At 46.6% G+C, this 126,010-nt stretch overlaps 3 protein-coding genes across 3 annotated transcripts in view; all 3 read right to left on the bottom strand.

The window, feature by feature from the left end:
* Positions 1-4,549: 4,549 nt before the first annotated feature.
* On the bottom strand, positions 4,550-16,148 carry LOC144479234 (CMRF35-like molecule 5). The gene is made up of 4 exons (XM_078197902.1): positions 16,033-16,148; positions 12,105-12,434; positions 8,852-8,987; positions 4,550-4,823 (listed from the first exon to the last, which is right to left on the bottom strand). The coding sequence occupies exons 1-4, from the start codon at positions 16,070-16,072 to the stop codon at positions 4,625-4,627; spliced, it is 705 nt and encodes a 234-aa protein (XP_078054028.1). The 5' UTR covers positions 16,073-16,148; the 3' UTR covers positions 4,550-4,624.
* Positions 16,149-42,451: 26,303 nt separating this feature from the next.
* Positions 42,452-109,601, bottom strand: LOC144511711 (polymeric immunoglobulin receptor-like). The gene is made up of 13 exons (XM_078241937.1): positions 109,547-109,601; positions 101,613-101,948; positions 101,124-101,160; positions 95,983-96,083; positions 88,787-88,842; positions 86,694-86,881; positions 67,785-67,795; positions 64,380-64,700; positions 62,455-62,778; positions 57,090-57,150; positions 53,358-53,467; positions 50,513-50,568; positions 42,452-43,020 (listed from the first exon to the last, which is right to left on the bottom strand). The coding sequence occupies exons 1-13, from the start codon at positions 109,584-109,586 to the stop codon at positions 42,928-42,930; spliced, it is 1,734 nt and encodes a 577-aa protein (XP_078098063.1). The 5' UTR covers positions 109,587-109,601; the 3' UTR covers positions 42,452-42,927.
* An 8,190-nt stretch (positions 109,602-117,791) lies between these two features.
* Positions 117,792-126,010, bottom strand: part of LOC144511798 (CMRF35-like molecule 2) — a 21,073-nt gene continuing 12,854 nt past the window's right edge. Inside the window, exons 3-5 of the mRNA XM_078242133.1 lie at positions 125,864-125,912; positions 121,490-121,594; positions 117,792-118,133 (exon numbers count right to left, since the gene is read on the bottom strand). Coding sequence (XP_078098259.1) covers positions 121,495-121,594; positions 125,864-125,912 — 149 coding nt within the window. The 3' untranslated portion in view covers positions 117,792-118,133; positions 121,490-121,494. The remainder of the gene's footprint in view (positions 118,134-121,489; positions 121,595-125,863; positions 125,913-126,010) is intronic.

Here is a 126,010-nt window from a genome sequence, read left to right as displayed (position 1 = left end):
ATGGGGAGGTGGAGAGGAACAGATGTGAAGGTTATGCAATGCTGCTTGCTCCTAGCACATCCACAATCACACCCCCCATCCCCCAATTCCCCCAGCCACACGCTCCCCACTATCACAGCCCCCCGAATTCCCCCAGCTGCACGCTCCCCACAATCACAGCCCCCCAAAATCCCCCAGCCACATGCTCCCCACAATCATAGCCCCCCCAATTACCCCAGCCACACACTCCCCACAATCATAGCCCCCCCAATTACCCCAGCCACACACTCCCCACAATCACAGCCCCCCAATTACCCCAGCCACACGCTCCCCACAATCACAGCCCCCCCAATTACCCCAGCCACACGCTCCCCACAATCACAGCCCCCCAATTCCCCCAGCCACACGCTCCCCACAATCACAGCCCCCCAATTCCCCCAGCCACACGCTCCCCACAATCACAGCTCCCCCAATTCCCCCAGCCACACGCTCCCCACAATCACAGCCCCCCCAATTCCCCTAGCCACACGCTCCCCACAATCACAGCCCTCCGAATTCCCCCAGCCACACGCTCCCCACAATCACAGCCCTCCGAATTCCCCCTAGCCACACGCTCCCCACAATCACAGCTCCTGATAAAGTTGAGAGGCTGCAGCAGTGCAATTTGCAAGGGCTCTGTGTACATCCTTCAGCTGGCAATGAGCTGAGTGCACTAGGACCCAGCAGCACCGCAAGACCCACGGTCAGTGCTGAGACCTGGGTCCCTGCTGCAAGAGAAACATCGGAGACCCTGCAGAGAAACAACCCCCCACCCTCCCACACATTCATAGAGCCGCCACCGACATAAGACAGAAAATGGCCACAACAACAGGACACCCATGAGCAACAGAGAGTCTCGGATGCCATGCACTTACCTCCTCGCCAAGCCTCACTGATGAAGTGCCCGAATCGGACTTATATTGAGCATGTCTGTTTCACGCCGATTTGGGATTGGCCAACGCGGTGGTAAAGGGGGGAAGTGCTGGTAACGTTGGGCGGGCAGCTCATTAATTCAATTTAAATGCATGCAAATACATTTAAATCGCTGTTGCGCCCGTTTCAGGTGCGATGCCGATCGCGGCCATTTTCGGGCCTTGGTAAAGGGGGAATCGGCGCGGATGCAGGTGGGAATCACATTATTCGCCTCACGCCCAACTTTACCAAGCTTTTGCACCCAAAAACGGGTGCAACGCAATGGTAAAATCGGACCCAAAATGTGCTTTTGACAGGTGTCAGGAGGAAAATACAGCTGGGAACCAAGAAGAATACAGGAATAACTATCTAGACCATTGGGTGGATGGCAGGGCCTTCATCCGGTGGAAAACAACGTGTGGGCCATCAAGTAGGCGGCAACTCCAAGGAACCTCATGAAACTGACACCCTTCCTGGGGTTAGTGAATTATTATGGACATCAGAATCAAGAGAACAATTAACTCCATTGTACTGAGTGTTTCTGGTGGGTGAATTCTCTCTGTGCAGGTATTGCACGTTAGCCGCGCTATCTTTGCATTGCTGCCTCACTGCGCCAGTGAAACGCGTTCAATTCCCGGCTTGGGTCACTGTCTGTGTGGAGTCTGCACATTTTCCCCGTGTCTGCGTGGGTTTCCTCCGGGTGCTCTGGTTTCCTCCCACAGTCCGAAATCATCAATAGATCTCCTCGTGACCTCGTTGAGTATGAGATCCTCGATTACATGAGTAGAGGCTCGCCCAAGAGGGAAGGAGCAGCGGGGTGTATAAAACCAACTGGATCCACTCTGATTGTCAGTCAATAGACTCGGGACCGATCTGCACTCTGCAGCCATTGAACGGCACTCAATTACCACTGTAAACACAGGGAGATGGAAAACTGGCCTCGCTCAGATTATTTAAATGACAAAACACTGGGACCGAGTGCGATACATCCAAGGATATTGAGGGAAGTGAGGATGGAAATTGCAGGGACGCTGATCATAATCTTCCAGGCTCCTCTAGACTGAGGGGAGGTGCCAGAGGACTGGACAATTACAAATGTCGCTTGCTTCTTCGAAAAGGATTGTAAGGATAAGCCCCAGCAATTACAAACCAATCAGTCTAACATCAGTATTGGGCAGGCTTCCAGGAACAATTATTCGGTGGATAGAACTAGGCGTCACATGGAATAATGGAGAATACTGGGCCAGCGTGGATATCTAAAGGGGAAACCATGTTTAACTAACTTGCTGGAGTTTTTTGAGGAGGTAACAGAAAGGGTTGTGATGCTGTTGATGTGGTGTATATGGGCTTTCAGAAGGCATTCGATACAGTGCCGCACAATAGACTTGTCATAAACAATATCTCATGGAATAAAAGGGACAGTAGCAATGTGGATACAAAATTGGCTGAACTATAGGAAGCAGAGAGTTAGGGTCAATGGATATGTTTTGGTTTGGAGGATGGTTTTACCGAGGGGACCTTGCTTTTCCTGAGAGATGTTAATGATCCAGATCTGGGTGCGCAGGGAACTGTTTCAAAATTTGAGAATGACACAAAAGTTGAAAATATTGCAATCTGTGAAGAGGACGGTGTTGAACTCCAAATGGACATAGACAAGTTGGTGGAGTGGGCAGATAGGTGGCAGATGAAGTTCAATGCAGAGATGTGTGAGGTGATGTATTTTGGTAGGAAGGACTTGCAGAGAGAATTCTAAAATAAGGAGTAAAATTCTTAAGTGGTTGCAGGAGCAGAGGGATCTTGGTATATCTGTGCAAAGATCATTGAAGGTGGCTGGAGAGGTGGCAAGAACAATTAAAGATGCATATAGTATTCTGGGCTTTATTAATAGGGGCACAGAGTACAAGAGCAAGAAAGTTACACTGAATTTACACAAGACACGAGGTAGACTTCATCTAGAATATTGTGCACAGTTCCGGGCACGACGCTATAGGAAGGATGTGAATGCATTGGAGTTCAGAAGAGTTAATAATAGTTCCAGGGATGAGAAACTTCAGTTCTGAGGATAGATTGGAGAGGTTGGGACTGTTTTCCTTGGAGAGAAGAAGGTTAAGTGATTTGTTAGAGATGTTCAAAATCATGAGGGGGCTGGGCAGAGTAGACAGGGAGAAACTCGTAAAAGAATCAAGAACGCGAGGGCACAGATTCAAAAGAAGCAGACGTGATGTGGGAAAAGTCTTTTTCACACAACTAGTGGTTCGGATCTGGGAAGCACTGCCTGGAAGTGTGGTGGAGGCAGGTTCAATTGAGGTGTTCAGGGAAGCATTAGATGGTTATTTGAACAGAAACAATCTGCAGGGATACAGTGAAATGGAAGGGGAATGGGACAAAGTCATGATGCTCGTCTGGAGAGCCAGTGCAGACATGATGGGCCAAATGGCCTCCTTCTGCACCCTAACAATTCTGTGATTCTGTGATTTTCCCTGTGTTGGCCAGGATTGAGCCAATGAAAGAGGTGAATCATTTGAGTTGGTTTCCACTACATCATTTCGATAGCTGCAATAACGTTTCATGCCTGTTATATTGGAGGCCGAACATTTGAGGAACACAATCCAGGCTGATGTCTGAATGCATGTCTTAAAACAGCAGAAATCTCTCTGCACGCTCTCGAGCTGGGAAGAATGTTCCAGCTCCACCCGCCCTCCACCAGCAACTTGAGAGCTTTGCCCGTCACTGGCACACAGCCGCCTCGCCCAGTGTGCAGAAGGTCATGTTCTGCCAAGCTGCAGATGTCAGCAGCAACCTGAAATGCCCTGAGACGCTGCTGCTGGTGTGTGTGGAGAAAGCGTGTGCCTGTGGACCCTGTGTTGGTCTCTCACCTCCTTGGAGCTGGATATCTGTGTCCGTCTCCTCTGCACAGGGGCAGCACGGTGGCATGGCGATTAGCACTGCTGCCTCACAGCGCCAGGGACCCGTGTTCGACTCCTGGCTTGGGCCACTGTCTGTGTGGAGTTTGCACGTTCTCCCCATGTCTGCGTGGGTTTCCTCCGGGTGCTCCTGTTTCCTCCCACATTCTAAAAGACGTGCTGGTTGGGTGCATTGACCTGGAGTGTGGCAACCAGGGGACTTTCACAGTAACTTCATTGCAGTGTTAATGTAAGCCGACTTGTGACTAATAGATAAACTTTTAACTTTAACTTGTCCAAACATTTCCCCAAGTAATTTGTTATATTTCAAAATCCCAACATGACATCTTTTTACCTATTTGTTCGAATCATATTCAGCCCATCAAGTCTGCACTGACTCTTACCTGGGCTTACCCCACACATTTATTGTGCAAATTCCGCTCATCTTGGGACACTAACAGGCGATTTAGCATGGTTCATGCACCTAATCCGCACATCTCTGGACTGTGGGAGGAAACCAGAGCACCCGGAGGAAACCCATGCAGACACGGGGAGAATGTGCAAACTCCACACAGTCAGTGACCCGAGGCCAGCAAGTGAACCCGGGTCCCTGGCACTGTGAGGCAGCAGTGCTAACCACTGTGCCAATCTGTCGCCATGTTGCTACTTCATGCAAGCTATGAGTTGCTTATTTTGGTGAATCATTTGCGACAATTACAGAAACAAACTACTCTTTAATATAAACAACATTAACAAAGCTTATCATCTTCTTTAATAAGAAATGAAGTATTTCACACAATCTCTGGGAATTTTATAAAGTATTTCAAAGTATAAAATTCCATAATATTGAAAAGTAACTTCTCAAAGCAAATATTCTGGACATTCAGCTCAAGTTTAACAAATCCTCTGACCAGTCTTTGAATGAAGCTCGGATCCATTTGTACTGTGGTTGCTGTTTCGACAGAACCCATCACTTGTTGGCCTGGAGAACTGAATAAGGAGTGAATTTTAGCAACTGATCTGTAGCAAATGAATGATTTGACATTTCAATCGTGTTTCACTGGCTAACAATGCGCAGGTGAGATGGTGAGTGGGGATATTCTAGTCCGAGTGGTGGGATTTGTCTCTCATAACCTCTAACTCTGATAGTGTTCAACTCTCCTGGGGTCACTGGAGCTTTCTATTCATCATGAAGCGCCAATGGCACTGGGGCACATCTTGAGTGCCAGCCTGTAGAACGCAACCATGTCTGATCCAGGAGTGGTGTTGGAGCTCCCTCTTATCCCCCATTTCAGGTCTGTATTTGAATGCAGGCATTAATTTTAGATTGTGGTTTACTGTTGGAGCAGTTCCCTCTTTGGTGCTTTTGAACTTCCTGTTCATTGCTATGTCCCTGGTGTGATTGGCAGACATTCTGTCTCTTGCAGGAAACCACAGAAGTTAACGGATGACAAAGCCTGAGATTGTTGCACAAAGTTTCACCGTATCGGCACTTGAAACGCTATATCGGAAATGTTCCTTGCTCTTCCCATTGATGAAGTATAATGTCACGTTCCGGTATGTGATGAACTTTCAGGGAGGGGTTTAGTGCTGTTGGAATGGACAGGAGGGCTGTATCGGTACCTCCAGCCAGGGATCAGGGGAGGGTGCAGGCTGTCCCAAACACTGGGGCCCAGAGGCTTTAGAGAGGGGGTGGTGGGATAGGGCGGGGGGAGGGGGGGGGGGGGAGGGCCCAGGCCCAGTGTTTGAAACAAAGTCATGTTGAGGGGTGGAGCCTAAACAAGCCGGCAAAATTGGCTAATCGGCTGCACTGAGATTGGGGTGCCCTTTCAAAAAATAATCTCCACCCTCTCCCCACCACTCCGGGGCCCCCCCACCACCAAACAGACATCAGCGGCATCCCCCTCAGTCATTGGCAGCATCTCACTTTTCCCCCGACCTTCACGGCACCCCCACCATTCCCACATTTGCTCCACCCCCACCACTATACGTGGTGCTCCCCATAGGTCCTGCCCCTGGCACTACCCCCTGGCCCATTATGAGCGTGAGACTGATTACGTCACCAGTGAAAATCAGAAATTTTGATTCTGTCGGCGTTTCAGAGAGCGTGGGCTCAAAACCCCCTCCCAGATTGCCTGGATCTATTCCAATTCACCTATCGTCACAACAGGTCCACAGCAGATGCCCCCTTCCTGGCCCCACACTGAACCCTGGAACACCTGGATAACAACGACACCTTTGTTAAACTCCTATTTGTTGACTACAGGGTGGAAGACCATGTTTCTAGCTTGGGAATCTAACTTGGTCCGGTACTGTCTTTTGCCATCTTTGAACGATCTCCGTCGGTCAAATCTGGATTTCTTGTAGCTACAGGCCTGTTACAAAAGAAACGGAGAAAATTATGAGCTCCAACAGCTGCCCATGAATCTGTTCATCATGTACGTGGCTGGCAACACCACCTCCATCCTCCCTATCACGATGGTGTGCATGATGGCCTGGAGACCCATACAAGCTTTGATGTCCATGTCAGCAAGGAGTTAGTTTGCCTAGGGTGAGCATGATATGTTTCACTCCAGGTTTGATTCAACAGACCCACTCGGGAGCTTTTATCAAACAAAGTTAAGATACAGCAATAACGTTTACCAATTACAAAGAAGAAAAGAAAAGCAACCATGATATTGTATAAACCTTAACAACCAAACGATCTTGCCTATAAACATACAGCTGCTACAGGTTTAGCACGGAAAATGCGAATGCTCACTTGATGCTGTACCTTAGTCCTTTGATTGGAGAATGAAACTTTTCCCTTGTAAATTCCAACAGCCCTCGAGATAGAGAGAGTGTCACTGCTGGCTTCTCGCTTTCAGCCAATGAACCGCTACAAGAGACAGAATTCTCACTCCAGGAAGGCAAGGAGACCTGCTTCCAGTTAGCCAGCAGAATTTACAATACCAGGGGAGGGAGAAACATTGCTTTTCAATCTGATGTCCGAACACCTTCTAAACTAAAGCAGCAGCCGGCAGCCATTTCTTAAAGGCACACTCACGTCACAATGTATAGCACTTGTCGACAATGTATACTGATCATAGGGAGCAACTGGAAATCACTAATTCAGCCCATAATTTAATGATGTCATTATGTTCTGTAATTCGTCAGTTACAAGTGCAGCGAGTGTTTTGCATCAACTGCCTTCTTTTAGGCAACTTTCAAAATGCTTGAGCTTTTTAACTGAATGAAATAATTTTGAATATTAGAATCGTGAGATTTAAAGGATTATACCTGGGTCATTTGTAAAATGTGTGTAACATGCGACTGACACGGTGCAAACAGGCAGAGCAGCAAAGAGCAGCCAGCGGAATATCGCCCAGAAACCGAGACTCTTCAGCTCATCCTCTCTGATTAAACAAGAAACTATAATTAATCCAGTGGAAAAATGCTTAAACCCCATGTTGAGGATTTAAATCACATTCATGCATGAAACCTTTTAGCCTCCCGAGACATTGTAAGATGTGATACTGAATGCACAGGGAATTGTGCAAGAATCAGGTGACTTTCCAACAAGCCCTCATATCGACGAGGTTTTGAGCTGCCCATAAATACTGGCAAAATCAGACTGGTTTACTGCAAATGGGAGTGAGGAGAGAGTGACTGCCTTTGACATCAAGGCAACATTTGACCGAGTGTGGCATCAAGGAGCCTCAGCAAAACTGGAGGCAATGGGAATCAGGGGGAAATCCCTCTGTTGTTTGGAGTCATACCTGGTTCATAGGTGTTGTGGTTGTTGGAGGTTAATCATCTCAGCTCCAGGACATCTCTGCAGGAGTCCCTCAGGGGAGTGTCCTCGGCCCAACTTTCTTCAGCTGCTTCATCAATGACCTTCCTTCCATCATAAGGTCAGAAGAGGGGATGTTCACTGATGATTGGACAATGTTCAATGAATGATGCCTCAGATACTGAAGCAGTCCATGTCCAAATGCAGCAAGACCTGGACAATATCCAGCTTGGCTGACAAGTGGCAAATAACATTCATGCCACACAAGTGCCAGGCAATCATTCGAACCATATTCGAATGGTTACCATTGATGTGAAACGGAATTGGACAAGCCATATAAATCCTGTGGCTACATGAGCAGGTCAGAGGCTGGCAATCCTGCAGCAAGTAACTCACTTCCTGACTCCTCAAAGCCTGTCCATCATTGACGAGGTGCAAGTGAGGAGTGTGATGGAATCATCTCCACTTGCCTAGATGATTGCAGCTCCAAGAACACTCAAGGAGCTTGACACCATCCAGGACAATTCAGCTTGCATAATTAGCACCCCTTCCAAAAATGTTCCCTCCCTCCACCCCCAACGAGCAGGCAGCAGTGTGTACCATCTACAAGATGCCCAGCAAGTTCTCAACAAAACTCATTAGGCAGCACCTTCCAATCTCATGAATTCCACTGTTTAGAAGGACAAGAGCAGTAGATTCATGGGAATACCCCCACCTGGAGGTTGCCCTCCAAGCTGTTCACCATCCTGACTTGGGAATATATCGCTGTACCTTTAAGGTCATTGGGTCAAAATCCTGGAACTCCCTCCCTCATAGTATTGTGGGTGTATCTGCGCCACATGGACAGCAGTGGTTCAAGAAGGCACGTGCATGTTTGTGGCAAGTTGGCACAGTTGCTTGCACTGCTGCCTCATAGCACCAGGGACAAGGATCAATTCCAGCCCATGGAATTGAACTGTCTGTGTGGAGTTTGCATATTCTCTCTGTGTCTGCGTGGGTTTCCTCTGGGTGCTCTGGGTTCCGCCCACAGTCCAAAGATGTGTGGGTTAGATGGATTGGCCATGATAAGTTGCTCCTTAGTATCAGGGTGATTGTCAGGGTAAATATGTGGGGTTACGGGGACAAGTCCTGGGTGGGAGTTTTGTCAGTGCAGACTCGATGGGCAGAATGGCTTCCTTCTGTACTGTAGGGATTCTATGATTCTAGTATGTACACATATACTGAGTCCATTTTTTTCAGGGTTTACCTGTGAAAGTCATTGATGGGTGAAATGGTGAGAATTGTGGTAACAGAAGCCTTGGTATTTCCTGTTGTGTTGACAGAAGCCTTGGTATTTCCTGCTGCGCTGGTGGTCGGGCCTATTGTTGAACTTTGTGGTTGGCCTAAAAGAGAGGAACTTGTTGAACTTTTTATTATTGAAAGTACTTTGTGTATATGGTGGATTGGGAGGCAGGCAGACTTGGGCAATGGTAGTGGGAGGTGACAGGAGGGTCACCCAATGTATTCCTGATGCCACATGTCATTGGCAATGGCAGCAACCTCAGCAGCACAGCCATCTACCTCCAGTTTAGGGAAGGCGATGGCCTAATGGTATTATCGCTGGACCATTAATCCAGAAACTCAGCCCATATTCTGCGGACCCGGGTCTGAATCCCTGCCCCTCTCCACACTGGGAGCCTGTGCATCAGGAGCATGGGACTGAAGTGCAAACAAAACTGTAACAGAAAAAAATACTCTGGGGACCCGGGTTCGAATCCTGCCACGGCAGGTGGTGGAATTTGAATTCAATAAAAAATATCTGGAATTAAGAATCTACTGATGATCATGAAACCATTATCGCTTGTCGGAAAAACCCACCTGGTTCACTCATGTCTTTTAAGGAAGGAAATCTGCCGTCCTTACCTGGTCTGATGATGTGTGGCTCCAGAGCCACAGCAATGTGGTTGACTCTCAACTACCCTCGGGCAACTGGGGATGGGCAATAAATGCTGGCCAGCCAGTGATGCCCATGTACAATGAATGAATAAAAAAAGGGTGGCAGGTTTTTAGAACGTGGGTGTCAGGGGCAAGGTCAGTTTTCTGTTATCCATTCCTAATTGCCCTTGAACTGAATGGCTTGCTGGGCCATTTCAGAGAGCAGTTAGGAGTAAACCACATTGCTGTGGTTTTGGGGTAATATGTAAGGGTGGCAGTCAACCAGAAGATTCACCAGGATGCTGCCTGGGATGGAACATTTACGTTATGAAGAGAAGTTGGATAGGCTTGGGTTGTTTTCCTTGGAGCAGAGAAGACTGAGGGGTGACCTGATCGAGGTGTACAAGATTATGAGAGGCATGGACAGTGTGGATATGGAGCAGCTGTTCCCCTTTATTGAAGAGTCAGTCATGAGCGGACACAAGTTCAGGGTGAGTGGCTGGAAGTTTGGGGGAATGTGAGGAAAAACTCTTACCCAGAGGGTGGTGATAGTCTGGAATGTGTTGCCTGGGAGGGTGATAGAGGCGGGTTGCCTCACATCCTTCAGAAAGCACCTTGGATGAGCACTTGGCACATCATAGCATTCAGGGCTATGGACCAAGTGCTGGCAGATGGGATGAGGTGGGAAGTCAGATGTTTCTCACGTGTTGATACAGAATCGATGGGCCAAAGGGACCATTTGTTAATTGAATTTAAATTGTATCAGCTGCTGTGGTTTGATTTGAACCCATATCTCCAGGGCAATATTCTGGGCCACTGGATTGCCAGCTCGGTGAGATTCTAACTCTTTTGTATAAAACAATTTAATTGATTTAAATTAACTGATGGACAAAGTAAAAGTGGAAGAACGGATATGCCAGGAGATAATGGAGAGGTGCAGGAAAAATAGGGTTGTTGTAGTGGGAGACTTCAATTTCCCTGGTGTAGACTGGAATTCACGTAGGGCTGGGAGTCTGAATGGGGAGGCATTTGTAAAATGCGTACAGGAAGGTTCTTTGGAACAATATGTAGATAGCCCGACTGGAGAGGGGGCTATACTGGACCTAGTACTGGGGAATGAGCCCGGTCAGGTCTTCAGAGTTTCGGTAGGGGAACATGTGGCAAAGGGGTAATGTAAAGTAAAGTGCTAACCACTGTGTCACCGCAGTGCCTTAAACGAAAACAAAACACAAATGTAACTTAAAACATCAAACTGAAATGTAATTAAAGGGTCAATGAGGCACCCCAGCCCCCACGGTGCCCAATGTGCATGGAAGGCCTTGATGGTGCCCCTGATCACTGCATGCTCACTCTCCAGGGACACCCAGCCGTGAATGTAGCCGCAGTTAATCGGCAGTCAGGTCGGATGACCCCCTTTGTCGCTTGCTGCCTGGACCTGTTGTGGGCAAGTTTGGCCAGGCCGAGGAGCAGGTTCATGAGGAGGTCCTCCTCCTTCCCTGCCCCTCCCCGCACCGGGTGCCTGTCGATCAGGAGCGTGGGGCTGAAGTGCAAACAAAACTGTAACAGAAGATATTTTAAATAACTAAAAAGGAAATGCAGTCTAACGCATCCTTTATATGCATGGTCCTCATGGCAACACAAAGGACAAGCATCTTAGGAATCTATGAACCGATGCAATCTAAGGTTGTGTGGGTCTGCGACATGCGGCACCCTCCACCTCAGGTCTCCAATGATAAGGGAGGACTGCTCCATAGAGAGACCTCCACTGGGAACCTCCAGTGTGATTGCAACTCTTTTGTATAAACCAATGAAACCAAATCAAACGAATTGAGGGAGAAAGTCAAAAGGGCAGCATCTTAGAGGGATAGTGCCTTCAACAAAAACAAAACACAAATTAAACTTAAAACATCAAATTAGAATGTGATTAAAGGGGTCAATCAGGCACCCCAGTCCCTGCGGTGCCCAACCAGCACGGAAGGCCTCGATGTGTCTGTGGACACTGCATGCTCCTGTCCAGGGACAACCAGCCATGAATGTAACCGTAGTAGAGGGGCAGACAGTCAGGTCGGACGACCCCCTTTGTTTGCCTGCTCCAGTGAGATTCCAACTGTGCCACGGCCTCTCTGCAATTAAACCAATTAATTGTCCACTGCTGCAATCAGCAATTTTCTGGCATTGGAAGCAGCTGCTAACACATGTTGAGACTTCTGGATAAACCCTGGCTGCTGTCCCAGTTGTTTCACTGGAAGGGGAGGCCTCCTCTGTGGCTGCACATGGCCCGTGGAGATGCCCACCAATCAGTAATGATCCCCTCCGTGCTAGGGTGTTCCTGATGGAGTGTGCATGCCCCGGGTTACTGAGGCCTGCCCACCAGGCCCCAGCTCGGTTTAAAAATATATATTTTCTTTGATGGGGCCTCAGCGTGGAGTCCCTTCACCTTCCCCCTGTAGCCTCAGCAGTGGCCATGGGAATTGGTGACACTGCCAAAGTTAAGCTGGTCCGCTGATTGGACAGGTGGGATTTCTGATTTCAAAATGTTTAAATTGAGGCAGAATAAATTAAATAGAAATACGTTCGCATCTTACCTTGAGAAACTTTCAAATCAATAGAAATCCAGTGATTATATTTAAATGTTGGTGTTTCTATCACACAGATATATTGTCCTTCATCACTCTTCATTAGGTTATCCATGGTAATTGAAAATATCCCTTGTGTTTTGTTATCAGTCAGTGATATTCTTCCTTCTTCCGGCTTTTCAGTAGAAACCACAACAGAACATTGAAGCACGTAGTAATAATTACCTTTGCACCATTGTTTAACATGGTCCTTGTATTTCAGATCATACTGACAGTTCACAGTGACTGATCCTCCTGATTGTCCATGAACCTCCTTGGGTCCAGTTAATTGACATGAACCTATGGGGATGTTAATGAGGAAAGGTTATTAACAGCTCGATCTGAATCAACTAAATAATAACCGAGTAAACAGTCCCATTTCATTGCTGTAACAATCTCCTTTGCAATGATGGATCAAATTACATTGTTAAGATCAAATTCCTTGTGCTGCTTCATTTCACCAACGAGCCTTCAAAGCACTGCACAGACACAGGCCAGAATTTTATGTTGCTCGTTACGGATACCACTGAGCCTGCGCACGCCAGTGGGAGAGAGACTGCAGCCTGAGTGAGATTTCAGCCAGAGTGAGGGTATCGGGAATTTGGAGCTGAGTGGGAATTCGGCACAGAGGGGAAAGAGGCACTTGTCTTTGGGTGGAGCCAAGATATGGACCTGCGAGGGAGACTCGAGGGCAAGAGAAAGGTAAAAAGAAATCGAACCGTGTCGTCACAGCCGGCAGGTAAGTGGTGGGCCTGACTACAGGAGTGGACAGAGTGGGAGCGAGCCGGAGAATAACCTGAGACGGTAAGGGATTCTGATTCTGAGTGTTTCAACTGGGGGGAACTGAAAAGTGACTTCAGAGTAAGGCTGTGATTTGATTTGTTTGCGTTTAGCAATTAACTAAAAATTATGGTTTAAGTTTAGAGATCAGTTATGTTCCTTCCAGTCTTACAATAGTGAGGCTTAAGGGTGATCTTATAGAGGACTATAAAATAATGAGGGGCATTAATCAGCTAGACAGTCAACATCTTTTCCCAAAGGTACGGGAGTCCAAAACCAGAGGGCATAGGTTTAAGGTGAGAGGGGAGAGATACAAAAGGGTCCAGAGGGGCAAATGTTTCACACAGAGGGTGGTGAATGTCTGGAACTAGCTGCCAGAGGTAGTAGTAGAGGCGGGTCCAATTTTGTCTTTTAAAAAGCATTTAGGCAGTTACATGGGTAAGGTGGGCTAAACATGGGAATTGGGACTAGCTCAGTGGTTTAAAAAATGGGTGGCATGGACAAGTTGGGCCGAAGGGCCTGTTTCCGTGCTGTAAACCTCTATGACTCTATGACAGGGAGAACGTGAATTGGAAGTTTCCTCTTGTCAGAGAATCTAGAAGGAGGGAGTCACTGTTTGAAACTGAGGCGTGACATTTAAGGCAGAGATGAGGAGAAATTATTCGTGGGTCACTGAAAGTTAACATGGCGATGGAGAAAACAATTAAGGAGGCAAATGGTAGTTTGGCTTTGGTGACAAGAGGATTTGAGTTTTGCAGCAATGATGTCTCAATGCGAAGCTAAAATAAAGATGTTGGGGAGTGGGGGGAGGGGTGGGATGGGGGGAATGGATGGGACAGAGGTCAGATTTAGAAAAGGAGAAGCAAAGAGGGAGAAAAGGTAAGGGAAGGGGGACAAAGTAGGGGCAGAGAGAGTGGGGGGTGGAAAGAAAAATGAAGAAAGACAATAAAGAAATAATAGGTAGAGAACAGTAAAAAATTAAATAAAATAGAATGAAAACAGTGGGGTTGAGGTGGAGTAGAACTAATCATCTAAAGTTGTTGAATTTGATGTTGGGGCCATAAGGATGTAAAGTGCCTAGCCGGAAGATGACCCCACCCCCCCCCCCCCCCCCCCCCCACCCCCCACCACACTCCCATCCCCAACATCTTCATTTTAGCTTCTCTGCCGTTTGGCCATTCACACCCTCTATTCTCTCTGTGGACAGCCATCAGCAGCCTTTCCCCTGGTTTCTGTGGCTCTGACTCATCTTTCATTCCCTCCCCCTGCACTATAAATATCTCCCACTTTCTCTGCCTTTTAGCTTTGACAAAGGGTCGTCTGGACTCGAAACGTCAGCTCTTTTCTCTCCTGACAGATGCTGCCAGAACTGCTGAGATTGTTCTGCATTTCCTCTTTTGGTTTCAGATTCCAGCATCCGCAATAATTTGCTTTTATCCAGTATATTGTGCAGTTATAGTCTCCTTACAGAAGAAAAGATATACTTATCATTGAGAAAATGCGACGAAAGTTCATCAAACTAATTTGTGTGATGGAGTGTGGAAAGATTAAATAGACTGAGCTTTTTTTCTGTGGAGTTTAGAAAAATTAGAGGTGATCTCATGTGAACAGAACTTCATACAGGATTTGATAGAGTACATGCAGGAATGATGATTCCTTCAGCTGGGGATCTAGAACCTGGGGACACATTCTCAGAATATTTAACTTAATCAATAACTGAGCTACCAAACCTCCCAAGCCATCCTCCAACAGGGATCGGAAATGGGCAGAGCCAGATTGTGGATGCCCACTTTACAGGAACATCTGAGATAGATTTGACACCCTGTTTTTCTTCTCTTTTCTCGCAAGATAGCAATGATTCTTGCTCTGTGGAGACAGGAGGGTTTAGTCAGATCCTCTGCTCCTCAATTTGTCACAGTAAGGAGTCTAACAACACCAGGTTAAAGTTCAACAGGTTTATTTGGTCGCAAACGCCACTAGCCTTCGGAGCGCTGCTCCTTCGTCAGGTGAGTGGGAGATCTGCTCATAAACAACAAACAGGGCATATAAAGACACAAACTCAATTTACAGACGAATGAATAATGATTGGAATGCGAGTCTTTACAGCTCAATTTATCAACACACAAAGAGCATTGTAACACTTCATGACACAATTGGCTAAGGGCGCGACCTCTGTTATTGGTTCACAACAAGGTAAATGGGAAAAGTTGTCAGAGAGATTGTAGGGTTACATGAACAGCGACAGGAGGAGAATTGTTGGCTTGGAGCTGGTATGATCATAATTATAGAATCCTACAGTGCAGAATGAGGCCTTTGCCCCATTGAGTTTGCACCAACCGCAATCTCACGCAGGCCCTATTCTCATAACCCCATGCATTTACCCGAGGTAGACACGCTGACACTAAGGGGCAATTTATCAGGACAGAGCTGCAACGAGGCAGATAGAGTCAGAATGCAGAGGCAAATCACAGAGAGAAGCAAAGACTGATTGTCATAGAATGTCATAGAATCCCCACAGTGCAGAAGGAGGCCATTCAGCCCATCGAGTCTGCACCGACCATAATCCTACCCAGGACCTATTCCCGTAAACCCACATATTTACCAAGCTAATCCCCCTGATGCTAGTGTCAATTTAGCATGGCCAATAAGCGTAACCCACACATCTCTGGAATGTGGGAGGAAACTGGAGCACCCGGAGGAAACCCATGCAGACATGGGGAGAATGTGCAAACTCCACACGGACATCGACCCGAGGCCGGAAATCAACCTGGGTCCCGGCGCGCTGAGGCAGCAGTGCTAAGCACTGTGCCACCCAATAAATTAACTGAATTTTACATTCCACCAGCCGTGACAGTGGGATTTGAACCCAAGTCCCCAGAGCATTAGCCTGATTACTAGCCCAAAACGTTACCCCTACGCCACCATCTTCTGAAGATACCGGAGCAGCAGACGGCTTTCACAACAACAGCCACAGTCTGCAAAACTGTAAGTGCTTCATCTTTAGCTCACACCAACTGGTGCCTGGGTCAGTCGCTGTTTCTGGTCTTCATCATCTCAGATTGCCAAAAATACTTTCTATGAATATTAAAAATCAATTAAAAAAATTTAATAGACTTACTTGATACAGATATTAGAATCAAGAGAGCAATTAATTCCATTGTTCTGAGTGTTTCTGGCGGGTGAATTCTCTCTGTCCAGATATTGTACTTCAGCCGTGCTATCTTTCAACCGAGTAGTTTCCTCAGTTGTGTATGTCATTTCCTTCTTTATATTTCTGTCACATCGGCCAGTTCCTCTTGAACAATGTAGATGTGGTTAGAGGCCAACTGCAGAATCTGCATCCATGCTCCTCAACTCCACTTGGGTTGTTTTCCAGTCCCGCCGTGCTGGGTCCTGCCCCCGGGGGGATGTGGAGGGCCAGGAGAAAGTCCGTGGACGTTCAGCAGGACTGGGCCATCCCGGTGTTCCCGTGCAATCCAATTTTATTCTCTCCTTACACATTAACACTTCTACAGGCTTACTCACACAATGACCAAAACTTCTATTTTCATCAATCACCATGACAACGGAAACATGGAAACTAAGGAGGTTTTTTTCATTAGCAAGAAAATAACCGTCCAATCAAAATTGTCCCTGAATCACTGTCCATCACCACCTCATCTCCCAGAAGAAACTCCTCGTGATCTGTGAAGATTATTTAGAAGATGAGATCGAAATTTTGGTAATATTGAGATAAGGAAGACAAAGTGTGTCTATGACAGGTGTCAGGTGGAAAATACAGGGGGCGATTCCCCCATCCTGACCCTTAACCTTTCTGGCGGGTCGGGGTGGGAGATACGCGTCGCCGGCCTTGTTCTGGGATTTGCGCATGCGCCGGGAACACATGCACATCTCCCAGAGCCGGAGAAGAGTCGGAGACCAGACCACGCTGGAACCCGACGGGAAGACAAGTAAGTGATTTGAATCTTTTTAAAATGAATTTTAAATGTATTTTATATGTAATTATCGGGAACTTGCCAGTCCCGATTGAATCTCCCACTCCGCCAGGAGTATTTCATTCCGGCAGGGTTTGGAGAAGCTCCCCACATTTGGGGAGACCCTGCCGGGATGAAGGGGGGCAATCGGGAACCCCCAAGGGGTTGGGCAGCGGGGGGGGGGGGGGTGGGTGGTGCCCCTGGGCATGGGCATCCTGGCAGTACCAGCCGGTGCCCCCTGGCACTGCCCAAGGGGCAAAGTGCCCATGCCCACGGGGTGCCTTGGCGCTGCCCACTGGGCATCGGGCAGTGCCAAGGGATGGGGCCTATTGTGGGCATGGCCTAGGGGTGATCGGTGGGGGTGGGGGGTCCCGCTGCCACTCTGCATGGCGATCGGTCTGGGATGGAGGGAGGGCAGTGATTGGGGCAGGCTGGGATGGATGGTCTGCCGGGGCCGGCCTGCCTCCCGGGGGGTGTCGGACCCCCGGGGAGGTCAGCCGGGGAGGGGCCTGCCGGGGTGAGGGGAGGGTTGGGGGATTGCCACTGCTGGCCAGCAAACGGGGAGACTGACAGATCGGGGCCACTGCGCAGCCGCAGAGTTCCAGAACTGTCCAACTCTGGCGTGAATAGGCCCCGCCCCAATGGGATTTTAATGAGAATCGCGATTGGGACCTCTGCAGTGCACAGAGTGGGGAGGTTCGAGTGTGACGTTGAACTGAGAAGACAGTCAGGATCTAGAACAGTTTTCCCGCGAAATCAGCACTTTTGGGAGTATCGCCCCCACAGTTGGGAACCAAGGGGAATACAGGAATAACTATCTGGGCTATTGGGTGGACGGCAGGGGCCTTCATCCGGTGGAAAACAAGGTGAGGGCCATTAAGGAGGCACCAACTCCAAGGAATCCCATGAAACTGAAACCCTTCCTGGGGTTAGTGAATTGTTACGGGAAGTTTATCCCCAATTTCGCTTCTCCGCTGACCTCCTGGATGCCCTACTACGGAAATATCAAAGGTGGCCTTGAGGGGAGGCCACAGCTGGAGCCTTTCAGCAGAGTTAAACAGCAACTTTTGTCCTCTAACTTACTGACGCATTTTGCCCCATAAAGGACCTTGTCTTGACATGTGATGCCTCCCCTTATGGGATTGGGGCAGTGCTGGCTCATCGCTGGAGATTTGAGGCAGAGAAGCTAGTTGCATACGTACCTGGGATTCTCTCGGACGATTAGCGGAGCTATTCACAGATTGAGAAAGAGGGATTGGCAGTGGTCTTCGATGTTAAACACTTTCATCAATACGTCTATGGTAGACATATTTTAATAGGGACTGATCATAAACCAGAACTGGGACTTTTTAAAGAAGGCAAGGCAATACCCCCATTGCCTCCTCCCAGATACAGCTTTGGGCCTTGTTACTGGCAGCTTCTGAACACCTCCTAGAGCACCTTCCCGGGACTCGGGAAGCTAACTCTGATGCACTGAACTCTCTGTCATTGCCCGGATGTCTGGCTTCACCACAGCTGTGGAAGAGATCGTGATGATCCTCAATATTTTGGACATCTTGCCAGTGCCTGCGAAACGCATCAAGGGCTGGACGGAAAAGGCCCCAGTCCTGTCAAAATTAAAAAAACATCACTTTGTGAAGGGGACTCAGAGGACAGGCCTCAGATGATCTGAAACTCTATTGGGTGAAGAAAGATAAGCTCAGTGTTGAGGATGGCATCATCCCGGGGGTTCCTGTGTAGTTGTCCCTCACCCAGGGCGATGTCCGATACTTATGGAATGACACCACAACCACCCTGGGATTCAAAGATGAAAATGCTAGCCAGGAGCTACGTAGGGTGGCCCTGTCTTGATACAGACACTACACAGACACAGTCCAAAGATGTGCGGGTTAGGTTGATTGGCCAGGTTAAAAAAAAATTGCCCCTTAGAGTCCTGGGATGCGTAGGTTAGAGGGATTAGTGGGTAAATATGTGGGGATAGGGCCTGGGTGGGATTGTGGTCGGTGCAGACTCGATGGGCCGAATGGCCTCCTTCTGCACTGTAGGGTTTCTATGATTACCGACTTGGCCAGACCGTGTAGCTCCTCCGGTGATGGAGATATAGACTCCGACATAGAGTTGGAAGGACTGGCACCCCCACTGACACGAGCCCTTAAGAAGAGGCAAAGCAAGTGGCTTTGCAGTGCTTTCTTTCTTCAGCGAAGTTCTCCCATCGGCTACACACGCCCTGATCCAGTCCTGTCTCCAGCTGACCCAAAGCCGATTGGTATGTGGTGGTGAAGACCCCTACCCTCATGGCGTGGGTGTGAGGGGGAGAAACATACTCAATGGGGGAGGGGTGTTGTGATGGGCACAGGGTATCATCAATAGATCTCCCCGTGACCTCGTTGAGTATGAGCTCCCCGATTAGCTGAATAGAGGCTCGCCCAATAGGGAAGGAGCAGCGGGCTGTATAAAACCTAACCCGCCAATCAACCTAACCCGCACATCTTTGGACTGTGGGAGGAAACCGGAGCACCCGGAGGAAACCCACGCAGACACGAGGAGAATGTGCAAACTCCACACAGACAGTGACCCGAGCCGGGAATCGAACCCGGGTCCCTGGAGCTGTGAAGCAGCAGTGCTAACCACTGTGCTACCGCTGTGTGCTTGATTACCTGAGATGCAGAATCTTAAGACGATCGGTTTTGGAGTTAACATGAGTAATTTTTCGAGCTGTTATGAGTCGAATTTTCAAATGTTGATCTTTTCTGAACTGATGGAACCATTATCAGGCTGGGAACTCACTGACAGCGCAGGGAGCTCCTTAACTGAGACACGGCATTAGCAACCCACCTCCTGGTTCCCTGACCAATCAGCAAGACTGTGCGGGATGACCCGTTGAATCTGTCAAAAGAATTTTAATTAAGAGGACTACAACAGCGGTCAGAATAGCTGAACTGAATCGAGGGGCTGCAGCAAACAAAGGACTGGGGAAGAGACCTGGGAAGATATTCCACCAATATCTCCCTCCCCTCTGTTTCCCTCATTGTTGCCTGCCACTGTTGCTGACAGAGTTGAGGGAACTGCAGTAAGGTGAGAACTCACAAGAATGGGAGGAAGAGGACAATCAAATAGGCATTGACAGCAGTAACCAAGGAGGTCAGCCAGAACAGGGTGGTCCTTCCAGCCTCGAGACAGTGCACCAAGATCCAGGTACTCAGGAGGGCTGGAAAGGCGAGTAGCATATCATTTTCAAGTGTCAAGTCCCACATGCTGAGCTTTACAACATTCTCCTGCACAGGCCATTCGGCCCATCCTTAGGGTCACACCCTTTGCAGCCCCAATTATTTGCTCTCTCTCTCTTTCTCCAGGCACCTCACAATCCCATCAGAACAGCCAACAGTTCACACTCACACGCCTATTGACATCTTTCACCCAGGCTTCACTGTCACTCTCTATGAGTTTGTGTCCTTCCCTCCTATTGTACCATTTATAACATTCACAACTCTCTAAGTTCTCTCATTGCAGGGGAAGGAAGCACAGAACCTCTGGGTGGGTGGGCGAGGGTGGGTCTGCCCTTTAATGACAGCCACCTTTATGGTCACTGGAATACAGTCCTCTTGGCCCACTATGAAGAAGGTATTGTTCCAGTCGGCTGCAGATGTGAGCGACAACTTGCCAACAACCACTTGAGACACTGCTGCTCACACTTGTCAGAGAACCAGCCTCTCATCCATTGACTCTGTCTACACTTCCCGCTGCCTTGGCAAAGCAGCCAGCAAAATTAAGGACCCCACGCATCCTAGAATTCCCTCTTCCATCTTCTTCTATCAGGAAAAGAAAAAGTCTGAGGTCACGTACCAACCGACTCAAAAACAGCTTCTTCCCTGCTGCCGTCAGACTTTTGAATGGACCTACCTCGCATTAAGTTGATTTTTCTCTACACCCTAGCTATGACTGTAACACTACATTCTGCACTGTCTTGTTTCCTTCTCCATGAATGGTATGCTTTGCCTGTACAGCGAGCAGTAAACAATACTTTTCATTGTATGTTAATACATGTGACAATAATAAATCAAATCAAATCAAGAAGCTGACTCTCCGCATGTGGATCCTGTGTGGGGCTCTCTACTCCTTGAAGCTGGATCTCTGTGTGCATCTTTCTGCCTTATGCACTGTTGGGTGGTTGAGGAGAAGGCAGCTCATGGCTGGTGTCAGCTTGATGTTGTGGCTTCCCTTGCCCTTCATCGGAGATGGAGGCTGATGACGTCTGGAGGTGAGTGAAGTGCTGGATGGGTGAAATGACTTCGAAGAAGTTGGCAACCATTTGCTAAACGGCAACAGCAGTGCCAGCGAAGACATGTTGTGAACAGCAGCCTCTTACCTTGTCATGGTCAGAGAGCTCCAATTTTACTGTTAAAGGCTTCCCGGTTTGTCAGTTTCAGCAAAGAAGCACTGCGTGCTCACCCTGCTCACACTAGAAGTCTGTGTGAGCTTTGGGAAATAAGCTTGCTGTTTGTTAAACCTGGAATCCTTGATGAAAACAAACAATTAATTTGCCCATTTGAATACTCAACTGACATATCTGACAGCAGCCCGAGGGTTTTCCTGTTCACCATCTAACCTGCACAGGACGTTGGCCAGATGATGGCGGAATGCTGACCTTCCACGACCTTTTAGTGGATTTAACCCCCACCTGTCTGAAAATGGGGGCAGCACGGTGGCACAGTGGTTAGCACTGCTGCCTCACAGCGCCAGGGGCCTGAGTTCAATTCCAGCCTCAGGTGACTGTGTGGAGTTTGCACATTGTCTGCGTGAGTTTCCTCTGGGTGCTCCGGTTTGCTCCCACAGTCCAAAGGTGTGCGGTTTAGGTGGATTGGCCATGCTAAATTGCATCTCAGGGGGACTAGCTAGGGTAAATACATGGGATTACAGGGATGGGGCCTGGGTGGGATTGTGGTCAGTGCAGACTCGATGGGCTGAATGGCCTCCTTCTACACTGTAGGATTCTATGAAAAATTCCTCCGATTACTTTGCTTATATTTCAGTGTCATAATGTGATTTTTTTGAACTAGTTACAACTGGTTCTTGAAAATGAGGAGCTGATTACCTTCATGAGTCCCATCCTTTATGACCATTGCAAAAAAAACTGCTCCTTAATATAAACAACATTAAAGAAATTTATCATCCCATTCTTTTATAAAATATGCAGTTCACACAATTTCTACGAACTTTGCAAAGCATTTCAAATTGTAATAAAGTGAAACGTAGGAAAGTAACTTCTAAAAAGCAAATGGAAATATTCTGAATGTTCATGTAGGGTTTATTCAATCTTCTGACCAATCTTCAAATGTGTTTTTGGCCAATGTTTCCATCTAATCCATCATCTGTTGGCCTGGAAAATGAATAAGAAATTAATTTAAGCAAATGAACTGTTGAATATGAATTGATTGACCTTCTTTCAAAAATGTTTCACTTCAAGAGATATTGGCAGGTTGTGTGGGCATATTCTGGCCTAAATGGTGAAATTCACCCGCCATAACCTCTAACATATCCCATTCTCGTTGCCAGTTATTATATATGTGGTCTACCAATGGGTTAATAAGAGACCATGAGGTAAGTGGGAGTAAACTAACTGGAACTGTTTATCAACATGTTGGTTTCTGGTACAAGACTGGCTTGGCAATGTCCACCCAAGTGCTGGTGTCCTGGGTCACCTGACCCATTCTCTTAAAGGGGCATGCCCCCAACATATACACATCTCTGTAATATTGTTCAACTTTCCTGAAGTAAGGGGAGCTTTCTTTGATTTGATTTATTTATTGTCACATGCATTAGTATACAGTGAAAAGTATTGTTTCTTGCGCACTATACAGACAAAGCATGCCATACATAGAGAAGGAAAGGAGAGAGTGCAGAATGTAGTGTTACAGTCCTAGATAGGGTGTAGAGAAAGATAAACTTAGTGTGAGGTAGGTCCATCCAAACGTCTGATGGCAGCAGGGAAGATGTTCTTGAGTCGGTTGGTACGTGACCTCAGACTTCTGTATCTTTTTCCTGATGGAAGAAGGTGGAAGAGAGAATGTCTGGGGTGCATGGGGTTCTTGATTTTGCTGGCTGTTTTTCCGAGGTAGCGGAAATGCATGTGGTGTCCATGGCACTGGGGCACATCATAGGTACCCGGCTGTACAATGCAGCAACACACCGTGTCTGATCCAGGAACATTGTTTGCGCTCCCTCCCACCCCCAATTTCAGAGTTGGCTTTGAATGTGGACACTCATTTTAGATTTTAAAAATCATTCTAAGCTTGGACCATCACAAGATCACAAGAAATAGAAGCAGCAGGGGCGGCACGGTAGCGCAGTGGTTAGCACTGCTGCTTCACAGCTCCAGGGTCCCGGGTTCGATTCCCGGCTCGGGTCACTGTCTGTGTGGAGTTTGCACATTCTCCTCGTGTCTGCGTGGGTTTCCTCCGGGTGCTCCGGTTTCCTCCCACAGTCCAAAGATGTGCGGGTTAGTTTGATTGGCCAGGTTAAAAATTGCCCCTTAGAATCCTAAGATGCGTAGGTTAGAGAGATTAGCGGGTAAATATGTGGGGGTAGGGTCTGGGTGGGATTGTGGTCGGTGCAGACTCGATGGGCCGAATGGCCTCCTTCTGCACTGTAGGATTTCTATGAGTGGGTGACCAGGCCCTTCAAGCCTGCCCCAACATTCAATATGATCATGGCTGATCTATGCCGGCCTCAACTCCTTCTCTGTGCCGTTTCCCTGTTGCCTTCAATTCCTCAATCTATCAAATATTTATCCACCTCCACTTTAAATACTTCTAATGATCCAGCCTCCACCACCCTTTGGGGCAGAGAATTCCAGAGATCCACCACACTCTGCGAGAAGAAGTTTCTACGCACCTCAGTTTAAAATGACCGGCCCTTTATCAGGATCGTTGATCCTAGTTAGTGGTTTGCCATTAGACCGATTCTCTCTTTGGTGTGCTGGGAGTTCCTACTCATTCCTATGGCCCCTGGTATGATTGGCACAGACTCTGCCACTTGGGAGGCCCCAAGATGAATTAATGGGAACGCTTGAGATGTTTGTGAGCAGTTTGACAATCTCTGCGCTTGAAATGTTACCTGATTCCCGCAGATCAATTATGAATCAGTGACAATGACACCTTGCACCGATATACCCCCTGTAGTGTAGCAACGCAACCCCTGGTGCTTCTCATGTGTGTTAATTGTAACTAAAAGAGAAAATGCTGGAAAATCTCAGCAGGTTTGGCGGCATCTGTAAGGAGAGAAAAGAGCTGACGTTTCGAGTCCAGGCGACCCTTTGTCGAAGCTAAAAGGCGTAGAAAGTGGGAGATATTTATAAATCCTGTCAGAGAGAAGAGCAGTACCTCTTCACGGTAGGCATTCCTGGAAGAGAAGTGTCAGTGAGTTAAACACTGGATAAAAGCAAATTACTGCGGACGCTGGACCTGGGAGAGAAGTGGCAGTGAGTTCCAGCATCCGCAGTAATTAATTGTAAACAAGTCAGACACCGAGCCACATCAACATGTTTGGTCAAACATTCAGGGCCGGATCTTGAGCCACGCCCTCAGAGCACGAGATCGCCGGGGAGGGTTCAAAATCCAACCAATACCGGAAATTGCAAACCTCGCCAGTGAGATCGGGATTCTGATTTTCCACCCCCCCTTCCCCCACCACCGCCCCCACCCCCCCCTCCCCCCCGCCAGTGACGTAATCAGGTTCATGCCCATAATTAGTGAGAACCCGATTTTAATAGATTTTAATCAATTTGAATGGATTTAACCACTCCCCCCTTAACGAATTATCCCCCCCTGCCCCTCACTAAATTGTTATACCTCATCGACGTGATGCATGTCACAGAGGATCTCGTCAAGTTTATCCAAACTCAAATCTGTTGTAGGGGTCCATCCGGGGTGGGGGAGGGGGTGGATGCAAAGATCCGTATAGCCTCTGGGGGATAGGGACATGCCCAGGCACTGCTGCCTGGCACAGTTTGGCACTGCCAGGAACCTGGCAGTGTCAACCTTTGCCGGGGGCAGTGCCAGGGGCGGGCTCTAGGGGGAGCCTCATGAGTGGGTACTCTGCTGTTTATGGTGGGGGGGTGGGGGAAAGGGCACTCAGGATGATGGGGATGATCAGGGATGTTCATGGGAGGTAATGGGAATCATCAGGGATGGGCAAGGGAAACGGTGTTGGCGGGGGGCCGGGGGCGGGGTGGGGGGGAGGTTGGTGATTGTGGGTGAACAGGGGAGCCAGTGGAGAGGGAATGGGGATGATTGGGGATGATTGTGGGGGAGGAAGTGGGAGTAAGCTTTGTGCTCCGATTGGGATGCCCTTTCAATATGACGCCCTGATGTCAGTAGAGTGAGTTCCTGGCTCTCAGAGTCCTCACCTCGCCAGAGCGATGGCGTAAACCCTGCCCACTCTTTCTCTTCAGACTAAGAGGCACAAAATCTGGAGGGAAAACCAGTTTGTAGAGCTGGAGAGCTTCACACTAATTTTACCATTGGAACTGACATGTGGCCAATTTCTGGTAAGATGCCTCCTCCCCACCCTCCACACCCCTCCTCTGCACCACCCCCCCAAGTCCTTAAACAATGTCTTAAAGGAGAAACAAGTGTTAGAAAGGTGAAGAGGTTTAGAGAGATGGAGAAACGAGGGTTAGAGAGGTGAAGAGGTTTAGAGAGAGGGAAAAACGAGGGTTAGAGAGGTGAAGAGGTTTCGAGAGATGGAGAGAGACACTCCCGTGTCTGATTCTGGGTCAGGCACTGACATATGGCAGGATTTTATCAAGAACAGGATGTCCCATCATCGGAAGGAAAAGAGTGTCCCCAGCACGCGAGGATGGAAATTGGGAAGTAATTGAGGCGACAGGAGCTGAATTCCAGTATTCCACTATTCACTGTATAAAACCTCCCTCAATCTCAGCTGCTGTGAGGTTAACTCCATTGAGGTGGCAACTTCCCCTTGTAGGATAAAGTATTCCACTTTTTGACAAAGTGCTGAGGTCAGGGTAAAATGACCTTTCATAGGGCCTCTATCTACATAAATTGGCTGCCTGACTCCTCGATTAGACTGCTCATTTCTGCTCCCACAGCTGGCATAGAGTCCTGATGGTGGGATGGCATTGGGCACTCATCCGACCCCATTACCCAAGACCTGACCTGCCCACAAAAAAAACTCCTACGTCACTACCCCCACAATCCCATTGCCAACACCATCCATTCTTGCCAGCAGGGGTCAGCAAAATTCAGGTCATAACTTCAGGCAGTTAATTTCTGTCAGCAGTCATTAACAGAGAGATAGATGCATGTGAATATTTTGTACCAACTGCCTATTTTGACTTTTCCTCAGTCCGATTTCCCATCCGAAACTGGAAACGTCAGGCCAAACCACATTTTATCTTTCCTCTAAAAAGGTCGGCACGGTGGTGCAGTGGTTAGCGCTGCTACCTCACAGCGCCAGGGACCTGGGTTCGATTCTGGCCTTGGGTGGTTGTGTGGAGTTTGCACATTCTCCTTGTGTCTGCTTGGATTCCTCAGGGTGCTCCGGTTTCCTCCCACACTCCAAAGATATGCAGATTCAGTGGATTGGCCGTGCTAAATTGCTCCTTAGTGTCCCAAGATGCGTAGGTTAGGGGAATTAGTGGGGTAAAAATGTGGAATTATGGGGATAGGGCTCGGGTAAGATGCAGACCCCATAGGCCAAAAAGCCTCCTGGGCTGTCGAGATTCTGTGATACCCAAAAAGCCATTACTGTAACAATGGGATGGTGACATTGCTTCATTCACTAAGAGTAGCAGGTATTTTGTTGTGGATTATTTGCTGCTTTTGGGCAACTTTTAAAGTATTTGAACTGAAGTAATGAGGATAATTCTCCCATCCCGACACACTAATTCTTTAGTGTGTTGGGCCGGGAGAATCGCGTGTGCGCCGATTTGTGGGATTCGCGTACGCGTTCCTGATGCATGCGCATCTCCCAGTGCCGGATATCCGATCGGGACCACGCTGGAAACCGGCGGGACCAGCAGGTAAGTAACATTAATCTTATTTTATGTTACTTGAATGTCATTATCGGGCCCAGGACTGAGATCCCCGGGCCCAATCGCATCTCCCACCCCATAGGCACAATTTCACTCTGGCGGGGTTTCGAGTAGCTCCCCACTTTTGAGAAACGAACGGGACAACCCTACTGAAGTTGAGGGGTGGAGAATTGGGGTCCCCAGGGATCGGTTGTGCGGGAGGGGGGGGTGGTGCCTCCCCTGGGCTTGGGCACTCAAGGGACAAAGTGCCCATGCCCATGGGGCACCTTGGCACTGCCCACCGGGCATTGGGCAGTGCCAAGGGGGTGGGGCCTAGGGGCAGGGCCTAGGGGGGGCGGGGCTTAGGGTGATTGGTGCCACACTGCCATTGGGATCGTTCGAGACTGGAGGGAGGCCAGCGATTGTGGCAGGCTTTGGGGGGGGGGGGGGGGGGGGTCTGCCGGGGTGGTCTGCCTCCCGTGAGGGGGGTGGGAGGGGGGATCGTCATTGCATGATGGGGGGAGATGCTCCGGGATGTGGGGAGGTCAGGGCTGGCCCAGGAATTCTCATGGGGGCCACGATCAGGCCGTGGGGTGGGGGGAGGACTGGAGGGGCAGCTCTGCGAGGGTCCCGGGCTGGCCAGCGATCGAGTTGGACAGCAAACTGCAGGCTGACAGATCGAGGCCACTGCGCACGCGCGGAGTTCCGGAACCGTCAGACTCTGGCGTGAATCGGCCCCGCCCTCCCCGAGCTTTTAATGATATTCAGGATTGTGACCACTGCATTGCACAGAGTGTGGGAGATTCGAGTGTGAACTCCCAGTGAAAACACAATTATGAATTTCATCAGTTTTCCCGCAAATTCAGCACTTGGAACTTTTTTTGGGGGAATCGCCCCCAATATGTCTACAAATATCAGAGAGATCAGATTTAAAATATTATAATAAAAGCAAAATATTGTGGATGCTGGAATCTGAAACAAAAACAGAAAATGCTGGAAAGTCTCAGTGGGTCTGGCAGCATCTGTGGAGAGAGAATAGAGCCAACGTCTCCAGTCTGGATGACCCTTCGTCAAAGCTCTGGACTCTAGACTGGCCCTATTGCAAAATGCACATTACATGTGAGTGAAACAGTGCAAACAGCCAGAGCAGACAACGGAATGACGCCCACAAACTGGAAGCTCTAATCAATTTGATTTGATTTGATTTGATTTATTTATTATCACATGTATTAGTATACAGTGAAAGTATTGTTTCTTGCTGCTATACCGACAAAGCATACCGTACATGGAGAAGGAAACAGAGACAGTGCAGAATTTAGTGTTACAGTCATAGATAGGGTGTAGAGAAAGATCAACTTAATGCAAGGTAGATCCACTCAAAAGTCTGACAGCGGCAGGGAAGAAGCTGTTCTTGAGTCGATTGGTACGTGACCTCAGGCTCTTGTTTCTTTTTCCCAAAGGAAGAAGGTGGAAGAGAGAATGTCTGGGGTGCATGGGGTCCTTAATTATGCTGGCTGCTCTGCCAAGGCAGCGGGAAGTGTAGACAGAGTCAACGGATGGGAGGCTGGTTTGTGTGATGGATTGGGCTACATTCACGATCTTTTGTAGTCCCTTGCGGTCTTGGGCAGAGCAGGAGCCCATACCAAGTCGTGATACAACCAGAAAGAATGCTTTCTATGGTGCATCTGTAAAAGTTGGTGAGGGTCATAGCTGACATGCCAAATTTCCTTCGCCTTCTGAGAAAGTAGAGGCATTGGTGGGGCTTCCTTAACTATAGTGTCGGCATGGGGGGGACCAGGACAGGGTGTTGGTGATTTGGACACCTAAAAACATGAAGCTCTCGACCCTTTCTACTTCTTGCCCGTTGATGTAGACAGGAGCATGTTCTTTTCTTCGCTTCCTGAAGTTGATGACAATCTCCTTCATTTTGTTGACATTGAGGAAGAGATTATTGTCACCGCACCAGTTCACCAGATTCTCTATCTCATTCCTGTACTAAAATAGTTTATACTCCAAGTTGGGAAATTAAATTAAATCAGATTCATACAAGAACTCTTCCAAGGAATCGTGTAATGTAATATTGAATGTACTGAGAGTTGTGTGAGTAACAGATGATTTTCCAACATGTGCTCAGATCTAGAAAGGTTTTGGCTTGTAAAACTGGACTTGTATACTCCAGATACATTTGTGCGCTTTAAGTGAGTGCAAATAGCCAGGAGAAAACCTAGAACTATAATACACAATGTCAATGCAAAACGAAATTGGAAAAGTTAGCCAATGCATTGCCTAACCTATTAAGAAACAATTCTAATAGTCAGGCACGGTGGCACAGTGGTTATCATTGCTGCCTTACAGTGCCAGGGACCTGAGTTTGATTCCAGCCTTGGGTGACTGTACGGACTTTGCACATTCTCTCCGTGTCTGCATGGGTTTCCTCTGGGTGCTCTGGTTTCCTTCCATGCTCCAAAGATGTGTGGGTTAGGAGTTGCACCTTCAGGAGCTGCCGCCAATCAAATAGCTGACAAGTCTCTTGACCGAGCAGTGCTTTCAGACCACTGCTGGCACTGCAGAAGTCCCAGTGAAGAGGTGCCTAGGGAGTCCAGATGAAGGTAAGTCCTGGGGTCTCACCAGAGCTGGGCTGGCTGGCCTCAGTGAGGGGTTTGTGTTTTTTTTCATTCATTCATGGGACATGGGCATCGCTGGTTGGCCAGCATTTAATGTTCATTTCTAGTTGCCCTTGAGAAGGTGGTGGTGAGCTCCCTTCTTGAAACACTGATAAAACTGAGTGGCTTACTCAGCCATTTCAGAGGGGGGAAATTGAGAGTCAACCACATTGCTGTGGCTCTGGAGTCACAGGTAGGCCAGACCAGGTAAGGACAGCAGATTTCCTTTCCTGAAGGACATTAGTGAACCAGCTGGGTTTTTCCGACAATCGACAATGGTTTCATGCTCATCAGTAGATTCTTAGTTTGAGATATTTTTATGGAATTCAAAATTCACCATCTGCTGTGGTGGGATTCGAACCCGGATCCCCAGAACATTAGCTGAGTTTCTGAATTAATCGTCCAGCGATAATACCACTCGGCCATTGCCTCCCCTATGTGCTGGGATTGACAGGGTGAGAGTGAAAGGGTAATGCAGAGGTGGGTATACCTTGGGTGCACCCTCTAATGGGCACAAGCTGCCAAGCAAGGAGGCAACCCGTTGGTCCGATCATGATACTGCCAGGTTTCACCTCTGGCGGGTTGGGCACAGTATTTATCTCCTCTGCCGTACGGAAAATCCTCGTGGTGGTGGGAGGAGACTGTTCAGTGGCCATTTATTGGCTACTTAAGGGGCTTATTTGGCCTATGGGCAAGTAGACCGACCACCATGTGAAAAATATCTGGGTGTAGGCAAGTAATGGGCATGGGAACCAATTTTACACCTCCCCCTACCTGTCATTCCTGTCCCTCGGGGGGCATACAATTCTGGCCGTTCACTCTCTTGTTCTCGCCACGTTTTCTGATTTTGTGTTGTTATTGTTAATGTTAGCTTGTACTTTGGGAATATTTGTTCAGATTTGGACAATATCCAGCCTTGGGGCTGACAAATGGAAAGTAACATTCACCAATAAGAGACACTCCAACCACCGCTCCTTGACATTCAGTGGTGTAACCATCACTCAATCCCCCACTGTCAACATCCATGGAGCTACATTGAACAGAATCTCAACTGGACTCACCACATAAACATAGTGGCTACAAGAGCAGGTCAGAGGCTAGGAATACTGTGGCAAGTAACTCACTTCCTGACTCCCCAAAGCCTGTCCACCATCTGCAAGGCACAAGTCAGGAGTGTGATGGAATACTCCCCACTTGCCTGGATGGCTGCAGCTCCAACAACCCTCAAGAAGCTCAACACCATCCTGGACAAAGCAGCCCACTTGACTGGCACCACATCCACAAACAATCAATCCCCCCACCACCGACACTCAGTAGCAGCAGTGTGTACTATCCACAAGATGCACTGCAGCAATTCACCAAAGATCCTTGGACAGCACCTTCCAAACCCACGACCACTTCCATCTCGAAGGACAAGAGCAGCAGATACATGGGAACACCACCACCTGCAAGTTCCCCTCCAAGCCGCTCACCGTCCTGACTTGGAAATATATCGCCATTCGTCCACAGTCACTGGGCTAAATCCTGGAATTCCCTCCCGAACGGCATTGTGGGTCAACCCACAGAGCATGGACTGCAACAATTCACTCACCACCATCTTCTCAAGGGCAATAAATGCTGGCCAACCAGCGATGTCTATGTCCCACAAATAAATAGAAAAATACTGAGAAACTGGGCTATGCACCAATGAGAATGAACCACCCATTAGTCTTCTGTCATTGCCGTGAGGCCATTTAGAATCGGAAAATTTGTTCTACTGAGCAGCATGACTGGAATCGTCTCAATGAGTCCCATGAGGTTGGCCTCTTGGAGTATGAGATCCCTGATTGAGACAATGACTGCCTGCCCAATCTGGAGCCTCACCTGTATATGTGTTGAGGAGTGTCAGGGTTACTGACACTCTGGATTCTGACGTTGTACGTGAAGTACTCTTAGGAGTGGAATTGAGTTTGCAAATGGGTGTCAGGCCACAGGAAATGTCTCTCTCTTTACACTCCCCTGAGGGTGATATGTTGGTTTCTAACCTTCGCCCTTGAAGGCGGTGTTGTATTTTAAGCAGTTTGCTCTGTCTCAGTGCAAACTGCAACATTTCTAGTCAAGTGAAAGTTGTAAAAACCACAATTCCAAAAATAAAGGGGCACAGTCTGGTAACACTGATAAGAAACCTTGAGGTGTGAAAAGCCACCACAGTAGGTTGGAGGATGATTCAGACTGTAATTAAAATGATCTTAATGCCTGATCTGAAAGATGATTTGTTATTTGTTACAGGGCCACATGGTACTGTGGTTGTCTTTACTTCCTGTTCAAAAGCAAGGCAAATTGCTCTCGGTGTACAGAAGTGAATCGCAGGATTTCATCATTCAGGAAGCCACTGAACCGCTGTAATCACCCACACTCAAAAAATAACCACATCACAGTTACTTGAAAGGGAAATAAAGAATTTCCACTCCCCCGCGATCTGACCTTGTTCCACTTCGAGCTTACCCGAGAAAACCAACTTCCTACTGGCTGACCACAGAAACCATCGCAACTGCTGAGACGTCTCTGCAATTTAACAACCTTCACTTTAGAAATGTAACAATGCGGCTGCAGGATAACAAGCCCTGTATCAAAACAGGGACTGAGATCTATTCCATTTTTGTAAGTATTGTTTTCAACTTCCCCTGTACCTAATTGTGGTGAGAGTGTGTGTGTGTGAGGGAGTGTGTGTGTGTATGAGAGAGAGTGTGTGTGTGTGAGTGAGAGAGAGTGTGTGTGTGCATGAGAGAGAGTGAGTGTGTGTGTGTGTGAGTGAGAGTGTGTGTGTGTGTGTGTGAGTGAGAGAGTGTGTGTGTGTGTGTATGTGCATGAGAGAGAGTGAGTGTGTATGCGTGAGAGTGTGTGTGTGTGCGTGAGAGAGAGTGAATATGTGTGCATGAGAGAGAGTGAGTGCATGTGCGTGAGAGAGAGTGTGTGTGTGCGTGAGAGAGAGTGAGCGTGTGTGCACGAGAGCGTGTGTGTGTGAGAGACAGTGAGTGTATGTGTGAAAGAGAGTGAGTGTGTGTATGTGAGAGAGTGTGTGTGCATGAGAGAGAGTGAGTGCGTGTGCGTGAGAGTGAGTGCGTATGATTAGAGAGAGTGAGTGTGTGTGTCTGTGTGAGTGTGTATGTCTGTGTGAGTGTGTGTGCGTGAGAGAGAGTGTGTGTATCTGTGAGTGTGTGTGAGTGGGAGAGTGAGAGTGATGTATACGGGTCATAACTTCCTCGGAGCGGCAATCAGCGCAGACTGCCACTCTCAATCAATTTACCTGTGCTTAAATTATTCAGCGTCCATCTCGCTGGACCTTTCTGACTCAGGTCAGGTGAGACTCAGGCAGCGAAGCAAGTTCCTGGCATCAGCGACGATGGGCGGACTTTTCCTGCCACACCCACCAACAACTGTCCCACCCAGGCTCCATCCCCGTAACCCCACGTATTTACCCTGATACTCTCCCTCACACTAAGGGAAATTTTACCATGGCCAATTAATCTAACCTGCACATATTTGGAGTGTGGGAGGAAAGCGGAGCACCCGGAGGAAACCCACGCAGGCACGTGGAGAACGTGCAAACTCCACACAGACAGTCACCCAAGGCTGGAATTGAACCCGGGTCCCTGGCGCTGTGAGGCAGCAGTGCTAAGCAGGGTGCCACCGTGCTGTCCTCATTTTCCACCTCGCGATGTTTCACCGTCTGTTTTAAAATTTCTGTTTTTCTGGCATTCAGGCAGGATTCCATCTCTAAGTGCGAAGCTGCACCTTTTAACTCTTCTCGGGACAATGTCCTTAACTTCTTGTTATATTATAGTTAATAATAATATTCATATAGTTACCCCATCTTGTTATTCCCAAATACATCAAATATTATTTTACCTTTTTTAATTGGACTCTAACTATGTGCATGTGTGTGTTTGTCTGTGTGCATGTGTGTGTTTGTCTGTGTGCATGTGTGTGTTTGTCTGTGTGCATGTGTGTGCATCTATGTGTGTGCGTGTGTGCGTGCGTGCATTGGATATATATAGTTATCCCATTCTGTTCAATGAAAGCATGACTTTGAATGCAGATATTTTAGCAGTTCAGAATTACGGAGCCAAGAAAACATTTAGCTGTTTGTAAGTTGCTTTTGAAGGAACATTTAATTTCCACATTCCAATTCTTTTGTCAGTCTGTGATTCCTCCCAGACAAGCTGCCAATTTTATGGCAAATGGATGGTATTTGCCAAATGGATGGTATTTGCCAAATGGATGGTATTTGCTACCAAATAAACCTGTTGGACTTTAACCTGGTGTTGTGAGACTTCTTACCAATTTTATTCTAGCCAGGTGAGATGGGCTGATCTGTCTTCCCTCTGTTCAACCTCCCCAGCTTGTCCCTACAAAGGTTATATTTCTTTTTTATGAGGATGTGCCATTTCCAAATCAGAACGTATTTAATTATTTAAACTGTGAGCAATAAGGAGCTCATAGAACAAAGTTTCCTTGCATCAACAAAAGAGCAAAGATATTAACCACTAAATCTGTGAAAAGTAACAAACACTCAACGTCAAGCATTCGGCTGTTATGCAGTCATAAGGCCACACAAGCACACGCACACACACAAACATACGTGCACATTTACATTCGCACACACACGCACATGCACACATATACACATGCAAGCACACACACACAAACACACGTGCACACATATACAACCACATGCATGCATGTGCACACATACATGCGCACACTCACACAGTTAGTGTCCAATTAAAAAAAGTAAAATAGTATAAATTCAAGTACCTTTCATTGTCCTTGCAGCATAGATTTTGAATATTGTCGTTGATTTGGGTTTGCTGCCTCCTTGGATGCGATGTAAAAGATGCAATTATTATGGGATTTCATTTTGTTGGTCGCATTGTGTAAGAGCTGGCTTCTTAAAACTGAGCTTATTCCAAAAGAGAGAAAGAGGAAGAGAGGGCTCTCAGTTTGTTCCCTCTGCTGAAGCCCACTCTTGACACCGCCTGCGTCACTTGCAATCACTCTTGAGTGGCTGTCAGCCTTGCCTTGAAATATTTCACCCATTGTGCATTTCCAAGAGGTTTCGGGTGGCTCTGTCTGTGGAAGCCACCTCTCAATACTCAGCAATTTGCACTTTTAATGTCTCTCCCTCGGCCAGTTGAGAGTTTCAATGGGTGTCAGGCCACAGGAAATGTCTCTCTCTTCACACTCCCCTGAGGGTGATATGTTGGTTTCTAACCTTCACCCTTGAAGGCGGTGTTGTATTTTAAGCAGTTTGCTCTGGTCTCAGTGCAAACTGCAACATTTCTAGTCAAGTGAAAGTTGTAAAAACCACAATTCCAAAAATAAAGGGGCACAGTCTGGTAACACTGATAAGAAACCTTGAGGTGTGAAAAGCCACCACAGTAGGTTGGAGGATGATTCAGACTGTAATTAAAATGATCTTAATGCCTGATCTGAAAGATGATTTGGTATTTGTTACAGGGCCACATGGTACTGTGGTTGTCTTTACTTCCTGTTCAAAAACAAGGCAAATTGCTCTCGGTGTACAGAAGTGAATTGCAGGATTTCATCATTCAGGAAGCCACTGAACCGCTGTAATCACCCACACTCAAAAAATAACCACACCACAGTTACTTGAAAGGGAAATAAAGAATTTCCACTCCCCCTCGATCTGACCTTGTTCCGCTTCGAGCTTACCCGAGAAAACCAACTTCCTACTGGCTGACCACAGAAACCATCGCAACTGCTGAGACGTCTCTGCAATTTAACAACCTTCATTTAAGAAATGTAACAATGCGGCTGCAGGATAACAAGCCCTGTATCAAAACAGGGACTGAGATCCATTCCATTTTTGTAAGTATTGTTTTCAACTTCCCCTGTACCTAATTTTGGTGAGAAAGTGTGTGTGTGTGAGTGTGTGTGTGTGTGAGTGCGTGAGTGTGTGTGTCTGTGTGAGGGTGTGAGTGTGTGTGAGAGAGTGCGTGTGTGTGTGAGTGTGTGTGTGTGTGAGTGCGTGTGTGTGAGTGTGTGTGTGAGGGTGTGTGTCTGTGTGAGGGTGTGAGTGTGTGTGAGAGAGTGCGTGTGTGTGTGAGTGTGTGTGGTAAACCACTGTTATATGTTATCTGTAGTGGTTAACCACTGTAGTTAGTATTTCTCAGTACCTGTATATGTGGCACATCCCTGTCGGTTCCGCCCAAGTCTCCTCCCCCTAGTCTGGGTATAAAGGCGGTGGCTCCTCCCCCTTGCTCTCAGTTCAGACCAGATCTCCGACAAGGATGGCTCCAAGTTCTTGCCAATAAAAAGCTGTTTGTCTTGCTCACAACTAGTCTCGGCTCGATTGACAGCGCATCAATTTTATTGGCAAGTTTTTTTTTTGAAGAATGGAGCAGCTACTGAAACCCGAAAGGCTGAATCTGGACCCGGAAGCTGCCGGAGCCTCTAACACGTTTGACCACTGGCTGCAATGTTTCGAGGATTACATCGAAGCCTCCACTGCCATCAGTACAGATGCTGACAAACTACGGGTGCTCCGCGGCCGGGTAAGCGACGTAGTATACGCTACGATCCGCGGAAAATTATACGGCCGCTATCGAACTGTTAAAAGGCCTGTATAATAAACGGCCTGACGAAGTCTATGCGAGGCACCTCCTCGCTACGCGCAGACGGCAGCCAGGTGAATCAGTCGACCAGTTCCTGCGCGCGTTGCGTCGGCTTGCCCGGGACTGTAACTGTAGGTCTGTGATGGCCACCCAATATACAGACGACTTAGTCCGGGATGCCTTTGTCACGGGCATCGGAACTACTTACATCCGGCAACGGCTGCTGGAACAGGGTGCGCTGGACTTAAAGAAAACTGTGCAACTGGCTGTGTCCCGAGAAGTGACCTCCCAATACCTCGAATCCTACTCACCTGACCACGTGGGCGCATCCTGGACACTGCGGCCGTCGCTACCGGGAGGACCACAGCCCTACACCGCCCCACGCCTCTCCGGTGACCTGACTGCAGCTGCAACCTCTGGAGGCCCGAACTGTTACTTCTGCGGCCTGGGTAAGCACCCCCGACAACGCTGCCCGGCGAGGGAGTCGTTCTGCTCCGCGTGTGGGAAGAAGGGGCACTACGCAAAGGCCTGCCGTAAGTCTGCTCCCAAATCCACGAGCGCCCCCGCGTGTGACCCACGGGGGCAGCCATCTTGGACGACCCCGGCCGCGTGCGACCTGCGGGGGCCGCCATCTTGGACGCCCCCGGCCGTGTGCGACCCGCGGGGGCCGCCATCTTGGATGACGTCATCGGCCGTCGGCAAACCGCAGGGGCCGTCCTCTTGGCCGACAATTACCACGAGTGACCAGCAGGGGCCGCCATTTCCTACAGCTGCAACTCCCTACAGCTTTCTGCAGGATTCAACAGTGGCATCAGTGACCCTGGATCAGACAAAGCCTCATCGTCTCGCCGCGTCCATGATGGACATTGAGGTAAACGGGCACAGTGAGCATTGTTTGTTTGACAGTGGGAGTACGGAGAGCTTCATTCACCCTGATACGGTGCGCCGATACGCCTTTTCCATGCGGCCCATCCAGCAGACGATCTCCATGGCGTCACAATCCCGCTCTGTAAATGTCCTTGGCTGCTGCGTGGTGACCCTGAAGGTGCGGGACACGGTATACGATAACTTCAGGCTCCTCGTGCTGTCACACCTCTGCGCTTCTGTACTCCTGGGGCTCGACTTCATGACCCATCTGAAGAGTGTCACTCTACAGATAATGGGCCTTTTCCCCCGCTCTCCGTTTGCAATCAGCAGCGCCTAAATTGCCCACCGCGCACCACCTGCAGTCTCTCGACCCTTAAGATCGCCCCACCCTCCTTGTTTGCGAATCTCACTCCCGACTGCAAGCCCATCGCCACCAAGAGCAGCGGTATAGTGCTGGAGACAGGGCCTTTATCAGGTCCGAAGTCCAGCGGCTCCTCAGGGAAGGGATCATCGAAGCTAGTACCAGCCCCTGGCGAGCTCAAGTGGTAGTCGTTAAGTCCGGGGAGAAACACGGAATGGTCATGGACTACAGTCAGACCATTAACCGATTATACGCAGCTGGATGCGTACCCCGTTCCCCGCATATCTGACATGGTCAATCAGATTGCACAATATCGGGTGTTCTCCACCATTGACTTGAAGTCGGCATACCACCAGCTCCCTATCCGCCCGGAGGACCGCCAATATACGGCGTTCGAGGCGGATGGTCGCCTTTACCACTTCCTCAGTGTCCCCTTTGGCGTCACCAACGGAGTCTCGGTCTTCCAGCGCAAAATGGACTGAATGGTAGACCAGAACGGGCTGCGGGCTACCTTCCCGTACCTGGATAACGTCACCATCTGCGGCCATGATCAGCAGGACCACGATGCCAACCTCCACAGATTCCTGCACACGGCTAGGCTCCTTAACCTGACCTACAATAAGGAGAAGTGCGTGTTCTGTACACACCGCCTCGCCATCCTTGGGTACGTAGTGGAGAATGGGGTCCTCGGCCCCGATCCCGACCGTATGCGTCCCCTCCTGGAACTTCCCCTCCCCACTAGCCTCAAAGCACTGAGAAGATGCCTGGACTTCTTCTCGTACTATGCACAGTGGGTCCCCAACTATGCGGATAAAGCCAGTCCGCTCATAAAATCCACCCTTTTTCCCTTGACAGCGGAGGCTCGGCTGGCCTTCGACCGTATCAAAGCTGACATCGCGAAGGCCACGATGTACGCTATAGACGAATCCAACCCGTTCCAGGTGGAGAGCGATGCGTCTGATTTCGCCCTAGCCGCCACTCTTAACCAGGCGGGCAGACCCGTGGCCTTCTTTTCACGAACCCTCCAGGGCCCCGAAACTCGACACTCCTCTGTCGAAAAGGAAGCCCAAGCCATAGTGGAAGCTGTACGGCACTGGCGCCACTGTTTAGCTGGTAAACGGTTCACCCTACTCACGGACCAACGATCCGTTGCCTTCATGTTCAACAACACGCAGCGGGGCAAGATCAAGAACGACAAGATATTACGGTGGAGGATCGAACTCTCCACCTACAATTACGATATCCTGTATCGGCCCGGGAAGCTCAATGAGCCACCTGACGCGCTGTCCCGTGGAACATGCGCCAGTGCACAGGTGGACCGGTTACAGGCTCTCCACAACAACCTCTGCCACCCGGGGGTCACCAGGTTCTTTCACTTCATTAGAGCCCGAAACCTGCCCTACTCAGTTGAGGATGTCAGGTCCATAACTCGGAGTTGCCAGGTCTGCGCGGAATGCAAGCCGCACTTCTACCGGCCAGACAGGGCACACCTCATAAAACCCACCCGCCCCTTTGAACGCCTCAGCATCAACTTCAAAGGCCCCCTCCCCTCATCTGATCGCAACATATACTTCCTCAATGTCATTGACGAGTACTCACGTTTCCCCTTTGCAATTCCCTGCCCAGATATGTCCTCGGCCACAGTTATTAGGGCCCTGCGCAGCCTCTTCACTCTGTTTGGTTACCCCAGCTATATCCATAGTGACCGGGGATCCTCCTTCATGGGTGAGGAACTGCGACAGTACCTGCTCTCCAAAGGCATAGCCTCAAGTAGGATGACCAGTTACAATCCCCGGGGTAACGGACAGGTGGAGAGAGAGAACGCCACTGTCTGGAAGGCCGTTTTACTAGCACTACGGTCTAAAGACTTTCCAGTCACCCGCTGGCAAGAGGTCCTACCGGAGGCACTACACTCCATTAGGTCCCTCCTTTGCACAGCAACCAATGCCACCCCCCACGAACGGGTGTTGGTGTTCCCCAGGAGGTCTTCCTCAGGGACTTCACTACCGTCGTGGCTGGCATACCCAGGCCCTGTCCTGCTTCGGAAGCATGCCAGGACCCGTAAGTCTGACCCCCTGGTCGGGAGGGTACAACTCCTCCACGCCAACCCCCAGTACGCCTGCATGCAGCACCCCAACGGGCGGGAGGACACAGTATCTATCCGTGACCTAGCACCCGCAGGTGACTCAGGGACCCCTGTAGCCCCCAACCCCTCACCCCCAACCCCCGACTGTCCATTCCATGTCCGAATCACCTCTCACCCCTCTTGGCCCCGTTTACAGCTCGCCTGAGCCCCAGGAGTCGTCACCACGCACCCGAGGGTTGGATGAAAACACGGATGACAGCTACGTTCCGGCGCCCGAAACGACACCGCGACCTGAAACCACGTCGGAACCGGTACTACGGAGATTGCAGCGGAAGAGCAGGCCTCCGGATAGACTCAATCTGTAAGTATTGTTCACTCTGCCTCACCCCTGACGGACTCTTTTTTTTAAACAGGGGGTGAATGTGGTAAACCACTGTTATATGTTATCTGTCGTGGTTAACCACCGTGGTTAGTATTTCTCAGTACCTGTATATGTGGCACATCCCTGTCGGTTCCGCCCAAGTCTCCTCCCCCTGGTCTGGGTATAAAGGCGGTGGCTCCTCCCCCTTGCCCTCAGTTCAGACCCGATCACCGACAGGGATGGCTCCAAGTTCTTGCCAATAAAAGCCTATTTGTCTTGCTCGCAACTAGTCTCCGCTCGATTGATAGTGCATCAGTGTGTGTGTGAGAGTGTGTGTGAGTGTGAGTGTGTGTGTGTGTGTGTGTTAGTGAGACGCAGTGGTTAGCACTGCTACCTCACAGCGCCAAGGACCCGAGTTCAATACCGGCCTCGGGTGACTGTGTAGAATTTGCATATTCTCTCCGTCCCTGCATGGGTTTCCTCCGGGTCCTCCGGTTTCCTCCCACACACCAAAGATGTGCAGATTAGGTGGATTGGCCATGTTAAATTGACCCCCAGTATCAGGGGGATTATCAAGATAAATATGTGGATAATCAGGGTAAACACATGGGGCTGCAGGGATATTGGCTGGTTGGGAGTATTGTTGGTGCAGGTTTGATGGGCCGAATGGCCTCCTCCTGCACTGTAGGGATTCTATGATTCTGTGTGTGTGTGAAAGAGTGCAAGTGAGAGAGTGAGTGTGATGTAAACGGGTCATAATTTCCTCGGAGCGGCAATCAGCACAGACTGCCGCTCTCAGTCAATTTACCTGCGCTTAAATTATTCAGCATCCATCTCGCTGGAACTTTCTGACTCAGGTCAGGTGAGACTCAGGCAGCGAAATGAGTCCCTGGCGTCTGCGACGTAAAGGAGCTGAGTTTAAATGTTTCATTAAAAGTAACAGGGAGACGCCAGGTGTCTAATGTAGGGGAATGGCATGTGGGGGTTCCGAAATCGGTGGGGCGGGGAGTCGAACATGGGGAGGTGGATGGTTTGGACATTGGCGGGGGAGGGGGAGTTGGATATCAGGTGGGTGCAAGTGTTTGGACATTGGGGGGGGCGCGGGGGTGTCGGACATCAGGGGAGTGCGGGGTTTGGGCATTAGCAGGGTGGGAGTTTGGCATTGTCAGGGGGAGTTGGACATGGGGGGGGGGAGTTGGAGTCAGACATCAGGGGAGTGTGGGGTTAGGATATCGGCGGGGGGGGAATCGGATATTGGGGGGTGCAGTAAGTCAGGAATCGGGGGGATGCGGGGTTCAGACATTGGCCGGGGGGGGGCGGTGACATGGACATTGAGGGGATGGAGTTGGACATCAGCGAGGTTGGGTTGGGGGTGTTGTTTGGCGGAGTTGGAGAATCCATGTGGGTGGGGATGTAGGGAATACGACGAGGAGGGGGGTGCTTAGTTGGGTGGGGGAGTTGGGAGGACCCCTCAAGAGTCAGGGATTTGGGGGTATCTCAAGCAGGGTTCGGTCTGGGTCTGTAAAATAGTTAAGTTGAAGTTGGAGGCGCTTTCATTTCTTCTAACTCTTTTAGAGTAACTATGAGGGTAAAACTGGTAAAACCACCCAAAGTTAGAGATTTCAATTGCTTCTGTCGGATGGTTCCCAGGACAGTGCAATTGTCCAGGGAAAGTTAACGTTTCTGGGCAATTGCCGAGTAAATGCTTACCTGGGAACTTCCCAGAGGGATTCCCCGAAGCATGTTTGGGATAGCTCCCAAATCCGATGCTGGGGAAGTTATGGACTGTAGTTATCACTAGTAACCTCCAGGGCAAGGAGGTGAATAAAATAGACTAACCTTTTTAAATACAGGAGGCTTGCTGCTGGGTTTTTAAAAATTAACTCAATCACTCCAAAGCCAAGAAAACACTTACACGCAAATACAAATATAAGTTAACAGGGGCAATAAAAGTTAACATCTTAAAATTGCCTGTGTCAATCGGTTCTGTACCAACTTTAAGTCCTGTAACATTCCACAGTAATTAACTGTATAAAATTGAATACTTAAAATACCATCCTGAATACCTCTGATTATTCAAATATTAACTTGACATTTGTTACCAAGTACTGGAGCTTCAATGTTCAGGTGACAGTTTATTCACAAAAAATACTTAATTTGTTGACAAATTGAACTTTCGTCTCCTGTTGCTGTTGTATGCGTCAATAATTTGATAAAAGCAAGTTACTGCAGATGCTGGAATCTGAAACCAAAAGAGAAAATGCTGGAAAATCTCAGCAGGTCTGGCAGCATCTGTAAGGAGAGAAAGGAGCTGACGTTTCGAGTCCAGACGACCCTTTGTCAAAACTCAGTAAGTAGCCTCACAACACCAGGTGAAACAAATCCTGCACTCACCCGATGAAGGAGCGGCGTTCCGAAAGCTCGTGTCACCAAATAAACCTGTTGGACTTTAACCTGGTGTTGTGAGACTACTTATTGTGCCCATCCCAGTCCAACGCCGGCATCTCCACACTTTGTCAAAGCTGGAAGTTATTGATGTTTGATCAATCGAAATAATCAATGATCAGATCAGATGGACAAAAAAAAAATCTTGTAATACAATCGTTTTATAAAAAGAATTTACAGAGGCAGTCGGAGACAGTTTACATCAGAATTATTGTTGGTGATATCAGTGGATGAACATGCAAATTGTCTGTGTGACATTTCCCTGTCTGAAAACTTCAGAACAGACAATAATCTATTTATTTGATGAGTTACCAGTCATGGATAATGGGTCGTAATGCAAAGGTATTGTGCATTTATCTGTTAATAGCCCCAGCAATAATGGCTAAATTTCTTCAAATGCCACGCAGGCTATGGAACTGAAGTTGTTGGCAGAGATGGCAACTTTGGTTAAAGTGGGGGCTTCGGACTGTCCTCGGGTAGCATGTAAATTGAAAGCGATGGGAACAGAAGCGTTATTGAAATCCAAGTGTAGAGCCATTGAACTTGTCCTGAAAGGACAGCACTGCTTCCTAATTAGACAGGCTCCTTTGTTTGTGCTGATGTTTCTTAAATATAAGGCGGAAAGTCTTCTCTCTGAAAGCTGGACATCCTCGCATCCATGTCATATGTGATGTCTTGGCCATGGATGTCTCTGAAAAGCTTTTGAAAAGTGAACAAGTTAACATTGTCACACAGGGCAGTTGATTTCAAACAGAAGGAAATGCAAAACTTGTGACTGGCAAAGAATTTAATTATTGCACAGAATCCCCACAGTGCAGAAGGAGGCCATTTGGCCCATTGAGTCTGCACCGACCACAATCCCACCCAGGCCCTATCCCCATATCCCCTCATATTTACCCTGCTAATCCCCCTGACAGTATGGACCCGATTTTACCATTGCCGTCCCGCCGATTTTCGGACGTGAAAACGTGGTAAAGTCGGGCGTGAGGCCATTAACGCGATCCGCGCCCGCGCGGATGACCACTTTACCAAGGCCCGGGAATGGCCGCAATCCGGTTCGTGCCCGAAACGGGCGCAACGGCGATTTAAATGCATTTGCATGCATTTAAATTGAATTTATAAACTGCCCGCCCAACTTTATCAGCATTTCCCCCTTTACCACCGCGTTCACGCGTCCAGATTCGGCGCAAAACAGACATGCTCAACAAAAGGTCTGTTTCGAGCGCTCCAGTTGCTGAAGAGGTAAGTTCAGAGCTTCCAACGGCTCTCTGACTCAGATCGGTTGTGGTTGGGGGGGGGGGGGGGGGGGGGGGGCGGGTGGGGGGAGGGTGTGGGGGGCCAGATCATTCTCTGGTTGGGGGGAGGGGGGCAGGTGTGGGAGAAGGGAGGCAGGTCAGATGTATCTCTGGTGGTGGGGAGGGAGGAAGGCAGATCGTTGTCTGGTGGGGGGGGGAGGAGTTAGGCCCAATCGTTGTCTGGGTGGGGAGGGTGGGGAGGAGGGCAGATTGTTGTCTGGTGGTGGGGGGGGAAGGGAGGCCAGATGGACCTCTGGTGCGGGGGGGACGACGCAGGGGCAGGGGGGTCCACTGCCACTCTGCGGGTGATGGGTGGGGGGAGAAGGGGGCAGGGGGTCGCGATTGGTCTGGGTAGCGGGGGTGTAGGTGGATGAGGGGGAAAGTTATGTTGTGGGGGTGGGGTTGTTGTCTGTGGGGACCATCACTCCTGGGCCACTTTATCCGCTTTTTGCGGCCCGGGAGTGATGTGACAGCAGTGCGATTTTCAATTTTTTTTTCTAACTGCACATGCGCAGTTCAGAGCTCCGATCGTTTCGGGCGTGCTAAGCCCCACCCATAGCGCAATTCAGACCCGTGATTTTTTTTTCAGGCTAAGTGCGTATAGGAGCACCTGAAAGCAGATTTCCAAGTCGGATCTGAATTGCGCCCAGATTCAGCACTTAGAATGAAAATGGTAACATCGAGCCCTAAGGGTCAATTTAGCACGGCCAATCCACCTAACCTGCACATCTTTGGACTGTGGGAGGAAACCAGAGCACCCGGAGGAAACCTACACAAATACGGGGAGAATGTACAAACTCAGTGATCCGAGACTGGAATTGAACCCGGATCCCTGGCACTGTGAGGCAACAGTGCTAACCACTGTACCACCATGCTGCCCCATATGAGATGTTCCTTCTTTTTCACTTCCTTCCATAATTTAATTGAAAAACTGGCATAAATTAGATGAAGGTGCTGCAATCTTTCATCAACCTGAAACATTTACTCTGTTCTTCCCTCCACAGATGCTGGCAGTAGGTCAGATCTCAAACAATGACGAGGCGAGGTACAGGAAAGAGATAGAGAATCTGGTGAACTGGTGCGACAAAATAATCTCTCCCTCAATGTCAGTAAAATGAAAATGCAGAGGTTGACTTTAGGAAGCATAGTGGAGGACTTGCCCTCATCTACATCAACGGGGATGAAGTGGAAATGGTCGAGAGCTTCAAGTTTCTAGGTGTCCAGATCACTAACAACCTGTCCTGGTTGCTGACGCTATAGTTAAGAAAGCCCATCAACGCCTTTACTTTCTCTAAGGAAATCTGGCATGTCCTCTACAACTTTCAACAATGTTTATACCATAGAAAGCATCCTTTCCGGATGTATCACAGCTTGGTATGTTCCCTGCTGTGCCCAAGATGGCAAGAAACTACAAAGGGCCATGAATGAAGCCCAATCTATCACTCAAACCAGCCTCCCATCTATTGATTCTGTCTACACTTCCCGCTGCCTCGGGAAAGCAGCCAGCATAATTAAGGACCCCACGCACCCCGGACATTCTCTCTTCCACCTTCTTCCATTGGGAAAAAGATACAAACGTCTGAGATCACGCACCAATCGAATCAAGAACATCGTCTTCCCTGCCGCTGTCAGACTTTTGAATGGATTTACCTTATATAAAGTTGATCTTTCTCTACACCCTAGCTATGACTGTAACCCTATATCATGCACCCTATCCTTTCCTTCTCCCCTGTATACTCTATGAACGATATGTTTTGTCTGTATAGCGCACGAGAAATGATACTTTTCACTCTATCCCAATGCATGTGACAATAATAAATCAAATTAAAAAAGACTAGTTCAGCATCTCCAATATTTTCTGTGTCTATTTCAAGAAGTCTCCAGGCCAACTAGCCTCCCCCACCCTCCCCTCCTGACCTTCCCCTACCTCGCCCCCCCTCCCCCCCCCCTCCCCTCCCGACCTTCCCCTACCCCCCCCCCCCCCCGCCAGTGTGTTTCACTCCGGGGGGGTTGAGAGTAACTCCCCACTAATGGGGAACTAGCGGTCCGACCCCGCTGGAGTGAGGGGGGCAACCGGGGGTCTCTCCGAGGGTTGGGTGGTGGGGGGGGGAGGCTGGTGCCCTCTGGGCATTGGCATCCCAGCAGTGCAAGTCTGTGGCCCTGGCACTGCCCAAGGGACAAAGTGCCAATGCCCAGGGGCACCTTGGCACTGCCCATCGGGCATGGGACAGTGTCGGCGGGGGGGGGGTGTGTGTGGATCGTATAGGGGCATGGCCTAGGCAGGCGGGGCCTGATGGGGAGAGGGTAGAGCCTATGCGGCGATAGGTGGGAGTAGGGGGTCCTATTGCCACTCTGCATAGGGATCGGTGGGGGAAGGAGAGAGGACAGCGGTCGGGGTGTGGCTTGGGGGGAATCAGCCTGCTGGGGGGGGGGGGGGGGGAGGTGGGGGGGGGGGGTGTCTGGACTGCTGGGGGGGTTTACTATCGGGGGGGGGTGCTGGAGATCGCGGCGGGTTGGGCGGGTGCATCAGGGTCTAGCCCAGGAATGGTCAGGGGTCAGTGATCAGGTCGTTGGGGGGGGGGGGGGGGGGGGGGGGGGGCGGTGGTGAGCCAGCATTACGGGGGCCGTGGGGCTGGCCAGCGATTAGGAGACCATCAGTGCGGGGTCACTGCCCCGGCGCTGACCTCGGCACTGACAGATCAGCACATGTGCAGAAGCCCACTCAGCGCACTGATTTCAGCCTCTCCAGCGGCTCCGCCCCTTGAAAGTTAATGATATGCACGCTGGTGGCCTCTGCAGTGCACAGCGTGTGGGAGATTCGAGTCTGAACTCCCAGTGGAAAAAACAGCGTGAAATACTCCAGGCTGGAATTTTTCTGCCTTGCCTGGCCCGATTCCGGGGCGGACGAGGCGAGCAGAATAGAATTCTCCCTTGGCCCCGGGTGGGATTTTACGAGCCTCACCCGAGCAGGGTCGTAAAACACCGTCCTTAGAATTTTTGGGGGGGAATTCCGACCCAACCGTTTCCTCTTATGGGGAAATCTAGAACAAGAGGTCACAGGTAGAGGTTGAGAGGTGGGAGATTTAAAACTGAGATGAGGAGGAACTACTTCTCGCAGAGGGTGGTGAATGTGTGGAACTCGCTGCCCCACAGCGCGGTGGGAGTCTGTAGCATTAAATGTTTTCAAGAGGGAGATAGACAGACTGCTAAGAAAAAGAGGGATATGGGGAACAGGTGGGGAGGTGGATGTGAGACCGGGGAGAGATCAGCCATGATCTGATTGAATGGCGGAGCAGGCTCGAAGGGTTAAATTTGCCAACTTCTGCTCCTAATTCCTGTGCTGCTATAGTTGTAATTACTGAACCAACTACTAGACTCTGGGCCACACCAGAGAATGGGCGGCACGGTAGCGCAGTGGTTAGCACTGCTGCTTCACAGCGCCAGGGACCTGGGTTCGATTCCCGGCTTAGGTCACTGTCTGTGTGGAGTTTGCACATTCTCCTCGTGTCTGCATGGGTTTCCTCCGGGTGCTCCGGTTTCCTCCCACAGTCCAAAGATGTGCGGGTTAGGTTGATTGGCCATTCTAAATTGCCCCTTAGTGTCCTGAGATGTGTAGGTTAGAGGGATTAGTGGGTAAAATATGTAAGGATATGGAGGTAGGGCCTGGGTGGGATTGTGGTCGGTGCAGACTCGATGGGCCGAATGGCCTCTTTCTGTACTGTAGGGATTCTATGATGTACTTATTTATTAAGACACTGGGGAGCAGCAACAGCATTTATTAGAGACTTTCCTTACCAAACATCTAGCTGCTAATGTTTTGTTTTCCATTATGATCATTGGTTTAATTATGAATTGGTTCATTCATTCGAGGAACCTCATAGAAATTATAGAAACCCCACAGTACAGAAAGAGGCCATTCGGCCCATCGAGTCTGCACCAATCACAATCCCACCCAGGCCCTACCCCCATATCCCACCCGCTAATCCCCGCATCCCAGGACACTAAGTGGCAATTTTAGCATGGCCAATCAACCTAACCCGCACATCTTTGGACTGTGGGAGGAAGCCGGAGCACTTGGAGGAAACCCACGCAGACACGAGGAGAATGTGCAAACTCCACACAGACAGTGACCCGAGCCGGGAATCGAACCCAGGTCCCTGGAGCTGTGAAGCAGCAGTGCTAACCACTGTGCTACCGTGCCGCCCCAACCTGTCAGAACGTTAACATGACTTCGGCATTCCAGGGTGCCTTGCACTCATTTACTTTGAAGTTGTGAAGTTAAATGTAACTGACTAGGTAAAAAGGTGTGGCATTTCTTTCTGTTGTCATTTTAAAGGCCGTGGTGTGGAGATGCCGGCGTTGGGACTGGGGATGGGCACAGTAAGAGGTCGCGCGACACCAGGTTAAAGTCCAACAGGTTTATTTGGAATCACGAGCTTTCGGAGCGCTGCCCTTCACCAGGTGAGTGGGCTGGCTACCTCTCACCTGATGAAGGGGCAGCGCTCCAAAAGCTCGTGCTATCAAATAAACCTGTTGGACTTTAAGCCGGTGTTGTGAGGCTTTTTACTGTGCCACTTTAAAGAGGAATGGTGAGAGTTATTCCATTGTTACCTTCGCCTCAACATCAGTGGTGGGCAACCTGTGCCCTGGGGGGGCCACATGTGGCCTATCTGGATTCCGACTGTGGTCAATGAGACATTTTGTTGACTTGTTTCCCATGCGCGCGCGCACCACACTCTGCTGATTTCCGTCCATGTAGTTTATTTCCTACTGGTATGACTGAAGTGAGACGCATGTAAAGCAAAGGCAAGTGAAGTGAGGTGCGTGCTGATTGCTCCTAACATTGACTCTGAGAGCCGTGCGCTCCCTCTGTATCCAAAATGTAATTTTCTTTTTGTTTATAACATTTGTCGTCGATGTTCTATTAATATATAAATGATTAAGCATTTTCTGTAACTCGGTATGAAATATTTGTCATGTATTAAATGTGTTTACTCCCTTCGATACTCTCTTCCACCTTCTCCCTCCGGGAAAAAGATACAAAAGTCTGAGGACACGTACCAACCGACTCAAGAACAGCTTCTTCCCCGCTGCCATTTTGAATGGACCAACCTTATATTAAGTTGATCTTTCTCTACACCTTAGCTATGACTGTAACACTGCATTCTGCCCCCTCTCCTTTCCTTCTCCTTTATGTACTCTATGAATGGTATGCTTTGTCAGCAGAGAACGCAAGAATCAATGCTTTTCAATGTATTCCAATACATTTAACAACAATGAATCAAATCAAATCAAATCAGTATTTTATCTTATTCATGGGGTCATGGTTAGCAAACAGGTCCTGATTTCAATCTTGCGGAGATGAAAGAGGGCCACTAAGGAACCCACTCACTAGCCTAGCTTGGCCATCACTGATCTGCATTAATCTATTATTGTAACACTAAAAAAACTGGGCAATGAATTGAATTTGAGTAATAAAAGTACAAGTGAACCATTCCATCCAAATTCAAGTTTCAGTACTTTGTTCAAAAGAAGTTTTGGTTTGAACTGATTTTAACCTAAGTACTTGCGCTTAATTTAGTCTAAGGTGCTCACTGCTCACAACATGGTGGTCTTTACCTTGTGGATACCAAACTGAGTTTGGGTGATTATTTTATATCATAAAATCATAGAATCATAGAATGCCTACAGTGCAGAAAGAGGCCATTCGACCCATCAAGTCTGCACCAATTCATACCCAGGCTTACCCCATAACCTCACGTATTTACCCTGCTAATCCCCCTAACCTTGCACACCTTTGGACATGAAGGGGCAATTTAATATGACCTATCCACCTAACCTGCACATCTTTGGACTGTGGGAGGAAACAGGAGCACCCGGAGGAAGCCCACACAGACACAGGGAGAGCGTGCAAACTCCACGCAGTGTGCATCCTTTGTTCTTATCTTTTGTGAAACACTTCTGTTCGGTCCGCAGGTGTGACCCTCAGCTTCTGTTTTAATTCCATTTTAATCCTCTGCCCAACTGCCACTCCTATCTGTGGAGATAGAACAGAGCCAACGTTTCGAGTCTGGATTACCCTTCGTTAGAGCTGACAGAGAGCTCTGACAAAGGTTTATCCAGACTCAAAACATTGGCTCTATTGTCTCTCCGCAGAGGCTGTCAGACATGCTGAGATTTTCCAGCCTTTTCTGTTTTTGTTTCAGATTCCAGCATCTGCAGTATTTTGCCTTTATCCCACCCTTAACTCTCTGTCCTTTGCCTTCTAAACTCTTCCAATGAAACTCACTGTCAGCGCGAGGGACATGAATCTTATTTTTCAAATAGGCACTTTGCAATTTTCTGGACAGAATTCACTAATTTCAGATCATAACCCCTGCCCCTGTTTTTTTTTGGAAGGTGATCATTTTCCTTTCCCATTTACATCTTCTGAGATCCATCTTTAGTTCCTTCACTTAGCCTCGACTATCTTTTTCTGTCCTGCACTATCCTTCCTTTTGTCATTTAATCTCTCCTGCCTTTCACCCTCCCACAAACCTTCACCTTTACTCTTTCCCCCTCCACCTTTCGCTCCCTTTGTACTTGTCTAATAGTTATTACATCTCAAACTCAAATTTCCAGTTCTGACAAAACTCATAGATGTGAACTATTAACTTGTCTCTCTCGGTACAGATGCTGCTGGACCTGCTGAACATTTCCAGCATGTTCTATTTCAAATTTCAAATTTCAAACTTCAAATTTCAAATTTCAAATTTCAAATTTCCAGCATCTGCAATATTTTGCTTTTGTACCCAAATACTTGACTTTTAGCTTTGTGACCATAAATAAACTTGGCACTTGAAATGAGGAATAGTTAGATGTAAAGCATTAGATGATTTTCTACGTGAAACTCTTACCAGACCACTATCGACTGGGTTAGATTCTTCCTCTGTATGTGCTAATTTTTTCTTGCCTAAGAATGATACACATACAAAATGCAATGTTATGAAAGTTGAAAAATAATATTGTGAATTAATCATTGTATATATTTTAATGACCTGCCCTTTTACTGTACATTTGCAAAAGACTTGTTTTCTAAAAGGTAGTGTCCTAATATCCGAGATCAGGTTGGACAAATAGAATCAAATATACAAGACCAGAAATTATTCCTTGTAATATTTAATCTTAGCACACTGGAATTTGGAAAATTATATGACATACTTCAGTGTGCTATTTTAATTGACACATTTAGATTAGCCAAGATAGTATTGAATGGCTTGATGGCCAACTCCTGCTTCTACTTTTTGTGTTCTTGTATCTTTAAGACTAAGTTTATTAGTGTCACAAGTAGGCTTGCATTAACACTGCAGTGAAGTTACTGTGAAAATCCCCTAGTCGCCACACTCCAGCGCCTGTTTGGATACACTGAGGGAGAATTTAGCATGGCCAACACAAGGAGCTGTGCTCCGAAAGCTTATGGTATTTGCTACCAAATAAACCTGTTGGACTTTAACCTGGTGTTGTGAGACTTCTTACTGTGCTTACCCCAGTCCAACGCCGGCATCTCCACATCACAACACACTTAACCAGCACGTCTTTTGGACTGTGGGATGAAACCGGAGCACCGGAAGAAACCCACGCAGACAAGGGGGGAACGTGCAGACTCTGCACAGAGAGTGACTCAAGGCCGGGAATCGAACCTGGGTCCCTGGCGCTGTGAGGCAGCAGTACTAATCACTGTGCTGGAAGAAATTCCCACCTTTGTGACAATCTATTGGTGTGGATCGGCCAAAGAGCCAGGCTATTGTTAATTCCAATGCAACTAAAGGAAGATATTGTATTACTGGCTGGCAATTACTGGAAACTGCTTCATTTGGAGCCCCCTAGCTACTCAACTGCTGACTGCAATGGCATTTGAACCCATGAGACTGCTTTCCCGATTTTGTTAATAAAAACATGAAATGTAGTCTATGATGTTTAAACACTGATTTTAATCAAATTCAAATATATCACTTTTAACTTTCCACTCTTGTCTGTTTGAGAAATCGTATTTAGACCAGCTCTTTGCACACTTACTACTTGTGTGCACTGCATTGTATATTGTTCTCTTTCTATGGCTTCATTTAAATCTGCAGGGCCAAAGCATATTCTGAGTCATTGTTCGGCTTGGCTACTGCCGCCCTAGAGATTCCTGCAGGTGTCAGCTGTGCCTCAGTTGGTAACACTCTGAGTCAGTGGGTTGTGGCTTCAAGTCCTTCTGCATAGACTCAAACACAAAGATCCAGCCTGACACTCCAGTGCGTCACTGAGACAGTGAAGCACCGTTTGGGAATCCGCCTTTTGGATAAGATGGTAAACTGAGGCCTCCGTCTGCTTTAGGCGAATGTTGAAGGTTCTGTGCTCCCATATCAAGGGTGAGAAAGGGAATATTTCCCAGTGTCCTGACTAATATTTATCCCTCAACCAATACCACTAAAATAAAAAAGAACAAAGAATAAAGAACAGCACAGCACAGGAACAGGTCATTCGGACCTCCAAGTCTGCGCCGATCATGTTTACCTATCTAAACCAAACGCTTATATCCCTCTATTCCCCATCTGTTCATGTGTCTATCCAGATAAGTCTTAAATGTCGCTAACGTGTCTACCTCAACCACCTCACTTGGCAGTGCATTCCAGGCTCCCACCACCCTCTGTGTAAAAAACTTCCCCCGCACATCTCCACTGAACCTTTCCCCCGTTACCTTGAATTGTGCCCCCTTGTAATTGTCATTTCTGCCCTGGGAAAAAGCTTCCAACTGTTCACCCCATCGATACCTCTCATAATTTTATAAACTTCTCTCAGGTCGCCCCTCAGCCTCCGTCTTTCCAGGGAGAACAATCCCTGTTTATTCAAACTCTCCTCATACCTAATATGCTCCATACCAGGCCACATCCTGGTAAACCTTTTCTGCACTCTCTCCAAAGCCTCCACGTCCTTTTAGTAGACAAGCTGGTTTGTGGGAGCTTGTTGCATCTTCTACATTTGCAACATTAAAAAAGTACTTGATTTGCTGCAAAGCCCTGTGGAATGTTCTGAGGTGAATGGTGTTGTATAAATACAAGTATTCTCTCTTTCTTTGCATCTCGCATTGGCCCTGTCTCTTGTGGCTGTTGATTGACGCTATTTAGGCTTCTCAGGAGCCTGTGACTAGCTACTGGCTGTGTGGAGTCTATTTTACACTCTGCTATGGCTGAAGGGGAGACCCTTGTACTCTAACCTGCGAGATACTGCTTTTGCCCAGGTGAAATTTGTAACTGTGACTCAGGCTGTGAAGTTCCTTGGAGTTGTCGTGATACCATAATCTGCAGTAACCCTATAAAATCTCCAGGAGTCAGCTGTAAAGGAACAGTGCTTTATTGCACAAAACAAAGGAAAGCACAACCACAAGCCTGTGATGAACACAAACAGGTCCACATTAATGGACCCACTCAGGGGCCTGCTTTATAAGGGGCTCTGCATACGAACTCCACCTGGTAAGGTAATTGCCAATCACCATGGATTCAACAAGTCCTATAGGGAGGTCAATCAGTGATGTCCCCATGCAAGTCCCTGGGGGGTTATCACAAACCCCATTACTGCCTCTCTGGAGGCAATTGCGGACAATTTAGCAGAAGGTGCTCTGGGGGAAATTTCCTGCTTCACTCTTGACTTTGTCCAGTTGGAAAGAGAGAGGATTTCCTTTTAATTTGGAATTGGAATTTTTGAAATTCTGTAACTTACCAGCCGCAGATTTCTTTCTGCATCTTGCAACAAGAATACTAGTAATAAGGATCACTACAAATAATGCTCCGAGCACAGGGACCACCAGTGCGATGAAAACATTTGAGGTGCTGTGAAGACAAAGAGAAGGAAGTTAATTTCTCTAAATTGAAAGTAATTTTCATTCTCCGGTGACTCTTCTTCAATTTCCCAATTTCTTTCCCCCTTTTATACAGCTGAAAGTACTGATATTTGCAGGGTGCAACTCCACAGGAACAGGGGGTAGGATCTTACAGCCTTGTTGCAGCAGAGGCAAGACAGCAAGATGTCCAAGCCGCTGAAACGTCCATTGCCTTAGGCAGAACCGGAAGGTTCTACTGTTGGCAGGGACCCTATGATTCATGGGGAGGTGGTGGTGGTGCAGTGGTATTGACACTGGGGACCTGCTTTTGAATCCCACCATGGCAAATGGTGAAATTTGAACTCCATAAACATCTGAAATTATGGACGGGGTGTTCTGGCTGCGCTCGCCCCGAAACTAGAAAATCCTGCCTGAGGTCAACGGACCTTTTCATGTTCTGCTGCCAACCACCACCCCCCCCAACTCACGCCCCCCCCGACTCCCCCCCCACCGCCCCCCCGCTCACCCCCCCCCCCCCCCCCCCCCCCCCGCCCCGCCCTCCCTCCCCGCCCCAGTGCATAAGTCTATTGCTGACTATTGTCGATTGTTGAAAAAACCCATCTGGTTTTCTTCAGTGTCCTTTCGGGAAAAAAATCGGTCATCTTATCTGGCCTGGCCCACATGTGACTGCAGAACCACAGCAATGTGGTTGACTCTTAAATGCCCTTCTGAAGCGGCCTATCAAGCCACTCAGTTCAAGGGCAATTAGGGATGGCCAACAAATGCTGGCCCAGCCAGCGACGCCCACATCCCATGAATGAATTTAAAAATATCTGCCCGGATTTCTGACTGAGACCATATAGTTGGTCCCTGGCCAATATTCCTGATCCACTCACCCTTGATAGTGACCATCAACAAAAAAGAATCACAGATAACTCTAATCGCTTCCTCAATTAATATCCACAAGCAAGTTCCTGGATAGAGATCAGCTGGTTAATTTTAAATAGTGTGAATGAACCTTCATGAGTGATTGACCCATAGTTAGAGGGCGATTGGTGCAGTTGCAAGAATTTGTGATTTGGATTGATCGTGGAAAGAGACATTGAAATAGATTTGGCTCCTGAACCAATAACTAAAAAGCAATATTAAGCTAACTTCCGGCAGCCGGAATTGAACCTGAGTCCCTGGTGTTGTGAGACAGCAGTGCTAGCCACTGTGCCACCGTGTTATGTTTATATTCCTGCTGGTTTTGTGGTTCTCCATGTCCACTACACCCCCCCCAACCCCCGCCAGGCCCTGGCTTTGTTCAATGCCACCTGTCCCTCTTTGAGGGTGCCTGGGTATCGAGGCTCTTCATGTAGTGACTGCCTCAGAACATGTTGCTGATGCTGCTGAGCCTCCGATTGGTCTAGCAACTCTTGGGGGCGGGCTTCTGTTCCTTATTGTATGGCCACCGCGTGAAAATACCTGCCTAGCACCAACCTCCGACATTCAGCCCCAACTCTCTGTAACGTCAGGTTCCCTTCTGAGCTTTTGGAATAACTGAGAAATGCAAAGGAAAACCCACATCTGCAAAATTGTGTCCCTTTCCATACAATGCTCTGAAAATATTTCTGTTTTAACCTTGATTTAGCGGAAGTCAGCAAAAGGAACAGTCATCGGAAAACCACAGAACATTTCACAGTAAATACCAGATGGGTGTTCTACCAATTTACATTATGCAATTCTAGACACCAAATCACTGAACAAACTTGGAGCGTTAAAGCGTCATATCCAAGCCAAATTATAGAATTATAAAATCTCTGTTATCCCTCTGTCATCCTAGTGTTATTCTGCTCATTGTATTAAAGACCGTGGGCGGAATTCTCCGACCGTGCTGGTCTAAGAGCCGGAAATTCCCACTCGACTGCCAGCGGGCCTTCACATTGTCCGCAACCCGTCCATTACAATTTCAGTGGCGGGTGGGGTGGAAGAATTCTGATCTGTACCTGCCACATTGAATTAGTCCGATCGTTCAAAGATCAACAGAAGCAGTAGCTTTAACATCTAATTTTCTTTACTTCAGAGCCAACTGACCAGAAGCGGTCAGCAATGGAAAATAATTCCTGTCCTCCTCTATTGTTCATCAGGCAGGTGGGTTAAGCAACATGGCTCAGGGAGATTCTGCAACATAGCTCAGGGAGATTCTGGGCATGTGCTGAGATATATAATCTTTGTTGAAATGGCAGAATAATTATTTGTTTAGTTATTCCTTCATGGGATGTGGCCATCAATTAGAAGGCCAGCATTTGTTGTCCATCCCTAATTGCCCTTGAGCTGAGTGGCTTACCAGGCCATTTCAGAGGGCGGTCAAGAGTCAAGCACATTGTTGAGGATCTGGAGTCACATGTAGGCCAGACCGGGTAAGGATGGCAGATTTCCTTCCCTGAAGGACATTGGTGAACAGGATAGGTTTTTCTGATACTTTCATAGTCACCATCATGGAAGCTAGCTCTCAAATCTCAACTTTTTTATTAATTGAATTGAAATGGCACCAGCTGCCCTGGTGGGATTCGAACCCATGCCCCCTGAGCACTAGCCTGGGTTTTTGGATTACTAGCCCAATGACAATACCGTCACACCATAGTCTCCTGCCCCAACTTTCATTTTCTCGGGTTCAGGAGATGGGAAAAATATCTTGCCAGCCGGGACACTTTATTGGATCTCTGCAAGTACAAACATCAAGTGAGGGCAGATTTCAGTTTGGCTGTGACAGAATTTGGGATCAAACAGATGGATAATGATGTCAAGGCTCATGAGTGAACAATGACACAATTGGAATTCACTTCTCAGCAATGAGTCAGCAACTTCAGGAAGGAAAACGATAAAAGAATATCTGGCAGCATGAGTCACGGTAATGAGAAAACATTCTTAAACACTCAGTCCATCACCCAAACCAGCCTCCCACCCATTGACTCTGTCTACACTTCCCGCTGCCTCGGCAAAGCAGCCATCATAATTAAAGACACCATGCACCCCGGACATTCTCTCTTCAACCTTCTTCTGTCGGGAAAAAGATACAAAAATATGAGGTCACGTACCAATCGACTCAAGAACAGCTTCTTCCCTGCTGCCGTCAGACTTTTGAATGGACTTACCTTGCATTAAGTTGATCTTTCTCTACACCCTAGCTATGACTGTAACACTACATTCTGCACTCTCTCGTTTCCTTCTCTATGAACGGTATGCTTTGTCTGCATAGCGTGCAAGAAACAATACTTTTCACTGTATGTTAATACATGTGACAATAATAAATCAATTCAAATCAAATCAAATCAAAGTGACTGCTGACTGAACCCAGTTTCCAATATTCTTCCGCGGTGTCAGAATTCTGACCTAGAGGCATTTGCCAAGGAAGACACAGAACAAGCAATGCCCCTCTCCCCTACCCCTCCTCACTCCTGCCTAAAAACAGCCAGCAACCAACTGGGCTGGCAGCTACATTCCGATCCGTGTGGCTCGGGGCAAGTCCTGAATGAGCAGTGATATAGGCTGCTACGTTCACGTTAGAACACGCAAGAATAGCAGGGCCTCTGTTCTGAAGTCCTTGAAAGGATGTTAATTTAATTAAATAGATTGAGTCACAAAGTTACCTTTCACTTTCCCAGCTGATTGTTTTCTGAGGTTCTTTGGGCAATGTTGTTGTTGCGAGAGCTGTAAAAGCAATAAGAATAACAGCGATGCGTCAGGTATTCAGCTGCAAATTTTCCAAAATATTCTGTTGCATGTAGTCTAACCTGCGAGGAACGCCATGCTTTTCATTTCAAAGATGATTGTTCCCCTATTGATCATTTTTCCTCTACAGACCTGACTGCAAGGAACCACTATGAGGAGAATTAGTTTGTTGGATACCGATCATTTTTTTGATAGCCTGACTTTTCCCGCAAGCTATCAAGTGCCTTCAATACTTTTTTAAGACCCTGGTTTGGTCTTCTGCACCCGCCCCCCCCACTCCTCCTACCAAATAAAGGGAGGCGATGGCCTAGTGGTATTATCACTAGACTATTAACCCAGAAGCTCAGCTAATGTTCTGGGGACCCGGGTTCGAATCCCGCCACGGCGGATGGTGGAATTTGAATTCAATAAAAAAATACCTGGAATTAAGAATCTACTGATGAAGCCATTGGCGATTGTTGGGTCATTAATGTCCTTCAGGGAAGGAAATCTGCCGTCCTTACCTGGTCTGGCCTACATGTGACCCCAGACCCACTGCAATGTGGTTGACTCGCAGCTTCCCTCCAAGGGCAACTCGGGATGGGCAATAAATGCTGGCCAGCCAGCGACGCCCATGTCCCACGAATGAATAAAAAAAAGCAAAGACATCAATGCGCCATTAGCTGAAATCTAGTGGGGCAATCTTGTTTGAATCATAGAATCCCTACAGTGCAGGAGGAGGCCCTTCAATCCATCGAGCCAACACCGACAACAATCCCACCTAGGCCCCTTAAACCCACTGTGATGACTTCAGCCAGGCTACTGAGGTGGGCTTGCTGGAGTATGAACTACCTGATGAGTCCTAATTGATGGTTAAATCAGGGAGCCTCATGCTCCCTATTTAAAGCAGGTGTGTCAGACTCCCAGCCTGCATTCAGAGCTGGCTGTGTACAGATGTATAATGTAAATAAAGTAACTTAGTGATGGGACTTTTGCTTCTGTGGAGTTATTACATCCACGTATTTACCCTGACACTAAGGGGCAATTAAGCATGACCAATCAACCTAACCTGCACATCTTTGGAGTTTGTTGGTAATTGTGTAAATCATTTTCTGATCAAACGGCAAGGTGTGTCGGAACTATTGTAGCGATCACGTGGGTTGATCTGAAATTCGATCAATTTCCACCCCACATTGTTATTGGATTCCAATGTTTTCATACTTTGGCAAGATTAAATGTTGCAGCATTATCAAATCACCTTACTATTCACCCACAGCTCAGGTCCGGGAAGTTTTTTTTGCACCAGTTATTGCTGGCTGTGATATGTGTCTGTTTCTGTTTACTGCCACATTGCAAGCAGCTGAAAAGAGTATTGTTTCTACTACACAGTCCTTTGCAGTCAATCTAGCCAATCAGTGCAATAACCTGAATTTCAACATGACACCCTTCTTGTCTATAAGTCACTGAAGGCTAGCATGAAGGTTTTCTTCCCTAAAAGTCATTAGTAAACCAGATGGGTTTTTCCAGCAATCAACAATGGTTTCATGATCATCATTAGACTTTTAATTCCAGATTTCTTTTATTGAATTCAAATTCCACCATCTGCTGTGGTGGGATTCGTACCCAGTTCCCCAGAGAATTACTCTGGGTCTCTGGATTACTAGTCCAGCGACAACACCACTATACCATCATCTCCCTCGCAGCAAGCTACTAGAAAGGCTAATGGAGTGTTTGCCTTTGTCGCAAGGGGATTAGAGTACAGGAGTTGTTTCAATTGTATAGAAGCTTGGTTAGACTGCACTGGAGCATTGTGGGCAGTTTTGGTCCACATACCTCAGAAAGGGTATTATTGCCATAGAGGTAGTGCAATGAAGGTTCACCAGACTTGTTCCCAGGATGGTGGGACGGTCTTATGAAGAGAGATTGGGCAGCCTAGGCATGTATTCTCTAGACTTTCAAAGAATGAGAGGTGATCTCATTGAAAGATGCAAAATACTTAAAGGAACAGATAGGGTAGATGCTAGTGAGATGTTTCCCTTGGTTGGGAATTCTGGGACCAAGGTGGCACAAGTTGAAAATAAGGAGCAATGCCACTTAGATAAGGAGATGAGGAGAAATTTCTTTGCACGGGGTGTAGTGAATTTTTGGAATTCTCTGTCCCAGAGGGCTGTGGAAGCTCAGTCAGTGTGCATGTTTAAAGTAGAGATTGATGGATGTCTGATTAACAATAACGTAAAGGCATGGGGGAAAGTGTGGGTAAAAGGCATTGAAGTGTCCGATCAGTCATGATCATATTGAATGGCGGAGCAGGCTCACTGGGTTGAATGGCTGACTCTGTTTCCTATGTTCCTAAGGCATGCCAGCACTGGGGAACTGAAGCACTTCTTTTTCCAAATGTGTTGGCATCAAGCACTCCCAAATCAACACGATATACAGAGTAAGCTAACTTCACATCATCCCAACAGGATTTATGAACATTTCCCTTAAAGTATCATCTTTATGGCATCTTCACATCAACCTTTACTATGATCTTTGAGTGATACTAAACTGTTTTACTTTGACAATTCTCATTGTTCCACCATTGGTAGTTGAGGCTTCAGCTGCCAAGTCCCAAGCTCCCTCCCTAAACCTTGCCACCTCTCTAGCATTCTCTGCTCAAAATGGCCTCTTTGACAATGTTTTTGGTCATATGTTCCAATGCTCCTTATATGGCTTGGTGTCAAATCTTGCTTGACATTGCTGCTGTGATCAGCCTTGGGACAGGTTTCTACATTTAAGACACAAAAATGCAAATTAGGAGGCGGCGTGGCAATGGTGACGACCTAGTGATATTATCACTAGACTATCAATCCACAAACTGAGCTAACGTTCTGGAGATCCAGGTTCGAATACCGCAATGGCAGGCGGTGGAATTTGAATTCACTAAAAAATATCTGGAATTAAGCATCTACTGATGACCATGGAACCGTTGTTGATTATTGGAAAAATCCAGCTGGTTCACCTAATGTCCTTTAGAGAAGGAAAGCTGCCGTCCTTACCTGGTCTGGCCTACATGTTACTCCAGAGCCATGTGGTTGACTCTCAACTGCCCTCTGAAATGGCTTAGCAAGCCACTCAGTTGCAAGATGGCAGCTCACCATCACCTTCTCAAGGGTAACTAGGGATGAGCTTCAAATGTTGGCCAGCCAGTGGCGCCCACGTCCCATGAGTGAAAAAAATAAAAATATTGTCAATGTACCGTGCCAATTGAAAACTAAAATTAAACAAAACATTGCACCTATATTTTAAACAAAGGGATGAATCTACTCCTGTTTGAATAGCCCAAAATCAATAACAGAAACAATTGGGCGCTTTCCAAAGGAGGTGGATAGAGGTAATATGGAGAAGTAATTGGAAAAGCAAATATAATTTTGCAAGACATTGTCAGAATGGTGAAATGCCATGCTATAGAGATTACTCTGAGATTTTCCAATGACACATATCTGGGGCGGCACGGTAGCACAGTGGTTAGCACTGCTGCTTCACAGCTCCAGGGACCTGGGTTCGATTCCCGGCTTGGGTCACTGTCTGTGTGGAGTTTGCACATTCTCCTCGTGTCTGCGTGGGTTTCCTCCGGGCGCTCCGGTTTCCTCCCACAGTCCAAAGATGTGCGGGTTAGGTTGATTGGCCATGCTAAAAATTGCCCCTTAGTGTCCTGAGATGCGTAGGTTAGAGGGATTAGTAGGTAAAATATGTAAGGATATGGGGGTAGGGCCTGGGTGGGATTGTGGTCGGTGCAGACTCGATGGGCCGAATGGCCTCTTTCTGTACTGTAGGGTTTCTATGATTTCTATGATCCTTCCTCAACTTTCCTCATTAGATCACCGTCCAGTTCAATGTCCTGGCAGAGGTACATCAACTTGGATATCAAGACCTCTCAAGTATGGGTGGAGCCATGTTTGGATTGAATACCTAGGCATGTTGTTGTGTAAACGTGGCATGGAGTTAATGGAGGGGACAAAATCTTAGGAGTGGCATCATGCTACTTTGAGAGGAGGCGAGGGAGGTGGTGGCATAGTGGTATTATCGCAGGACTAGTAATCCAGGGACCCAGGGTAATGCCCTGGGGACCTGGGTTTGAATCCCACCACGGCAGAAAGTTTAATGATGACCATGAAACCATTGTCGATTGTTGTAAAAACCCATCTGGTTCACTAATGCCCTTTAGAGAAGGAAATCTGGGGCGGCATGGTGGCACAGTGGTTAGCACTGCCGCCGCACAACGCCAAGGACCCGGGTTCAATTCCCGGCTTGGGTCACCGTCTGTGTGGAGTTTGTACATTCCTCCCGTGTCTGCTCCAGTTTCCTCCCACTGTCCAAAGATGTGTGGGTTAGGTGGATTGCCCATGCTAAATTGCCTCTTAGCAATTTAAGGGTGGACTAGCTGGGGTAAATGCATAGAATTATGTGGTTAAGGGCCTAGGTGAGATTGTGGTTGGTGCAGACTCGATGGGCCGAATGTCTTCCTTCTGCACTGTCGGATTCTGCGATTCTATGTGTCGGATGGATTTTCCGGGGAAGCTCGGTTACATATTCCAGACATTCCTCACCTAGCTTCTGCTGAGGTATAAGACTTTGGAGGGTGAGAGGGAGTTGGGAGAAGATTAATTTACTCCTCTGTTATAAGGCTTTCTATGATTCTGCGCAAGTGTGTGAGCCAAAGGGCATAATGAATGAGGCAAAGCCCAAAGATCCATTTCACCCCCAAAATTCCAACACTTTCATCTGTACCGGATCATGCAATATAAAGAACAAAGAACAAAGAACAGTACAGCACAGGAAACAGGCCCTTCGGCCCTCCAAGCCTGTGCCGCTCCCTGGTCCAACCAGACCAATCGTTTGTATCCCTCCATTCCCAGGCTGCTCATGTGACTATCCAGGTAAGTCTTAAATGATGTCAGCGTGCCTGCCTCCCCCACCCTACTTGGCAGCGCATTCCAGGCCCCCACCACCCTCTGTGTAAAAAACATCCCTCTAATATCTGAGTTATACTTCGCCCCTCTCAGCTTGAGCCCGTGACCCCTCGTGAACGTCACTTCTGATCTGGGAAAAAGCTTCCCACCGTTCACCCTATCTATCCCCTTCACAATCTTGTACACCTCTATTACATCTCTCTCTCTCCTCTCTCTAAGAAATTCTTTATTTGCTAATGAATTGGATGAAGCCAATGACATGTGTTGCAACAGTCCCTCATAGCAGAACATTTAACATTTTGTTTCAGTATATGGGAACTGCTTATTAGGAAGAAGTAAACATTTGTCTTACGTTCAAAAATATTCAGTTGCAAGGGAACCATATTGTCGTAACCGATGATTGTTATTCCACACCAGTAAAGCCCCGCATCCTCCATGGATAGTTCCGTCAAGGTGACAGCAAACACTCCACTGGTCCGGTTATCCATAGTAATTATCCTTCCATCGCTGTTTGCATTCTGCTTTTGAGTTCTGGCAATCACAATGCATGACTTCCTCTCTGACCCCTTGCACAAGTACTTCTCATGGTGTCGGTAATATGGTACTTGATACTGACACTTTAACGTGACAGCTTCTCCTAAAGTCCCGTGCACATGTCTGAGGTTGGGTAAGCTAGCTGCAAGAATAAAGGACAATACATCATTGCTGAAGGCCATGGAAGTACATGCTGGTAAAACAGAGTGACAAATATCACAAGAGTCAAGGCAATTTATAGATGTTCGTTCAGCCCTTTGCACCTGAAAGAACGAAACTATAAGCAAAACACTGCGAATGATGGAATCTGAAACAAAAACAGAAAATGCTGGAGAAATGCGACAGATCCAGCAGCATCTGTGTAGTGAGAAAATAGAGTTAATGTTTCTCACTGGAAGGACGGAGGTTGAGGGGCAACCTCATAGAAGTCTGCAAGATTATGAGGGGCATGGACAGAGTGGACAGTCAGAAGCTTTTTCCCAAGGTGGAAGAGTCAATTACTGGGGGGCACAGGTTTAATGTACGAGGGGCAAGGTTTAAAGGAGATGTACGTGGAAGTTTTTTACCCAAAGGGTGGTGGGTGCCTGGAACCCGTTGCTGGGGGAGGTAGTGGAAGCAGATACGATAGTGAGTTTTAAGGGGCGCCTGGACAAGTACATGAATAGGATGGGAATAGAGGGATACGGTCCCCGGAAGGGTAGGGGGTTTTAGTTCAGTCGGGCAGCATGGTCGGTGCAGACTTGGAGGGCCGAAGGGCCTGTTCCTGTGCTGTAATTTTCTTTGTTCTTTGTTTCGAGTCTGGAAAGTGGATTGGCTATGCTAAATTGCCCCTTAGTGTCAGGGGGATTAGAGGGTAAATGCGTGGTTTACGGGAATGGGGCCTGGGTAGGATTGTGGTCGGTACAGACTTGATGGGCCGAATGACCTTCTTCTGCACTGGAGGGATTCTATAGATTCTATTCTATTGTAAGAAGTCTCACAACACGAGGTTAAAGTCCAACAGGTTTATTTGGTAGCAAAAGCCACTAGCTTTCGGAGCGCTGCCCCTTTGTCAGGTAAGTGGGAGTTCTGTTCACAAACAGGGCATATAATGACACAAACTCAATTTACACAATAATGGTCGGAATGCGAGTCTTTACAGGTACTCAAGTCTTAAAGGTACAGACAATGAGAGTGGAGAGAGCGTTCTAAAAAGAAAAGCGGCCTTCATGACACATGACAACGCAGAGTCGCTGAGCAGAAACTGATAGCCAAGTTCCGCACACATGAGGACGGCCTCAACCGGGATCTTGGGTTCATGTCACACTATCTGTAACCCCCACGACTTGCCTGGGCTTGCAAAATCTCACTAACCGTCCGGTCTGGAGACAATACACATCTCTTTAACCTGTGCTTAATGCTCTCTCCACTCACATTGTCTGTACCTTTAAGACTTGATTACCTGTAAAGACTCGCATTCCAACCATTATTTTGTAAATTGAGTTTGTGTCTTTATATGCCCTGTTTGTAAACAGAATCCCGCTTACCTGACAACGGGGCAGCGCTCTGAAAGCTAGTGGCTTTTGCTACCAAATAAACCTGTTGAACTTTAACCTGGTGTTGTGAGACTTCTTACTGTGTTTACCCCAACGCCGGCATCTCCACTTCTATTCTATAGAACAGCCAGGACGGGAAGCAGTCCATTTATTGAAATGCTACCATTGTATTCGAAGTCAATCGATTCTGATTAATTATTGGGCTTACCTTCCAGAACATTCAATTTGACAGAAGCCATTTCATCGTTTCCCAGCCTTGCTATCCCACACCAATACCATCCAATATCCTCCAGTGACAATTGCCTCATTGTCACCGAAAATATTCCACTGGTTTGGTTGTCCACAATGTTGTATCTTTCCTGCTGTCTTCTCTGTGTGCCTGCTAACACTGTGCATGAAAATCTTCGGCCTCCCCGACACCAATACTTCTCTGAATTCCTGTTCACCGGAATGTTGTATTTACAGTTGACGGTAATGGACCCTCCTAATTTTCCATTCACCTCCACTGGTCCCAATACTCCGTGTGAACCTGTTAGAGTGGAAAACAATGGGTTATGTCAGGACTACGAGCTTGAAGGAAGCCTCGAAGGCTAAGGAGGAAACAAATCGGCTGAATGGGTAATTCCACTGACCATGTATAATCATAACACCATAAGACATAGGAGCAGAATTAGGCCACTCGGTCCATCGAGTCTGCTTCGTCATTCAATCATGGCTGATATTTTTCTCATCCCCATTTTCCTGCCTTTTCCCCATAACCCCCAATCCTCTTATTAATCAAGAACCTATCTATCTCGGTCTTAAATACACTCAATGACCTGGCTTCCAAAGCCTTCTGCGGCAAAGAGTTCGACAGATCCACCACTCTCTGGCTGAAGAAATTCCTCCTCATCTCTGTTTTGAAGGATCATCCCTTTAGCCTGAGGTTGTGCCCTCTGGTTCTAGTTTTTCCCACTAGTGGAAACATCCTCTCCACATCCACTCTATCCAGGCCTCGCAGTATCCTGTAAGTTTCCTGTAAGTCCCCTCTCATCCTTCTAAAGTTCAATGAGTACGGACCCAGAGTCCTCAACTGTTCCTCATACGACCAACTCTTCATTCCAGAGATCATAACTTGACCTGTTGCGAGCAATTGAGTCGATGTTGCTGGCCAATCCCATCCCCAAATCAGCATTATGGAAATTCCCCAAAGGGCAATATGGAAATTCTAGTGTTACAACTCGGAACTGGCCAATTTCCTTTGATACGTTTTATGGAATTTAGCATTCAGCACTAACGCCTTATTACTTTGTTAATATTCAGTCAGAAGTCCTCCTCCCATTCGTGTGAAAAATAGGAAGCTAAAATATTTTAAAAATAAACACATAGGCCGGAACTCGACCACCTCACCCTCCACGGGATCGGAGCGGGCGAGAGTCTGACAACGGAAATCTCCATTGACCTTGGGCAGGAATTTCCGGTCTCGCCCGAGCGAGGCCGTAAGATTTGCCCCATAGAGCTAATTTTCCTGTCCCGCCTGCCACGGGAATCAGAGTGAGCGGGGGGGGGGGGGGGGGTGGGGGTTGTGGCGGGGGGGGGGGGGGGGGGGAACCATGTAAAGGTCCGTTGACCTCGGGCGGGATTTTCCAGTCTTGGGACGAGCACGGGTGAAAAATCCCACCCAGATACTTTTCGCCCACTATTTAATTCAATAGCTACATTGATTTTGTAACCTTGAATTGTCAACATGAGTGAATACTCGATGATTCACTGGGGTTGATTTTCATTTGTCTGTTGGGGGTGTGGATAGAACAGTTACAGGATAGGAGTGATATCTGTGCCCCATTCCTGCTAGCATGTGGGTCTCCATCATTTTACAAGAGGGTTTGTAATGGATGGCCCAGGTGCCTGCCCAAAACATGGGGTCAATAGGATCCTGCTGCAACTCCCATGGCCCAAGAGGTGTAGATATGTCACAAAGCCCTGTTCATTGATACTTGGTACTGAATAGTTCTCTTAAAGCAGTGCTGGGTTACATACGGACCATTTGGGTTCTGAGTGCAGCTATAAGATTGTTGACTGTTTCCCATGTGCAGAGTTGCCACATTCTGCTGATTTACGTCTGTGTAGTTTTTTTTCCTGTGATGCGCGATTAAATCACTCGGGAGGCTAGATCGTACCCGGGAAATAAAGGCTTTTATTACTAACAAGAATGGAGCATACTATATACAATACAATCCCAGACTAAAGGGTCACCAGGCAGTGCAGTGACCTTTATACTCCTCCAGGTAGGCGGAGCCAACTGGAGTGTACCACAGAACAATATCAACAGGTAGAACACCCCAACCCTAACCCCAACAGTGACAACAGTAACATATCTACAAGTACCCATAGTGCTGACCATCTGTGGTTCAGTACTCATCGTGGTAACCAACTATGGTTCACCACATCCTGCTAGTATGATTTAAGTGATATGCCAAGACAAGTGAAGTGAGGTGCGTGCTGAGTGCTCTCAACTTACAAGATAATGAACGGCTTAGATAGGATGGACGTAGGGAAGTTGTTTCCATTAGCAGGGGAGACTAGGATGCGGGGGCACAGCCTTAGAATAAAAGGGAGTCACTTTAGAACAGAGATGAGGAGAAATTTCTTCAGCCAGAGAGTGGTAGGTCTGTGGAATTCATTGCCACAGAGGGCTGTGGAGGCCGAGACGTTGAGTGTCTTCAAGACAGAAATTGATCAATTCTTGATTTCTCGAGGAATTAAGGGCTATGGGGAGAGAGCGGGTAAATGGAGTTGAAATCAACCATGATTGAATGATGGAGTGGACTCGATGGGCCGAATGGCCTTACTTCCGCTCCTATGTCTTATGGTCTTATGGTCTAACATTGACTGTGAGAGCTGTGCACTCCCCCTGCATCCATAGTGTAAATATTTGTTTTGTTTTTACCATTTGAAATTGATGATCGTTCTATTAATATATAAATGATTAAGCATTTTCTATAATTTGTTATGAAATATTTGGCGTGTATTAAATGTGTTTTATCTTATTCATGGGGTCATGGTGCATGAACAAGCCCAATTTGAATCTTGCGACCCACTAAGATGAAGGAGGGCCACTCATGCAGCCCCCTCACTAGCCTAAGTTACCCATCATTGCTTTAAAGGGACTCTTCAGCCCATTCAGAAAATTCAAGAAGGGGATTTAAAATGATTTTTATCAGATGAGCTTGGGGCACGTCCTTCTTCTTGCCTGCTTTGTTTAGTAGTCCCCACCACACCATCCTAAGTCATCTCCACCAGCCTTATCTCAGCGCTGGAGATGCCAGGCCTCCTGACTCATCTGATCAATGAGCTGTTCCAAATGTCCTTGAGGTCACTGAGAATTGGTCTTAGACCAATTACACTGGGTAGTTACCTGCGTGTTTGCAATAATCCGGTTCCAACAGAAAATCGACTTTCCTATGTTTTAGTCTTAACACTCAGATTCACGTTAACATATTGCTTACCTGTCAATTCTTGAAAATTCAGAAATGACCTAGAATAATTATGGATAGGATTTTATGGCCTCGCTCGGGTGAGACCGGAAATTCTCTCCCGAGGTCAACAGAAATTTCCGTTGTTGGACACTCACCTGCGCCGATTCTGTGGCAGGCGAGATGGTAGAGTTCAGGCCAATATATCAAATAAGAAAAAAGAATCAAACACAGAGTTTAGTGTTCTGGCAAAATGAAGTATGTTTTGTGGGTAAAATGTCTTCTAAAATGTCCATAGGGATAATGAAACTCCTTTTCCACCTATTCCAAAAAGTTAGTGATCATTTACAACAATGTACGTGTGCGCTATTTGCTATTGTTCGAGGTGATGCATTTTGGAGGATCAAATTTAAGTATGAATTATACTGTAAATGGCAGAACCCTTAGGAACATTAACATACAGAGGGATCTGGGCGTGGAGGTCCACAGTTCTCTAAAAGTGGCAACATAGGTGGCCAAGGTGATTAAGAAGGCATATGGCATGCTTGCCTTCATCAGCTGGGGCATTGAGTACAAGAGTTGGGAAATCATGTTGCAGCTGTATAAAACCTTGGTTAGGCCACCTTTAGAGTATTGTGGGCAGGCCTGGTCGCCACACTACCAGAAGGACGTGGAAGCTTTGGAGAGAGTGCACAGAAGTTTCACGAGGATGTTGCCTGGTCTCGAGAGCGTTGGCTACGAGGAGAGGTTGAATAAACTAGGATTGTTTTCACTGGAAAGACGGAGGCTGAGGGGAGACCTGATAGAGGTCTACAAAATTTTGAGAGGCATCGACAGGGTGGATAGTCAGAGGCTTTTTCCCAGGTTGGAGGTGTCAATTATAAAAGGGCGCAGTTTCAAGGTGAGAGGGATAAAGTTTAAGGGAGATGTGCAGGGGAAGTTTTTCACGCAGAAAGTGGTGGGTGTTTGGAACGCGCTGCCAGAGGAGTTGGTGGAAGCAGGCACCTTAGCAACATTTAAGAGGCATCTGGATGGATACATGAATAGGGAGGAAATAGAGGGATATGGACCGAGTAAGGGCAGAAGATTTTTTTTTAGTTTAGTTAGGGGCATCATGATCGACAAGGGTTCTGAGGGCTGAAGGACCTGTTCCTGTGCTGTACTTTTCTTTGTTCTTTGTAAAAGGTGATTTTATAAATGAGTGAAGAGTGTTCGCTATTGTCTTGCAAAAGTCAGGACTGAATTCCGGGCTGCCCATTTCCCGACCATGAATCAGAACTTTAAACAAGGTCATCAGTGTCATTGACGTTCATCAAGTTCTATTTGATTGCAAGAATAGCAAACAGCCTGGATCTGGCCCCTTGTCAAAAAGTTGTTTGCCGTGATTATTCTTTTCGGTAAATTACAGACTCATCAATCCTTGTGACATAGAAAATTAGAGGGCAAATGGAGAGGGAACAACACACGTTGAAACATTTCTGTGGTGCAAGGGTTTAAGCTGAGGACAATCTTATTACCTACAGGATATTATGATGTGCTATTAAATATTGAACCAGAATGACCTTAAGTCAGAGATAGCCTCAAAACAAACATATCTTAGATACACTTTAACCAACATTTTTGGAAAAATAAAATTAAGTTTACTTACAGCTGGTTTCTCAATCATAGCTATTTCTATATTCTTTCTCAGTCAACGTTGCTGAGATCTGGGCCAGAATGCTCCTATCCCATCTGCCCACTGGAATCCTAGCGGACGAGGGGCGGACCAAGTAAAGGTCCATTGAAATTGGGGGGGAATCTCAGGTTTTCAGGCGAACACAGTTGGAGAATCCTGCCCTTGATGTGAGAGTGGCTAGGTTTGGGGGTGGCACGGTGGCACTGTGGTTGGCACTGCTGCCTCACAGCACCAGGGACCCGGGTTCGATTCCCGGCTCGGGTGACTGCCTGTGTGGAGTTTGCACGTTCTCCCTGTGTCTGTGTGGGTTTCCTCCGGGTGCTCCAGTTTCCTCTCACAGTCCAAAGATGCACAAGTTAGGTGGATTGGCCAGGATAAATTGTCTCTCAAGATGTGTAGATTAGGAGGAACTGGCCATGATTAATGTGTAGGGTTATGGGAATAAGCAGGGGAGAGGGCCTTGTATCGATACTTTGTCAGAGAGTCGGTGCAGACTCAAAGGGCCTCCATCTGCATTGATTCTATGAAGTTGTTTCCGTGAAACTCCTCTTTTCCTCCCTCCCTGTCAGGTTCTATTAGTTTTGAAAATAGTTATGGAAAAGCTTAGGTCTGGTCCACAAGCTAAAGTTCTAAATTTGGGGAAGGCCAATTTTGATGGTATTAGTCAGGAACTTTCAAAAGTTGACTGTGGGAGTTTGTTTGCAGGTAAAGGAACGTTTGGCAAATGGGAGGCTTTCAAAAGCACGGTAATGAGAATTCTGGGCCAGCATGCTCCTGTTAGTGTGAAGGGCAAGGCTGGCAGGAGTAAGCAAAAACTGGCAATTAACCAGAGATATTGAGGCTCTGGTTAATAAAAAGAAGGAAGCATATGTCAGATATAGGTGACTGGGTCAAGTGAACCCCTTGAGGCGTATACGGGGTGTCGGAGTACACTTAAAAGAGAAATCAGGAGGGGAGATGAGATAGCTTTGACAGATAAGACAAAGGAGGATCAAAAGAGATTCTACAAGTATATTAAGGGCAAAAAATAACCAGGGATTGAATAGGGCCCCTTAAAGATCATAGAATCCATAGAATCACACAGTGCAGAAGGGGGCCATTTGGCCCATCGAGTCTGCACCGACCACAAGGAGACCGTGCCCCTGTCTACATCAATGGGGACGAAGTAGAAAGGGTCGAGACTTCAAGTTTTTAGGTGTCCAGATCACCAACAACCTGTCCTTGTCCCCCCATGCCGACACTATAGTTAAGAAAGCCCACCAACGCTTCTACTTTCTCAGAAGGCTAAGGAAATTTGCATTTCAGCCACGACTCTGACCAACTTTTACAGATTCACCATAGAAAGCATTCTTTCTGGTTGTATCACAGCTTGGTATGGCTTCTGCTCTGCCCAAGACCGCAAGAAACTACAAAAGGTCGTGAATGTAGCCCAATCCCTCACGCAAACCAGCCTCCCATCCATTGACTCTGTCTACACTTCCCACTGCCTCAGCAAAGCAGCCAGCATAATTAAGGACCCCACGCACCCCGGACATTCTCTCTTCCACCTTCTTCCTTTGGGAAAAAGATACAAAAGTCTGAGGTCACGTACCAACCGACTCAAGGACAGTTTCTTATCTGCTGCTGTCAGACTTTTGAATGAACTTACCTTGCATTAAGTTGATCTTTCCCTAGCTATGACTGTAACACTACATTCTGCACATTTCCTTCTCTATGAATGGTATGCTTTGTCTGTATAGTGCGGAAGAAACAATACTTTTCACTGTATGTTAATACATGTGACAATAATGAATCAAATCAAAATTAAAAAAATCAAATCAAATCAAAATCAATCCCATCCTATCCTCATTAATCCATGCATTTACCCTAGCTAGTCCCCCTGATGCTAAGGGGCAATCTAACCTGCACATCTTTGGACTGTGGGAGGAAACTGGAGCACCCAGAGGAAACCCCCACAGACACGGGGAGAACATGCAAACTCCACACAAGCAGTGGCCCAAGGCCGGAATTGAACCCGAGTCCTTGGCACTGTGAGACAGCAGTGCTAACCACTGTGCCACCATGCCAGATCAACAAAGTCATCTATGTGTGAAGCCACAGGAGCTGGGTGAGATTCTAAATGAATATTTTTCATCAGTATTTACCGTGGAGAGAGCCATGCAAGCTAGGGAACTCAGGGAAGTAAGTAGTTATGTCTTGAAAAGTGTCCACATTATAGAAGAGGAGGTGCTGGAGGTCTTAAAATGCATAAAGGTAGGTAAAACCCTGGCACCTGATCTGGTGTATCCCAGGACATTGTGGGAAGCTAGGGAAGAAGTTGTGGGGCCCCCTGGCAGAGATATTTGTATCATTGACAATCACGGATGAAGTGCCGGAAGACTGAAGGGAGGCAAATGTTGTGCCGTTACTTAAGAAAGGCTGCAGGGAAAAGCCATGGAACTGCAGGCCGGTGAGACTATTTTCAGTGGTGGGTAAGTTGTTGGAGGGGATTCTGAGAGGCAGGATTTACCTGCATTTGGAAAGGCAAGGACTGATTAGGGATAGTGAACACGGCTTTGTGTGCGGGAAATCGCGTCTTACAAATTTGATAGAGTTCTTTGAAGGGGTGACCAAGAAAAAAGATGAGGCAGTGCGGTAGACGTTGTTTCTATAGACTTTAGCAAGGCCTTCAACAAGGTATGGCATGGTAGACTGGTCATGAAGGTTAGATCATATGGGATCCAGGGTGAACTAGCCAATTGGGTACAAAATTGGCTTGCCGGTAGGGTTCCCTGACTCACCTGAGGAAGGAGCTTGAGGCTCCGAGGGCTAGTGCTGCCAGGTGGACCTGCTGGACTTTGACCTGGTGTTGTGAGACTTCTTATTGTGCTTACCCCAGTCCAATGTCAGCATCTCCACATCTTGCCGGTAGGAGACAGAGGGTGGTGGTAAATAGTTGTTTTTCAGACTGGAGGCTTATGACCAGCGGTGTGCCACAGGGATCGGGCTAGGTCCACTGTTCTTTGTCATTTATATCAACGATTTTTATGAGAATATAGGAGGTATGGTAAGTAAGTTTGCAGATGACACCAAAATTGGTGGTGTAGTGGACAGTGAAGAAGGTTATCTATGACTATAATGGGATCTTGATCAACTGGGTCAATGGGCCGAGGTATGGCAGATAGGGTTTAATTCAGATAAATGCGAGGTGTTGCATTTTGGTAAGACAAACGAGGGCAGGACTTACATAGTTAATGGTAAGACCCTGGGGAGTGTTGTCGAACAGAGAGACCTAGGGGTGCAGGTAAATAGTGCCTTGAAAGTGAGGTCACAGGTAGACAGGGTGGTGAAAAAGATGTTTGGCATACTTGGGTTCATCGGTCAGAGCATTGAATACAGGCGTTGGGACGTTATGTTACAACTGCACAAGACATTGGTAAGGCCACATTTGGAATACTGCGTAGAATTCTGGTCGATCTGCTGTAGGAAGGATGTTATTAAATTGGAAAGGGTACAAAAAGGATTTACAAGGCTGGGACAGGAATGTTTGAATTATTCAGAGAGGTTGGATAGGCTGGAACTTTTTTCCCTGGAGTGTAGGAGGATGAGGGGTGACCTTATAGAGGTTTATAAAATCATGAGGGGTATAGATCAGGTGAATAGCCAAGGTCATTTCCCCAGGGTAAGGGAGTCCAAAACTAGAGGTCATAGGTTAAGGTCAGAGGGGAAAGATTTAAAAGGGACCTGAGGGGCAACCTTTTCACACAGAGGGTGGTACGTATATAGAATGAGCTGCCAGAGGAGGTCGTAGAGGCAGGTACAATTACAACATTTAAAAGATCTTTGGACAGGTACATGTGCAGGAAAGGTTTAGAGGGATATGGGCCAAACGCAGACAAATGGGACTAGTTCAGTTTAGGAAACCTGGTTGGCATGGATGAGTTGGGCCGAAGGGCCTGCTTCTGTGCTGTGTATCTCTGTGACTCTACAAGCAACATCAACATTATTCTTATGGAGCACAATTTGGAGCAACAAGGCCCTATCCCAAATTCCACCCTTACCTTTATTTTTATGTGTTCATGGGATGTGGGCATCACTGGCAGGGCCACCATCTATTATGCACCCTCGAGGAGACATTTATAAGTCAACCACATTGCTGTGGATCTGGAGTCACATGTAGGTCAGACTGGGTAAGGATGGCAGATATCCTTCCCTAAAGGGCAATAGTGAACCAGATGGGTTTTTCCAACAATCGACAATGGTCATCATTTGACTTTTAAATCCAAATTCTTATTGAATTCAAATGCCACCATCTGCTCCTGTGGGATTTGAACCTGGGTCCCCAGAACATTACCCTGGGTCTCTGGATTGCTAGTCCAGTGACAATACCACGGTGCCACTACCTGCTCCAGCAGCGTTCAAATACCTTGGAAATTTGGGTCATCAACGGTGGAGGACAAAAACTCTACATAATGAGACTGAAAATGGAATTTTGGAAAGCAGAGAATGTTAAAAAGTGACATGAAAATATATTTAATTTAACTGTAGCTTACTTAGTGAACTCAGAACAACATTGTCACATGGATTTTTCACCGAAAAATTAAGTGACAAATGACGCTGACATGAAAATATTCTGGAAATGAATCTTTGACTTAAAGCAAACACATACTGAACGCATTCATAAAATTGTATTGGTGCTTTTGTTAAATTAAATTAACAGGCTTTGGACTCTCATAACTTCTCAATCGTTAATATTCTAATATTGCTGATACTTCCACGTTAACACATTGAAAATTTAAATCTACAGAATTTAATAATACATTCCATTGTGAAAATCAAACGGCACCAAGCTTTATGGACACATCCATATTGCAGCTTCCGTCACATAGAACGCTGATCAGTCTGTTAAATATGAAGGGATGAAAGCACCTGGAGAGAAAGTTAACAAAATGACTTATCTCCAACTTGTGCTCATTCCATTTGCTTCCTTACCTGATAATGACAGAGTGATGAGGATGATGGTAAATTCAATGTTTCTCATGTTTAGAAAAATATCCAGCCAATATTATGGACAGAATGCCACTTTGCACAGCCTGATTTTATTCAGGAACTGTGATCCCTTTCCTACCCGCGAGATAGAATTCACAAACTTGGCAGTAATGAAATGTTTGCCGATCAGTTGCGCAAAAGGCCATTGCGAGGTTATCTGTTATTCAAGGTAACGTTGCAAATGTCACTCCATGTTTTTAGTTAGTTTGAGACTTTGCCATATCAGGTGATATTCTAATATTTGCTTATTTATAACTCTTGCCCATGTTTCATCATCTCAACTAGAATCGGCCCTCAGTCCTTGCATTGCATCACAACGAGTGATCATCATTCGGTTGATTGGCCACGCTAAATTGCCCCTTGGTGTCCCAGGATGTGTACGTTAGAGGGATCAGCGGGGTAAATATGTAGGGTTTTGGGGATACGGCTTGGGTGGGATTGTTGTCGGTGCAGACTCGATGGGCTGAGTGGCTTCATTCTGCACTGTAGGGATTGTATGCATGAATGATCTGTATCAGAATCACAGTTACATATATCGAATACACAACTTTAAAGTTCCATTAAACAGATTGGATCAGATTCTGTGACAAGGATAGTACTTGAAAGATTTTTATTTTATTAAGATTAATTTAGCTTGCATGGGTTGCTGCCATATTTGGGAGCTGAGCAGATATATCTCTGTCTACCTGTGGTGAACCATCGTTGGTTCCCACCAGGTAGTACTGAGCCAGGGTCTGGCCAGTACTATGAGTCTGTATATATGTTGCTGTTGGTGTTAGGGTTGGGTTGTTCTACTTGTTACTGTTGGGGTTAGGGTTGGGCTGTTCTACCTGTATTATAGTTATTATGGTACATCCCAGTCGGGCTCCGCCTCCTGGGAGAGGTATAAAGGTCACTGCTCTGTCTGGGACCCCTCAGTCTGGGATCGTGTACTATATATGGTAGCTTCATTGTAATAGTAAATAAAAGCCTTTATTTCCTTGAGCATCTCTAGCCTCGTGAGTAATAACGCGCATCACTACCCATCTGCTTTAATCACCATAATGTGATCATTACCAAAGATGTGCGGGTTAGGTGGATTGGCCATGCTAAATTGTCCCTTAGTGTTAAGGGGATTAGCATGGTAAACGCATGGGGTTATGGGGATAGGGCCTGGGTGGGATTGTGGTCGGTGCAGACTCAATGGGCCAAATGGCCTGCTCCTGCACTGTAGGATTCTATGATTCTATGAAGGCCAAGCGATTTAAATTTAAGTTTGCCAATCTCAGAATTGTTATGGCACGGAAGGAGGCTATCTGTTCACATTGGTTCACATTGGGGCGGCACGGTAGCACAGTGGTTAGCACTGCTGCTTCACATCTTCAGGGACCTGGATTCGATTCCCGGCTTGGGTCACTGTCTGTGTGGAGTTTGCACATTCTCCTCGTGTCTGCGTGGGTTTCCTCCGGGTGCTCCAGTTTCCTCCCACAGTCCAAAGATGTGCGGGTTAGGTTGATTGGCCATGCTAAAAATTGCACTTAGTGTCCTGAGATGCATAGGTTAGAGGGATTAGTGGGTAAACATGTAGGGATATGGGGGTAGGGCCTGGGTGGGTTTGTGGTCGGTGCAGACTCGATGGGCCGAATGGCCTCTTTCTGGACTGTAGGGTTTCTATGATTTCTATGATGATGGTTCTCCCACATGTACATAATGGTTCAGTGCCATTCTCCTGCCTTTTCCCCAAACCCTGCACATTGTTTCTATCCAAATAATCATCCCGATTGAACCTGCCTCCACCACACTTCCAGGCAGTGAATTCCAGACCTGGACTACTTGTTGTGTGAAAAGTTTTTTTCTCACATCACGTTTTCTTCTTTTGCAAATCACTTTAAACCTGTGCCCTCTCGTTTTTGATCCTTTTACGAGGGGGAGCAGTTTCTCCCTATCAACTTTATCCAGCCCCCTCATGACTTTGAACATCTCTATCAAATCTCCTCTTAGCCTTCTTCTCCTCAAGGAGAACAATCCCAACCTCTCCAATGTATCCTCAGAACTGAAGTTTCTCATCCCAGGGACCATTCTTATAAACCTCTTCTTTGATTTGATTTGATTTATTATTGTCACATGTATTAACACACAGTGAAAAGTATTGTTTCTTGCGCGCTATACAGACAAAGCATACTGTTCATAAAGAAGGAAACGAGAGGGTGCAGAATGCAGTGTTACAGTCATAGGGTGTAGAGAAAGATCAACTTAATGCGAGGTAGGTCCATTCAAAAGACTGATAGCAACCGGGAAGAAGCAATCTCTCGCCAATGCGTTCACATCTCTCCTATAGTATAGAACCCAGAACTGTCCACAATATTCCAATTGAGGTCTAACTAGTGTCTAGTATAAGTTCAGTATAACCTCCTCACTCTTGTACTCTATGTTCTATTAATAAAGCCTGGAATACTATAAGTGTTATTAACTGCTCTCTCCGCCTGTCCTGCCACCTTCAATGATCTACGCACAGATATACCCAGCTCCCTCTGTTTCTCTGCAAGAATCTTACCCTTATTTTACATGTTCTCTATGTTCTTCCTACCAAACACAAAGATATGTAGGTTAGATGGATTGGCCATGCTAAACTGCCCCTTAGTGTCAGAGGGTCTAGTCAGGGTGAATGCATGGGGTTATGAGAATGGGGCCTGGGTGGGATTGTAGTCGGTGCAGACTCATTGGGCAGAATGGCCTCCTTCTGCACTGTAGGGATTCTATGATTCTATGATCACCTCACACTTCTCTGCATTGAACTTCATTTGCCATCTATCTGCCCACTCCACCAACTTGTCTATGTCCTTTTGAGGTTCTACACTGTCAAAGAACAAAGAAAATTACAGCACAGGAACAGGCCCAAGCCTGCACCGACCGTGCTGCCCGACTGAACTAAAACCGCCCACCCTCTGGGGACCATATCTCTCCATCCCCATCCTATTCATGTATTTGTCAAGACGCCTCCTTAAAAGTCCTACAATGCTTCCAAGTTTTGTGTGATCCGCAAACTTTGAAACTGTCTCCTGCACACCAAGATCTAGATCACTAATATATATCAGAAAAAGCAAGGGTCCCAATATCAACCCCTGGGGAGCTCTAATACAAACCTTCCTCAGCCTGGAAATATCCATTGACTATTACTGATCTCCTGGGTTTGGCAGTGAGTTGGTTAACTCACAAATTTCCACCCACCCTTGGGTTTCTATGCCAATATCGGGGAATATGTTATTGCTGTGCCAACTGTCTCTGAGTCAGAAGGTTGTTGTTTCATACCACACTTCAGAGACTTGGTCACATGAGGCTAGGTTGACACTTCAGTGTGGTACTGAGGGAATGCTGCATTATGGAAAGCACAAAAATGTTGAATTAGTTTGTTAGAGTGAGGTCCTTTTATCCTCTTTGTATACGATCCCAATCATAGAATCCTACAGTGCAGAAGGAGGCCATTCGGCCCATCGAGTCTGCACCAACCCACCCAGGCCCTATCCCCATGCATTTACCCCAGCTAATCCTCCTAACATTAAGGGGCAATTTAGCATGGCCAACCCACCTAACCTGCACATCTTTGGACTGTGGGAGGAAACCGGAGCACCCGGAGGAAACCCACGCAGTCACAGAGAGAACGTGCAGACTCTGCACAGACAGTGGCCCGAGGCCGGGAATCGAATCCAGGACCCTGGCGTTGTGAGGCAGCAATGCTAACCACTGCGCCACAGTGCTGCCCATTAGCTGAAGAGCAGTGTGCTGGCCAAGATTCACCCCCTCAACCAACATCACAATGAGTTTGTTGCAAGGCTCTGATGAAAGGTTATGAAACTGAAATGTTAGCACTGTTTCTCTCTCCACAGATGCTGTCCAATTTGCTGAATATTTCAATCATTCTCTGTTTTTAAAACAGATTATCAGATGTTATTTTGTTTCTGTTTGTGGGATCTTGCTGTGCACAAATTGGCTGCTGTGTTTATTATATTACAAAGTGATTTCACTTCAAAGTACGTTGTTGTGGTGAATCATTTTGGGTTGCTCTACGGTTGTGAAGGGCGCTATTTAAATGCAAGCCTTACTTTATCCTTTCTGTGGAATGGAAATAACGTTTGGTAGGATCTTGTTTCCTCACCTAACTGGGCTTCAGCGTCCAAGGGACAAACCGTCCTTTGACACAAAGGAAAGGGGTTTCCCTTATTCCATAAGGAACGACTCGCAGATGCCTCAACAGGAAAGGTCCTTTGGCTTTCCAGAAATTTCCTCCAGGAAGATGGAAATCAATTGTTCATCGAGGATCATAGAATCCCTACAGTGCAGAAGGAGGTCATTTGGCCCATTGAGCCCGCACTATCCCACCCAGGCCCCATCCCCACAAACCCTCGTATTTACCTTGCTAATCTCCCTGACACTAAGGGACAATTTAGTATCTCTGTGACCCAACACTTTAAATCATAACTAATCCCCCTAACCGACACATCTTGGAAATCTAAGGGGCAATTTAACATGGCCAATCACGTAACCCGCACATCTTTGGAGTGTGTGAGGAAACCGGAGCACCCGGAGGAAACCCACGCAGACACGGGGAGAACGTGCAAACTCCACACAGACAGTGACCCGAGGCCGGAATTGAACCCGGGTCCTTGGCGCTGTGAGGCAGCAGTGCTAACCACTGTGCCACCGTGCCACCCTAATCTCCACCCATTTCGTGAATTGCTCAAACAGCTTTTTCCTGAGGGTGAGCTGGGATTCCCGATAGTTGTAACCAGAGAAACCAACTAAGAATTACTTCCTCAGCACCTTGTCCCTAGCTAGCTCAACTACCATCAGATTGCAGTTTGATCTGCACTGTGTGTGTATCTAGAAATCGTATCATCCAATAGCACTGATCAGCAGTCCGGATGATGCCATGACAACACAGATACCAAAAGATGCAGGAGGTGGGCCTTACACCTCGATACTCTCTCACATCAGAGGATCTGAAGCAGATAGGCAGCAAGGCAAGGGAGGGACAGAGGGTTAAGTATTTATCCTGTAGCCTCCCGAAAGATCTCTGTATTCAGACGAAATCAAGCTCCTGCTCTGCAATGGCAGAAGACTTGCCATATCACGTGAAAAATACAATGGTCAGGATTCTCCGACCTCGCCAGCGGGCTGGGATTCTCCAGTCCTGCTGCTCTGAATGAAGGTTTGGCTGAGTGCCACATTCTCCATTCTCGCTGGCAGCAATAGCAGGGTGTGAACCGCCAGAGAATTCCAGCCAACAGGCACCAATTTTCTGAGTCTGCGCCTGAGTTTCGGATCTGTGCTCTTGCTGACAAGAGTTGGAACCAGCACCACAAGTTCTGAAATAACAGTCTTTGTCTTACGAATGCAATTTACATAATTTGATTGATGATTTTTAAAATTTGTTTCTGACATGTGAGTGTCGCTGGTATCGCTTGTCTTATTCACTGCCCATAACTAAGGACCCTGAGAAGCTGCTTTAGACTATAAGACCAGAAGACATAGGAGCAGAATTAGGCCACTCGGCCCATCGAGTCTGCTCCACCATTCAATCATGGCTGATATTTTTCTCATTCCCATTCTCCTGCCTTTTCCCCATAACCCCTGATCCCCTTATTAATCAAGAACCAATCTATCTCTGTCTTAAAGACACTCAATGACCTGGCCTCCACTGCCTTCTGCGGCAAAGAGTTCCACAGATTCACTACTCTCTGGCTGAAGAAATTCCTCCTCATCTCTGTTTTAAAGGATCGTCTCTTTAGTCTGAGGTTGTGCCCTCTGCTTCTAGTTTTTCCCACGAGTGGAAACATCCTCTCCACGTCCACTTTATCCAGGCCTTGCAGTATCCTGTAAGTTTCAATAAGATCCCCCCTCATCCTTCTAAACTCCAACGAGTACAGACCCAGAGTCTTCAACCGTTCCTCATACAACAAGCTCTTCATTCCACGGATCATTCTTGTGAACCTCCTCTGGACCCTTTTCAAGGCCAGCACATCCTTCCTTAGATATGGGGCCCAAAACTGCTCGCAATACTCCAAATGGGGTCTGACCAGAGCCTTATGCAGCCTCAGAAATACATCCCTGCTCTTGTATTCTAGCCCTCTCGACATGAATGCTAACATTGCGTTTGCCTTCCTGACTGCTGACTGAACCTGCACGCTAACCTTAAGAGAATCTTGAACAATGACTCCGAATTCCCTTTGTGTTTCTGATTTCCTAAGCATTTCCTTGAACTTTCTTGAACTTCTGCAGTTCATGTGGTGTATCACCCACAGTGCTGTTAGGGAGGGTATTTCAGAGTGTTGACCAAGTGACAGTGAAGGAATGTTGATATAATTCCGAGTCAGAATGGTGTGTAGCTTGAGGGGGACTTGAGGATGAGAGGTCACATGACACCAGGGTATAGTCCAACAGGTTCATTCGAAATCACAAACTTTTGGAGTGCTGCTCCTTCATTAGGTAAATGCTTGCTCCTTCACCCGATGAAGGAGCAGTGCTCCGAAAACTTGTGAATCATAGAATCATACAGTGCAGAAGGAGGCCAATCGGCCCATCGAGTCTGCATCAACTACCATACCACACAGGCCCCACATCCACAGCCCCATGCATTTACCAAAGCAAGTCCCCCTGACACTAAGGGGCAATTTTAACATGGCCAATCAACCTAACCTGCACATCTTTGGACTGTGGGAGGAAACCAGAGTACCTGGAGGAAGCCCAGACACAGGGAGAATGTGCAAACTCCACACAGACAGTGACCCAAGCCAGGAATCGAACCCGGGTCCCTGGTGCTGTGAGGCAGCAGTGCTAACCACTGTGTCACCGTGCCACCCCAAGTTGTGATTTCAAAAAAACCTGTTGGACTATAACCTGGTGTCATGTGACCTCTCACCTTGTCCACCCCAGTCCAACACTGGCATCTCCACATCACGGGGACTAGCAGGTGTTCTAAAACGGCTGTTTCCTTTGTTCTTCAAGGTTGTGGAGGTTGTGTGTTTGGACGGTGCTGTTGAAAGATAAAACTGAAAGCTGCATGCTCAAATCAAGTATTTGTGAAGTTTTAATGCCATTTTGGAAGAAAAGTACTGTAACTTCAACATGTAATAAAGTCATCAAACACAGGTGATAAAGTAACAGGTATCTGGGAATTAACAATTCGCCACCACCAACAAATTTAAATTTAAAAATTGCGGGTTAGTATGTCATTAGTACCTCAGTAAATACATCAGCTAAACTGTTCATGGATTCCTAAATATGTTGAATTTAGTTTCCTACTTCAAAAGTCAGAAGTTATTAGACAAAACATTTCTAATCGCATCCCTTTGCATTTGTGTACAGTTCTGCTTCAAGATTGATAAAACAAAAAGGATTTGCACAGTTGCCAGCTTCAGTTTTGTTTGTGTGTCTTGAGAACCAATATTGAATTACTTTAAAGTGGTTTGCAACACAATTCATTATCTCCTGTTGCACAAAACTCATCTCTACAACATTTCACACCATCCTCCAGTTTACCCAGTGATCAGATTCAATGATGAAGGATATTTGTCAGTCTCAGGATTCCTGGATAATAAATTATAAAAGATTAGTTCATTCTCAGCCTCTGGTTGACTGTGTATTGGCCACTACACTTGTTTCTTTTTCATAATACTGCAGTCACATCTAAGACTTGATGTAATGTCAGTTCTGTAATTATTGATTAACTGGGCAAAGGATTGTTGACAACTTGGATCAAGACTATAATATAAATTAAAAGAACAATTCTACTTTATTCTACTTAGTGATGAGTCAATCATCCATTTACATGGAAGCCAATTGGTTGTTGGCTCTTAAATATTGGCACACTCCAAAGGTGCCAGTTGGTGACTCCATGTCAATGACATTGGGCTAGATTTTGCGTTCAGCAGCAAAACAGTGGCACCCGCCATTGAACCTCTAAGAAAGCAATCCACAAAGATCTCTCGAGCTCTGTGGTGTGGACTTCCCCCTGCTCAAAGACAAGGTAAATACCGTAACAAGTCAAGGGGATCTCCAAGTGTGCAGCAGCAGTGACACCAGCAAGGAGGGTAAGCAGCCAATCCCACTAACGTATTCTCAGACGCAGCAAAGCAGGAAGTTAAAAACACTGAATCCCTTTACTTTTAATTTTGAGTTTTGGATAGCGAAATAAAATGATTATGATTGGATTTAGTTTGAAGCTCAAAGATCAATGTTATGAAACTTAAAGTTTTGTGAATTCTTTTCATCATAAGTCCCACAGTCCAAAGATGTGTGGGTTAGTTTGATTGGCAATGCAAAATTGACCCTAGTGTCAGAGGGATTAGCAGGGTAAATATGTGGGGTTGCAGGAATAGAGCCTGGGTGGGATTGTGGTCGGTATAGACTCGATGGGCCGAATGGCCTCCTTCTATACTGTAGGGATTCTACGATTCTATGATAATGAAGAAATTTGATATTCCACAAACTTAAAATGAGCTTGTCAGGGCTTATGATGGAGTTTGGTCGGAATTAAAAAGTTAGTACACCATTTAAAGTCCAGTTACAACTCATTCAACAAGGTGTAACTTTTTCAGTTTTAACTGCAAGGCCAATGGCGCAAAAATGGGGCGTTTCATGAAATCATTGATTACTAAGGGACTATAGTCTGGGGGAACCTCAACAGCACACTCGATGGAGAAGCAAAGAGTTACTGACACCAACTTCTGTTATTATGCACTTGTGTGAACTCTGAACTGGCTGCCAATTTCAGTAGAGTAATGATGGTGACTGCTTACATTTTCGCCATCATTACTACTGCAACATTCAAGCCATTGGCATCTTCATCAGTTATAACCTGAGCTAAACATTAACCTTGCTCGAAGATCACCCTAAACTGACTGATCCTTCAAATGTTGCACCCTTAGATCTCGCAGGTGTGTGGAGAAATTAATTTTCATTCCCAAGCAAGTTAAGAAAATTGGACTTTGTTACATGCAGGTGGAGCTTTCACCTGAAAATGAACCTGGAAGGCATTCTTTCGCATTAAGAAGTCATGTGCAAATTTAATTTTTGATTCTGCTATTGAGCTTGTTAGCAGTGCGCAGAATTCATAACACAGAAATCGGCCAATTCACCCCACCTGACCTTCCTCACACTCTGGCTGGAATTCTACGGCCCCGCCTGCTAACGGGAATCGGAGTGGGCTTGGGGCGGACAATGGGAAGGTCTGTTGACCTCAGGTGGGATTTGACAATTTCAGAATGAATGAGGCCATAAAGTCCCACCCACTATTTAGTCCTTCTCAGCAGATTGGGATATTCTTTTACACTTTTTTGCTCATGTATATATCTGGATTCCCCGTAATCGCATCTATCTGATTCATCTCAATCACTGCAGACATGATTTTCCCAAAATAATTCCAATGGGTGGGAAAATAGAAGGTTTTCCTGCCCATTTTTTGGATGAGCTGGGTTTTGATAGCTTACAGCACTCTGTGCAATATGGAGGCTGCAATATGGGGGCGGGGGTGGAGCCTAAATCCACTGAGAGGCTGGCAGCAGTGTGCTCAGGGGGCCATTGCGCATGTGCCACTATATCTGGGAGATCGGGTGACATGCAACCCCCCACCCCCGATTGTCAGCCTCCCGATCGTCGACCCTGAACACCGTTCCCTGTTCCTGGATATCACCTGCCCCTGTCCATCCAGTCTCCCCACCGCCCCACCCCTCGAGGCCAACAACCGCAAAGACCACCCAGCCCCTCAGATATCGCCGACCTTGACCCCCACCCCCCATGGCCAGCCCTGACCTCCGATGGCTGACCCCAACCTCTGATAGCCAGCCCTGACCTCTGATGACTGCCCGGTTCCCCGGTGCGAGGTTGATTATGTTAATGAAAGTGGCCTGGGAAGATTGCGATTGGCCAAGCTGATTCCTGTTATGATAGAATCATAGAATCCCTACAGTGCAGAAGGAGGCCATTCGGTCCATTGAGTCTGCACCGACCACAATCCCACCCAGACCCTATCCCTGTAACCCCACGTATCTAGCCTACAAATCCCCCTGACATTAAGGGGCAATTTAGTGTGGCCAATCAACCTATCCTGCACATCTTTGGAGTGTGGGAGGAAACCGGAGCACCCGGAGGAAACCCACGCAGATATGGGGAGAACATGGAGACTCCACACAGATAGTGACCTGAGGAATTGAACCTGGATCCCTGGCATTGTGAGGCAGCAGCACTAACCACTGTGCCACCGTGCCACTGTATCGTGCTGTTATTGGTCTCCTGCTTACACTTCCCGCTACGCTACTCAACCAGGGTATCGGGGTGGGAAAACCGTGCCCTATATGTCCAATATTCTCACCGTCCTTGCAGTAATGGCCCAGCTTGGCCAAAGATTGCTGCATAAACATTCAAGGTTTTCCCTCATGGATGCGTTATGTTCAAAATATCAACTAATCCAACTTTTCCCACCACGCAGGTGTGAATTTACAACACAAAGAACAAAACGAAATGGGATAAATTGGCATTATAAAGACTGAAATAAAGTTTTGCAGAACAGAAATGGTCTCGGTATGGCAAGGGCGTCGAGACTGAACATCCTTAGCGTGTTGCAAGAATGTTTATTTTGCACTGAAAGGAATAAATAAGATTTCAGCTGCAGTTACTGGAAATTCATCCAATGACCTTTCATATTTGGTGAGGTTCCCAATTCCAGTAATCAAGGATAGCATTAACATCACTCAATCCCAATTGCATTAACCAAAGAATAGCACTCTTAGTTACTCAGCCTAATTGAATAGAACAAGGGGCTGTACCCATTGATTTTCCAGCATGGGTTAAGCATCAGTCGGTCATAGCTCCATTATGTTAAATAATGCCCAGCGCTCTGAGCACCCTTTAGCACAGAACGTAACCTAGAGGACAGGACTCTCATTGTAATATGCCATCAGCATTAAATAAAAACAGACACATCAACAGTAGCTACAATGACGGTAAGCGATAATGCATCATAGTGAACAACACCGTTTAACAGCTGGGATTCTCCATGCATTACTACAGAAAGAATTATCGCCGCTTCACAATGAATTGTTAAACATTTCAAGGATCGCCTAAGTGTTATTCTGCCTACATACTGTGAATAGTCAGGGAGTAATTGCAGTTGTGTATCTTATCCTGTGTTGTTCTGGTGCTGTATATGCCTCAGTGACGCAGCCACAGTACATGTACAGGTCCATAAAAATACAGGACTGTGCGTGGTTTGCCCATCCATCATTAATGTAACAGAATGCTTGCTATTTTGTTTTGTTTTAGAAAATGGTGGTCATTTTACCAGAGTGAGGGTGAGCGCCGAACAATGTTCCCTCGAACATGTGTGCGGCCTGCTTGTTGCACTGCATGGTCCCTTTAAGATTAGCGGGAACATTGCTGGCCAGGTAAGCAATGATGCTGACTGTGGTGTAGCAGGTTATAGGTTCAGAAGAACATGAGTAGGCCATTCAGCCCCTCTAACCTGCTATTTAGTCAGATCAGGGCTGATCTGTATCCTAACTCCATTAACCTGCCTTCGCTTCACTGATTACCTTTGATAGAACATTCCGGGGAACTACAACATTGTGATTCTCGATGAATCACAGTTATTGTTGCTTCACAACAATGCTTTTTATACTAAATTATTAAATATTTCAAAGGATATAATCTTGTCTGCCCATGGGCAGGGAAATAATTATACCTTTGCTTCATAAAAATCTGTCAATCCCAATCTTCATCCTTGACAGCTTTTTGGGAGAGATAGATCCAGATTTCCACACCATCCTTTGTTCAGGACAATGATTCCTGATATCATCCCAGAACTGCCTGGCTCTGAGTTTAAGGTTCTGCTCCCTAGTTTTGGACATCACCCCCACAGCCTCGCTCACCACCACGCCCCTCCCCCCCGCTCAGCACAATGTCCCACAACAACCCTCATTCCCCTGCCCCGCCTGCCCAACCCCAGCACCCCACAACTCCCTCCCCCCAACCCAGTCCAACATCCCACAACCTCCCTCCCCCACCCAGCTCAACACCAATAACCTCCCTCTCCCCACCCAGCCCAACACCCACAATCTCCCTCCCCCCACCCATCCCAACACCCCACAACCCCCCAACGAGAAGAAATAGGGCAGGTAGAGAGAAACTATGCATTCCAAAGGAGACCTGCCACAGCCAAATATTGGAAAAATGCAGGCACTCTGCTTGAGATTTTTCCAATATGCATTGGCTGGAAACAAAGGTGTAAAATTATACTCATGCCCTAATAGAACAATTTACAATTTGCAGGAATATCGTTCTTCAGAAAGTGGGTCAAAAGTGGCTTGCAGTCGTCATGTTGGAAGAATATTACTTTTTGAACACAACTGTGGAATATTCCGTTGGTTCCGAAGCAGGAGGTTCGTTAACTGGCGGCTTGATTGCTTCCTGACTATTGGAAGGTTTCACATTATCATAAGCAGCAGAGTCCTCCTGAGGGTGATTATTGGGCTGAATTGTCACAGTGGCGTAAGTAACTCCTTCTTCCAACTCTTTGGACAGCTGAAGATAAAGAATGTGAGAGTGTGACTGAAGGCATTGAAGCAATGAGTCAATCCATCATTGAATTACAAAAATGAAACTTAAGGTAATGTTTTACTTGGGAAAATAAACATATTTCAAAGCTCTATAATAAATGCGATGTGGAGATGCCGGCGTTGGACTGGGGTGGGCACAATAAGTAGTCTCACAACACCAGGTTAAAGTCCAACAGGCTTATTTGGTAGCACGAGAGCTGCTCCTTTATCAGACACTCACCTGATGAAGGGGCAGCGCTCCGAACGCTCGTGCTACCAAATAAACCTGTTGGACTTTAACCTGGTGTTGTGAGACTACTTACTATAATAAATAGGCAGTGAATTGGTATTGGAGGGAATTCTCTGGCCTCCCATCCGTGTGTTTCTTGGGGGTGGAAGGTGATGTGCTGTTCGCTAGTGATGGGATTCTCTGGTCCCGCTGCTGTCAATGGGATTTCCCCCACGGGGGAAATCCCATTGCTGCCAGCGGGACTGGAGAATCCAGCCGGCATGGACAGTCGGGAATTCCCCTCAGTAAATACAACTGCTTGAGTTAATTGGTAACTTGGGTTATGGAAAATAGTTCAGCCATATTTTAGCAACACTGTGACGGCGGCATGGATGAGGGGTTTGTCGTATGAAGAGAGATTGAACAGTTTAGGCCTATACTCTCTGGAATTTAGAAGAATGAGGGGAGATCAAGTTGAGGTTTACAAGATGATCAAAGGTATGGATAAAGTAGACGTGGAGTGGATGCTTCTGCTGGTGGGGCAGTCTAGGACGAGAGGTCATAGTCTTAGGATAAGGGGTAGCAAATTTAAAACAGAGTTGAGGAGAAACTACTTCTCCCAAAGGGTTGTGAATCTGTGGAATTCGCTACCCCAAAGTGCGGTGGATGCTGGGACAGTGAGAAAATTTATGGAGGAGTTAGACAGATTTTTAATTGGTGATGGGTTGAAAGGTTATGGGGAGAAGGCAGGAAAATGGGGATGAGGAGCATATCAGCCATGATCGAATGGCGGAGCAGACTCGATGGGCTGAATGGCCTAATCCTGATCCTATATCTTATGAACTTATGAACTTATGGTGGCACAGTGGTTAGCACTGCTGCCTCACAGTGCCAGGGACCCGTCTTCAATTCCGGTCTTGGGTGACTGTGTGTGGGGTTTGCACATTCTCCCCGTGTCTGCGTGGGTTTCCTCCGGGTGCTCCGGTTTCCTCCCACAGTCCAAAGATGTGCGGATAAGGTTCATTGGCCATGCTAAAGTTGCGCCTTAGTGCCCCAAGCTGTGTAGGTTGGGGGGGGGGTGGGGGGGGAGGGGGTGGATCAGCAGGGTAAATACGTGGGGTTATGGGGATAGGGTTTGGCATGCTCAATGGGCTGAATGGCCTACTTCTGCACTGTAAGGGGATTATACTTTATGAAGTAAACTATTGGCAGTCCACTTTCACAGTCTGATGTGTAAAATTTGATCAGTAATTGGTCTGGCCTCCTAGATTACAGGGTCATGTATCTGAGCGTCAAAGTGGGTCTCCAACCAACAAAAAACCTGGGCCCCAAAATTCTGATTGGGCCTTGGATGCTTCTGCAATAGGTAGAGGCCAGAAACAAGGGGAAGAATCGCACAGCTGAACACTCTCGCCAGGTGGAGGGTGAATCTTCCACTATTCCATCCGCTGACCTTTCAGTGTCAAGGGGGCATGTTGGCCGTGTATGTCCTCAGCAGGTGGGGACATAGAGGTCTCACCAGTTGAAAGCTATTGTGAGTGCTGGCTCTCAGGAATTTCAGATGAATGCGTAAAGCATGTCTCTCTATCATGCCAACTCCACAGGGTAGGAGACTCCACAAGTGTGAAAACACCCAGTGCTGTCGACAGGTTACAGCCTTACCACAGAGTTTGACTTCGGAACCGAATTTTCTATTGTTGCTTCCTTCTCTCCGTTGTCTGGAAAATGCAAACATAAAGGTAATGAAAAAAAGCAGCAGAAAGGTTTAAAATGTGACTGTTTTTGAGGTATTAAGTGCCATGCTTTTTAAAATTAAATTGCACCTTTCGATATTCCCAATTTAATATTAGATGAGAAACTCCGATCAATGAGAATATTGAGGTAATTTGGGGAAAGCAATTGATCTATACTGAATAATTGGTGAAAATCTCAGTTAGGACCTTGTCTCACATTTCATTACATAAGAAAACATTAACATCAAACATGGAATAATATTAATTACATACTGTGAGGAAAGATGTTCCAGCCTGTTGTGTTAGAATCATAGAATCCCTACAGTGCAGAACAAGGCCATTCGGCCCATTGAGTCTGCACCGGCCACAATCCCACCCAGGCCCTATCCCCATAACCCCATGCATTTACTCTAGCGAGTCCCCCTGACACTAAGGGGCAATTTAGCATGGCCAATCCATCTAACCTGCACATCCAGAGGAAACTCACACAGACATGGGGAGAATGTGTAAACTCCACACAGATGGTGGTCCAAGCTGGGAATTGAACCCGGGTCCCTGGCGCTGTGAGGCAGCAGTGCTAACCACTGTGCCACCGTGCCGTATTAAATATCATTATATGTTCTGATATTGCTTCACTGCTCAATTACCCTTTCAATAACTTCAATTTGAATTCAATTAGTTCCCCCCCCCCAATCATTGGCCTCCTCCACCTGATCATTGCCCTCTCCCCTCCCTGTTCCCCCAACGATTGGAACTGGCACCCACCTCCTCCCACTGCTTTGTAACCCCTGTTCCTCTGTCTGCGCCGGCCACCACCACATACAAATTAATCCCCCTCCCTCCCCTATGAGACTCCCACTGCAGCCCTCACCTTGGCACAGGTTGGCATTGTCAGGTTGGCACTATCAGATAGGCATGGGCATGGTGCCAACCTGGCAATGGCAACCTGTGCCAAGGGGCATTGATGTGGAGATGCCGGCATTGGACATTGCCAAGGGGCATTGCCAGACCACTGCCTGGCTATGTCCCTGTCCTCCAGGGGTTATACTCAATGTTACGCTCCCGGGAAGATCCCCACGACAGGTTCATGTCTAGGGGAACCTGTTGTAAACTGCACCAGCATGATGTCATGTGTTAACGTACAAGGGATGTCAATATATAGGGAGGGTGCTTGTTGACGAGATTCAAGTGTATTGAATTTCATATGAAGCATGTTTACACCCATTAGGGGCGTAACTCTGATGACATCACCAGTGAGGGGCGGAGGGAAATCCAATATTGTGATCTCGCCGGCAAGAACTGCAACTTCTGGATCTTGAGCCCCACAGCATTTGTGCGGATGGCGAAGGTTGAGGGAGCTGGGGCTGTTCTCTCTGGAGCGGAGGAGATTGAGGGGAGACTTAATAGAGGTTTATAAAATGATGAAGGGGATAGATCGAGTGAACGTTCAAAGACTATTTCCTCGGGTGGATGGAGCTATTACAAGGGGGCATAACTATAGGGTTCATGGTGGGAGATATAGGAAGGATATCAGAGGTAGGTTCTTCACGCAGAGAGTGGTTGGGGTGTGGAATGGACTGCCTGCAGTGATAGTGGAGTCAGACACTTTAGGAACATTTAAGCGGTTATTGGATAGGCACATGGAGCACACCAGGATGGTAGGGAGTGGGATAGCTTGATCTTGGTTTCAGATGAAGGTCGGCACAACATCGTGGGCCGAAGGGCCTGTTCTGTGCTGTAATGTTCTATGTTCTATGTTCTACAGGCTCAAGATCTCTCCCCCATTGTCTCTCTTTCCAATCTCTGTGAGGCTCTCACACACTCACCCTTGCTGTTGCCTTTCTTTCTCCCTGGCTGCCTCTAAGTCTTTGGCCGGGATTTACCAGCCCCCATGGCATGTTTCCTGGCGCCAAAGGCTACTCGCCATTGGCTATTGGCTCAATCTTCCGGTCCTGCTGGGACCTTATGGCGTTTCGTATTACTCACCTGTCCTGCCATCGGGCTAACCCGGTGAGGAGGGTAGCCTTCAGCGGGACTGGAAGATCCCACCGGTGGGAAGGGCTGGAAAATCCCACCCTAACTTTGTTCCTTTTCTCTTTTGGTTAGAAGATTGGATATTCCCTTACACATAAATCTCAATAGCCTCACTATGATTCATTATAAATAACAATAAATAGGACGGCACGGTAGCACAGTGGTTAGCACTGCTGCCTCACAACTCCAGAGGTCCGGATTCGATTCCTGGCTTGGGTCACTGTCTGTGTGGTGTTTGCACATTCTCCCCGTGTCTGCGTGGGCTTCCTCCGGGTGCTCCGGTTTCCTCCCACAGTCCAAAGATGTGCAGGGTAGGTCGATTGGACATGCTAAATTAACCCTTAGTGTCCCAGGATGTGATAGGTTAGATGATTAGCAAGGTAACTCAGCGGAGATAGGGTCTGGGTGGGATTGTTGTCAGTGCAGACATGATGGGCCGAATGGCCTCCTTCTACACTGTAGGGTTTCTATGATTCTATTTCTATGAGACGTTGCTGCAAATCTTTCACCAGTAGACATACTTGCCTATCTACAGATGTTGCATAACCTCATTCAATACTTGGATATTGTCCCCATGGAATTGCATTGGGGGATTGGTCTTTCAACTGAACCATTGGGGAGTTTGTATATTTAATTTTATATGTATTCACCCAGAAAACCAACAAAAACTGACTGATATCTTCTATAAAAGGCAGTATGTCCCCAAAAAACATGAAAATATGGACCTTGCAACATACAAGCTTCTCATAACTTATGTTGCAGCTTTCACTTTTATTACAGACCTAAACTACTCCCAGATTCTTACAGCATAACTCTGACTCATAACAAGTCTGCCATGGAATGTAAAATAGCTGTGCTGTTCTCACAACTACCTCATACAGTCATCTCATACTGGTAGACGTAGAATAGGGAATCCAGCATGGATCATAGAATCATAGAATCCCTACAGTCCAGAAGGAGGCTATTCGGCCCATTGAGTCTGCACCGACCACAATCCCACCCAGGCCCCACTCTTGCAACCCCACATATTTACCCTGCTAGTCCCCCTGACATTAGGATCAATTTAGCATGGCCAATCAACGTAAACCTCACATCTTTGGACTGTGGGAGGAAACCGGAGCACCCGGAGGAAACCCACGCAGACACGGGGAGAATGTGCAAATTCCGCACAGACAGTGACCTGAAGCTGGATTTGAACCCGGGTCCCTGGCGCCGTGAGGCAGCAGTGCTAACCACTGTGCCATCGTGCCGCCCACTGGATGATTCTACCACTTATCCGCAGTTAAATTGGATCACCTATTCTCACATTTATCCCCACCATGCTTCAGTCCTCTCCCACTTTTGCTCAGCAACTGCTGCCAATCGATTAAGATGCATTTTTTTGAGCCTTTCTGATATTTGGAAGAATATTTGACATACTATGCTGTAGCTTCCCTTTGAACTTGATTAATAAAGGGATCAGGGGTTATGGGGAAAAGGCAGGAAAATGGTGATGAGAGAAATATCAGCCATGATTGAATGGAGGAGCAGACTCGATGGGCTGAGTGGCCTAATTCTGCTCCAGATCTTCACCTGGAGCTGTGAGTAAATAGCCTCAAAAGGCTGAGCCCTGAGTGTCAGCAAGAGGTTCCCACTCTGGTGAAATTTGCATGAGCTTATATTAATATTGTGGACATTGTCCCCATTATCTGGTCATTTATTGGTTTTGGGTGTGTGCAGGATCTTGTTAAGCATGCTCCCTGTCCTATTTATCAATAATGATAACACTTAAGAAGTTGTCACTTGGTAGCGCTGAGTATTGCTGAATAAAGAGATGCTGTCGAAACGTTTTGCTTTGTATTCATCATGGAAAGATTTGCAAGATCCCACTTGCCAACCAAACAGCACCCTCTTCTCCATGCAGCACAAATTGTTGTTCTCTTTGAGATTAGTTATTCTTGTGAATCTGTCCTGATGAGTACAAGATGAAAAACTTCAACAGCATGTCTCTTTTCTCAGCAATATTTAAGAAGTAATTCATTGAATCAGTGAATCTATGATGCAGAAGAGGGTCATTCAGCCCATCAAGTCTGCACCAACTCTGTGACAGGGTTACTCACCCAGGCCCTATCCCCGCAACCCCACTGCTAATCCCCAAGTCTACACATCTTTGGACACTGAGGGGCAATTTAGCATGGCCAATCCATCTAATTTGCTTACCTTTGGAGTGTGGGAAAAAGCTGACACACCCGGAGGGAACACATACAGACACAGGGAGAACCTGCAGACTTTACGCAATCACCCGAGGCTGGAATTGGACCCGGGTCCCTGGCACTGTGAGGCAGCAGTGCTAACCACTGTGTCACTGTGCCGCCCACTGGATGATTCTACCACTTATCCGCAGTTAAATTGGATGACCTATTCTCACATTTATCCCCACCATGCTTCAGTCCTCTCCCATTTTTGCCTCGGCAAATGCTGCCAATCGATTAAGATGCATTTTTTTGAGCCTTTCTGATATTTGGAAGAATATCTGACATATTATGCTGTAGCTTCCCTTTGAACTTGATTAATAAAGGGATCAGGGGTTAGGGAACAAGGCAGGAAAATGGTGATGAGAGAAATATCAGCCATGATTGAATGGAGGAGCAGACTCGATGGGCTGAGTGGCCTAATTCTGCTCCTGATCTTCATCTGGAGCTGTGAGTAATTAGCCTCAAAAGGCTGAACCCTGAGTGTCAGCAAGAGGTTCCCATCCTGGTGAGATTTGCATGAGCTTGTATTAATATTGTGGACATTGTCCTCATTATCTGGTCATTTATTGGTTTTGGTGTACGTAGGGCCTTGTTAAGCATGCTTCCTGTTCTATTTATCAATAATCATAACATTTAAGAAGTTGTCACTTGATAGCGCTGAGTATTGCTGAATAAAGAGATGCTGGCGAAACTTTTTGCTTTGTATTCATCATGGAAAGATTTGCAAGAACTCACTTGCCAACCAATCAGCACCCTCTTCTCCATGCAGCACAAATTGTTGTTCTCTTTGAGATTAGTTATTCTTGTGAATCTGTCCTGATGAGTACAAGATGAAAAACTTCAACAGCATGTCTCTTTTCTCAGCAATATTAAAGAAGAAATACATTGAATCAGTGAATCTATGGTGCAGAAGGAGGTCATTCAGCCCATCAAGTCTGCACCAACTCTGTGACAGGGTTACTCACCCAGGCCCTATCCCCGCAACCCCACTGCTAATCCCCAAGTCTACACATCTTTGGACACTGAGGGGCAATTTAGCATGGCCAATCCATCTAATTTGCACACCTTTGGAGTGTGGGAAGGAGCTGGCGCACCCGGAGGGAGCACATACAGACGCAGGGAGAACCTGCAGACTCCACGCAATCACCCGAGGCTGGAATTGGACCCGGGTCCCTGGTGCTGTGAGGCAGCAGTGCTAACCGCCGTGCCACCATGCCTTGAGTGTGAAGTACCTCGGAGTATCAGGGTACAGAGGACGCTGCGTAAACAGAATCCCTTTTTGTTTTCTTTGGAATTGCCTGATTCAATTGTTTTAATTGAATCTCGCTCTGAAATGGGTGACAAGTCGACAAATTGCGAACAGTTCTGCACGTGATTATTCATCAGCTAATTTAATAATGGCAGTTCTATTTGCAAAGGGATCATCTGATATTTGATAGCTCACTCATACATCCTGCTTTCGAAAAATTATAATTGTTCCACTTCTTTCTCCAGTACCAAACTGGAGTCTTGATTCTCAGCACACAAAAGAGAGAGAAAATACAGACAAGAAGTCCTTTTAATTAAGAAATAAAATCACCTTTGTGTTGCTAAAATGACTCCCAAGCATTTTTAAAATCATCAGCAAGGAACAATAAACATTGCTATGTGCCACATACAAATTGCCACGATGTTACTCGCAATCCTGTCACTATTATGCTGCGCTGAATAGACACTGCAACAGAGTTCCTATTCTTCCAAAGAGATAAAGGAAGTACCGTCACCCTTGGCTCACTGCTTCACTGAGCCTGGTGCCAGGTTAAAATGAAAATACACGGAGATTTCTGCCGTTGCAAAATGTACATTCTGTTGACATGCAGATGGAGGTCGGTCGGAAGGCTAGCATTTATTGCAAGGGGGCTGGCGTGTAAAAGTAGAGAAGTGCTGTTGCAATTGTGTAGGGTGTCGCTGAGACCACATCTGGAGTGTTGTGTCCACTTTTTGGTCTCCTTATTTGAGGAAGGATGTGGCGGCATTGGAGGCCGTTCGGAGGAGGTTCACCAGATTGATTCCGGGGATTCTCCCTGTGTCTGCGTGGGTTTCCTCCGGGTGCTCCAGTATCCTCCCACAGTCCAAAGATGTGCGTGATAGGTGGATTGGCCATGCTAAATTGCCCCTTAGTGTCAGGGGGACTGGCTAGGGTAAGTGCATGGGGTCATGGGGATAGGGCCTGGGTGGGGTTGTGGTCGGTGCAGACTCAATGGGCCAAATGGCCTCCTTCTGCACTGTATGATTCTATGATTCTATGAAAGGGTTGACACAAGAGGAGAGATTAAACAGTTTGGGCTTATACGCGCTGTAGTTTAGAAGGATAAGATGGGATTGGATCGAGGTAGATAAAGTACTAAAAGGGATTGGTAGAGTAATTGTAGACTGAATGTTTCCCATTGTGGGGCAATCTGGAACAAGAGGTCACAGGTATAGGTTGAGAGGCGATAGAGTTAAAACTGAGATGAGGAGGAACTGCTTCTCGCAGAGGGTGGTGAATTTGTGGAACTCGCTGCCCCATAGCGTGGTGGAATCTGATAGATATATTTCTCATAAAAAGAAGGGTTAAAGGGATACGGGGAACAGGTGGGGAGATGGATTTAAGGGAAAGATCAGCCATGATCTGATTGAATGGCGGAGCAGGCTTGAAGGGCTGAATTGCCTACTTCTGCTCCTAATTCCAATGTTCCCATGTTCCTATGGCCTCGACGGGTGTGATTTGTTAAAGGTCTCTCTCCAGGTGTTCTTTTTCCTATGTTGCAGTTGGGTCTGTTTGCCTGATGGGATCCGTTTTAGCTGTGTGAAAATTGCTTTTTAATTCAGAGCTTACCGTTATATTTGTGCTTTCTTATTTTTCTGATGACGAGGATCACAAGCCCGAGAAGCATCACCGTCAAAATTCCAAAGATTAGTCCGAGTGTCAGGAAAAGTCTGGGCGGTTAGCGGATAAACAGTGAGAAACCATGTGAGTATAGGCAGGCATGCAATCAGCCACGCATGGGCCAAGGCATGTAAACATGTACAATAACGCAACAGTTTTCAATATCTGCCAGTTTGTTTCTATTTGATCATGGGATGTGGTTGGCTGAGGCATTTATTGCCCAGCCCCAATTGCCCTTGAGAAGGTGGGACAACTGTTGCTTCTTCACACCATCAAGTCTTGCCCTTGTTGTCTTTGTCTCCTATCATTTACATTCTAACTATGTTGCATTTCTTTCCAGTCCATCACGGATAACTTGGATCTCTCAGCCGAACCTCAGTAGGTGAACAGGGGAAAACTCTGGAGAGAAAGCGCACCCTTTCTTTAAAAAGATAAACCAATCCTCTTTCCAATTTCCTTACTTTTCTGAGCCTCTCGAACAATAGGGCAGGGCAGTCAGTTGTAAATGTTTTATACAACTGGGCAAACGCAAGAACAACGATTTGAATTTATATAGCACCTTTAATATTGTAAAATTATCTAAGGCTTTTCACAGACATATTATCAGACCAACTTTCCACTGAGTCACATGGTGAGACCTCAGGACAGGTAACCAACTGCTCAGGTAAGAGCAACTTAGAAGAGGAGAGTTTTAAAGAGATAGAAAGTGTTAGGGAAGAAATTACAGAATTTAGGTTCTAGGACGCCACTGATCGAGTGAAAGAAATTTGAATTCCTGGCACAATTTTGGTTGTGAATATTAATGTAACGGTAACGAAAGTAATTTTGGTGTTGACTATAATATGATCTTGCTTCTTACCATCATGGCGTGTGAAAATTCTAAGGATTAAGTGGTCATAAAATTAAGTTTAAAGTTTATTTATTAGTGTCCCAAGTAGCTTACATTAACACTGCAATGAAGTTACTGGGAAAATCCCCCAGTCGCCACACTCCGGTGCCTGTTCGGGTACACTGAGGGAGAATTTAGCACGGCCAATGCACCTAACCAGCACGTCTTTCGGACTGTGGGAGGAAGCCGGAGCACCCGGATGAAACCCACGCAGACACGGGGAGAACGTGAAAACTCCACACAGACAGTGACCCGAACTGGGAATCGAACCTGGGTCTCTGACGCTGTGAGGCAGCAGTGCTAACCATTGTGCCATCTTGTAAACGCAAAACTGAACCACCTCATGCAAATGGTTAGAATTTGGAAAATATTGCAATATAAACAACGCACAACATGCTTTTCTAACAGGAATAAACATTCCAAATCCCTCTAGGGATTTTTTCCACAGCATACCCATGCCCCTGTTGTCATCCAATTGATAGAGATTGACTACAATTATTGGCTATGATTTGGGCGGCACGGTGGCACAATGGCTAGCACTGCTGCTTCATAGCACCAGAGATCTGGGTTCGATTCTGGCCTTGGGTGACTGTCTGTGTGGAGTTTGCACATTCTCCCCCTGTCTGCATGGGTTTCCTCCAGGTGCTCCAGTTTTCTCCCACACTTTGAAGATGCGTGGGTTAAGTGGATTGGCCATGCTAAATTGCCCCTTAGAATCAGGAGAACTAACAGGTTTACGGGGATAAGGCCTGGGTGGGATTGTTGTCGGTGTGGGCTGAATGGCCTCTCTCTGCACTGAAGGGATTCTATGATTCTATTAATCAACAACTCTATTATCATTATATCGTGTGATGGCCAGGATGGTAGAAGGCAAGCTAGGTGGGTTTCAGTCATTCCTTTTTTTTCTAGCAATTCCTATGTTCTTAAGTTCAGCACCCCCATCACAGGCACAACATGAAAACTGAGTGTATATTATCATAGAATCCCAACAGTACAGAAGGAGGCCATTCGGACCATTGAATCTGTACCGACCACAATCCCATCCAGGCCCTATTCCCGTAACCCCACATATTTACCCTGCAAATCCCCCTGACACTAGGGTCAATTTAGCATGGCCAATCAGCCTAACCAGTATTGACTGCACCGTCTTTAACTAACTCTGATAAATAGCGAGCAAACCCCAAAACTGTCTTCCTTTTGCATTCATAAAACAATCAAGAGCTTATTACTTTGTCGCTTAGATAGAGTAGCAAAGACTCCCAGTCTGACTCGCACTTGGTCACCCCTCAGTCATGTGGAGGATAGTACTCGTTACAGAAATGTTGGATGACACTGAAATGCAGAGAAATGCACCTCAATCAACATGTGTCCCACAGAATGGTCTCGCCATTGCAAACTGTGATGAGGTGCTGCTGAGCAGAGTTATGGTAAAGATTACAAGTGGTTTTGGGCGAGAACATTCAATTATTTCAGTTCTAGAAATGTGGTTGGTGTGCAAAATACTGCACGAAAAGTGTGGTACGAAGGTTCCATTTCCCTAAAGCTGTTGGTTAAACATGCAGTAAATATAAATTAACATCTGCATTTTCCAAAAATTCAATTCTGCCATTTAATTTTTTTTTCTGGTTTCTCTTTCAATGCCCATCCTTGTTTTCAAATTTCCCCATGACCTCCTGCCTCAATGTCTCAGTATCTCCTCAAACCCTACAAAGGCGGCATGGTGGCACAGTGGTTAGCACTGCTGCCTCAAAGCACGAGGGTTCGATTCCCGCCTTGGGAGACTGTCTGCGGGCAGTTTGCACATTCTCCCCCGTGTCTGCGTGGGTTTCCTCCGGGTGCTCAGGTTTCCTCCCACAGTCCAAAGATATGCAGTTTAGGTGGATTTGCCATGCTAATTTGTCCTTTAATGTCCAAAGATGTGTACGTTAGGTGGATTGGCCATGCCAAATTGTCCCTTGGTGTCCAAAAATGAGTGAGTTAGGTGGATTGGCCATGCTAAATTGTCCCTCAATGTCCCAAGATGTGTAGGTTAGGTGGATTGGTCATGCTAAATTGTCCCTTAATGTCCCAAGATGTGTAGGTTAGGTGGATTGGCCATACTAAATTGTCCCTTAATGTCCCAAGATGTGTAGCTTAGGTGGATTGGCCATGCTAAATTGTCCCTTAATGTCCCAAGATGTGTAGCTTAGGTGGATTGGCCATACTAAATTGTCTCTTAGTATTCAAAGATGTGCGGGTTAGGTGGATTGGCCATGGTAAATGCACGGGGGTGCAGAGTTAGGGCAGGGGGTGGGCCTGGGTAAGATGCTTTTTCGGAGAGTCAGTGCAGACTTGATGGACCGAATGGCCTCCTTCTGCACTGTAGGGATTCTATGATTCTTTGAACCTTCCAAGATATCTGCATTTCTAAGAATCTGGCCTCTGAGCATCCCTCATTTTAATTGCTCCCCCACTGGTGGCCATGGGCTGCCTGTGCCCCAAGCTCCGGAATTCCCTCCATACAGCTCTCTGTCTCTCTACCTCCCTTTACACCTTTAAGATGCTTATTTTGGCCAAATATTTGCTTATATCAAAGCCAAATTGTGCTTGATAATGCTCCTGTGAAGACATTGTGTAAACCAACCGTACAGGACTGGGAGGTTGTATGAAAGAAAAATGTGTTTTAATTTATGAAACTGTTCTTGAATCCAACTCAAACTAATTGAAAGATGATCTCTTTTACTTGTATACTATCAACTATAAACACTCTCAAAATCCAGAACTGAACTGGACCAGTCACATGAATATTGTGGTTACAAGAGTAGGCTAGTGGTTGGGAATGCTGAGGTGAGTAACTGTCAGTCCAGCATCTACAAGGCACAAGTCCACAATATTTGAGGAACTTGATACATTCAGGGCAAGACAACCTGCTTGATTGGCACCCCATTCACCACCTTAAACGTTCACTCCCTCTACCACCCATGCAAGTGCCATCAGTGTGTACCACCTACAAGATGCCCTGCAGGAAATCACCAAGGCTCCTGCGACAGCAACTTCCAACCCTGTGACCTCTACCACCTAGAAGGACAAGAGCAGCAGATGCATGGGAAAACCACCATATGAAACCCCTCCTCCAAGCCACATGCCATCCTGACTTGGAAACATATTGCCATCCCTTCATTGTCACTGGGTCTAGAGCCTGGAACTCCCTCCCTAACAGCATTGTGGGTATACTTACACCAAACATACCGCAGTGATTCAAGAAGGTGGTTCATCACCATCCCCCCGCTGACCCCAACACCTTCACAAGGGTAGTTAGGAATGGGCAACAAATGCTGCGCTAGCCAGCAACATTCACATCCCTGGAAGGAATACATTTAAAATGATACTCAAAAGGTTTGTGTTTGAGTAATCTTAGTCCAGTCCACCCATTATTCAGCATTCGTTGACCATTCAGTTAAGTTAGGTCACCAATGGCTGCTGGGGGCAAATGGAATTGGTGAGATAGGAAGTTGTCCTCAGAGTCTAAGAAGATGAAATTCCTCAGCACAGTCACTTCATCAGGAAAATTATTCAACGTGAGAACCAGGGGGCGATTTTGCACTGGATGCAAATCCTGTCATGGCTGCTAACTCTTCCAAGAGGGCCATAATGGCTGGGAGATCTTCCCCACCCCCCGTCAGCAACGTAATCAGGCATGAAGACATGAAACTAATTCCCATCAATTTAAATACATTTAAATTAGCAGAAAAGTTTTTTGCCGTCCCCATATCATTGCTTCTGCTGGCTTGACATCACGCCGACAGGAATCATGATTGGTTTCCAAAAATGACCAGATTGGGGGCTCAGAGATGCGTTTAGCCCCCAGGTGGTGACAGGAGCAGCTGGGCACTGCCCCCTCCCCATCCCCTGGCACCCTGGCACCACCCTGATGTGGAACTATATTGCCATTCCTTCACTGGATCAAAGTCTTTACTCCCTCTCTAACAGCACTGTGGGTGTACCTACACCACATGGATTGCAGCAGTTCATGAGTACAGCTCACCATCACCTTCTCAAGGGCAATTAGCAATGGGCAATAAATGCTGGCCAAGCCAGTAATGCCCACATCTCATAAAAAAATCTTACAAATGCTGCGAGAACATTTCTGATTATTACACTTGCGCAGTCATATTTTTAAAAATGCTCAAAGTACGCCAGTTCAAATACATTGGCCATTTACCTTAGTCTTTCCTTGTCCTTTGCAAATGGCTTCGGAGCTATTCGAAATGAAGTATAAAAATATCATTTGATTATTTGCTATCCTCATGTTACAGATTCACCAGCAAGATACATTTGCAGTGATTACTCATTGAAATTCTGCATTAAGTAGAACGATCAAAGCACAACACATGGGGTGGGATTCTCCGCCCTCGTTCGCCCCAAAACCGGAGAATCCCATCCCAGGTCAATGGACATTTGCGTGGTCCGCCCCCCTGCCCACTACAATTCCTGTGGTGGGTGGGACGGGAGAATCCCCCCCCCCCAATGGTTTTACAATATTGTCCTAATTTTTAACATTTTAACATTGGACTGAGAAACCAGGATCTTGGACAATTGACAAAATATACAATTAAGTCTGCATTAAATTATATAAACCTGTTGTATAATATAAATATGTCATTAAATTCTTAAATATACACACACAAATAAACATGTATTTGTGCCCTACCTTGATTTACTTTAAGTTCTGTGGAACTTAGTAGATCCAGAATGTGGGGTCTCTCTATTCCACACCAGTACCAGCCCTTATCGTTTTGTGTTATTCGCTCCATATCAACTATAAGTTCTCCTTTTGCATTGTTAGCTTGAATTTTTATTCTGCCATCGTGGCTTTTCATCTCATGGTTTTGGGTTTGCACTAAAACAGTACAGCTCCTCCGGTAAAAGCCTCTGCACCAGTACTTCTGATAATCATGATAAGATGTGTCGAACCGGCATTTGAATTGGACTGTTCCTCCCACTGTCGCAACTTTTTCACTTGGCCCAGTTATTGAAGCGTAAGTAACTGTAAGTGTGAAAATACCATACATTTTAAAATACAATAATTTTACACTTCCGAGAAATGTAAGAAAATTAATGTTCCCTTCTCTCTAAGCATGCCACTCATTTTCATTTTCTGGAACCTTCTCTGGTGTTTTGTTGGTTTTCCACTCTTTCATCCTCTCTGAGTGGCTCCTTCATTGATCTTTCTGGAACTCTCTTGTTTATCTCATTGGCTTTTATTCACTGACTGCACTCTTCATAGAATCCCCACAGTACAGAAGGAGGCCATTCGGCCCATCGAGTCTGCACCGACTCTCCAACAGAGCATCTTACCCACGCCCGTCCCCACCCCTGTCCTCGTAACCCCACACATTCACCTTGGTCAATCCACCTCACCTGTACATCTTTGGATTGTGGGAGGAAACCGGAGCACCTGGAGGAAACCCACGCAGACACGGGGAGAAAGTGCAGACTCCACACAGTCACCCGAGGCCAGAATCGAGCTCGGGTCCCTGGCTCTGTGAGGCAGCAGTGCTAACAACTGTGCCACCCACTTGCTTCAGTGTTCCCCATTTTAGCTACTTGATTGTTAGCACTTTACTGAGTTTGTTTCTTCCACATTTTTAATAACAAAGATGCAACAAAAAGTAAGCACCAGTTTGACAAAGGGGATTTGGATCAGGCAGAAGATGCCAGGCAGGGATGGGGAAAGGCCTACTGTTACATTCCAAATTGCCGTGGATTTCAGAGGAACTGGGGGTGGAGTCCTGATTGGAATGTCTGGGGGTAGAATTTGCCCTACGATCCAAAGTCATCTTCTGGACCTGTGGAAGTTATAACAGGTCTAGAGTGGCAAACATGCCCAATATGTGTACATGAAAGATCATACATGGGTGAGACCGAAGGGGGATATATAAATTTAGAGAGAAGTGAGAGGCCAGGTGTTCGAACAGTGAACATATTTTTTTGAGATTTGGATAATGTTTAAATTTATAGTTTATTTATTAGTGCCACAAGTAATCTTACATTAACACTGCAATTAAGTTAGTGTGAAAATCCCCTAGTCGCCACACTCCGGCGCCTGTTCAGGTATACTGAGGGAGAATTTAGCATGGCCAATGCAACTAACCAGCATGTCTTTCAGACTTTCAGAGAGGAAACTGGAGTTCCCGGAGGAAACCCACGCAGACACGGGGAGAATGTGCAAACTCCGCACAGACAGTGACCCAAGCCTGGAATCGAACCCGGGTCCGTGGTGCTGTGAGGCAGCAGTGTTAACCACTGTGCCACCGTGCTGCCCCTAAGATACAGGAGCAGATAAGGTATGGAGAAAGTGATGAGAAGGTAGAGTTTGGTCCCGGAGTTAAAGGTGGAAGGTTCATGAGAGTTATTGTGTTATTGTGCAGGGGTATTGAGAGTACCGTCAGGTGTATCGATGCGAATGCTAAAATGAGGCACAGATCTGTGAGGACAACTGATTTCCTTCACATAGATCCCGATGTTTCTCCCATTTAATTTTGAAAAGCACAGCTGGGAGCAAAAAATCTAATACTCTCAAATTTGAGTGAGTTTGTCTGCCTTATGCTCCAAATCTTTTGCACCACTCTACTGTAACATTGGACTTTTGGTGTGAGGCATGCGGAATAATTGCAGCACTGAAGGACTTCATTCAGCCCATCATGACAATTCTGGCTCCCTGTGAGAACAACTCAGCTAGTCCTCCACCTCCACGCTGACCTCATAGTCCTGCAATTTTTTTCTAATCAGATAGTTACCCAATTTCCTTTTGGAAACTATGATTGAATCTGCCTCCACCAGCTGTCAACTGGTGCACCCCAGATCCCAACCACTCACTGCGTAAACATGGTTCATGCCATGTCATTCAGCCATTCATCAACGTTTGCACCAATGGGTACAATTTCTCCACTTGTGCTCTGTCGAGACCCCTCATGATTTTGAGCACCTCTTCTCAATCTCCTCTAAGCAGAACCTTCTCCAATTTATCCATGCGACTGAAGTCACTAATCCCTGGGAACATTCTTGTTAATGTTCTCTGCATTCTTTCCAGCATCTCCCTGTCCTTTCCAAAGTGTGGCTCCCGGAATTGGACTTGAATTGAGGCTGCACCAGTGTTTCCCAGAGGTTGACCATAACCTTCTTGCTGTGGTACATTATGCCTGGAATTAAAGAGATCAGGATCCTGTATGGCCTTTCAACCGCTTCCTCAATCAACATTGTCACATGATTTGTGCTCATTTACCCCCAGGTCCTATGCTCCTGTAAGACCATAAGACATAGGAACAGAATTAGGCCACTCGGCCCATCGCGTCTACTCCGCCATTCAATCATGGCTGACATTTTTCTCATCCCCATTCTCCTACCTTTTCCTCATAACTCCTGATCCCCTTATTAATAAAGAACCTATCTATCTCTGTCTTCAAGACACTCAATTACCTGGCCCCCACAGCCTTCTGCGGCAAAGAGTTCCACAGATTCACCACTCTGGCTGAAGAAATTCCTCCTCATCTCTGTTTTAAAGGATCGTCCCTTTCACCTGAGGTAGTGCCCTCTGGTTCTAATTTTTCCTCCTAGTGGAAACATCCTCTCCACGTCCACTCTATCCATGCCTCACAGTATCTGTAAGTTTCAATAAGATCCCCCCCTCAACCTTCTAAACTCCAACGAGTACAGACCCAGAGTCCTCAACCGTTCCTCATGCGACAAGCTCTTCATCCCAGGGATCATTCTTGTGAACCTCGTCTGGACCCTTTCCAAGGCCAACATATCCTTCCAATACAGGGCCCAAAACTGCTCACAATACTCCAAATGGGGTCTGACCAGAGCCTTATACAGCCTCAGAAGTACATCCCTATTCTTGAGTTCTAGCCTTCTCGACATGAATGCTAACATTGCATTTGCCTTCCTAACTGCTGACTGAACCTGCACGTTAACCTTAAGAGAATCTTGAACAAGGACTCCCAATTTCGTTTGTGATTTCTGATTTCCTAAACATTTCCCCATTTAGAACATAGACTATGGCTCCAATCCACCTTCCAAAGTGCATAACCTCACACTTTTCCACATTGTATTCCACCTGCCACTTCTTTGCCCACTCTCCTAACCAGTCCACGTCCTTCTGCAGCCCCCCTGCTTCCTCAATATGACCTGTCCCTTTACATATCTTTGTATCATCTGCAAACTTAGCAACAGTGCCTTCAGTTCCTGCGTTATCTTTCGAACTGTATTCTTTATTTTACGTTGTCTCTCTTTGTTCTTCTTCCCAAAACGAATCACTTCCCACTTTTCTGCCTTAAATTTCATTTGTCGCTTGCCTGCCCCTTTCACCACAACATCTCTGTCTTATTGATGTCTATCACTATCCTCCTCACAGTTTACAATGCTTCCAAGTTTTGTGTTCATCTGCAACTTTTGAAATTGTGCTTGTCGCAACTAAATCTGGGTCATTAATATAAAATCAAAAAATGTAGTGAGTTAATGTTGACCACTGGGAAACCCCACTATATACCTTCCTCCAATTCGTTAAATAACTTAGAAAATCATGGAAAAATCATGGAAGATCATGGAAAATCACGTTCCTTTAACTGTTCACCACTGCCCTGTTCCCCGTCACTCACTATCTATGCTGCCAGTGCGCATTGATCTGGCTAAGTTCTCCCTCAGTGTACCCAAACAGGCACCGGAGTGTGGCGACTAGGGGATTTTCACAGTAACTTCACTGCAGTGTTGACACTAATAAATAAACTTAAACTTAAACTTAATTAAAATTGCTGATAAGCCTGTTTACATTGCACTTTATCCAGCTGAGAGATGGGTGAGAAGGTACGTTGTAGCAGGACGTAAGACTTCAGACGAATAGGAGAAAAGGGCTGAAGCCATCTTGCTGTGAAGAAGGGACTGGAACTAATATAGTGGAAGCAGAGTTCGGTGGGAGGGAGGGAGCAGAGACAGATCCAGAATGATTGATCTGGCTCTGAGGGAAGAGACCCGAGGGTTGGGGTGGAAAGAGTGGGAAGAAACGAAACAGCAAAGAATTGGTGCATTTTTACAGTTTTTGTGGGGAAGTGCACCGAGAAGGCTTTGCTTGGTGTGGTCTAGAACATTGTGGTGGTGTTTTGCAGAACGGTTTGTTCCTTCTGAAGCATTCTCAGATTTCCTCTTATTGGGTTCAACAAACAAGAAGTGAGACTGTTTGTGTAGTCGATTATAACATTCACATCCGTGTTGGAGTCAGACGTTGATGTGCCAGACTGTAATAATGGCTGGTGAATGTACTGTCACAGGCTAACATGGCCTATGAGAAGGTACAATCTGAGGAGTTTGCAGGAGCACCAGAGAACGGTGTATTATCTGCACTTTCTAAGGCAGTCCCACTGGATTGAGGATGACTTGTTTCCACTTTGGTTCCATGGGTTTCTGATGGCTGATAAGTCCAGTGTGTGATCTGCAGACTCTGCCACATGTGGGACAGGTGCTGCTCCAACGGTTGGGTAGATGGGTTGTTTGGAGGTTTGTACACTACCTCTGACACCTTAACTTTACCTCTACACATTCCTGACAAAGCCTCTTGATGGGGTGACATGGTGGCACAGTGGTTAGCACTGCTGCTTCACAACGCCAGGGACCCGGGTTCAATTCCAGCCTTGGGTGACTGTGTGAAGCTTGTACATTCTCCCTATGTCTGTGTGGCCTTCTTCCCAAAGGTGTGCAGGTTAGGTGGATTGGCCATGCTAAATTGTGTCTCAGGGTGTGTAGGTTATGGGTATTAGTCGGGTAAATATGTACGGTTATGGGGATAGGGCAGAGGGTGGGCCTGGGTAAGGTGCTCTGTTGGAGAGTCAGCGTAGACGTGATGGGCCAAATGGTCTCTTTCTGCACTGCAGGGATTCTATGATTCGATGAGACATCCTGTGTTATCCTTACAATGCACATTGATGATGTCTCTGGGGTAGTTTCTGTTTGTTTTTTACTTTGTGGTGAGATAGTCCTTGGCTCTGGGATTTTCTGAACCCCCAATGCCGGGTTTGCGATGACAAAGATGGCATGTCGTTGGTCGCTGGCAGGGTCTTCCAGTGGTTAGCACTACTCACAGCGCCAGCGACCCGGGTTCGATTCCTGGCTTGGGTCACTGTCTGTGTGGAGTTACACGTTGTCTGTGTGAGTTTCCTCCGCGTGCTCCGGTTTCCTCCCACAGTCCGAAAGACGTGCTGGTTAGGTGCATTGGCCATGCTAAATCCCCCCCCCCCCGGAACAGGTGCCGGAGTGTGAAAAACTAGGGGATTTTCACAGTAACTTCATTGCAGTGTTAACGTAAGCCTACTTGTGACACTAATAAATAAACTTTATAAACAATGTTTTATGTCCTTCGTACAGTAGAATTGATCCCACTTACATTTAGATGTCAGTGGAAGAGCCAAGAATAATAGAGAAAGTATTGTGAAGACACAATGTATGTGTGTGCCATTCTCTTTAGGCCACAATTGCGACTCATATCTTCTGGTCCACGGGGCTTCCCAGCTGGTTTATGTGGTTGGGCAGGGAAATATGGCAGTGCAAACCATCCAATGCAGGGAGTGGTGGGGGTGGGGTGGGGGGTTCTTTGACGTAATTGTCAGAATTCAATTTCTGGCAGAGGTCTTGGAATACCACGCTGGAAAGGGACGGGAGGGTGTCGGGAGATGGGGGAACATCCCCCCCAGGCAGGTAGAAGGCTGGAATGGAGGCAAAATGGCGTCCTCTGTTTGTTGGTGGTGTTGAGTATATCCCAATGGTGCGAAATATAAACAACGAGGACTTTGCATCTGTCGTACAAATATTTCATTACTTAAAAAAACAGTCTTTAAAATAAATCAGTCAGAACTCTAGTTCAAAGCATGCAATGGTTTCACTGATGAGTTGTACGATTCTGCCTATTTAACTCATAAGGGGTTGAAATTCTCCTGTTAATCAACATGATTATCAGACTGCGTTGCTCAGTTTATATACATGGTGACATGTCTGTACGATCTCCAAAGACAGGGATTTCTCACCTGGTCAGATTTTGTCACCACATCGTCCGTTTGTTGGTGGTTAAAATCTCAACATTATTAATATCGGTTAAAAACTATAAATTTTAGAAACCTTTTTGACTGCTTATAGAGTAGAATCATAGAGTCCCTACAGTGCAGAAGGAGACCATTCAGCCCACCGAACCTGCACTGACCACAATCCCACCCAGGCCCTATTCCCGTAACCCCACATATTTACCCTGTTAATCCCCTGACGCTAGGGTTAATTTAGTATGGCCAATCAACCTAACCAGCACATCTTTTGACTGTGGGAGGAAACCGGAGCACCCAGAGGAAACCCATGCAGACGCGGGGAGAATGTGCAAACTCCTCACAGACAGTGACCCGAGGCCGGAATTGAATTGGGGACTATGGTGCTATGAGGTAGCAATGCTAACCACTGTGCCACCGTGCCACCCTTTAAGTTTAAAAACTTTGCCCTGCTCTGCTTTGGCATTTGTGGAAGTCACAGGGAATGTGGCATTCAACAGATTTCAAATCAAATGATTACAATATAATATCTTACTCCCAATTAATATTCTCATTCATTTTGCAAATACATTGAGATTAAGAAAATTACTGCGTTCTGACACTCATTGATACGACTCAACTGATTTACGAAGTAAAATTTTATGACTAATCAGAATGATGGACTGAACAAGTCGGTTCACTTAAAGAGGTTTGGTGAGCTCAAGGTATAAAGTCCCATTATTACAAATTCAGAAAAACAATCTTGCCTGATCATAAAATTCTCTCCGTCCAGGTCTGAACTCCTAGCCTCACACCAATCAAAACTAAAGGAAATTATTGTTCGATCAGGTGGTTAGAGTTTGTTAAACTGAGATTGAGCTGTATTATTTATTTTGTGAAATAGGAGAGGTATTTTTAAAAATCTTTTTCCCTAAAGACAATTAATGCTGATCTCGAAAAATAACATCGCTTTTCAAAGCAGAAGGATATTTCTCAACAGCTGACTTGATGTCACAAGGTTTTCATTTCGGGCTAGACTGACGCAACTATATATTTCTTTTGCTTTCAACAATCCAAAGGAGAACATAGAATCATAGAATTATACAGCGCAGAAGAGGCCTTTCGAGTCTGCACCGACACATTAGAAACACCTGAACCCCCAGCTAATCCCATCTGCCAGCACTTGGCCCATAGCCCTGAGTGTTATGATGTGCCAAGTGCTTATCCAGGTACTTTTTAAAGGATGTGAGGGCAACCCTCCCTCCCAGGCAGCGCATTCCAGACCGTCACCACCCTCTGGGTATAAAAGCTTTTCCTCACATTTCCCCCTAAACCTCTTGCCCCTCACCTTGAACCTATGTCCCCTCGTGACTGACCCTTCAACTAAGGGGAACAGGTGCTCCATATCCACTCTGTCCACGACCCTCACAATCCTGTACACCTTGATCAAGTCGCCCCTTCTCTGCTCCAATGAAAACAACCCAAGCCTATCCAATCTCTCTTCATAACTTAAATGTTCCATCCCAGGCAGCATCTCCTTTGCACCCCTTCCAGTGCAATCACATCCTTTCAAATACATTCTTACCTGATAGGAAAGCAATGGACAGGAGAAGGGTAGAACCCATTGTTTCAACGTTCTACAATTCCACTTTGCGGACACAGATCTTTACTTCAGTGACCCTGTTTCTGCACTGCAGCATCTAACCAGTCATTTCCTTCCCTTTAGCTCTTGTGAGATCACAATCATGGCAAAAGCTGAGAATAGAAAGGACAGTTTTCAGTTGTGACACCCTCAGACCTTACAGCATGTCTAGTTTGAATAAATAAGTACCACTGCATTCATGGTACAACACTCGGCCGCTATATAAAAGTCTAATTGTTCTCTTAGTGTTGTTTGAAGAATTGGATCAACTGTTTAATTGTTGGGAACAGAACGACTGCTGCAAGCAGTGTCAAAACTGTACAGCTTTTGCAATCTCTATTAAATCATTTAAATTCTGTACATAAGATGTGCTTTGTGATCCAGTTCATTTGCTTCTCGCCATTTTCCTGCTTGGGATAATTTGTCCAAATTCCGATCAGGCACAATTTCGATACCCTTGATTGGAGTTTTCAGAAAACAAAATCCACGCGCTGCGGCTCAGTTGCAGTGTCCTCACATCGGAGTCAGAGAGCTCTGGTTTTCACTCCAGGATCTGAGCACAGAAAGCGAGGCTGACACTCCAATGTGGCATTGTGGGACGTGCTTTTTTTTTTGGGATGTGTGCAACAAGAGGTCTCACGCTGCCCTCTGAGATGGATGTAAAATTATTACAAGGAAGAGGAAGGGAGTTATTCCTGGTGTCCTGAATACTATTGATCCCACAATCAACACAGATTATTGGTCATTAGGCTGAAGATAGAGGCATGGAGGTTTCATGAGATTGCGTCGGTTTATTAGCTCATCTTGTCCAAAGTCAGACAAATCAAGTCAGCAGATGGAGGACAGTCTGGGCAGTTTTTATTGGATCACTTTAAAACCACAGAAAGGGTGCCCGCATCTTAAGATATCCTCCCTCTCCTTATCAGGCTGTCACTCTCTCACTCAAAAACAGAAAATGCTGGAAAACCTCACACGGTCTAACAACATCTGTGGAGCTGTCAGACCTGCTGAGATTTTCCAGCATCTTCTGTTTTTGTTTCAGATTCCAGCATCCGCAGTATTTTGCCTTTAAGTCACTCTCTCACTGCCGGAGGGGCTCCTACTGGCCCTCCAGTGTAGGGAACCCACCCATCTGCCCTCCTTGATTGGTCAGTGAGAGCTGTCCCTGGCCACAAAGTGGCCTTCCAAGCAAAACATTGCATTGGGAGTCAAGTGCCGACATGGGATGGGGTTTGGACCTGGAAATGGTTCCAATGTCCAAATCCCAACAAATGCCTGACTCCATTGGGTCAGAAAATCTGGAAACCTTTCTTAATCCATGAAAAGTACAATGATTTTTAAAATTTTATCTATGTGATGTGGGCATCATTGGCAAGGCAACGCTTGTTGCCCATTCCTAACTGCCCTTGAACTCAGTAGCTTGCTGGACCTACTCAGAGGGCATTTAAGAGTCAACAACATTGCTGTGAATCTGGAGTCACATGGAGGTCTGACCAGATAAGGATGGCAGGTTTCCTTCCCTAATAGGCATTAGTGAACTAAATGCTTTTTTTTTTGACAATTGATAATAGTTTCATGGTTAGCATTACGGAGATCAGGGCTGGAATTTTCTGACCCCTGCTTGGTGGGTAGCCCTCAGGACTCAATGTTAAGTTCAACAACTTTAAACTGTGATCTTTCTCTTCCATCTTAACCTTTTTATAAATGTCCCTTACATTTTTTGTTCCTATGCAAATCCCCTCCCTCCCCCTCCCTCACTGGGCCATCTGTCACTTGTTCTTAGGTTTTGTAACATTGATGCTGCAATCTCTCCCAGCCCCATTAGTCACAGTTCCAGCTGTCCCACCACTTCTTATGCAGTATCATACCCAACACATTTGCATCCAGTTATTTATGGTGTTGGGTTATATATTCTCATGACGAGAGGATTTGTAAAAGGACAGAAAATGGAGTCCTGAAATCAATTGGGAATCATTTGCAACTTGGGTGTCTGTTACTGGATGATGCCACAAGGATCATAGAATCGTTACAGTGCAGAAGGAGGCCATTTGGCCCATTGAGTCTGCACTGACCACAATCCCACCCAGGTCATATTCCCATAACTCTACATACTTACTCTGCTAACTCCCCTGGGCCTAGGGTCAATTTAGCATAGCCAATCAACTTAACCCACACATCTTTGGACTGTGGGAGGAAACCGGAGCACCCGGAGGAAACCCACGCAGACACGAGGAGAATGTGCAAACTCCACACAGACAGTGACCTGAGGCCAGAACTGAACACAGGTCCTTGGCGCCGTGAGGCAGCAATGCTAACCACTGGTTTGATTTGATTTGAGTTGATTTATTATTGTCACATGGATTAGTATACAGTAAAAAGTATTGTTTCTTGCATGCTATGCAGACAAAGCATACTGTTCATAGAGAAGGAAATGAGAGGGTGCAGAATGTAGTGTTACAGTCATAGCTAGGGTGTAGAGAAAGATCAACTTAATGCGAGATAGGTCCATTCAAAAGTCTGACGGCAGCAGGGAAGAAGCTATTCTTGAGTCGGTTGGTACGTGACCTCAGACTTTTGTATCTTTTTCCTGATGGAAAAAGGTGGAAGAGAGAATGTCCGGGGTGCGTGGGGTTCTTAATTATGCTGGCTGCTTTGCCGAGGCAGCGGGAAGTGTAGACCGAGTCAATGGATGGGAGGCTGGTTAGCATGGTGGATTGGGTTACATTCACAATCTTTTGTAGTTTCTTGCAGTCTTGGGCTGAGCAGGAGCCATACCAAGCTGTGATACAACCAGAAAGAACGTTTTCTATGGTGCATCTGTAAAAGTTGGTGAGAGTCGTAGCTGACATGCCAAATTTACTTAGTCTTCTGAGAAAGTAGAGGCATTGGTGGGCTTTCTTAACTATAGTGTCAGCAAGGGGGAGCCAGGACAGGTTGTTGGTGATCTGGACACCTAAAAATATGAAGCTCTCAACCATTTCTACTCCATCCCTGTTGATGTAAACAGAGGCATGTTCTCCACTACACTTCCTGAGATGACAATCTCCTCGTTTTGCTGACATTGAGGAAGAGATTATTGTTGCCGTTCTTCTGCGAAGAAGAAATTTCCGCAATTCACCAGATTCTTTATCTCTTTCCTGTACTCTGTCTCGTCATTGTTTGGGATCCGACCCACTACGGTGGTGTCATCAGCAAACTCGAAAATCGAGTTGGAGGGAAATTTGGCCACACAGTCATAGGTGTATAAAGAATATAGTAGGGGGCTGAGAACACAGCCTTGTGGGGCACCGGTGTTGAGGATGATCGTGGAGGAGGTGTTGTTGCCTATCCTTACTGATTGTAGTCTGTGGGTTAGGAAGTTCAGGATCCAGTCACAGAGGGAGCAGCCAACGCCTAGGCCATGGCATTTGGAGATGAGTTTCGTAGGAATAATGGTGTTGGAGGCTGAGCTGTAGTCAATAAATAGGAGTCTGACATAGGTATCTTTGTTATCTAGGTGTTCCAGTGTTGAGTGCAGGGCCGAGGAAATGGCATCTGCTATGGACTTGTTGCAGCGATAGACGAACTGTAGTGGATACAGGCAATCTGGGAGGCTGGAATTGATTCGTGCCATGACTAACCTTTCGAAGTACTCCATAATTTTGGATGGTTTAGATAATGGAGTTGAGGCTAACCTATCCATGTTTGCCAATGATACAAAGCTCAGTGGGAAAGTTAGCAGTGAGGAGGATAAAAGTGTCTACAAAGAGATATTGACAGGCTAGGTGAGTGGGCAGGATGGTAGCAAATGGTGGATAATGTGGAGAAATGTGAAGTTATCCATTTTGGTAAACACAAGAACATAAGAAACAGGAGCAGGAGTAGGCCATCTAGCCCCTCAAGCCTGCCCCACCATTCAATAAGATCATGGCTGATCTGAAGTGGATCAGTTCCACTTACCCGCCTGATCCCCATAACCCCTAATTCCCTTACCGATCAGGAATCCATCTATCCGTGATTTAAACATATTCAACGAGGTAGCCTCCACCACTTCAGTGGGCAGAGAATTCCAGAGATTCACCACCCTCTGAGAGAAGAAGTTCCTCCTCAACTCTGTCCTAAACTGACCCCCCTTTATTTTGAGGCTGTGCCCTCTAGTTCTAGCTTCCTTTCTAAGTGGAAAGAATCTCTCCACCTCTACCCTATCCAGCCCCTTCATTATCTTATACGTCTCTATAAGATCCCCCCTCAGCCTTCTAAATTCCAACGAGTACAAACCCAATCTGCTCAGTCTCTCCTCATAATCAACACCCCTCATCTCTGGTATCAACCTGGTGAACCTTCTCTGCACTCCCTCCAAGGCCAATATATCCTTCCGCAAATAAGGGGACCAATACTGCACACAGTATTCCAGCTGCGGCCTCACCAATGCCCTGTACAGATGCAGCAAGACATCTCTGCTTTTATATTCTATCCCCCTTGCGATATAGGCCAACATCCCATTTGCCTTCTTGATCACCTGTTGCACCTGCAGACTGGGTTTTTGCATCTCATGCACAAGGACCCCCAGGTCCCTTTGCACAGTAGCATGTTGTAATTTTTTTCCTTTTAGATAATAATCCAATTTGCTATTATTTCCTCCAAAGTGAATAACCTCACATTTGTTAACGTTATACTCCATCTGCCAGATCCTCGCCCACTCACTCAGCCTGTCCAAATCCCTCTGCAGACCTTCTACGCCCTCCACACGATTCACTTTTCCACTTATCTTTGTGTCGTCTGCAAACTTTGTTACCCTACACTCAGTCCCCTCCTCCAGATCGTCTATATAAATGGTAAATAGTTGAGGCCCCAGTACCGATCCCTGCGGCACACCACTAGTTACCATCCGTCAACCAGAAAAGCCCCCATTTATTCTGACTCTCTGCTTCCTGTCGGATAGCCAATCCCCAATCCACGCTAACACCCTACCCCCAACTCCGTGTGACCCAATCTTCTTCAGCAACCTTTTGTGAGGCACCTTATCAAACGCCTTTAGGAAATCCAAAAACACCGCAACCACCGGTTCCCCTCCGTCAACCGCACTAGTCACATCTTCGTAAAAATCCAACAAGTTCATCAAGCACGACTTTCCCCTCATGAATCCATGCTGCGTCTGCTTAATCGAACCATTCTTATCCAGATGGCCTGCTATTTCTTCTTTAATGATGGATTCCAGCATTTTCCCAACTACAGACGTTAAGCTAACCGGCCTGTAGTTACCCGCCTTTTGTCTATTTCCTTTTTTAAACAGCGGCGTAACATTAGCCGTTTTCCAATCCGCCGGCACTACCCCAGAATCCAACGAATTTTGATAAACAACCACTAACGCATCTGCTATTACCTCTGACATTTCTTTCAGAAAGAAGGATAGAGAAATGAATATTTTTTGACTGGCGACAAAGTATTAAATGTTGGTGTTCAGTGAGACTTGGGTGTCCTTGTACCTGAGATGCAGAAAATTAACCTGCTGCTTCAGCAGGCATGAGGAAAGTAAATAGGTTTTACTGGCGCTGTGAGGCAGCAGTGCTAACCACTGAGCCACTGTGGCACCCTTAAACAACTGGGGCAAAGGAAATATTGACCAAGGTCATGGACTTAAGGCAAAGCGGAGTGTTAATGGTGCCAATAAGGCATGAAGGTTGTTAATAGTGACAAAAGGTGAATGGGTTAATAGGAGTGACTGAACAGTCAGGGACAGGTGACCATGTGAGGAGTAGCGTTGTTGTTCATGATTTCGCTGTGCAACCTGGTAATCGTGTCACATGGCAAACTGAGATAATTTCTCCACCTGCGATGATTTTATTGAAGAAACAGGCAATAAGTTTTAAGTTTATTTATCTGTGCCACAAGACAGTTTGCATTAACACTGGAACGAAGTTGCTGTGAAAATCTCCTGGTCGCCACACTCCGGCACCTGTCCGGGTACACTGAGGGAGAATTTTGCATGGCTGTGGTGAACCATCGTTGGTTCCCACTGGATAGTATTGAGCCAGGGTCTGGCCAGTACTACAAGGATGTACATATGTTACTGTTGGCTTGTGCTACTTGTTGCTGTTGGGGTTAGGGTGGGGTTGTTACACCTTTGTAAGATAGTGTTGTGGTACATCCCAGCCGGGCTCCGCCTCCTGGGAGAGGTATAAAAGTCCCTGCTCTGGCCGGGACCCCTTCAGTCTGGGATAGTGTATATAATTACTGGCTGCTTCATTACAGTAAATAAAAGCCTTTCATTTACCGAGCATCTGGCCTCGTGTTTGAGAAGCACATCAATGGCCGATGCACCTAACCCACACGTCTTTCAAACTGTGGGAGGAAACCCATGCAGACATGGGGAGAATGTGCAGACTCTGCACAGATAGTGACCCAAGCCGGGAATCGAACCCGGGTCCCTGGCGCTGTGAGACAGCATTGCCACCAATAAAGAAATGGAAATAAGTTAAAATAAATTTTGCAACTGACCATTTCCACAAATCACTTAAAGCACTTATTTTTTTTACGAGCAGTAATGAGATATTAATTTATTGAGAAGCAATTAACTCTGCAATAGGAGGTGAATAAATATGAGGCAGAATAATGCGGTTGATTTTGAGGACAGTGTTACAATATCAACAGTTACAGAGCACAAAAAAATGGATCAGTTCACTCTCCTGAAGCAACTCCTAACTGTGCACATCCGGCAGAGCGTCTCATCCACTTGGAGTGTGCAGCGATAGTGTACACATCCTGCAAGCACACAATTTTTCTGATGATCACTTTAAATAATTGAGGAATTGTGCCTGAATTCCCAGTGAGGCTTTCCCAGTTGCAGAAGCTTGCTGGCAAAGCGCAAAATCAGAAAATGTTGTCAGACATACATTCTGCGAAATTCCACAGGGATTCATAGAATCACAGAATCCCTACAGTGCAGAAGGAGGCCATTCAGTCCATCGAATCTGCACCGACCACAATCCCACCCAGACCCTGTTCCCGTAACCCCTCATATTCACCCTGCTAATCCCCCTGACACTAGGGTTAATTTATCACGGCCAATCCACCTAACCTGCACATCTTTCATCTGTGGGAGGAAACCGGAGCACCCGGAGGAAACCCACACAGAAACGGGGAGAACGTGCAAACTCCACACAGACAGTGACCTGAGGCCAGAATTGAACCCGGGTCCCTGGCTCTGTGAGGCAGCATTGCTAACCACTGTGCCACCTGTGCCATTCACCTCAGTGTCCACCGTAACCTTGATGGAATACTGGGGCAAATGCTGCAAAGTTAGCGCTGGAGATCAGGACAGTTTCCATCCGTAATATACATTGAAAGCACCAACATATCGAATGGTTAGAAGGCAATTTGATTGTTAGCACCACGGGCTGATGAATCACTGCTTTGACAAATTTATTTGCTGTTCATCTACAAACATCCATTGTGTAATAGTTTTAACTTATCAGTCTAGAAACCTAGATGTGAAACCTAACACTTTAAATCAGTAATGGGAACAGAAATGTGGGACTGCGGTCCAGCTACTGTAGCAATGACTCATCACTCACACACGAGTTTCCGCCATTAAAACGCAGCAATGAGGAGCCTGCCATAAAAGTTGTGTAGATTCAAATGTTTTTTTTCCACATTCTCGATTCCTGCCATGGTTGGAATTGTTCAGCCCTCCTCTCTCGCTGTGGAGGCGGTGGCGTAGTGGTACCGTCATCTGATTAGTAATCCAGGGAACCCAGGCAAGATCTGTGGAACCCAGGTTCAAATCCCAGTCCAGCAGATGGTGATATTTGAATTCAATAATCATCTGGAATTTAAAAACGGCTATCAATGGCCCCCGAAACTATAGTCGTAAAAACGTATCTGGTTCACTGATGTCCTTCAGGGAAGGAATCGGCTGTCCTTACCTGGTCTGGCCTATGTGGAGTAATGCGGTTGACTCTCAAATGCCCTCTAAGCGATGCCCACATCCCATAAATGAATTTAAAAAACTGTTAAAGCTTGTTTATTTATCAGTCACAACTAGACTTCCATTCTCACTGCAAAGAAGTTACTGTGAAAATCCCCTAGTCGCCACACTCCGGTGCCTGTTCGGGTACACTGAAGGAGAATTTAGCATGACCAATCCACTTTTCCTGCACGTCTTTGGACTGTGGGAGGAAACCGGAGCACCCGGAGGAAACCCACGCGGACACGGGGAGAATGTGCAAACTCCACACTGACAGTGACCCAAGCTGGGAATCGAACCCAGGTCCTTGGCACTGTGAGGCAGCAGTGCTAACCACTGTGTCACCGTGCCACCATTAGTAGTGTCAGCTTGTACCTATTTGCAATATTTACCCGACATTGTGACCCTCAAAGAGAATGAATGGGTTTGAAAGAACATAGCAGGGTTATTTCACAGTATTCCTCAGGCAGTCCACACCACACATGTGATGAATAATGGCAAGATGAAGATAGCTTTACTGTTTGGTTGACTGAAATTCTCCATTGTGGGTGCTGATGTCATGGTCATGTAACAGATTCCATTATCCTGGAAATGAAAAACAAAGGATGTTTCAAATATCACAACACAGTCCATAAACTTTAGGATCAGAGTAAATCTGTGCTTTTTGATGCGCATCAATTGGACACGAGGCTCAAAGCTTCGGTAAAAGAAGGTTTTTATTAACTAACAATGGAACTATCAGAACTTTAACACACTATCCCAGACTGAAGGGATCCCGTCCGAGCAGGGGGTCTTATACCTCTCCCAGGAGGCGGAGCCCGACTGGGATGTGCCACAACAGTAACAACCACAGGTGTATCAATCCCACCCTAGCCCAACAACAACATTAGTACAATCCCACAGTAACCTATATACATTCCTATAGTGCTGGCCAGCCCTGGCCCAGTACTATCCAGTGGGAACCAACGATGGTTCACCACACTTTTGTTATAACACAGTTGATTAAAAGGAAGATTGAATTTGTAGTTTAAAATTCATTTATTAGTGTCACAAGTAGGCTTACATTAACACTGCAATGAAGTTACTGTGGAAATCCCCTAGTCACCACACTCCAGGTGGGTGTTTGGGTACACTGAATGAGAATTTAGCACCTAACCAGCACCTCTTTCGGATGTGGGAGGAAACAGGAGCACCCAGAGGAAACCCACACAGACACTGGGAGAATGTGCAGACTCTACGTGATCCAAGCTGGGAATTGAACCTGGATCCCTGGCACTGTGAGGCGGCAGTGTTAACCACTGTGCCACCTTGCTGCCCAATTAAGGAAATGTGTTAAGAGAAAGAAAGAATCAGTTTTAAATGTAACACAATTCACAAATTGTAAGTTCTTTTTTTTTCTGTGCTTATCAAAGATAGAAACCAACTTGCTCGCCCATGAGAACCTTTCCTTCCTTCTCTGTGTATCATATTAAGCAACCCTATCGTGGCAGTACTCCACTGAAACTGGGTCAAAGTGCAGAGTTAATACAGCAGAACTCAGCTGTGTGTCAGGAAGTTTCGGAAACCTCTTTGTCAGTAGATTCTCAAAGCAGCCATGATACTATCATCTGACTTCCAGATTTGCCAACAATTAGCCCGAGATGGGCGTGGCGATGAGCTGAATCTGACCTTTTCAGCTCAACTATTTAGCAGGATCCTCAGAGGGTGTGACATGAAGCCATTGTACAGGGGCTGAAACAGAATCAGAAGCTGGAGCTACGGGCCCACAATGTTGCAAGGCAATGTCAAACTTTGCTGTTGCTTCCCTGCTTTATGTTGTAAGGGACCCACCCACAGTGAGTTTCTGTTACTTGCTGATGGGAGGAAGAAGACTGGTGTAGAGGTGTGGTTAAAAGTCACTGAGGAGGTGAACAGGCCCAGGACCCTCCTTCTGCTGGGAGTGGCTTAATGGTCAAGGCAGGTCAGGAAGGTGAGTGACACGGCACATTCAAATATACCCTGATCTACACCTTACCCCAACCCTTCTTACTCTCTGCCTTTCCAAGTCTATCAACACCAGGTTAAAGTCCAACAGGTTTATTTGGTAGCAAATACCATAAGCTTTCGGAGCACAGCTCCTTCGTCAGATGGAGTGGATATCTGTTGCAAACAGATATCCACTCCATCTGACGAAGGAGCTGTGCTCCGAAAGCTTATGGTATTTGCTACCAAATAAACCTGTTGGACTTTAACCTGGTGTTGTGAGACTTCTTACTTTCCAAGCCTACCCACCCCTCTCTGTCTACGCACCTCCCCACCTTCCCATCTGACCATTCATCACTGAATCTCACCCCCATCATAATACAACGTCACACCCATCCCTCGCCGTGATCCTCCACAAATGGCTTTGCGACCTCGCTACGTATTCTATTTTTCACACTCAGAGATCACTTCGCCTCCTCCTTTCAGGAGAAGATATCACAGAATCCCAGGGAGAGGCAGAAAACTGGAGGTGACTCTCCGACAATCTGCGTACTGACAGCTTCTGACGAGGAGTCACTGGCGATAAGCTGAGTGTCAATGTGTCAGACCATCTGGAGACTTAGAGGTCTTCAGATACCCAGTGACAGAATTAACAATCACAGTCATACTCCATACAAAACTTACTTAAGTTAACTTGGTCTCAGTGGCCACTCAAATATGATAACGTACACATTGATGATTTAACACTTTATTTGACAGCTCTAATTCATGTCTTCCATCTCCCAGAAAACTTTCAAGCATCCCATAGGATGTGGCGCAGAAAGAGGATGAAGACTCCTCAGAGGAGACCACACATTCTGGAGATGACCAGTACCCACTAGAACAGTGAAAACACACTCTCAGGACAGACCCGTATGTTAAAGGCTTTCACGTAGACAAGGAAGTGGGTGTGAGATCTTAGTACTTAAAGGATTGCTAGCCCGTCACTCGTTCAGCCCCCTCAAAGTCCCCTTGCTTGGTTTCCTCAGTATATTTTGCAAAACTCAGGAAACATCTGTGATGCACTATCAATCGAGCCGAGACTAGTTGAGAGCAAGACAAATAGGCTTTTATTGGCAAGAACTTGGAGCCATCCCTGTCGGTGATCTGGTCTGAACTGAGAGCCAGGGGGGTGGAGCCACCGCCTTTATACCCAGACCAGGGGGAGGAGACTTGGGCGGAACCGACAGGGATGTGCCACATATACAGGCACTGAGAAATACTAACCACAGTGGTTAACCACCACAGATAACAGATAACAGTGGTTTACCACAATCTGCACGCATAGTCAAATTCAGAGACCCCAGCTAAAGCAGCTGATAATGAAGTCCTTCAGTACTTTATTTCTAATCAGAAAAGCCAATTCAAATTAAGTCAAATCATGGTCCCCCCACATGTGGGACAAACAAGACTTTGCATCCCATCTTGGGCCCAATCAAATAGGATCCAAGCTGACAGGATGAGTCATTGCACCACTTCCCGGGCTTGATCCCAGAGTGGCACGGTGGCACAGTGGTTAGCACTGCTGCCTCACAGTGCCAGGGACCCGGGTTCAATTCTGGCCTTGGGTGACTGCATGAAGTTTGCATGTTCTCCCGATATCTGTGTGGGTTTCCTCCATGTGCTCTGTTTTCCTCCCACAGAAATCCCTCTATTACTTGCATATTCATGTGCTTATCTAAAAGTTCCTTTAAACACCCCTATCGTATCTGCCTCCACCACCAATCCAGGCAGCGCATTCCGGACACCTACCACTCTGTGTCAACCCTATCTGTGCCTCTCATAATTTTATAGTTTGGTCGGACCCCGTCAAGTGGGACGGGCTGTAAAACACTGGCCATTTTGTTCTTATCCTGCTATCCTTTCTGAAGTATTTATAATGAGCAGATTATAAACAACCTTTCTAAATAGCTTGTGCCTAAATGCACAGAACAACTTACCGGTTTTACATTTTCAGTTTGGCTAAAATGGCCCAAAGGAGGAGAATGGCGAGGAAGATCCAACGTAAAACACTCCATATGAAATAGTACAGGTAATTCTTCTGCCTATGAAGATAGGAGGCAAAATGGTTTCATCAAAATTGATTCCTGAATCTATGGAGTTAACTTCAACATGTGAATCATTTGGTTACGCTCAAGTTAAAGTTATCAGAGTCACAAGTAGGCTTACATTAACACTGCAATGAAGTTACTGTGAAAATCCCCTAGTCGCCACACTTTGGCGCCTGTTCGGGTACACTGAGGGAGAATTTAGCATGGCCGATGCATCTATCCAGCACGTCTTTTGGACTGTGGGAGGAAACCCATGCAGGCAAAGGCAGATTCCACACAGACAGTGACCCAAGACAGGAATCGAACCCGAGTCCCTGGCGCTGTGAGGCAGCAGTGCTAACCACTGTGCCACCGTGCCTCTGGTGGAATATTGTGGTCTTTGCTGCTTCTATGCTTCTGGTCCATCTGGCAAATTGCTGAACTGCACTCACTTTGACCTGTGATAGTTTATCCATTATCTGAGTGCATAGGAAGTATCGAGTTGGAATGTGCTTCACGTTCAGGGACTAGCCTGTGCCTAGGGGGCGATGAAGTGGCAAATACCCAGTTCCCTTTTCTCACTAGATATGGTAATGTGATGACAGAAAAACATCAGCTTCTGACAATCTCCTTCTGCAAAGATGTTGATGCAAAAACAGAAGCTGTGGAAACAGGTCAGTCAGCAGTGATGGAAAGAGCAACTGAGTGCAACGTCTCAGATGCAAACTCTGCATCAGAACTGAAAGGTTATCTTGGCCGGGATTTTCTGGCCTTATCAAGCTGAACCCACTGCCGCAGGGGACTTGGTAGCTCAGCCAAAAATCCACTGTCTTTCAGCTGGACCAGACAATCTCAATGATCTGGCTGGAAAATCCTGTCCCTTCTCTCCACAGATGTTGACGGAGCTATTTCACTCAGCAGACAGATCAATAAGAGGGGTTCAATGCAACAGGACATGCCAGGAGAAACACCAGACATACCTAAAAATGAACTGCCGACCTGGTGAAGCTACCAAACAGGACTACTCGCGTTCCAAACAACATAAGCAGCCAGCAATAGACAAAGCTAAGCAATTCCACAACCAATGGATCAGATCTGAGCTCTGCAGCCCTGCCACATCCAGCCGTGAATGGTGGTGGACAATTAAACAACGCACTGGAGGACTCTCATATCCTCAACCTCAATATTGGGAGCACCAAAAGGATAAGGCTGAAACATCTGTCATAATCTTCAGCCAGAAGTACTGAGTGGAAGATCCATCTCAGCCTGCTCTGGAGGTCTCCAGCATCTCAGATGTCAGTCTTCAACCAATTCGATTCACTCCACATGGTATCAAGAAACGGCTGAGGGCACTGAATACTGCAAAGGAAATGGGTCCTGACAATATTTCAGCAGTAGTACTGAAGGCTCCAAGATTCTCTCCAACTCTCACCAACTTCTACAGATGCATCATAGAAAGCATTCTTTCTGGTTGTATCACAGCTTGGTATGACTCCAGCTCTGCCCAAGACCGCAAGACAAGGGTCGTGAATGTAGCCCAATCCATCACGCAAACCAGCCTTCCACCCACTGACACTATCTACACTTGCCGCTGCCTCGGAAAAGCAGCCAGCATAATTAAGTACCCCGGACATTCTCTCTTCCACCTTCTTCCATCAGGAAAAAGATACAAAAGTCTGAGGTCACGTACCAACCGACTCAAGAACAGCTTCTTCCCTGCTGCCATCAAACTTTTGAATGGACCTACCTCGCATGAAGTTGATCTTTCTCTACACCTTAGCGATGACTAACACTACATTCTGCACTCTCTCCTTTCCTTCTCTATGAACGATATACCTTGTCTGTATCGCGTGCAAGAAACAATACTTTTCACTGTATACTAATACATGTGATCAAGAAGGCAAATGGGATGTTGGCCTATATCGCAAGGGGGATAGAATATAAAAGCAGAGATGTCTTGCTGCATCTGTACAGGGCATTGGTGAGGCCATAGCTGGAATACTGTGTGCAGTATTGGTCCCCTTATTTGCGGAAGGATATATTGGCCTTGGAGGGAGTGCAGAGAAGGTTCACCAGGTTGATACCGGAGATGAGGGATGTTGATTATGAGGAGAGACTGAGCAGATTGGGTTTGTACTCGTTGGAATTTAGAAGGCTGAGGGGGGATCTTATAGAGACGTATAAGATAAGGAAGGGGCTGGATAGGGTAGAGGTGGAGAGATTCTTTCCACTTAGAAAGGAAGCTAGAACTAGAGGGCACAGCCTCAAAATAAAGGGGGGTCAGTTTAGGACAGAGTTGAGGAGGAACTTCTTCTCTCAGAGGGTGGTGAATCTCTGGAATTCTCTGCCCACTGAAGTGGTGGAGGCTACCTCGTTGAATATGTTTAAATCACGGACAGATGGATTCCTGATCGGTAAGGGAATTAGGGGTTATGGGGATCAGGCGGGTAAGTGGAACTGATCCACTTCAGATCAGCCATGATCTTATTGAATGGCGGGGCAGGCTCGAGGGGCTAGATGGCCTACTCCTGCTCCTATTTCTTATGTTCTTATGTTCTTATGTGACAATAATAAATCAAATCAAATCAAAATTGCCTTGCCAAGATGTTCCAGTGCAGCTACAACACTGACATCTACCCAGTCATGTGGAAAATTGCCCAGGTATCTCCTGTACACAAAAAGCAGGACAAATCCAACCTGATCAATCAGCCTACCTTTGATCATCGGTAAAGCGAAGGAAGGAATCACAATTCAATTAATAAATTCTGGAATTGAAAGCTGGTCTTAGCAATGGTGACCATGAAACAATCATTGATGGTTGCAAAAAAAACCATTTGGTTCACTATTATCGTTTAGGGAAGGAAATCTGCCATCCTTACCCAGTCTGGCCTACATGTGACTCCAGATCCACAGCAATGTGGTTGACCGCTAACTGCCCTCTGAACTGACCTGGTCCAAGGGTAATTAGGGATGGACAACAAATGCTGGGCTTGCCAGGGATGACCACATCCCATAAAAGAATGAACAAAACAATAAGTGTCCTGGAAATTCTTCCAAATGCAATGGGTTGTGGATTTTGGTGGTTAAAGAATGACAAAAATATATCCATGGTGTAACAGGGCACTCACTTCTGGGTCTGGGTTGGATTTGAACTATTTGGCATTAGAATGCAAGAGGCAGCCAACTGATAGTGCCATCTCTCCTGACTTTTATTTTCATTGACTTTAGCAGGAGATGTAGAACTAGCTGCCAGTTCAATGTTGCACATATTACATTATTGCAGAGTCACAAATATCTGCTTACAGTTGTGGCATGAGTGTCCAAAATGCATTTGTCTTCATCATATTGAAATCCTACTCTCAAGGCAGCCTGCACCTTGCCAGAAAAACAATTTAATACCTCTCTGTAATAAGACATCAGAGGCAGAAGTCCCTTCACTAAAATCCCTTTATTTACAAGTCTGACAACGGCATACAGAGTGCTTTCAGTCAGCAGTCTACCCTAGGACCCCCTGAGGAACTGACACGCCTGGTTAAATACAAGGCAAGAGGCTCCCTGGTCGGCCCATCAATTTGGCCCTTAATCAGGGACATCTTTTTGCTTCCAACCAAATAAACAAAATCAAATTCACTTAGGGGCCCTTAATCAGGGAGCTCGTATTCCAATAGGCCAACCTCAATGGCCTGATTGAAGCCATTGCATTCTCATAACACAGTCAATGGGACATTACACAATTTTTGCACAGAAAAATGGAACAGAAGGAGGCCATTCAGCCCGGCATGTCTGTGCCTGCCCCGAAAATGAGTGTTCTCAGCCTAATGCCACATTCCAACTCTTGGTCCATAGCCCTGTAAGCTAGGCCATTTCAAATCCATTTCCAGCTATATTTTTAAGATGCAATGAGAATTTCTGCCTCGACCATCCTCCCAAGAGGTCAATTCACCCCCACAATCATTCCTCACCTCCCCTTGAATAATTCTACCAATTACTTTGAATCTATGCCCTCTTATTTTTTGGCCTCTCTGCTAAAGGAAATAAATCCTTTTCATCCGTCTGTCTGGCTCCTCATAACTTTATACGTCTCAGTTATATCTTCCCTTTGCCTCCTTTGTTCCCAGGGAAACAGTGCCGGCCTACCCAATCTTTCTTCATGACTGCACATTCTTCAGTCCTGGCCCACATCCTCATCAATCTCCTCGGTGTTCCTTCTTTAGTGCAGTCACAATTGCGTAGAGACAGAATAATTGTTCAGATTGGGCCTTTTTAAACAGACATGACATTTACCTTTGAATTTCCTTGTCAGATGGAGAGATTGCAAGAAGTACTTTGGGACCTGTTAAAAATTATATAACCTCATTGTTGTTAGATTGCACTGCCAAGTTGCGTTACACATCTGATTAAACCATCATAGATAAATTTGCAATTTCATAG

This window comes from Mustelus asterias, chromosome 25 (assembly GCF_964213995.1).
Source record: "Mustelus asterias chromosome 25, sMusAst1.hap1.1, whole genome shotgun sequence".
NCBI classification, from domain to species: domain Eukaryota; kingdom Metazoa; phylum Chordata; class Chondrichthyes; order Carcharhiniformes; family Triakidae; genus Mustelus; species Mustelus asterias.
The sequence above is the reverse complement of the archived record's forward strand: the minus strand, read 5'-3'. Positions and strand labels throughout refer to the sequence as shown.

Bases quoted from the DNA above. Each gene is read 5' to 3' on its own strand.
- LOC144511711 (XM_078241937.1), bottom strand. From the start codon at position 109,586: ATGGGTTCTACCCTTCTCCTGTCCATTGCTTTCCTATCAG. The intron at 101,949-109,546 runs GTAAGAATGTAT...TCACACTTACAG, and splicing joins GTCCATTGCTTTCCTATCAG to TTACTTACGCTTCAATAACT. The intron at 96,084-101,123 runs GTAAATGGCCAA...CTAACCGCCCAG, and splicing joins AAGGACAAGGAAAGACTAAG to ACTTTTCCTGACACTCGGAC.
- LOC144479234 (XM_078197902.1), bottom strand. From the start codon at position 16,072: ATGGAATTAATTGCTCTCTTGATTCTAATATCTGTATCAA. The intron at 8,988-12,104 runs GTAAGATGCGAA...CCTCTCTTTTAG, and splicing joins TGATTTGAAAGTTTCTCAAG to GCCAACCACAAAGTTCAACA. The intron at 4,824-8,851 runs GTAAACCCTGAA...CTCCTTATTCAG, and splicing joins CCCATCAATGACTTTCACAG to TTCTCCAGGCCAACAAGTGA.